General features: G+C 35.9%; 4 protein-coding genes and 3 long non-coding RNA genes across 15 annotated transcripts; 5 read left to right on the top strand and 2 right to left on the bottom strand.

Moving 5' to 3' along the window:
- The first annotated feature begins 20,209 nt into the window (after positions 1–20,209).
- Positions 20,210–74,559, top strand: LOC127838724 (nuclear receptor subfamily 5 group A member 2-like). 4 transcript variants are annotated; one of them, XM_052366699.1, is made up of 8 exons: positions 20,210–20,334; positions 25,942–26,052; positions 49,173–49,298; positions 50,734–50,874; positions 52,804–53,579; positions 54,805–54,909; positions 62,132–62,285; positions 67,882–74,559. In XM_052366699.1, the coding sequence occupies exons 2-8, from the start codon at positions 25,950–25,952 to the stop codon at positions 68,127–68,129; spliced, it is 1,653 nt and encodes a 550-aa protein (XP_052222659.1). In that variant the 5' UTR covers positions 20,210–20,334; positions 25,942–25,949; the 3' UTR covers positions 68,130–74,559. The 4 variants fall into 4 exon arrangements, 2 of the variants coding, with proteins under 2 accessions (XP_052222659.1, XP_052222658.1); XR_008029924.1 differs by lacking the exons at positions 20,210–20,334; positions 25,942–26,052 and adding an exon at positions 33,608–33,851 and having other exon boundaries at positions 67,882–72,841; positions 73,421–74,559; XR_008029923.1 differs by lacking the exons at positions 20,210–20,334; positions 25,942–26,052 and adding an exon at positions 33,608–33,851 and having other exon boundaries at positions 67,882–72,986; positions 73,132–74,559.
- Positions 23,102–32,772, bottom strand: LOC127838734 (uncharacterized). Of its 2 annotated transcripts, none has more exons than XR_008029929.1 (4): positions 32,672–32,772; positions 30,346–30,439; positions 29,474–29,592; positions 23,102–23,506 (listed from the first exon to the last, which is right to left on the bottom strand). It is a non-coding gene; the product is annotated as an uncharacterized LOC127838734 (long non-coding RNA). The 2 variants fall into 2 exon arrangements; XR_008029928.1 differs by having other exon boundaries at positions 30,383–30,439.
- Positions 74,560–74,562: 3 nt separating the features above from the next.
- LOC127838735 (uncharacterized) lies at positions 74,563–77,434 on the top strand. The gene is made up of 2 exons (XR_008029930.1): positions 74,563–74,713; positions 74,883–77,434. It is a non-coding gene; the product is annotated as an uncharacterized LOC127838735 (long non-coding RNA).
- Positions 77,435–83,746: 6,312 nt separating this feature from the next.
- Positions 83,747–88,229, top strand: LOC127838730 (serine protease inhibitor Cvsi-2-like). Its single transcript, XM_052366708.1, has 3 exons — positions 83,747–83,906; positions 85,648–85,758; positions 88,027–88,229. Exons 1-3 carry the CDS (start codon positions 83,870–83,872, stop codon positions 88,119–88,121), a joined length of 243 nt encoding a protein of 80 aa, XP_052222668.1. The 5' UTR covers positions 83,747–83,869; the 3' UTR covers positions 88,122–88,229.
- Positions 88,230–99,963: 11,734 nt separating this feature from the next.
- Positions 99,964–103,263, top strand: LOC127838725 (zinc finger protein 862-like). Of its 4 annotated transcripts, none has more exons than XR_008029925.1 (4): positions 99,965–100,907; positions 101,169–101,573; positions 101,916–102,034; positions 103,157–103,263. XR_008029925.1 is itself a non-coding variant. In XM_052366701.1 (4 exons), exons 1-4 carry the CDS (start codon positions 100,103–100,105, stop codon positions 103,164–103,166), a joined length of 1,395 nt encoding a protein of 464 aa, XP_052222661.1. In that variant the 5' UTR covers positions 99,968–100,102; the 3' UTR covers positions 103,167–103,263. The 4 variants fall into 4 exon arrangements, 3 of the variants coding, with proteins under 3 accessions (XP_052222662.1, XP_052222660.1, XP_052222661.1); XM_052366701.1 differs by having other exon boundaries at positions 99,968–100,907; positions 101,169–101,629; XM_052366702.1 differs by lacking the exon at positions 103,157–103,263 and having other exon boundaries at positions 99,964–100,907; positions 101,916–102,108.
- A 131-nt stretch (positions 103,264–103,394) lies between these two features.
- On the top strand, positions 103,395–104,294 carry LOC127838729 (uncharacterized). Its single transcript, XM_052366707.1, has 2 exons — positions 103,395–103,695; positions 103,842–104,294. The coding sequence occupies exons 1-2, from the start codon at positions 103,600–103,602 to the stop codon at positions 104,148–104,150; spliced, it is 405 nt and encodes a 134-aa protein (XP_052222667.1). The 5' UTR covers positions 103,395–103,599; the 3' UTR covers positions 104,151–104,294.
- A 4,707-nt stretch (positions 104,295–109,001) lies between these two features.
- On the bottom strand, positions 109,002–115,933 carry LOC127838733 (uncharacterized). Of its 2 annotated transcripts, none has more exons than XR_008029927.1 (3): positions 115,829–115,933; positions 113,986–114,103; positions 109,002–113,564 (listed from the first exon to the last, which is right to left on the bottom strand). It is a non-coding gene; the product is annotated as an uncharacterized LOC127838733 (long non-coding RNA). The 2 variants fall into 2 exon arrangements; XR_008029926.1 differs by lacking the exon at positions 115,829–115,933 and adding an exon at positions 115,602–115,782.
- Positions 115,934–131,977: the final 16,044 nt, after the last annotated feature.

Below are 131,977 nucleotides of genomic sequence, written 5' to 3'. Positions count from 1 at the left end.
CATTCTGATAGTATACATATTAAATTTTGTTTCGGAATAAATTACTGAAGTAATTGTCAAACGAGCTATGAATTTTAACGCATGCATAAAATTAAAAACTGTTTTTATCCGGACTGAGCGTTTGTTTGTAATGTTTTTTTTTTAATTCCACGTATTCCATAATGAACTAAAAGCGATTGAGGATATCAGTAAATGGAATATAATTTTCGAGTACTAAAATCAAGATCCATGAAAAAACGGTAGAGTGCTCAAAGCAAAACATAACACGTAACACTTACACATAAGACCATATTTTTCTGCTGTTTAGCTAATGGTCAGTTGTTTATTTTTTTATAATTTCTAACATATCATTTATAATGTCACTGTTTTGCAACTTCACTAAACAGGGACCTATACTTTGTTTGTATAGGTCCCTGACTGAAATTAAAAAAGTGTTGTCATTTGACTGTTCTGTTCTGCTCAGTAATACAAAATTAATCAATGCTTGATGCTCGCAATGCACGTATGGATAACTTTGAATGACGCATTTTTAAGTAGAAGTACATTTTGATGCATTATTTTCAGCGGATTATATATATTCTTACATTTATCCATACGAACCTTTACTATTTCGATTAATGTGTTATAAGAAAAAGGCCAGATTGTATTGCACAAAATATGTTACAAAACTAGCTAGTTGCATTTGTTTCGTGTCAATCAGAACATCGTCTATAATATTTACTCTTCAAAAATGCCGCGTTACGAAGATCTCAGCTTATTCAATTATAAATCGCCGTACAGGGATTTAAAATCAGTCGTAGTGTGCGAAATTGCGAAAATGCTCGGAAAATTTTGAAAGCGCTAGGAAGTGTATATCCATGTATTAAAAAACAACAACTGTCTCGCAGTATGACTTTATGATGTTTACAATGGCGGATATGTTCGAGCGATCCGATTTTATCCGAACAATACAAATGAAATGGTCGAACGCCGGCTAGTGATAAACAAAAAGTGTACACTATAATATCCGATATAAATGATTTTTTTTTTGTTAATTGGTGGTCAAATAATCTCTTGCTTGGCGACTGAATATCGTTTTGTCGAAATTGAACACACTTAACTTGTTCAACGTATCAGTTTTCCGCTTCAATGGGTCGAAAGCCATGAACATAAAATGCAAGAGCTGTTTTTGGTTTACTTAAAGCACCTATAGATACGGCAAGCTCTATCAGTAAAATGAAACTGGAAATATAATATTGGCGAATCTGTAGATTATCATACAGATATTAAAACACACGATGGAAATAATTTATATCATGTTGACTCTTTGTTTGTTTTACGTCTGTAACATCCGTGAACTTCGGAAACGGTCGGGGACTTTTGTTGTTCTCTTTGTGAAGATAACGATGTAAACGCAGACGCGAAACATTTTGCCATTAATGTACAAAATACTTCTGTGACAGCCGCATCGTACTAAACAAGGCTTTTAAAACGGCGTCACTTACCATGGCCCATATTCACCAACAAATTCTTCGACTTAACCCATTTATGCATAGCGTCTAGAAAAAAGGCCGTGGCAAACAGCGTGGACCCAGATGAGACGCCACTCGATGCGGCGTCTCATCAGGGTCTTCGCTGTTTGCGTAAAGGAATTTCTGTAAGAAATATTATAAATATAGAAATAAGTATACTAGACATCCATAATTTTGGAAATAAATTGATCCAATTTAGAAGGATGGGAGAGTCCACTAGGCATAAATGGGTTAAGTCTTAGAATAAAGAATATTCTTTAAAGTGGCATTTCAAGAACTTCTTCAATTTCGAGTCATACTTGTCATTAACCACTTCTATCTTCATCATTCTGTATGTAGAACATCTTCATCATTCTGTATGTAGAACATCTTCATCATTCTGTATGTAGAAAATCTTCATCATTCTGTATGTAGAACATCTTCATCATTCTGTATGTAGAACATCTTCATCATTCTGTATGTAGAACATCTTCAGCATTCTGTATGCAGAACATCTTCATCATTCTGTATGTAGAACATCTTTATCATTCTGTTTGTAGAACATTTTGTTCATGACATAATCTTCAGTGGCAACATGTATTTATTAACCCATTTATGCCTAGCATCTAGAAAAAAAAGGCCTTTGCAAACAGCGTAGACCCAGATGAGACGCCGCGTCTCATCAGGGTCTGCGCTGTTTGCTGAAAGGAATTTCTGTGAGAAATATTCTAAAAATAGAAATAAATGTACCAGACATCCCTAATTTTTAAAATAAATTCATCCAATTTAGAAGGATGGGAGAGTCTACTAGGCATAAATGGGTTGAAACGCTGAACATATTTGTCTTGGTACTAAGTCTGTTCTTTATTCTTAGTCTAAAAATGGTTTGATGAATAGGGACCAAGGATGATAAATCGCAATGGCTTAACGACAAAGCAATACAGGAAACACATATTGATAATATTGGATTTCGCGATGATCATCCGATGTAATTTTCTTTCATTTCACGCTAGTGTGTTATTTTCCACAAAGAGAACACAAAATGTTCGGCTGAACATAATTTAAGTTTCATGTTTTACGTTTATGAGACGATACGCTTGCAAAATTTAAATGTAATACACTCTATTCTTTATAATTACATGTATACATAACTAGCAAAGAATCGTTTTCCTCTAATAATCTGTGATTTTAAGCAGGTTACCAATTATTTATGCCATACATGGATACAAGCTGAATAAAACTGAGTTCACCGCATTGAAACGGTAAATGCAGAGAAATAAAGGGTTCACACCAATTAAAAGTAATACTGATCTTCACACTTAGCCTGAAACGTACCACATCTAAATGACAATCGGCATACGACAACCTAGAATCCCACAAAAGACCAAAATACTCGGCATGCTTATGAACTCTGGAACTGTTCAAGCAAAAGGCATGTGTATAAACCTCACGCTCGTCACAGAATTAATCACAGTACACGGTACGTTGAATTTGATAAGTAGAAAATTGTAATGTCACTGAACAACATGCATTTAAACTTTAAAGTGACATAAATACTCAAAATCAACGAATATTTCGCAAATATTTCGTTACATAAAGTTAATCATAAAAATTCAGTGCTCCATAAAGCAATAGCCAAAATTTCAACGCTAGATGTGTTATGGTAACATAGATTAAACGAAATACAAAATGATCGTTTGTATTTTTTTTTGTGGCACAGTATATTCCATTTTGATTTCCTGCAACGATATCTTATCATACGACAGACGAACACTGACATGGTACATGAACAGTGAACGCGTGTTGAATATATTTTCCCACAAAAAAGTAAAAAGATCATGTATCTTTTTAAATCTTTGTTACCATACCACATCTAGCGTTGAAATTTTGGCTATCGCTTTAAGGAACACTGATTTTTATGAGTTAAATTTATATACGATTTTTTTCGAAATATTTGTTGATTTTTAGTATCTATGCACTTTTAAATTTGAGTCGCAATCTTACTGTGTCCGTAACTCTTACCACAGCGTAAAACTGTAACAGTACGTAACGTCGTCGATGTGCTTCAAGAGACTCTAATTCCATGAACCAAGTCTACAGCGCTTTCGACAAACATTTAACCCATTTATGCCTAGCGTCTAGAAAAAAGGCATTGGGAAACAGCGAAGACCCAGATGAGACGCTGCATGATGCGGCGTCTCATCAGGGTCTGCGCTTTATGCTGAAAGGAATTTCTGTAAGAAATATTCTAAATACAGAAATAAATATGCTAGACATCCCTAATTTTGGAAATAAATTGATCCAATTTAGAAGGATGGGAGAGTCCACTAGGCATGATTATTTGTTAAACAATCGCTTGAATCCTAGGGCTAGGACTAAATAAACTCTTATGAAAAAATAATGTCGTAGACATGATTTGGTTGCTTACTAAACAAATGCAAAATTTGCGCTTCCTGTAATATTTATTGTATAATATGCATATATTTTATATTTGTATTATATTTCCTTGCATTCGTGACTATCATATAAGATTTAAAAAAGCCCAAATATAATATATATTTATCGCAGATTCAAAGCTTAACAAAATATTAATTACCAAAAGAATCATATATCAATCCGACTACATTCGTTTCGGAATGTGAAAGATTTAGGAAAACAAACACAGCTGACACATTTAAAATCCTTTTAGAAACACATACCAGTTTCAGGTTCAGTTTCTTATTGTCGACTTATGTAATAAATACAATCTAAAGCAATATCAAGATCATCGACATATTTTTCATACAAAATTAACATATCACAAAAAACAGTTCAGGGGAAACAACTGTACACCCATTAAAATTTCCGAATTTTCCGATTAACTCGCCTATCAATTGCTAGTGTTATAATTATTATTTAACACTAAACCGCGCGATTCTATTTCTAAACGTCCATTCACAATATTCACCGATCTGTTATTATCCCACGCCATATTGTTTTGGCGTTGTTCGTCCGTCCGTCCGTCTTTCCGTCCGTCCGGAGCCATATCTCGGAAGTGCTTTGACGGATTTCATTGAAACTTGGTATGAGTATATATATTGATACTAGGATGATGCACGCCAAATGGCATTGTACACCATCTATTATAAACGGATTTATTGCCCTTTGTATCTTGAAAAAAATGCTGTTTTGAGTGTCAAATATAACACGTTTGTGTCCAGAAGCATGGCGGGGGATATCAATTCAACGAATTTGCTTGTTAACACTGTGTTTGCTTTGACTTTGGCAATAATATAAAACTTTACAGATCCTTATTTCCTTACAAAAAAGATGTTTGCACTGCAGCACGGCGCATGCACAAGACGACATTGTCCAAAACACTGTTTCCAGTGTGAATAGCATTTTTGTTCTCAGTTTTTGTGACGGCATTTGAAGGCGAAATTTCAATGGAAGGATTTCAGAGCTTTGTTGGTTTTTACGTTTTACGAGTCATATAAGCACCCAGTTTTCGCCATTACGAATCAAGGGGACACCGTTTTCACAATTGTAAATGCTTGTTGTTTTTCTCGACACAGGATAGATAGATAGATAGATTTATTTCGGCATAGGAAGCATATACACAGTTCACAACATAACATAGAATAAAATAATAAGCAATTATTAAAAACTATATCATGTACAATAAACTATGACATGCTCACCAAACCAAGGATAACACAAAAAAGAGCAAGCCCTTATTTCCATTGTGGTCCTTATTATTGGTGGCATGACAAAAAGAGGCAGACCTTAAACATAACTATGTTGACCTTAAACATAACTATGTTCATAGTAAAATAATTATTTAATGAAATAAAAAAAATATATCACCGTTCAAAAGAGATCAAACTAATTATCACAGTAGTGCTCAGAAAATATGACAGGAGCTGGAAACTAAGATCAATTGATAATGTTATCAATTACTGCAACACATAGATATTTTGACAGTTGTAATTTGATGATATGAGGTATCATGAATTATCTAAATTAAATATATTGCTAAAATGTATGTAATCAAGTATGAACTAATAATTATTAAAAATAAAAACCTAAGATGAAGCAAAGACCTATTATATCTATAGGTCTTTGGATGAAGTTAATATCTGCTTATTAAAAGTGAAAAGATACACATATATAAAAAATTAAATATTATTCATTAAATGACTTTTAATGGCAACCTTAAAGCCTTCTAACCTGTTGACCACTGTGAGTGACTCAGGTAAAGAGTTCCAGGTATAGCAGATAGCAGGTCATGCAACATCAGTTTTGTAATTAATGAGAGTGGCCTGTTTTGTTGTTTTACTTGTGCAGACCACTCCAAAAGTCTTATGAGGATGAATAGTGTCTCATCGGAGTTAGCACGTGTCTCATCGGAGTAAGCACGTGTCTCATCGGAGTAAGCACGTGTCTCATCGGAGTAAGCACGTGTCTCATCGGAGTAAGCACGTGTCTCATCGGAGTAAGCAAGTGTCTCATCGGAGTAAGCAAGTGTCTCATCGGAGTAAGCACGTGTCTCATCGGAGTAAGCAAATGTCTCATCGGAGTAAGCAAGTGTCTCATTGGAGTAACCAAGTGTCTCATCGGAGTAAGCAAGTGTCTCATCGGAGTAAGCAAGTGTCTCATCGAAGTAAGCACGTGTCTCATCGGAGTAAGCAAGTGTCTCATCGGAGTAAGCACGTGTCTCATCGGAGTAAGCACGTGTCTCATCGGAGTAAGCAAGTGTCTCATCGGAGTAAGCACGTGTCTCATCGGAGTAAGCAAATGTCTCATCGGAGTAAGCAAGTGTCTCATTGGAGTAAGCAAGTGTCTCATCGGAGTAAGCAAGTGTCTCATCGGAGTAAGCAAGTGTCTCATCGAAGTAAGCACGTGTCTCATCGGAGTAAGCAAGTGTCTCATCGGAGTAAGCAAGTGTCTCATCGAAGTAAGCACGTGTCTCATCGGAGTAAGCAAGTGTCTCATCGGAGTAAGCACGTGTCTCATCGGATTAAGCAAGTGTCTCATCGGAGTAAGCAAGTGTCTCATCGGAGTAAGCAGATGTCTCATCGGATTAAGCAAGTGTCTCATTGGAGTAAGCAAGTGTCTCATCGGAGTAAGCACGTGTCTCATCGGAGTAAGCACGTGTCTCATCGGAGTAAGCAAGTGTCTCATCGGAGTAAGCACGTGTCTCATCGGATTAAGCACGTGTCTCATCGGAGTAAGCACGTGTCTCATCGGAGTAAGTACGTGTCTCATCGGAGTAAGCAAGTGTCTCATCGGAGTAAGCAAGTGTCTCATCGGAGTAAGCACGTGTCTCATCGGAGTAAGCAAATGTCTCATCGGAGTAAGCAAGTGTCTCATTGGAGTAAGCAAGTGTCTCATCGGAGTAAGCACGTGTCTCATCGGAGTAAGCAAGTGTCTCATCGGAGTAAGCAAGTGTCTCATCGAAGTAAGCACGTGTCTCATCGGAGTAAGCAAGTGTCTCATCGGAGTAAGCAAGTGTTTCATCGGATTAAGCAAGTGTCTCATCGGAGTAAGCAAGTGTCTCATCGGAGTAAGCAAGTGTCTCATCGGAGTAAGCAAGTGTCTCATCGGAGTAAGCACGTGTCTCATCGGATTAAGCAAGTGTCTCATCGGAGTAAGCAAGTGTCTCATCGGAGTAAGCACGTGTCTCATTGGAGTAAGCAAGTGTCTCATCGGAGTAAGCAAGTGTCTCATCGGAGTAAGCAAGTGTCTCATCGAAGTAAGCAAGTGTTTTATCGGATTAAGCAAGTGTCTCATCGGATTAAGCAAGTGTCTCATCGGAGTAAGCAGATGTCTCATCGGAGTAAGCACGTGTCTCATCGGAGTAAGCAAGTGTCTCATCGGAGTAAGCAAGTGTCTCATCGGAGTAAGCAAATGTCTCATCGGAGTAAGCAATTGTCTCATCGGAGTAAGCAAGTGTCTCATCGGAGTAAGCAAGTGTCTCATCGGAGTAAGCAAGTGTCTCATCGGAGTAAGCAAGTGTCTCATCGGAGTAAGCACGTGTCTCATCGGAGTAAGCAGATGTCTCATCGGATTAAGCAAGTGTCTCATCGGAGTAAGCAAGTGTCTCATCGGAGTAAGCAGATGTCTCATCGGATTAAGCAAGTGTCTCATCGGAGTAAGCAAGTGTCCCATCGGAGTAAGCACGTGTCTCATCGGAGTAAGCAAGTGTCTCATGGGAGTGAGCAATTGTCTCATCGGAGTAAGCAAGGGTCTCATGGGAGTGTGTATTTGTCTCATGTAAGTTGGCAAGTGTCTAATTGCAGTAAGCTAGTGTCTCATGGCAGTGAGCAAATGTCTCATGTAAGTAAGCAAGTGTCACATGGCAGTAAGCAAGTGTCTCATGGGAGTGAGCACGCGTCTCATGAAAGTTAGCAAGTGTCTCTTGGGAGTTAGCAAGTCTCATGGAAGTAAGCAAGTGTCTCATGGCAGTTAGCAAGGGTCTCGTGGAAGTAAGCAAGTATTTCATGGCAGTAAGCGATTGTCATATGGCAGTAGGCAAGTGTCTCATGGAAGTAAGCGAGTACTTCTCGGAAGTAAGCAAGTGTCTCATAGAAGTAATCAATGGTATCATGTGGATATGCAAGTGCCTCATGGGAGTGGGCAAGTATTTCATGGCAGCAAGCAAGGGTCTCATGGCAGTAACCAAGTGTATCACGGCAGTAAGCACTTTCCACCTAAACTTGATTTTTGCTAAAACAGACTTTCTTTAAACGAAAAATATTAAAGAAGCGAGAAGTGTCGTCCCTGAATAGCCTGTGCGGGCTGCATAGACTAATATGGGACGACACTTTACGCACATGCATTAAACCCCTTTTTCACAATGCACCTCCAATACGTATTATTCACGATGGGTCCAATTTCGGGGATTCCTTTTTATAAGCATATAAGATAGATAGCTCAATCAAGCTGTTAATTTTATAATTTCAAGCCATTATCCTATTTTACCAGTGTGTTTCGTTCCGTTTCGCACAAAACCATTGTGTCGAATAATAGACACGCACTATAATGATCGTTAAGTATATTAATGACATTATTTTTGCAATTTTAAACATGATTAAACGCGTAGAAATGGACAATAGTACAATCCCACTCAATTATTGTTGACATAATTACGAAATTACCTTCCTAAATCTGATTGTCAAATAAACACAAAGGGATATCGTATTGTTATTTCCGTTAGTTACGTATACAAGAACTTTCGTATCAATTCCACGGGAACAACTCACCCAATTACAAAATTACCAATTGTGCGAATCTTCTGATGAACGTTGTGTTTGCAAAGAAAGGTGTAAAAATATTTCAGATATGTCTATAGCAAATCACATAAATTACCGATAGATATCTCTTAGCATTAAATATATATAATCTTAGGCTGACATGTGACCCTTTCACCGTTGAAGTCATTATCTGCAGTGTATTCACTCGTAGTAATGATTGTCAATATGGTAAATTATTGCTTTTGAAAAAGATTATATTAAAATCGGTACCACTTCTACTGGACCGAGCGAATATCGATATGAAACGGTACCTATATATTTGTCTTATTATTGACGCACGCAACCTAGAATCAGCTCATACAGTCACAATGCATCACTGAAGTTTCTCATGTTCTCGTATCTAACGCATCATTTTATGGGGCCTATATATGTGTTTCAACGCTTTGCACAAATGTACATGCTACCGATGACAATAAGAATACAGACATTTACATCGGCAATTTAACCACATATATATTACTTTTATCGCTACAACATGATTTTTGCATATAAGGAATATCTGGTGAAGTCCACATACTTCACATAAATATAATTGAATTTATTTCTTAAAATTCTTTTCTTTGAAACACCAATTTAAATTGACATGCATGTATGCCAGTCAAAAATACACAACAAGCGAACGGTATTAAAATATTTGTACTGCCATAGTAATAGTGTACTACTTAAATAGCCATGCATCGGTTCACGCCTGTGCGTTGGTCATATTTGGCGGCACATGGGTGGCGCTGAAGGCCCCACAGATGACACCATCTTGAAATATCGGTATGATCGCTATTTTATACTTCAGACGTACCCTGAAAATTTAAGCATCATATCTAAATTGGGTTTGGGTTTGAACTGGTTTAGTTTCTGTCAAGGCCTACGTACAAACGAACGAACCCATAAGGGATAGGGGAACAGTGTAATACAAATCACAAACCATTTAGACTGATTGACGGGCGGATGGACTTACAGACGGAAACAGAGACAAACAGAGGCCAAAAAAAGACAGATTATACAGGGCAAGAGTAATAGTATACATATTTAATCATAATATTATTTTTAATGAACGTGAACCTATTTTCCATCAAACTGACCAACAACATGACTTGATTTAAACACTCGATGCTTTGCATTGCCCGTACCAAGGCGTTTATCCCAGTTTTAATTATTGTATGTTTATATGAGTCATGATCTGAGAAAACTGGGCATAATGCATGTGCGTAAAGTGTCGTCCCAGATCAGCCTGTGCAGTCCGCACAGGCTAATTAGGGATGACACTTTCCGCTTTTATGAAATTTTTCGTTAAAATGAAGTCTTATCTTACCAAAAATCCAATTAAGGCGGAAAGTGTTGTCCCTGATTAACCTGTGCGGACTGCACAGGCTAATCTGGGACGACACTTTACGCACATGCATTATGCCCAGTTTTCTCAGAACGCGACTGATATTATTTTGGTGTTTGCTACAAAAGTGATGGATAGAAGCAATACTTGCTCTCCTGATAGAGTTTCGGGGGTTTTCATCGTGTGTTATACTAAACGATAAAGTACATAAAATAAGAATTATATTTTCCTACAACAAAAACAACATCTGACTTTTTCATTTCCGAATAAGGTATGTAAAATAACTTTTCAAACGATTTCGACCACCTCTTAGTCGCTGATGGCAATCTAATAACTGGCACAAATTATCAACGCGTTTCACAAATGACACGCCATTAGTGGTATGGTCGGGAGCATAAGTCACCCAATTATAGGCATGCAAGATCTACGAGCCATATTAGCTCCAACAAAGTGCGCTTATCTAATTAAGTTCAATCAGAATTATCTCTCGATCAATGAAACTGTTTCAAAATTTAATTGCGGTGATTATGTTTAATTCCGTTGCGCGCGAGTCTCGACATAGGTAGTGTATATGCGTGTTGAACACCGGGATATTGACGGTCGAGAAAGGCACGGCAGTAGATATACATGTATAATTATGTGCATTATAAAGTCCTTAGCATTCATGCAACTATTTTGGACAACTACGATTTTATGGGCGAAGTTTTAGATCCCCTACTTTCCACACCACAGTCATCGATTGCGATGTTTTGGGGTTAATTTGTATTTGTCGGTACGCTTGAATGTATTGTGGATAACCCTAGGCCAACAGTGCGTGCTGTAACTCTTTAAATCGGTTCAAACAACCGATGCTTCTGATTGACTAATCTCCGCGCAGAGTTGTCGTTCCTTGCTCTCGCATTTAATCTCTGCAATCACAAGAAAATCCTACCAGATTTGGTAGGATTTATTTTTTTGTTTATTTATTATTTAACGAATTAGTATAATTTTCTTTTATATTTTGAAAATATTGTACCAATTAATATTCATAATAAACAATAAATTACCTTAATTAAAAAAGTAAATATAACAACGGTACAATCATTCTTCCGCATGGCTAGGCTATCATCACGTGGTTTGCAATGAAGGCAGGGATTTGATCCAGCTATGCTGGTTCCAGTCAAATTTCTGCGCGGATCTCCCAAGCATTTATTAGACAGATTATGATTTATTGAAGTACTTTTTTAAGGGGTTGGATATATTAATATATTTTTATCCAAAGCTAAACAAAAACGAACAGCTGATATGTTTGTGCAAACCTGGTCAAGTGAAATGCAAAACACGACCAGAGGTAGAAGTTATAGCCTTTACAGTCGCTTTAGGTTCCAACCGTAATTAAACGAAGTAAATGTATCAAAATTTGAAATTCCGTTAACTCGTTGCCCACAGACCTAAAATGGAATCAGGGAGATGTCACAAGCCTGAAAGAAACCGTTTCAAAACAGAAAATGCAAATATTGTAACGTTGAGGACGAATTTCATTCTTTTTTACTTGAATGCTCTATGTTTAATTATTTACGTAAGCAGTATATAAATAATTATTGGGAGAACACAAACAGGATCAGGTTTATTGCCTTTTCACAGATTGACATTGGCAAAAAGTGTTCGAAATCTTTCATTTTTTGTTTTTAAAGCTTTTCAATTGACAGCCAACTTATATAATCAATAGTTTCTCTCCATGTTCTTTCATTTAGTTCTTGATATTAAAATACAAAATATCCAGTAGGATAATAAACGGGGTCGACAATTTAAACAGACTATTGCGCTAGTATATAAGGCATCAACACAGTTAAATAGCATTATGGCCATTAAACAAATGCAAGTGATTTACGATTTGACAAAAATGTAACGAAAAGAACAAACATACAAAAAGGTAAAACAATGCAGCTGTAAAGCTATTTGTAGACATACGGTACAATGAAGACGCACACATTCAAGTTACAGACATTTAAAAATGATCGCTCAAACAGTAAAAACGACGTCTCTTTAGGTTTAACGCCCATGAGATCGAATTATTGAAGTTAACGTTCTCCACATAGTCACCGCCTAGCGCGTCGCACTTCTGATATCGTAATACCCACTTAAGAGTACGTTCTCCTGAACCTTGTTTGTCCATTTGCGGCAGATTCGTCTAGTTTCCCATGGTCGATCGTCGACCGTCTCCAAATTAGAAACGTTTGCTACGAAGAAAACTCTTGATTTTATTCGGAAATCCATCGCCAAATTATTTTGTTACAGGATCGAACGTATGAAGCAAGATCTCTGTAGCAGTCACTTTTCTGTCCAGAAACGAGAACATTTCTTCCGCAGTTTGACGCACAAATGACGACTAGAGTTCAATAGTACGTTGAAGTGTAATAAATGTCCGTACACATAACGTTGGAACGGAAACATGTACGAAACAAGCATTCCGTGAAATACGGCATCATATGAAGACGTTCCGTTAGATTGGATTTGCAGTGAGTGTTGCGTTGTCCCTAAAATGCAGGCGAATGGCGTGCGACAGTCTAATACACAGCTTGTGATTGCGATTTGTGACCATGAAATTAATGTTGACCTCGGTGAGCAACTAACACATAAAAACTGACCTCCGTTGTGAACCATTCATACACTTTGTGATAAACGTACTCATTAATGGTGCGAAAAGCGCCGTTTAATGAGGTTATTTTGCCTTGAAAAAGAGTGAAAGGCCTAGATTGAATGCTCAATACCCTTTCAGCATAAAAACAACAATTCATGTTGACTTAAACAAGCTACCAAAACTACTGCAATAAGACAATCGACATCGGAAACGACAATGTTTATTTCACAGGTTCGACATTATTGAATAAGAAAGTTTTTTTAGTTCTATTTGTTTCTATTTACAACTTCTCGTGCTACCATGTTATTGTCAGCTTTTATGACAATTTTCGTTTAAATGAAGTCTCTTCTTAGCAAAAATCCAATTTAGGCGGAAAGTTTCGTCCCTGATTAGTCAGCACAGGCTAATCTGGGACGACACTTTACGCACATGCATTATGCCCAGTTTTCTCAGAACACGACTCATATATTCAACAAATCTAATCGTAAATATTGCATGAATACATTTATATTGGTGTTCCAGCTAAACTGATAATGCTTACAGAGACACTGTCGTGTTCAGGACAGGTACACGCACACTATTTCATACATTCAAATTTCGCAATCGTCTTTTAATTTGATTACGCTTAAACCTCAAAGCCAAAGTATTGGTACAAAAGCACTTTGTAAAGCAATACAAGCTTGTTTGATCTATCTCGAGTTTGGTGTGCGTGTGGACTCACTTTATATAATATTACCTTTGAACTGTTTGATCGCTTAAAAAATGTTACTTAGGGTCCCCGCCAATTAATGATGGTGCCATACTCCGCTTATGGTTGTGGCGTGTTAAAGAAGACGTTAAAGCTTTATTATTCCACAATTAGCGGCACGAAACACTTGATACTGTGGATAAAACTACCCTATCGTCTGGTGTCATAAATCAACAATGAAATAATGGACTAACAATTTTGTACCAAGCTGATCAAACACGATAACTGCGCATTGTAGAATTGTGAAATGATTAATGAAACAAATCAATTAGAGGAAAATAGCTTTCCTCAGTTCTTTATGTTCGTTTTAAGTCCAAAAGTGTACGTTGCGCTATTCTTCTATTAAACGTTGTTTAACCTGATCGTTATCATGGTTTGAAATTAAGTTAATACAAACGAGCAGCAATTAAAATTCAATAATGTCAAACGGAATTTGGTACATTTTTATTGAAATTTAAGAAATCTGGATATGTCTGTCATCACCAGAATGTCGATGACACGGGTATCTATAAAAGTTGCGGGAGGTGTGGGCCATAGTTTCGGCAGTCCGAAAAAGGCCAAATTAGTGTCGTAAAAGTGTGGCGGAAGTGTGTTAGCAGAACGATCGACGACGCCTATCAGAATTTTAACGCCACATGCCAACCAGAAGTTAATGCAATTATGATGCAATTATAACGAGTAATTATTCGGAGGAAATTGATGGCAGTTTACGCGATTACCGAGCACAGATATTATTAATGAACGATAATGAGTGTTTGTTTTGGGAACTTGTCGGTGGGTGGCGCAAAAACGGTTAGTTAGCGACACTGTATGTGCAACATGCATGGACAGCATTATGAATACTAAATAATTTCAATCGAAACCGGATTTTTGCGGCCGTATGTCGACGATCTCTCGCGGTACGCTCTACAAATATCCACCTGTAAACGTTGAATGGTCGACTCTCGAATTCTATCGTTTAAGCACGACAAACTACCCGGTACATACACGACAATGACTTCAGACGGCACGACACGTTACAACAACAATGAACATCAAATATGTCGGAAATATTGTGAACGATCGACACATAGAGCGTATAAGCACAACATGTGATATTCGCCGCGACACTATACAATGACGACTCGCAGTCTATCATGATATTCGCCGCGACACTATACACTGACGACTCGCAGTCTATCATGATATTCGCCGCGACACTATACACTGACGACTCGCAGTCTATCATGATATTCGCCGCGACACTATACACTGACGACTCGCAGTCTATCATGATATTCGCCGCGACACTATACACTGACGACTCGCAGTCTATCATGATATTCGCCGCGACACTATACACTGACGACTCGCAGTCTATCATGATATTCGCCGCGACACTATACAATGACGACTCGCAGTCTATCATGATATTCGCCGCGACACTATACACTGACGACTCGCAGTCTATCATGATATTCGCCGCGACACTATACACTGACGACTCGCAGTCTATCATGATATTCGCCGCGACACTATACAATGACGACTCGCAGTCTATCATGATATTCGCCGCGACACTATACACTGACGACTCGCAGTCTATCATGATATTCGCCGCGACACTATACAATGACGTCTCGCAGTCTATCATGATATTCGCCGCGACACTATACACTGACGACTCGCAGTCTATCATGATATTCGCCGCGACACTATACAATGACGTCTCGCAGTCTATCATGATATTCGCCGCGACACTATACAATGACGACTCGCAGTCTATCATGATATTCGCCGCGACACTATACAATGACGACTCGCTGTCTATCGAACATATATTTCGTGTCGCTGGACAGTGTCGTTTGTCGAGTTGCAATGTTGTGTCTCACTTACGCTATATAAGTTGACAGTCGACAATTCCACGTTATATTGTCAATTTACTGCATGCAAGATAATTATAATGTCGAGCAGCGTTGTAGATAAACGTTCTTCGTTGGTGTTGGTAGTGCGTCTTGTTTAAGCGCTTTTGCTTGACAAAGTCACGATTTTTGTTTGATGATTTGTTTGTTCGTGCGTCTTTCGTGTTCTTGTCTCAAGTTTAATATCGCCTTTCGCGTTCTGAAGTAGATAAACGATATTTACGCACTTAAATAATGATCAACGACTTTCGATGACCAACAACACTACATTTTGGTGCGACGTTATTGTAAAACGCTAACGCGACGATGCGAAAATCAAATGCTCAAATATCGTTGTTCATTGGCGCATGTCGCGGCGCAATGTCTTTTCTCGTATAGATTATTGCGCCGAGTGTAGTGTCTATTCCACAAAGCAATAACCGGTTCCGTAAATGGGTCCCTTTAAAACATTTTCAAAGTAAAGTTTTACATTTTAATTGCAGATAAAATGATTTAGGCAATGTTAAGGCATATTCTATTAAAATGACTGATATTTTTGGCAAACAAATAATCACACTACTGCATTGATAAGCAGAATACGCTGAGTTCACCATACTCATTAAATGATTTGAAGCTATAATACTTTCCAAACAGAACTTCGGTGTTCCGTTACGTGATAATGTGCCAACGTACGATCAGAATCTATGGATATGCCTTCTACACGACAATTCATTCATCACGTATTATTATTTACGTTTCATTAAATAAACGCGTTTCAACAATAACAGACAGCACGGGTTAACTCGGATATCGGGTATCGAAACACGCAGTGCAAATCGCTGAAGAGGAGTATAAGAAATATGAAAGGTTCTAGAGGTTATCTCATCGTTTTCTTGAGTCTTTCATGTTTTCGCTTCTAACGGGCGACCGTCCGACATCGAGCCGACTTTGAGACAGGGTGAAATCGGACTAACGTTTAATTAATAGCCATCGCGTGGTAATTAAGCTGTCTTTTAATTAGCCCAATCGGAAAGCTTATCTTGTTTGTTTGATGTCGAGCAGTACACGATGCAATCGTACCCATATCGCCATACGTTTCGTTCATTTTTTACCTTATGATAGCTGACGACGCTTTTTATAATTCAAAAAAGAATAAGAGCACATTTTGTTTGTATCACAAAAATTTACTTTAAGCACATCATGCATTTCTTTAATCTCGAGCATTTTCCGATCAGGCTGCATCGTGAACGTTTTTACGAACTTTCGCCACTACATATTAACATATCATTTCTTAGACTTAATTATGAAAATAAAGAGACCGTTTTGTGATTAACCCTTTCCAATTTAGAAGCAATGTGAACATGGCTATGTGCCAAACGCATAAAACCAGAACAGCCTGCGAGTAAATCGCAGTCTGTTCGGGTTTAATGCTGTTTGCTGCTCATCAGTATCTTATGAATGGAAATGAAGCCTTTAAAACATGAATCTAGTAAGAAAGGTCTTTAAATTTAACTTTCTACGGAACTACAAATCCGTAAAATACGTTGCTTAGTGGTAAAAGGGAAAGCTAATTCAAATTCTTACTACTTCATACTACGTATTGCTTTATTGCTATTTGACGATGAACTGTATATGCTTAAGTCGTAAAAATATGTCTGTTCTGTTCTGTTCAAAGTTATGTCTACCATGGCCATAAACACCTAAAATTACATTATTCTTCATTAAGAACATTGTTTTAAAGTCTGAGTCACCATTTTAGCCCTTGTATATTCAAGCTGTAATGTATTTTCTTTCTTCTAAGTATATTCTTTATTCTAAGGTCTTTAAATGTGTTGGTGAATGAAGGCCCATGATTTGCTGAGTTACATTTAAAGCGGCTTTTAATTTTGTTCGTTAATCTTACCTGATCACGTGTATATGAAAAAGATCTTGGTTGTTTTTCAAGATCTTCACCTGAAAGAACATGCTGCTGATGTTTTTGTTGTTTTTGTTTGGGGCGGTGTTCTTTTCAGGTGTATAGTCCGCAGCGATTTCTTTGTGCCATATTGGGAAAGGTACCAGTACCAGCCCATTGGGAAAAAAATGCGCGAAAACCCAAGAAATTGGGAAAATTCGGGTCGTGAAGTCTTCACGTTTGGGATTTTGTGCATGTGATATTTTGCTCACAAATACTTAAAATTGATAACTAAGTGTTGGCAAGTTATCAATATTATATTTACTTAGGTTCAAGCCATAGAGCTGCATAGGGAAACTAACTAAACGTTGCATTTTATTTTCTTGTTTATTCTTTTTTTTTCAATTGATACTTTTTAACAGAAATGGGAAATTTGTAGGTTCTTTTCAAATTGGAAAAGTACCGTTTTCCGGTACTTTATAAAGAAGATAAAAATCGCCGAGTCCTTCCTGTCCATCGGCTACATTGTGTGAGGACTTGCACCTGAGACTCAGCACAATGTTTGATGTATACACTGAAATATAAAGAGACCATGAGCGATGGGTAACTTATTAATGGCCAAGCTGGTATATATCATTATTTTGAATTCCCAATTAGACGTGTGTATGAGAGTGATATGGCTGTGTTTGAAGTATGTGCATAATGTTGTTTGTGTCCCTTTCGGCCAAAATGCGAGAGCTTCACGGGTCTTGGGTTTTGTGCGTTTGATGTTTGTGAATGTTGTTGTACGCGTCCCTTTCGGCTTAAACGTGGGAGCAGCTTCACGGACCATCAATCAGGATCGGCGGACGATTTATTGCAGACATGTATTTTATGAAGGATTAAGCACGTAATTCAAGAGAAGTCTTTAACCGGGTATGAGTCCCATTATATAACATCGGTTAATATACAGTTCACAATACATGAATGAAGGAACAATCACAACTGATAAATGTTTTAAAATATGTGTTAATGTGAGGAAGATTTTAGAGATGCGTGCATGCCAAATGTCCCGCTACCCTGCTCCTGACCAGATTGCGCGAATGCAAGGAAAAAGAAGACCATGGCGTCCGCTTAAAGGCAAAAAAATCGCGTTTCTTCGATGGATCTATGCAGAATTTTACGATAAGGATAGTTTGCAAGTTTTGTTTTGTTTTTAACAAACGACTAACCCTATAGGTAGCTAAATTATCGTAACATAATAAAATGTTGAAGCCCGGAAATAAAACAAACGCGGCGGTTTTAGAGATACAATTGGATCCGTGCAAAAGATCCTTTAAACCAACGTGGGTTAACGAGCCCTAACATGTAGACGCCGGAACAAGTGTCAACTGGAACCATTTAAACTTCTTAAGGTAGTCAGTTTAGTTTACAAATCGCAAATTGCCGCAATTAACATGGTGTCGGATGCCGCTATTGTATTTTTGAGAATATGAAAGAGGCGTCCAAAAACTAATAACCGTATTGTATTTTCGTTCATTCACTTCCTATGGATGGTAAACAATGGTTTAAAAAGTTAAAATGTCCCGTTTAATGCATGTGCAGGACAAAAATGCAGTTTGGATCGAATAAAATGATCGTCTTCAGTCATCGATTGGCAGATTTCGTATTTAAAGTTTTTAGAACATGTCTTTTCTAGACCTGTATCGTGTACTGACTTCGTACTCAGAGAAAAGGGGGTTTAATGCATATACAAAGTGTCGTCCCTGATTAGCCTATACAGTCCGCAAAGGCTAATCAGGGACGACATTTTCCGCTTGTATTATATTTGTCGTACAAAGAAAGTCTCTTCTTAGCAAAAATCCAATTTACGTGGAAAGTGTCGTACCTGATTAGCCTATGCGGACTGCACAGGCTGATCTGGGACGACACTTTACGCACATGCATTAACCCCTATTTTCACAGAGCACGGATCCAATGGATACATGCGAGACCCAATGCCGTCTTATTATGTTGGACGTGCACTGTGTTAACATAGCCAACGCGAAACAGAACGCTAAGCCAGATACCTCAGCACCGCACTTTTGTTTTTAATTAATCGATTGTGAGTTATGTATCAAAATATGCGGCGCACGCAGAAATGCCATTACGCACTATAAAACTACGCATGTTTTAAAATCATATACAAACACGTGTAAACCCCATTTATACCGAGCGTCTAGAAAAAAGGCCTTTGCAAACAGCGTAGACCTAGATGAAACGCCGCATCATGCGGCGTCTCATCAGAATCTGCGCTATTTGCTTAAAGGAATTTCTGTAAGAAATATTCTAAATATAGAAATAAATATCCTAGACATCCCTAATTTTGGAAATAATTGATCCAATTTAGAAGGGTATGAGAGTCCACAAGGCATAAATGGGTTAAATCCGTATTACATGTTCTAGTATTGTCTGGTCGAGAAATTTTGAACGACGATATTTCGAGTAATTTTACCTAAACACATTCGACAATTGCCTTTTGAACGCAACGATATTCGGGTCCAAGTTATGTACACGGATGTATATTTCCAAAATCATTCAATAGTTATTATTTCGCTCAGATGGAGGGCGTCCCATGCTTTTTGTGACAGCTATAATTATACACTACCTACCACTATACAAATTGAGTCCGCACGACGATTGGTCGGCACTATGACTCTACCAAATTACATGAACACATCATCAAACATGATCCATTATGATCGTAACACCGCCCATTTTTCGAGTTGATTGATTTATTTTTTTGTAAGCTACTTCACACTACGGCGATATGTACATAACAAGGTGTTCGCTTTACACCAGAGAATGGTAAAAAATGACAAATAGCTTTTATCTATACATCAAAGGGACGCTTCAATTTCGCGTGTTATTTCAAAAGTGTTTTTTCTTTATCTGAGTTACATACTTTTTAGTGACCATTTTCGTAGTTAGACTGTAGACAGAAAATAGAAGTAAAAACGTAAAAGTTAATGTGAATGTTAAAATCACATCAATATAAATCTTTCTGAAAGATTCTCGGTGCCATGGATTAAAGTCCTGTCTTCAACCATCAGGTCAATATTAAGGTAAGCGTTGTTGCTTAACTCGTTGAAAATGTCATTTTTCTTTTAAATTGCAACAAGCGAACTCTCGTAAAAAATTGGGATGACCTTTCTGAAAAATTCGGATAGACACGAGTTTTAAGGTCACATTTCATTGGAACCTCGCGGTGCGCTATAACCTCTATTATAAATCGTAGGCATAAGTGCTAAGTACAGCTTGTACAGTTTTCCTTTATAACATTTAAAACGTTGACAATGTTGTTGTAGGTTTCATGTATGTCTAAGTGGGGTACATGATTTGATGGTTTTCGCCTTGCTACCGAAAGGTTCCTTGTTCGATCCCCAATTCAAAGGATCTTTCGGAATACACCAAGTACTGGTTCTACCAAGGGAGCGGACTTGTGTCTATTAGTCAATTGCTTTCCATCTCGAAAACAATCTCTTAAATAAATCGGTTTGTTATAAATAAAACTATAAGCTATGTGTGTGGTGTGTGTGTTTGCGTGCGTACGTGCGTGTGTATGTGTATTTCAAAGACTAAGGTCTCTCTGTGCACCTTGCGGCATTACGTGTGGACCTGGATTGCGTTCTAGCACTGCTACCTAATTAACCATTTGCATGCTGGGAAATTTGTCGTCTGCTAAAATGTTGTCTGCTGAATTTCTAAAATTAGCATTTTCTTAGATTTCGTTCTGTGGCGTCTCATCTGAATCCAAACTGTTTGCAAATGCCTTCAAAATTCGGTTCCAGCACTGAAAGAGTAAACTTACTAGACTCGCGAAAGTTAGAACGAGTTGTGAATGACAGCTGCAATTTCGCAATGTCCATCTATTTAGTAATAACTGAAAGGTTTTTAATTTGACTTGGTCTTCTGCTTTCGGGGTGGGGGGCGATAAACATGTGCGTACTTTACAAGGCTTTATATACTTAAGTGATTCAACATGATCGCAATCATTGACTTCATCCTAAAAGAACGAAACAAAAACTAAGTGGTACAACATAATATGATTGACACATTTTCTTAAACCACCACATGCAACTTGTTTCAACATTGGAATCATAATAATAATTAATTCTTTCAATCACGCCACATAACATCCATGTGATGCCAGGTTACAAGGACTCCAAATTCACAAGTTTTTCTCTTTTTAAATAGATTCAAAGAGGTAAATAATACAGGATACTGAAACTAGCCAACAAAAGACACAACACATTTGAACTCAAGAGTAACACAAATTTGCTTTCATTCGAAATGTATTGTCGTTTAAAAAAAAAATACATTAATACAAACATGAAGAAAACTAAATGCGTATGTAATTATGTTATATATTGGTACATATCCATTGGAAAGTTTGTATAATCACCAGCTTAGCATAGATGTACTACTGTTCTAACATTATGATGGCCGAGTCGGTCGAATTTCGTTATAAAACTTTTTTTTAAAATGCATTGCCTTATCTTTAGCAGAAGAGTCCCTTTAAAGGTTCAATATGTAAGTTTGGCAATGGTAAGTTATCATGTGTGCAGTTCGTTATGTTAAATAGGGCAGCATGATTAACTCATATATGCTCTACGGGAAAATACATATTTGCTAACGAATTTCAGTATTGTTCTCGGCAACCTCCAAAACGTATCAACGCGTGATTTGGACAGTCGCATACTAGTTAATAAATATCATTTGTATCGGTTTTGAATGTGTTATGTGTACCAATATGAAATAAAAAGTAAAAGTAAAACACGTTACGTTTGATGCGGTATATAAGGTTATTTATTTATACGTAAAGTTGAATTACTCAGCACTCATAAATAATTGTATGACAACCCTGGTATTTATGAACAACACTGTTAACCGTAAATGAATTATCATAAATGAAAACGAGTGTGTTTATCACTTGAAATAAAAGCTATTGCTAAATGTCAAGTTTTTTTGTCTCTTATACAACTGTCACTCTGCTATTGACTGTAATAAAACACACCTTGACATCCGAAGAAGTGCACCACATAGTTTTTATGTCAGCATTGTTCATGTACCGTGTTCATGTAATTTGGTAGAGTCATAGTGGCACATAGTTTTTATGTCAGCATTGTTGCATGCACGCTTCACGCATAAATGGATAGTGTGTGATATTGTGGGATTTTATGTGTTACTTTTTACAAGTTCCAATTGCACGAAAAAAGAAATGTTCTCGTAAATATTGTTCATCAAACTTATGCACTAGGGACATGGTCGGATTACACTAAAGTCATGGCATTCCCGGCCCGGGAAATGTTGGTTGCGTTGAGATGTTCATCGCCTTTAACCCATGTATGCCTAGCGTCTAGAAAAATGACCCTTGGCAAGAGCGTAGACCCAGATGAGACGCCGCATAATGCGGCGTCTCATCAGGGTCTGCGTCGTTTGCTTAAAGGAATTTGTGTAAGAAATATTCTAAATATAGAAATAAATATACTAGGCATCCCTATTTTTGGAAATAAATTGATCCAATTTAGAAGGATGGGAGAGTCCACAAGGCATAAATGGGTTAATGAAACATACATCTACATACGAGTGAGTGGACATCAAGTGTTTTCTCTGTGCCTAACCAACACATTTTGCTTATTATGTTGGTGCACCGATTGTCCCATGTATTACTAACCTACGACCTTGATCCAATGTTCATGACCGGCTTAGATGAGTTTGGTTCTTAGTCAGCATACCATGCAGACAAGTGGGTTTCCACCGGATACTTCTGTTCGTCAAACAGAAAAAGCCCTAACCAAAATAAACTGCGTGTATGCACAACATAAGTACTTTAACATTTATCATGATTTTAATTTCGTCAAAACATACATGAGTCTCTTGCAAGTTGTTAAAGGAGTAGTGCTTGAACAGACTCCGAGTCCTCACATATTGTAGCCTCAAGCTAATATCCTCATACATCTTTTAAAGATTTCAAAATGTCCGTATTCTTTTAAAATTATATTTTATATATAATAACAGCATATATATACAATGCATGATGCAATTCTAACAGAAGAAAAACATGCTCACATTAAAGTCATAAAAGTGTGTATCTGGTTATGGGTCCGCCTTGCAAAACAGAGGACAGAGGTTCAATCTTGGCATTCTTTAGATCCTCTCCAAAGAACTGGTTTTCCCCGTGAAATATGGACTCGAAACTTCACTTTAAGCCTGAAGACTTTTGGTGCAACGATGCTGAAACAAAAACTACGTATACGACTGATGATGGTTATCTACGTATATATCATTAATTTATTATCAAATAAATTCCAATAATCTGACATTTTAAAACCATTAACGGCTTCTTTCTGATACGCGTTACGATGAGCTGCATTGTTCTTCGTGTATATTATGATTTATTCTTTAATTAACAAGTATGTACTTTTCTTATTTAATCGTGCTTAACAAAGTTGAAATTCTGTTGTTCCGTTGAGCAATCAATTTGTTTTTGTATTGCAATTCTCGTTCACGCTTTTTAAGTTGATTTGCTAAGTTATAGTTTCATAATGACGTCTGATATGAAACGAAATGTGTTTTTTTCTTTGAATTGTTTATGACAAATTAGCCCGCGATTGATCATTTTCTCATTAGCATCGTTCTTAGGCAAAGATTTATCACGTCTGTTAATTGCAAAAATAAAATCTTTCCGACGTACCTCTTTTCTTGCAAAACATTGAATTGTACTTTTATTCATTTTCGCGCTGTGCTCATTTTTCATGAAAAATGTTGGTGAATAATAACGATATCAATACAATTAAAATAGATAAAAACATCATTGTGAACACCTCGGCTATTCACATTCTTCAAAAGTATTGAAGGTACAGTTGCACTGTGTATTTGTGATCAGACAATTATAATGTGGCCACGCTCTGGGAAAACGGTGACACATGCATGTGTGTAAAGTGTCGTACCAGATTGCATGTGCGTAAAGTGTCGTCCCAGATTGCATGTGCGTAAATTGTCGTCCCAGATTACATGTGCGTAAATTGTCGTCCCAGATTACATGTCCGTAAATTGTCGTCCCAGATTACATGTGCGTAAAGTGTCGTCCCAGATTGCGTGTGCGTTAAGTGTCGTCTCAGATTGCATGTGCGTAAATTGTCGTCCCAGATTACATGTGCGTAAAGTGTAGTCCCAGATTGCATGTGCGTTAAGTGTCGTCCCAGATTGCAAGTGCGTAAATTGTCGTCCCAGATTACATGTGCGTAAAGTGTCGTCCCAGATGGCATGTGCGTGAAGTGTCGTCCCAGATTGCATGTGCGTAAATTGTCGTCCCAGATTACATGTGCGTGAAGTGTCGTCCCAGATTGCATGTGCGTTAAGTGTCGTCCCAGATTGCATTTGCGTAAAGTGTCGTCCCAGATTGCATGTGCGTAAATTGTCGTCCCAGATTACATGTGCGTAAAGTGTCGTCCCAGATTGCATGTGCGTTTAGTGTCGTCTCAGATTGCATGTGCGTAAATTGTCGTCCCACATTACATGTGCGTAAAGTGTCATCCCAGATTGCGTGTGCGTTAAGTGTCGTCCCAGATTGCAAGTGCGTAAATTGTCGTCCCAGATTACATGTGCGTGAAGTATCGTCCCAGATGGCATGTGCGTGAAGTGTCGTCCCAGATTGCATGTGCGTAAATTGTCGTCCCAGATTACATGTGCGTAAAGTGTCGTCCGCACAGGCTTATCCGGTAGGCTACTGTCCGCCGATAATGGCTTTTCGCTAATATTAGAGACTTCCTTTAAACAAAAAATACCACAAAGGCACATTAAGTCGCTTTCGCTAGCCTGTGTGGACTGCACAGGCTAATCTTGGACGACGCTTTACGCACATGCATTAAATCACGTTTTCCGGGAGCGCGGCTCATTTATAACATATGAATGCAAGTGTTTTTTAAATTAATATGTATGCATTGCGGAACAATTAGTTTGTGAAAACACTATGCTAATAAAAAGTTGAAAAGTCGAATTTATATTATCTTTCAGTCCTTCACAGCGAAATTGTCCCGTATTGGGTCGTCAAATCCCAGTAAAAAACGTTTAAGAAAACAAACGGTAATACAATATCGATGCAGAACAGATTTGAACACTTATATTTAATAAATAACAATCACATTGTTTAGTAAATGTTGATAGTCCAGCATATTAATTGTGATTTAACAAAATCTGGGCTAATCAGAGACCATTCACGGAAATTATCGAGAAGTGTTGATGAAATGGTGTGTGCGGGCAGAAGATCGCATTTAAGGTTCGAGTCGAGGTGCGTGTACTTGTTCTGAAACGGTCGCTATTAATACTAAAGGGCATCGATAGTCTTTGTGCGGAGCGTACGGCGTATAGAATAGAATATGGGGTAAAGATGTTGATCAGTAACGTTGTATCATATCTGAAAACAGACTTTCCATTACTTTCGAGCGGTAACTAACTTCACGTCACTGTAGTGTACTGTAGTGTACAGGGGCGTCGGAAGCAAGTTGACATTGGGGCGGCGGAGGGGGTAGGTATGGGAGGGGATATCCCCTCCCGTTGGTGGGGGTCCGGGCTTCCCCCGGATTTTTTTTTCAAATTTTAGCATCAAATGGTGCAGTATTGTAGTGTACTGTACTTAACTTTGTTTTACTTTACTTTACTCGTTGCAGACGATGAGATGCCCGAATGTTTCTCTGCCCTGTTTATGACGTCATCACTCACACTGGACGCGATCGCAGCACGTGAAGAAGACGCTGTAGTCGTTGACTACATTCTAAGAGGTAACTTTCGTTGATAGACATGTGAGAAAACTGGGCTTAATGCATGTGCGTAAAGTGTCGTCCCAGATTAGCCTGTGCAGTCCGCACAGGCTAATCAGGGACGACACTTTCCGCCTAAATTGGATTTTTGCTAAGAAGATACTTCATTAAAACTAAAAATGTCATTAAAGCGGACAGTGTCGTCCCTGATTAGCCTGTGCGGACTGCACAGGCTAATCTGGGACGACACTTTACGCACATGCATTAAGCCCAGTTTTATCAGAACGCGACTCTAATGCTTGCGCGTAAAGTGTCGGTCTCAGATCAGCCTGAGCTTTCCGCAGCCAAAATCCAGAGTGAAATCTGCAACTCTTAATTAAAAACGATTCAGTTAAATTTTTGGATATAAAGATATTAACATGAATCGTCTAAACTATTTTCTCATTAATGCCTAATGGTTTTTACGAGATTAAGACATTTGTCGTTAAAATAAATGTTCGATGAACCTATTTTCTAAATTTGATAGTATTTAAATTAAAAAATGTATTGAAGAAACCGGAAATTTCAATATGAGTAAGGTAGACCGGCCAGCGCTAGGACTGGTTTATAAACCGTCAGTTGCAGTATTTTTACATTCAATTTATTATTTCCTAATTAGCGTTACGGTAAGGAAATATGATAAGGCAACCTCGTTAACGCTTCGATAATTCAAGCCCTTCAATAACTCGATTCCTTCGATAACACCGTTGCTTCGATAATTCAAGCCCTTCAATAACTCGATTCCTTCGATAACACCGTTGCTTCGATAATTCAAGCCCTTCAATAACTCGATTCCTTCGATAACACCGTTGCTTCGATAATTCAAACCTTCAATAACTCGATTCCTTCGATAACACCGTTGCTTCGATAATTCAAGCCCTTCAATAACTCGATTTCTTCGATAACACCGTTGCTTCGATATTTCAAGCCCTTCAATAACTCGATTCCTTCGATAACACCGTTGCTTCGATAAGTCAAGCCCTTCAATAACTCGATTCCTTCGATAACACCGTTGCTTCGATAATTCAAGCCCTTCAATAACTCGATTCCTTCGATAACACCGTTGCTTCGATAATTCAAGCCCTTCAATAACTCGATTCCTTCGATAACACCGTTGCTTCGATAATTCAAACCTTCAATAACTCGATTCCTTCGATAACACCGTTGCTTCGATAATTCAAGCCCTTCAATAACTCGATTCCTTCGATAACACCGTTGCTTCGATAATTCAAGCCCTTCAATAACTCGATTCCTTCGATAACACCGTTGCTTCGATAATTCAAACCTTCAATAACTCGATTCCTTCGATAACACCGTTGCTTCGATAAGTCAAGCCCTCCAATAACTCGATTCCTTCGATAACACCGTTGCTTCGATAAGTCAAGCCCTTCAATAACTCGATTCCTTTGATAACACCGTTGCTTCGATAATTAAAGCCCTTCAATAACTCGATTTCTCGATAACACCGTTGCTTCGATAATTCAAGCCCTTCAATAACTCGATTCCTTTGATAACACCGTTGCTTCGATAAGTCAAGCCCTTCAATAACTCGATTCCTTTGATAACACCGTTGCTTCGATAAGTCAAGCCCTTCAATAACTCGATTCCTTTGATAACACCGTTGCTTCGATAAGTCAAGCCCTTCAATAACTCGATTTCTTCGATAACACCGTTGCTTCGATAATTCAAGCCCTTCAATAACTCGATTCCTTCGATAACACCGTTGCTTCGATATTTCAAGCCCTTCAATAACTCGATTCCTTCGATAACACCGTTGCTTCGATAATTCAAGCCCTTCAATAACTCGATTCCTTCGATAACACCGTTGCTTCGATAAGTCAAGCCCTTCAATAACTCGATTCCTTTGATAACACCGTTGCTTCGATAAGTCAAGCCCTTCAATAACTCGATTCCTTCGATAACACCGTTGCTTCGATATTTCAAGCCCTTCAATAACTCGATTCCTTCGATAACACCGTTGCTTCGATAATTCAAGCCCTTCAATTACTGGATTCATTCGATAACACCGTTGCTTCGCTAACTTGTTAACGTCGATAACTCGATTCCTTCGATTACGCGATTCATTCGATAAATCGAGTCAGTCGATACTTGAGCATTTTCGTCATCTCGTAATACCTGAATACAGTTTTACTTAACGTATTTCCGGGATATTTTTAGTAGGGGGTGTCCCCTCCCGTATCTGCTAATGGTTGTTATTCACCAACGAGTACCGGTAATAAGCACACCATGCCAATATGGGTAACATATACGTGTCATAGAAGTGAAAGTGGTACAGTCCGTTCATGTATTTTCACTCACTATTATTTCGAACAAAAAACGGTAATATGGTTTAACCAGGGACCTATACATGTGTTTGTATCGGTCCCTCTTTTAACAAGTAAAGAACAATTAGATAAACGTGAACATGAATTATGCGTTCAAATGTGGTACTGTGAGAAAATGTTTATATCAATGAATTACACTTAAAATGAGCTATGTGTACAATAGGACAAGTCGTCCAAGCATAATGAAAAGGCGCCAACATCAGACGCCGCGTATATATGGTCCGGTGTCGTCTCCCAACATCGCGTGTTCAAAGGCAGTTAGAAAAAAATCGTCACTTTCCCGCTTGTCAGATTTCATTGTCGTTTTCGAATATTTAAGTTCCCAAAAGAACTATGTGAGAATGGTTTAGCGGAAGATGTAAGCGAAAAGGGTCTGATAGGTCGTGATTTCTTTAACCAAAATATCTTAACTACACTACTGATAAAAAAATATCATCAATTGCATATTGTAACGGTCAAAATAAACTAAATAATATACGTGTGATGTTGGATACTGGGGTACAAGTTTTGGCATTTTATGTATCAACATTAGTTGTTGTTGTTATTATATATAATAGCAGAAGTGTTTGATATAAGGTAGTCTCAGCGAAGACGGAAACTTAGAGCGAAAGGGAACAGATAATCTTGATCTTGATTTTCAGTGCGAATGTTTCGTCCTTTTCATGCAGTGTTCACATCCGTTGTGCGGAAAATTTACTGAATAGAAAAAAAGGCCGTATGTAATAATTCAAATCATTAGTTCATATACAGAGTTTAGTTTTTGTTCGACCGAAATTCTTACAGATTTATATTCTAATGCCACCACAAATTGGTCAGTAGTTCTGTGGAATTTGTCCGCATAAAAATTGGAGCGAGCGGGCGAAATAAAAATATAACTTTTTTGGTTCCATTTTCTATATACAGTCCAACCTTACATAACGGTCACCTGATAACAATGACCACCTGTTCACAGTCTGTTTTGGATTCCCCCGACGAAAATCCCTCTATATTACACCTGAGAACCTGAAATTCTTAAGAACATATGTTTTAAAATGTTATTTAAAAAAAGGACCACTTACCGGTGTGTTTACATCCATTAAAATCCATTTGTGAACCCCATAAAGTCACGTGATCCTAGCCCTCATGGCGGTCACCAGTCAGTAGTTGAGAAGGGGGATACCTGCGCTGGTGACAAGCGCTGGAAACAATTTTCGCATAAAGGATAACGAGCTATTGACGAGTTAATTTCTGATAGCATGAAACACGTGCCAGTAACAAGAACAATTTTTATCGGTAGCAATTTAATTATAATAGCAGCCCAGGCATAATGCTATAGTAAGAGCGCGTGACAAAATCAATAGATCTTTTTCGCTGGTAAGGTGTCAACAACACACTACTCAGCTAGCAAGTGTTGTTATTAGAAGGCGATACAAGGATTGGTGGTCGTCTATTTAAGCAAAACAGACATTGAATTGCAACTTTTTTTGCAAACTTTCAGCATTTATGCAAGTGGATATTTTGTCACTCAAAACTTACGTTTTAAATTGTGATTTTAATTTCAAAGCTTTAAGTCTGGGTTTTTTATGTGAACGATACAGATATGCCGTGCATTCGGTTTATAACAGCGATGCGCTTTTGATAAGTTTTCGGACATGACGTCAATGACGTGTGACAACCGTTATTTAAAAATATCCTATAATGAACTTCATACGACTAAACTGTCGGATTTACAAAATGAACAAGATGCATAAGTTAACAAAAATATTATCGTTTATAAACTCATAAGTTTAATAATAAGTATGCATTTAAATCTATTTGTAAGAGATCGATTTGTAATATTCACGAGAACTAATAAATTTTATACAAATTTATCGTCAATAAGTCTTTGTCGACATTACACTGTTTGCAAACGACCGAGTGTTTATACGACCTAGCAGTACTACCAACTTACCTACCATCTAAAAATGGACATTGAGAACAACGGTCACCTGTATACAAAGGTCACTCTGCAATTTCTCTTGACTGACCGCTACTCTCAGGTTGGACTGTAATCAGAGGCGAATGCAAAGCATATAAAATAAACATAGTGTGTGTGTATGTACAGAACATTCTGTCAAACGCATTCAGACAAATTGCTTATAGTTTTCACACTTTACAATCTGGTCAAGTTTGTGTCCTGGTCTCTTGTTAGTGATGGTTAAAATACGAAAACTAAACAAGATTTGTTGTAAAATATAAACTCTTAACCAAAATAAAATTTAAAAAAATCTCTTCTTTTGAAAAAAAGTCGGATGCATTTTTTTTCGTTTTATGATTAATGTGCGACAAATCAGACGAAAAATTTATTGAAGCCTCAAATTTATTTCAAACTTGTTACAAGTGCACGCGGCATCATAATATCCCGCCTGACTGGTATAATGCTCGGTGTTTACTAATTTGACACAGGTTCTTCTGTCCAGTTCCACTTGTTTCAGTCACGGTGAGTGACCTTACTCAACAGACGGTCATTGCCTGTACAGTCATTTATTAATAACTGAAGTGTTTCGTCTCGCCTAAACGACTTAATGTATTATTCGAAATTCATGATGAAAGAGATCCCTCCGAACTTTTGGCTAAATTATGTCAGGACACGAAAGTTGGGGCGAATTTTTATTACAAGCTTCCATTTCCACCCCCGGAAACCCGACATGCTGTGAAAAGTTGGATGTGCTTTGAAAAGTTGCCCATAGATTTCGCTGAATTTTGGTAGGGTAAGTAAATCCAGATATTTAATTGTTTAAAGGCATTTTTGAATTAAAATATATTTTGGTATATGCAAAGGAGGTATTATCATGTATGTTAGAAAAAATCCTGGTTATTTTATTTAGGATTTATTGAAACATGGCTATTTAAAAACGACGATGCAGGGATTTGTCCCATATTTTCAACTTTTCACAGCATATCGGGTTTCCGGGGGTGATTTCTAGCTAACCTGTTTTTATCAACGGGTTTAAAGTCAATGTCACATCCGCTGTCGACATGAAATTCGTCCATACGTCGTATCGATAGAACGCTTTGACATACGTTCATGGTATTTGGTTGTGCAGATAAATGGGAGGGGGAAGTAAATGTCACAGCGGCTATCGACATGAAATTCGTTCACACGTCGTATCAATTGAACGCTTTGACGTACGGTCATATTAATTGGTTGTGCAGATAAATGGGACGGGAATGCGGATGCCTATTGATTTTAGGGCCACAATTCAAAGGTCAATTTCACTGGTTCATATAATATAGAATTTAGATTACTTTCTTTTCGCATGATATATATAGAGACATTTTACCTAAGAGCATGTAAATTGTTGTCATGGTCATTTTAGATAAAAGGACGACGCCGTCACCGATTGATTATTAGATACATTGAAAGACCCGCCGCACATAAAAGTATCAGGACTCATCATGTATACTACGTTACGTAACCAGATATGCAACAACAAAAACAACAAGAACACACAAAGAAATTAATAAAAAATACACGTATTTCAGGTAACTGACTAACTGTGGAAGACTGCGTTCACAACTTACCTGTATTATATTACCTATCAGTCCCAATAAATGTAACGTAAATCTATTGCTGCTAGTATTATGCCATTGGCAATTCATAACAGTTTCAATAAATATACGTCAGTGTTATATTCATAACAAGAAGTGAAATCTTGCTCGAACTTCACTTCTCAGAAGTTGGTTATCTTGCGGAATTCTTTACTTGCCACAAAACACTTGGCTTTAACAATATTTGATATTAAGATAGCTCCCTCCAAACCCGAACACCGTCCTCCCACAGGTGGAAGTAACGTACCCTGGATAGTATATGGGCCCAGGAGCCAAATATATTCAAATAAATATATAAAATCATGTTAAATGAGAGAAAAAATTGACAAAGAGCCATGGAAAAAATCCACACCCTCTGATATTGGAATCATAACAAGGTCATTAACTTGAATTTATCATACACCTGTCTTCGCGGGCCGCAAAAAACTCAAAAATAGCTTTAATCAAAAGCATCCCTTGGTCCTCTTATGGGATATTGGACAACCTTTCAACAAAAAGTTTACTTCAAAGAAATCCGTCCAGCCGTTTACTCACAGTCAGCCGATAACCAAGCAATATTTCGAGCCCGTTTGTCAACCCGAATAAATCTTCGACAGACTTTCAAGCAATATTTTTTAGTTTTTTTCCCCATTAATCGATAGCTCAACAAGGCATGTCACATAATGCATGCATATGCAACCACTTACCCCTAAAATCTAATTCCAATACAATAAGAATGATTAATATTTTTCATTTATTTACATTTGTCGAAGCGTCGTTGTTGTTGTTGATTGGATATTTTTGTGTCTGGTTCTGTCGATGTAATTCACTGCTAAGCCGGGTTCAAGAGCAATGGCTACTTCGTTTTCAAGTAAATCAAATTTAGAGTTAAAACAGTTGTTGCAAATAAAATATAAACTTTTGGAATTAATTTTTAGGGTTAAATGGTTGCATATGCATGCATTATGTGACATGCCTCGTTGTTTTAAAGGAATAGGACGCGAGCTATCGATTAATGGAAAAAAAAACTAAAAAATATTGTTTGAAAGTCTGTCGAAGATTTATTCGGGTTGACAAACGGGTTCGAAATATTGCTTGGTTATCAGCCGACTGTGAGTAAACGGCTGGACGGATTTCTTTGAAGTAAACTTTTTTTGAAAGGTTGCCCAAATGCCCATAAGAGGACCAGGGAATGCTTTTGATTAAAGCTATTTTTGACTTTTTTTGCGGCCCGCGAAGACAGGTCTATGATAAATTCAAGTTAATGACCTTGTTATGATTCAAATATCAGATGATGTGGATTTTTTTTCATGGCTCTTTGTCAATTTTTCTATCATGAAACATGATTTTATATATTTATTTGAATATATTGGGCTCCTGGGCCCATATACTATCCAGGGTACGTTACTTTCACCTGTGCTTCCTCTTGTCAATCTGAAATGCTGATTTTGACTTTGAATGGAACATAATCGGCAATTATGGTGGGAATATAAGATGATCCATGTTCAATGTAATATTGTACAATAGAAGAAGTATTTAGTATTTTGTAACCTACGAGGGATACACTGTCAGAGATGACGATCGTTCAGATTGTCGGAGATGACAAGCTGCTCCTTTCGATTGTGTGCGTGCTAATCTGATGCGCATGCGTGTTAATGAAATCGGAAATAAACATGGCGGCTGCCAGAAATTAATATTAAAAAACAAAGATCGAAAATGTGACTTTTGCATGACAGTCGTGTTAATTCATCAATATTTATTAGACGTTAACTATGATTCAAAATACAAATGAACGAGAACTCGTAAATTTATCTGTAATGAATGTGGAGGACCGCGTAAACGAGTCAAATTTGTCCCCCGGTGTTGACAAATCGGAAAACACTGAAGGTAAAAACAAATAAAAATAGTAGTTGTCAACAGTCTTAACTCAATAAATCTGTAACAAGAACATTATTATTGTATAGTGTAATGATTAGGCATTCCAATGAATTGTGTCTTGTGATCTTAGGATTTTTTAAACTAGGATTTTCAGAACTGGAAAATTAACCAGTGTCTCATTGTAATTTACTAGTTGCAATAATTCAACTCCCAGCTTTATAATCCAATTGGTTGCTGAGATTTGCAATTTGTCCTCTTTTGTCCAAAAAATTTGATCACCACTGAAAATGCTAACAAACACTGTCACTGATACTGCAGAAACTTTACCTGTTTAAAGCACAAACTCTTGCAAATTGTACCATTAAAACAAGAAATAATTGCTTTTTGTTCACTTTGTTATTCTTTCATACGCTCTATCAACCATATTGGGAAACTGTCATAATGTTGCCCACTTAAAGTGTCGCCATCTGTTGGGTCGCAGTACACCAATCTTATGCACATAGTTATATTTGATGTAACCTCAGGGTTTTTTTTAACCAAGAAAGTGACGCCGATAATCGGCGTCTTCCCCTACCAGAACTTTTCCCCTCAAAATACAATTTCCCCACCAAAAATATCATTTTTTACCAAAATATAATATTTCTCTCAAAGAAATGTTTATTTTTCCTTGGGGCATTCGACAATTATCCAATTTGCACCATGTACAACGATCTCGCTCTCTCTCTCCAGACGAACACACAAAATCTGGGAATCCCAGTTATTCTAAATATAGCTCTTAAATTAAGTCATGTAAACTGGGCAACTAATCGTAATAATCATGTGACTATTTAACTGGATTCCGGTCTTGCGCGAGAAGGGTGTTTCGTCAATTAATTACCGGAAACCAGTCGAATTTTCATCCGAGCTATGTGCTAGCCAAGATATAAACGTGAAAAAAAAATGTCTCACAATTGGCTTTCTTACACAAACAAAATAAAACATTCGGGTTCGGAAGATACTGAACGCATCGAGGCATTTTTTAAGAAAGAATCATCGAAAACTGTTATAACCCAGCAGGATTCTAAGGTAATCAACATCGAACATTGTGAAAGTGAAAGTAGACAATCAGCAGCTGCCGCTCCTTTCCCTTCCAATACTGTAGCAGATCAAGATCGTCAACCCATTCATCATGAAATTGAAATCACAAAATTGACATCGTCCCTCGGCCCCAGTACAGAAATATAGTTGAAAACATTTCCCATTATTAGATCTACACCTGCAACTTTATTAAGGACTTTGACTTTAATACGTGTTACATGTGTTTAAGAACAAAAAGGACAGAGACAAGCCTCTTTTGATGAGTTATAGACATTGAAATGAACAGTTTTTATTTTTTCCCCTAATATGTCTCTTTCGCACTCTTTTTTCCCCTTTCACCCAGCGTCCAGCGTCTTCCCCTTTCTTAAAAAAACCCCCCTGAACCTATGTTGATAACAATGTTGAACAGATGTCGAATCTTTACACAGTACCAAATTTCAAAATGTAATGTCAGCAAGAATAGTAGTGTTTTTCCAAGGCCATTTTAGCGTGGCGAAAAGCCACGCCGCCCTCCTGGATCGCCACTCTGCCCTTTTCAAAGACAAATTTCGCCACGCGCCCTTCTTTACAAAGGCAAATTTCGCCACGCGCCCTTATTGATAACATCTCTATTGCCTTATGACCTAACTTGGTCCGCAAAAATCAGCGTCCTTGATTGTCTGTGACGCTCCGACTGTGCTTGATTTACTCGAGAGACGTCAACGTCTAATCGACTATATTAATTGAGCAGATTTAATCTATTACAGTGCTCGATTTATATGTAGGTCTTACTGACTGCTCCAAAGCTGTGAATTAGTCATGCGTGAATAACCCCGTGTCAGTATCAATTGATAATGCCGGAGGCTATGTTATACCAAGCGCACTTTTCGGTCTGCAATGTGATGAACATTTGATGAAAAACTCAATGTTATTCTCATGGCAATTGTGCATTGCATGCATTATTCAGTTATATCAAAACATATATTTTTACGCATAATTACATTAAAAATCACAAACAAATGTATTCTTTATCGTTTTTGTCTTAAAGATAATAAGATCTAATTATTGAAATAATTACTGAGATGTATACTAATTTAACAAAATGCGAATCGCGTTTACGATTTAACGTTGCTATGCGCACCTGTCGCTTACATCATTTGACATTTTATCAACATGGCGGACTATACAGAGTTAAATTGTGACTCGGCAAAAATGGCAAATAACATCGTAAACGATCGAATTAACGACGGAGATTATACATTAAGATGGAATTAATGAAATGTCTGTGATAATCAACGATGCATAAAAATGTTTTAGATAGCAACAACATTATTTATTTATTTGTAATCTACCCGTTGGATGTATGTCACGGAAACGAGTGTTTGCATATTGTTAGCCATCAATTTACTCGCAATGTTATTTTAAACATCTGTCAAGATTATTGTTAGAAAATGGGATAAGGCGAACATGGGATCATTTATATGTAAGTGGATCTGTGTATACTCAGATTCATATGCGTATATTGCTTTATTATGTTTGTCGTGCTGAACAGTTTATTGAAACAGCATGGAACTTAAATGTACATAGCAAGGTAAATATATTAATATAAATCATAGTAAGTTAAATACATCTATTACCATTAAATGTGATTGTTTATATGTTATTTTTTCCACAACTGCTGCTGATGCGATTACATGTTTCCCCGTAATTCAGGTATTCAGGGAACGTTTGTTGCCCTTTTTTGCCTAAACTGCGCGCTAAAATGCCCTTTTGGAAAGTAATGCGCCATGCCCCTTTGCCCTCCTGGGAAAAACACTAAATAGTGTGTTGAAACATCGTTGTTATTTAGGTTGCATGCAAAGGATAACGTCCTTATTCTGCCATTCAAGTAAATGTAATGTGTTTCTGAAGGTTTAAGCTTTACTTAAATGGTAACATACAACGTCTGTTTAATGATGCGCACAAAAACTGTGCCCAGAGCTGCAATTGTGTTTATAAAGGGGTGCATATGTACCTTCAGAGCCACCATTGCAAAATTTATCAAAGGCCCTGGGAGTACGTTTATATGGACTATTTTATTTACTATTTTTTTCAGTTTATTGATGGCACTGTTGTGTTGTGTATCTTCCCCCATATTTTGTTTAAGATTATATTTTTTGTCTGACACATTGACAAACTCTAGAAACATGTCCATAAGAAATTTAATGAATCTTAAGGGGATGAAAATGCCCTTATAAAGATTTGAAAGATATGATAAACATGATAAGTAATTAACCTGTTCTTTGTTTAGATCTGCTTTCGCATCCATATTCACCTAAAAAAAAGATTTCGCTTTTGGACAGGACTTTTTTCCCATCTTTGAAACAGCCTTGGCCCTATAGTTAGGTGAAAAAACAATGTGTCACAAATTGTGAAAAATTAGTTGTAAACTCGCAAGGTTCTTTTAATTGTGCAAACTTTTTTCATGGACTTATCAAATTTGTGAACAACGGCCATTCTCTAAGAAGGTAAAAAAAGCCCTGTTTTGGAGGGAAATAAATTTAGAGGGGTTGACAGAGGGGTTGACAGAGCTGTTTACCCAACCTAGTTGCTGCTGTGCAATTTGTATAGCAGGTGACTAGCCAATACGGTTAATGTATTAAAACCAAGGGACAATGACTAAGATGAAAGACTAGCTTACTAGTCCTATTTCAAATTGAGAAAAATGACTGGTGAAAAAACAATAAAATAAATATTATGAGTGAATACATTTTTTCATATCTGTAGGTTAAGGGCAAACAAAGATTTTGATTGGAATTATCAGTTTTGTCAACTTTTCCTATTGTCTTTCAAGAATATCAGTGCCTGAGGTTTTTAGATTTAAAGAGTTTTTGTAGATAAGACAAGTTTTTGAAATGATAATGAATCATTCAAAGCTAGGAATGTACATTCAAAGCTAGGAATGTAGCCTAATTATCTGCAGTTCTAGAGCAATTAAAGAGTATTTGATCATTATCCTAAAAAAAAAACATTCTTGCCATTATGTCTCAGATTCAGAAGTGTTATTTGCTTCCATAAATACACTGTTTATGTAGTGTTATATTTTTCTTGGAACCTGAAGTAATTATTTACAAATCATGCAACCATTTACAATTGACTTCTGTACAAATTATTTTTAGAATAAGCAGATAACAGTGCCACTGAAAAATCTTACATGAAGTAAACATTAAGTCTTTTAAGTATGAAACAAAGTCTGTTGATCATGCTTTTTCTGTGCTGTAAATTAAAACAAACTTTAAAATGTAGGAAAAATAAAAAGTGCAGCAACATTATAGGAAGACACATTCCTGCTACTGTCTGAACTGTCAATATCATACAATGGGACAAAACATATTAACCCTTTGCATGCTGGGAAATTTGTCGTCTGCTAAAATGTCGTCTGCTGAATTCTTAAAATTAGCATTTTCTTCGATTTTTTTCAAAGAATACTATCAGAATAGCAAACAGTTTGGATCCAGATGAGACGCCACGTTCTGTGGCGTCTCATCTGGATCCAAACTGTTTGCAAAGGCCTTCACAACTCGGTTCCCGCACTGTAAGGGTTAAGAATGTGCATTAACACTTAACCACTTAGATACAGATATTTGAACGCATTTGTAGTCCCTCAGAAAGTTAAATTCAATGACAGACCTTTCTTACTATATTCAAATTTAACAAGATATGTGTTTGTCAGAAACACTATGTCCCCTTTTGCGCTGCTTTGAAGCTATATATTTGACCTTTGACCTTGAAGGATGACCTTGACCTTTCACCACTCAAAATGTGCAGCTCCATGAGATACACATGCATGCCAAATATCAAGTTGCTATCTTGAATATTGCAAAAGTTATTGCAAATGTTAAAGTTGGGGCAAACAAACAAACAAACACACAAACCAACAGACAGGGCAAAAACAATATGTCCCCCACTATAGTGGTGGGGGACACAAAAAGCTTCATTTCCAACCCTTAGATACATACTGATGAGCAGCAAACAGCATAAAACCTGAACAGACTTCAGTTACTTGCATGCTGTTCTTGTTTTATGCTGTTTGCACATAGCCATGGTCACTTTGCTTCTGAGAGGGAAAGGGTTAAATGTTTGCTAATTAGCTTATATAGCTTAGTGTGAGTAAAAATGCATGGTTTGTTGGTAAATGCTACCATTGATAAGTGCTTTTTTTCTTTCTTTAGCAAGGGCCTTTTAAGGGCCCCTTCCCCAAAAAAGTCAAATTCCTTTAAAATGATGCAATTTTCCCCAAATGTCATGCTTACTTTGGAAAATGTGTTGCCCTTTTACAGTTTTGTCCATATGTTTTTCCCAAAAATGGAAGTCCAGGCCCTTTCCCCGAATCGAGAAAAAAGCCTTGTTGATGTTTTGACCGTTCGTATTAAGTACATGTGTTTCATGAAATGAAGCATTGTTTCTTATCAAAAGCGTCTGTGTAGGCGCATAGTATTGAGATCTAAAAAATTGACGAAAAAGAAAAAGCATGGCAAAATTCATGTAAAAAAACTGCATTTCCTTTACTGTTGTTCTGGTACTAGTGTACTCTACTGCATAGAGTCGTATAGCATACAGGTAAACAGATACAAAAGTGAATAGAATCATGGTGAATCATAAAAGTCTGTACTGTTTTTATTTGGTTTACATACTAGGTGACAGTGTAAAGAAATTGTTAATGTAAATATGTATTAACGTCAACAGTAAGTTTTTATGTGTCTTGTTGTTAAAGGATTCATTGTTGTCCTATTTACAATTCTCAATAGGCTTGTAAAATGTAAGTTGCAAGTATGTTTTGCTGGTATACTTGTTGATTGAAAATCCACTCACAACTATTTGTGAGTACAAATTTCTGGTAATTTTGACCCAGTTTAACCCTTTTCCCACTCAGAAGCAAAGTGAAAATGACTATGTGCAAACAGCATAAAACCAGAACAGCCTGCAAGTAATGCTCAGTCTGTTCAGGTTTTATGCTGTTTGCTGCTCATCAGTATCTAAGGGTTGGAAATTAAGCCTTTAAAACTTGATTTAAATTTAACTTTCTAAAGGACTACAAATGCGTCGAAATACGTATCTATAAAGTGGTAACACGGCTTTTTTTTCCTTCTTTGAGACTGGCCGTGGACAACATTTTGACACGGACAATTCACAAATCTAACACAGCCGGGATTTTTTTACAGTTTGAAACGCTAAAAACTGACATTTTGTGCTCTAAATTGTCAAAAACGGCCATTTCACAATTTATAAATACGTTTCGTTTCACTGTTTTTCATTCCGAATTCGCATATTTTGTTTACTTATCGTTTAACTGGCGCCGCTTGTTTTTATCTATTACAAACGTGAATAGATAAAAATTATGAGTGAATAGATTACAATTTTGAAACCGGTGCAACTGATGTATTAGCAGCTGATCAACCATTAAACAAACAAAATGGCGTAGCAAACTCGCGCTGCTATGTTGAAAAGATTTAAAATACATCAAATAATCCCGATTTATTGCAATTCGGGATTACAATAAAGAAACATAAGATTTCTACAGATGGGTTAGTGTTTTTACAATGCACTTTTAAAACGGACATGGATTAAATGATAGGAAAGTCATTTGAAATTTTGATGAAAGTACATGACATGCAAGATTTATGTATTGTAGCTGAGAGCGAGACTTGTTATTCTATACCTTATCCATTTACAATTGTAAATATTGGTTAAACTAAAGTAAAAGTGTGATCCATTTATATGAAAATTGATTTTAATGATTTTCATGATGTGCAGTATAAATGTTCAAAAAGTGTATATATTTATGCTTTGTAAAATCCGAAAAAATAAAATAAATGGTTAACATTTCTTACATAAGTTTATTAAGCGAGACAAGATATTGACAGGGTTAGTCTTTTCTATGGTTTTAGATAGAGTTCACCAGTCAAAATATTGTTGATCTAACTGCAAGTGGTTATTTGTTGAAATAAAGTGTAAAGACAATGAAAATATGATTTTAATTATTATTTAAAGACATTTCAATATGATGCAAGTATTAAACATGCCTTTACTATACTATTTCTTAACCAACTAAATTTCACAATTTGTATAAGTTTGCGACTCGTTTTTCAAAATTTTCAGAAGTTCGCTACTAATTTGTTCACAACTTTTAAAAGTTCGCTACTCATTTTTCACAAAGTGAGTGGGCCAGGGCCGATTCACAAAATCAAGAAAAAAAGCCCTGGGTAAAGGGTTAAATACATGTAAAAAAATGAGTAAGAACAAGACAGTGCATTACTTTATTAATGGGTAGCCACTAGCTGTAAACAGTCTAGGTAGCCACCTACAAACAAGACTTGTACTTCAATGTTATTATATTATTCATTATACTTCCTGTTCATATTTCATTTACTTAGTTTGCACAGATATGTCACATTCCAAAGCTTCTGTTTTCAACTCCTTTACAACTGCAACGCGCATCTCACTCAAACTTTCACAGTTGAATGACCTTACGTGTAGATTATGATAGTCTTAAAGAAAGGGAATTTGGCTGGCAAGAGTTTAAGCAGTATTATGGCCCTTGCCTACATGTATATGTTTGTATATTTGTGCTTAAAGATAATATAGTCCCAAATGGTAGTGTTTGCAACTCTCTAAACTTCTTGATACATCTTGTTCAGACATTTATAATTGAATAGCCTTAATGTGTTCATTAATAATTAATAAAATAATTGGGCGTGCAACCAGTTTTGGAGTAATTGTGGCCCAGTGTCTTTTTGTCCACTGTAGACTATAGTGGATATATGTGTGTGTCCAAAAATGGGTTTCTCATGTGCCTTTTGCATTGGTGAATTATTATCATAGCTATGATTATAAAACTTATAAAATTATTATCAATATTAATGATGCTGTTAATATTTTGCCTTGCAGATCATTTCAAAATATTGCCCTCTACTTCAGGAAAAAAAATGTTCCCAAATGAAATGTCAATGAAATATCTGTATACTGTTGTGTCAAGCCTTGTTGCAGAAAATAATATTTCATGCATTTCTCACATGTGCTCACAACTTTGATAATGTATGAAGTGTTGTAGATAATGGCTGAAACATCTGTACTGAAAAAGTTAGAATCATTATTTTACCTGCGGTTTATGTTTTATACCAGTTTTCTTGCAGGTATGATGCCACTGTCAATTGCAATGTAATCACTTTTCCTTGCAATAAGTTAGGGGTTTATAGCCACACTTAAACAAAGCCTGGGTGACCTTTGATGGGGCAGGATGACCTCTTTGGAAATTAGATGATGAAAATTGTTCAGATTGTAAATTGTGTACATTGTGCTGTTTACACTTAAGTTAACAATTGTAAACAAATCTATGTGCCACCTTAGTTTGCTTTTGAACCCTTTAAATACTGATAAGTTTTTTGGTGTTTACATTTAATATGGTAGCAGTGAAAGAAATTATGCTCATGTGACAGTTTTATTATCATGTTTTCAATAGTTTTTCAAAAAATAAGCACTAAAATATATTTGAAACAAGAAACATGGCAAGACCATATTCTGCTGATGTTCAGTTTTAGAACTGTATGACTAATTAACTTTGCATGTTGAGCTTGAAAGCAATGAGTCAGAGCAATACTAAATGGATGATTTTGTCACCCTAACATGGCAGCCAGATAGTATATATTTACAGGTATACATCTGCGCGTTTATCAAATAGGTATTGAAGATTAAACATAACTGGAATAAACACAAAAGCATGTGTGATTAAAGGACTTGGCATTCTTCTAGTCATAGGAAACCCTATACTACCTGATGTGCCAGTTCACAAAAATGGCATTTTTCTTCTGAATTAAAAGTTGTTACACAACTTGATAATGATATATGTGACTGGCATAAAGGACATTCGCCTCACCGGGACACCGTTTGCAATTTGTTAGCATGCATGCAGTCAAAGGTGAAACATGACAGACATTGAAGCGAAGTCAAACACTAAGTCCAAAAGTGGCATTCATGGCTAGATCATACGTTATTTTTAATATTAAACTTGCTAGATGACTGGCACAACGAACATTCAACTTAGTGGGACCCTGTTTGCAACAAGCTCATTTTTAACCAGGTTTTCCGAAGGAAAAAACTGGTTATTAGATTGGCGAATGCGGGCGGGCTGGCTGGCGGGCTGGCGGAATAAGCTTGTCCGGGCCATAACTATGTCGTTCATTGTCAGATTTTAAAATCATTTGGCACATTTGTTCACCATCATTGGACGGTGTGTCGCGCGAAATAATTACGTCGATATCTCCAAGGTCAACGTCACACTATGAGTTCAAAGGTCAAAAATGGCCATAAATGAGCTTGTCCGAGCCATAACTATGTCGTTCATCGTCAGATTTTAAAATCATTTGGCACATTTGTTCACCATCATTGGACGGTGTGTCGCGCGAAATAATTACGTCGATATCTCCAAGGTCAAGGTCACACTTTGAGTTCAAAGGTCAAAAATGGCCATAAATGAGCTTGTCCTGGCCATAACTATGTCATTCATTGTGAGATTTTAAAATCATTTGGCACATTTGTTCACCATCATGGGACGGTGTGTCCCACGAAAGAATCACGTCAATATCTCCAATGTCAAGGTCGCCACGACTAAAAATAGATTTAAAAAAAAAAAAAAATTACAAAGGGGGTTAATTTTTTTTGTCATTTCAAAAGTTCAGTTTGAGTTTTCTCCCTTTATCAGATTTTTTTTTCACAATGAAAACCTGGTTTTGTGACAATTTTGTCCCTTGTTATTTATGATCGATTGAAGGCCTATATGGCTTTATTGTGCTGAATTAAACATTCAAGGGGCCTTTTCACGTTTTGGTAAATTGACAACATTAAAAAAAATTGTTTCAGATTCGCAGATTTTCATTGTAGTTATGATATTTATGTGGAAACAGTAATACTGAACATTTACCTCGCTCTAAAATATCCATTATAGGCATCTTTTGACAATTTAAAAACCTCAACATTATAAAGCTTTGCAACGTGAAACGATTGTCGTTATATTTTGTGACACTGCAAGGATTGCTTATATAACGTATAAAATACACCGCTCATTGTATGAGCACGGATGGCCCAGTGGTCTAAGCGTTAGACTTATACTCCAAGGGTCAGTGGTTCGAGCCCAGTTGAGAGTTATTTTTATGCCCCCGGTAGGGTGGCATATAGCAGTTGAACTGTCAGTCCGTTTGTCTGTCTGTCTGTCTGTCTGTGTGAAAACTTTAACATTGGCCACAACTTTTGCAATATTGAAGATAGCAACTTGATACTTGGCATGCATGTGTATCTCATGAAGCTGCACATTTTGATAGGTGGAAGGTCAAGGTCATCCTTCAAAAAAATACAATCCAAGGGAAGTTATAAGCTTTTAAAGGGAGATAATTTCTAAACCTGCCAAAGGATATATTTAAATTTTATTTCAAAGCGGCGCAATAGGAGGCATTGTGTTTCTGACAAACACATCTCTTGTTTCTGCTTTTTTAACTGGGCTGTTTTCGGAGAAAACCCGAGGTATTGTCATAGCCAGCTCGTCGTGTCCATCCCTGTGTCGTCGGCCGGCCGCATCGTGCTAAAACCTTGACATTTTTTCAAGGTTTTGAACATTGGCTCTAAAATCAAAGTGCTTCAACCTACAACTTTGAAACTTCATATGTAGCTGCATCTTGATGAGTTCTACATTCCACACCCATTTTTGGGTCACTAGGTCAATGTCACTTTGACCTCTAAAAAAATAAAAAAAAAAAAAAAAAAATCTGACAAGCTTTCATTTATTCAAAACTGCACCCGCAGCCATGCATGGCACCCGTTATGCGGTGTTCTTGTTTAATTTTATTCTTGTTTTTTTAGCGCGGCTGTTTTCGGAGAAAACCCGAGCTATTGTCACAGCCAGCTTGACTGCCGTCCGCCGTAGGCGTCGTGCTAAAACCTTAACATTGGCGCTAAAATCAAATTGCTTCCACCTTCAACTTTGAAACTTCATATGTAGATGCACCTTGATGAGTTCTACACGCCACACCCATTTTTGGGTCACTAGGTCAAAGGTCAAGGTCACTGTGACCTCTAATATCAAACTTTAACATAGGCTCTAAAATCAAAGTGCTTCCACCTACAACTTTAAAACTTCATATGTAGTTGCACCTTGATGAGTTCTACATGCCACACCCATTTTTGGGTCACTAGGTCAAAGGTCAAGGTCACTGTGACCTCTATTATAAAACTTTAACAAAAACCTTAACATTGCCTCTAAAATCAAAGTGCTTCCACCTACAACTTTGAAACTTCATATGTAGATGCACATTTATGAGTTCGACACGCCACACCCATTTTGGGTCACTAGGTCAAAGGTCAAGGTCACTGTGACCTCTAAAAAAAATAAAAATAAAAAATTCTGACAAGCTTTCGCAGCCGAGCGTGGCACCCGTTATGCGGTGCTCTTGTTTTACTTGAGCTTTTTTTGATCCAATATTTACATTTATCAATATAAAGCATTTAATGACAAACTTCAATACCTGCCAAAATCTGTGAAACGGTCTCTTTAATATTCAACCTGGCAGTTATAGGTGACGAACATACATGACATTCATGTTAGTGAGACAACATTTGCAATAAGTTAGCATGCAGTCAAAGATGAAACCTATCAGAATTGTAGCTGATGATAATGGAAAAGTCATGGTATTTATTTATAGTGCATACTGGTAATTATATAAATTACATCCATTTTACAAACACATATTAGATAATACTTGTTAATAACCTTTTTGCACCATTAGGCATTTATGTTTTAAAGTATTAAACAGCAAATATAGCAGCCGCTGCAGTTTTGTCATCAACATAAACAATGTTTTATTAGATCCATTTAGTAATTAATTTAACTTGACAGAATATATTTATCATTCTGTTGTGCCATTTGTAAGAGAATAGTTAAACTTTAGGAAAATGTAGTTGCCCATTTCTGTGAGGACTGTGACTGTGTTACATAAAATTGCATGTAGCTAAATAAGTACATTCAAAGTAATAAATAGAATTCATTATTTATTAAATATTATGTTAAATAGTATATATAATAGCATACCCGGGTACTATAATTATGTTATATTATTTATAATATGAAATTTATCAAATATGAAATAAATCATTTTCAGCTGGACAGTTAAATGCATGAAAATAAAATTAAAGTTATCTTGCAAAATATGGATTTGTTTAACCTGAAATGTGGATCTTAAAAATAAATGCCTATGTTCAAATCGGTATAAAATTGTTTAAATACAGTTCTGTGGATACAGTGTCAATACCTTTTACTCATACCTTGTTTGAAATGTGCGTATAGATTAAGAATCTGATTAAACTGGTTAGTGGATGGAAGACCTCAAACACTATCTTGATAGTGAAAATGGTCAATGGATGCACATAGATCAGTTTGAACATGCCTGTAAGCATAGTGAGATAGAAAGCGTTTGTACCTTTTTATGCTCCCCCCAAATTTATTTTGGGGGGAGCATAAAGTCGCCACTTCGTCTGTCTGTCTGTCCGTCCGTGTGTCCGTCCGTGCACAGTTTTTGTCCGGGCTATTTCTCAGCAACTTATGACCAGAATTCAATGAAACTTTATGGGAAGCTTCACTACCAAGAGGAGATGTGCATATTATCAGCGGGTTCTGGTCGGATGATTTTTCACAGAGTTATGGCCCTTTCAAATTTTCCATTTTTTAACTGTACATATAGTGCAATTCTTGTGCGGGCTATTTCTCAGCAACTAATGACCGGAATTCAATTAAACTTTATGGGAAGCTTCACTACCAAGAGGAGATGTGCAGGTTTTGGTCGGATGATTTTTAGCTCATCTATTTTTTGAAAAAAAATTATGAGCTATTGTCATCACCTTGGCGTCGGCGTCGGCGTTGGCGTTGGCGTTGGCGTTGGCGTCGGCGTCCGGTTAAGTTTTGCGTTTAGGTCCACTTTTCTCAGAAAGTATCAATGCTATTGCATTCAAACTTGGTACACTTACTTACTATCATGAGGGGACTGGACAGGCAAAGTTAGATAACTCTGGCGTGCATTTTGACAGAATTATGTGCCCTTTTTATACTTAAAAAATTGAAAATTTTGGTTAAGTTTTGCGTTTAGTTCCACTTTTCTCAGTAAGTATCAATGCTATTGCATTCAAACTTGGTACACTTACTTACTATCATGAGGGGACTGGGCAGGCAAAGTTAGATAACTCTGGCATGCATTTTGACAGAATTATGTGCCCTTTTTATACTTGGAAAATTGACAATTTTGGTTAAGTTTTGTGTTTAGGTCCATTTTATTCCTTAAGCATCAAAGCTATTGCTTTCATACTTGCAACACTTACTAACTATCATAAGGGGACTGTGCAGGCAAAGTAATGTAACTCTGACTGGCATTTTGACAGAATTATGTGCCCTTTTTATACTTAGAAAATTGAAAATTTGATTAAGTTTTGTGTTTAGGTCCACTTTATTCATACAGTATCAAAGCTATTGCTTTCATACTTGCAAGATTTATGAACTATCATAAGGGGACGGTGCAGGCAAAGTTATGTAACTCTGACTGGCATTTGGACGGAATTATGGGCCATTTATACTTAGAAAATTGAAAATTTGGTTAAGATTTATGTTTTGGTCCACTTTACCCCTAAAGTATCATAGATATTGCTTTCATACTTGGAACACTCACAAACTATCATAAGGGTACAGTAAAAGGACAAGTTGCATAACTCTGGTTGTCATTGTTACGGAATTATGGCCCTTTTTTGACTTAGTAACTTTTAATATATGGTTAAATTTTGTGTTTCGATCCACTCGAAGTATCAAGGCTATTGCTTTCAAACTTCAAATACTTACATGCTATCATGAGGTTGTTGTACCTGGCAACTTGAATTTTACTTTGACCTTTGAATGACCTTGACTCTCAAGGTCAAATTATTAAATTTTGCTAAAATTGCCATAACTTCTTTATTTATGATTAGATTTGATTGATACTTTGATGAAACTACTCTTACCTGACATACCACAATAGACTTCACCCAAACCATCCCCCGTGCCCTCCCCCCCTCCCCCGTGCCCTCCCCCCTCCCCCCCCCCCCCCTAATTTTTTTTTTTTTTTTTTTTAAGATCATCTCACAAATGACCACCACACCCTCACACTATACCCCCACCCCACCCCACCCCCCCCCCCCAATTTTTTTTTTGATTTTTTTTTTTTTTTTTTTTTTTTAAGATCATCTCACAAATTATCACCACACCCTCACACTATACACCCCCCCCCATTTTTTTTTAAAACGGTTATGTTTGAAATACCGTCCAACCATCGCACCCAAACCCCCCCCCCCCCCCCCCCCCCCCCCCCCCCGATTTTTTTTTTTTTTTTTTTCGCTTTTTTGGAAGATAATGTAATAAATATCCACAACCCCACACTATACACCCCTCTTCACTCCACTCCTCCCTCCTTTGTGATTGAAAATGAGAGTCCCTTCACATTTAAAAAGAAAATAGATGAGCGGTCTGCACCCGCAAGGCGGTGCTCTTGTTTACAGAGTTATGGCCCTTTGAAATTTTCTATAAAAAAATTCTTGTTCCCCCAACTACTGTGCCCTCAAGACGTTTCCTTTTATCTGAATATATAGTGCAATATTGTTACAAAAAAACCTTTTGGGAGCATCACCTGTCTCCGACGGTTTCTTGTTTATTTTAGCTGACATGTAGCAAATAAGCAGGAATGTTAGTTGGGGCTTCATGAGTCCCCCCCCCCCCCCCGCTTCCTTTTTGCCCCTCCCACCCGGACACATTGTTTGCGAGGCTATGCATTGAAAACCTCTGGTCCAGCAGCACTACTGTTGCAAGCAATTTATTGGCTCCTGTTAATCAAAGTTTTATCAAATAATAATGAATCAATTAAAAATAAATAGATCCTTTGTATTGCAAGAAAGGAGCTTAGACTTTCGCAGACGGTGATGCATTCTTTTACTTGTGTGTATATTATTATTTATATAAATGTAGTGCACCTTAATTGCACAAGCTAATTAGGGACGACACTTTCCACTTTAATGGTATTTTTCTTTAAAAAGAAGTCTCTTAGTAAAATTCCAGTGACAAGTCTAGGCGGAAAGTGTCCTCCCTGATTAGCCAGTGCAGACTGCACCGGCTAATCTGGGTTGACACTTTACCCACATGCATTAACCTTTTTTCACTGTAAATGCTGCATTTGTTTTCAGCCTCAACCGGGGGAGGGGATGGCCAGTCTCCCGACCTCAAGTACGGCTTCGAGGACCTGTGTCCGGTGTGTGGGGACAAGGTCTCCGGCTACCACTATGGGCTTCTTACATGTGAGAGCTGTAAAGGTATGTGGGTTGAGGCTTTTTATAAAACGCTATAAGTTGTTGACAAGTGTATACTGGAAACACCATGGACATCTGTTCAGACGTCTGTTCATAGACTCATAGTTCAACATTCAAACTTACATGCATTGTTTCTTATGATGTGCAAATTTGCAAGAATTTTTTTGTTTTCCTTTTCTCGACTCAAATATCTCTGACAGGATAATAAACTTGCTCTGAAAATGTTCCCTCTAAAGTCCTGTTTTTTTCCCCCGAAAACAGGTCAAAAGTGCTTTATTAAGGTAAAAATAAGAGTTGCAATAATCCTGCCTTATGGTATATACTACCATTGCTCCGTCGATGCCAGGCCTGAACAGAAGGGCACAGCACAGGTCTGTTGCAAGGCCCTACCCTCAGACCCATGGCTCTTTTCTGTGATCACAGAATTGTACGTTAAATTTTATTTGAAGTTTCAATAAATTAAATACATTTATACTTGGAAACTAGTTTTATTTGCAAGGCTGTTTTCGGAGAAAACCCGTTCCATTGTCATAGCCAGCTCGTCATGTAGTGTCGTGTTGTCGGCATCGCGCTAACACCTTTACATTTTGTCAAAGTTTTGAACATTGGCTCTAAAATCAAAGTGCTTCAACCTACAACTTTGAAATTTCATATGTAGATGCACCTTGATGAGTTCTACAAGGTCAAGGTCACTGTGACCTTTAAAAAAAGAATAAAATCTGTCAAGCTTTCGCAGCCGATTTTAAAGTTTTGATATTAAATATAATATACAGTGTTTTGTCACCACTTTGGGAATGGGGCCTGGTCCCTTTGGATTGGGAAAATTGGCGGCATTTTGACTAAAATAAGAAAATTAGTGTTGTTGTTGTTTTGCTAAGAAATGCTTCAAAATTGAAAGTACAAATGGGGCCGATTACTGAACCCGATTTTGAATGAAAAAAAAAAGCACTGATATATCACGCCATTGGTGCAAAAAGGTACCATGTGACATTGAAATAAATAGGCACAATGGTATTGGTACCTTTTTGCACTAATGGGGCAAATTATATACATTATTATATAAAACATGCTATGTTTAGAATATGCCAAACGGATAATATGACTGTGAGTGCATAAGTATATTTCAAATCCCAGTGGGAGCACTGTTCTGGGTAGTGTTCTGAGAAAACTAGGCATAATGCATGCGCGTAAAGTGTCGTCCCAGATTAGCCTGTGCAGTCCGCATAGGCTAATCAGGGATGACACTTTCTGCTTCTATGTTATTTTTTGTTTCAAGGAAGTCCCTCCTTACTGAAAATCAAGTTTAGGCGGAAAGTGTCGTCCCTGATTAGCCTGTGCGGACTGCACACACTAATCTGGGACGACACTTTGCGCACATGCATTAAGCCCAGTTTTCTCAGAACACGTCTCTGTACTTGTCTACCGTGTATGTTTGCAGGTTTCTTCAAAAGGACTGTACAGAACAAAAAGCAGTACTCTTGCGTGGACAACCGAGAATGCCAAATTGACAAAAGTCAACGCAAGAGATGTCCATTCTGCAGATTTCAGAAATGCCTCAATGTTGGCATGAAGCTTGAAGGTATGTCAGCGCTACTTTTTAGCTCACCTATGCACAACCACCTGAGCACAAGGTGCTCATGGTGAGCTTTTGGGATCACCTTCTGTCCCTCGTCCGTCGTCTGTCATCAACATTTTGCCTTGTTAACACTCTAGAGGCTAATTTATTGTCTGATCTTCATGAACATTGGTCAGAAGATTTGTCCCAATGATATCTTGGTTGAGTTCAAAAATGGGTCACTTGAGGTCAGAAACTAGGTTACTAGGTCAAATTTAAGAGGCTTGTTAACACTCTAGTAGTTTTATTGTAAGAAGCAGATGTGGCAACTCATGCCTGTAAGTATCTACAAATCAAAAGTTCGAGTTGTTTGTGGATTTTGAGTTGTTTGTTGACAGAATAGAGGACATTTACATTTGATGCTGAAAGTGACTGTTTAGTGTCTGAAAATAAACGTTTTAAAATTATTTATCTTGTACCAATATATAGATGTTACACTACATTGCATATTTTTTCGCCATAACTATCATATATGAAGTTGAGAAAAATTGTAGGTGTTTTATTTGGCAGTTTTCTTCATATTCACCCATGAATGCAATCTCCAAAATATTAAGAATTAAAACATCATAAGGTAAATTTGGCTACTGAAAGTGTGGAGCCAGTTTTGACTTCAGATCTGAACAGACTAATAAATGCTCATAAATATGTGCAAATCAATAAAGATAATATTAGTCTAATGGATTCATGAACATTGGTCCATTCACATATTTTATTTTCCATTTATACTAACAAACCTGCATCAGTGATTTTTTTTGCCTGAAATTGGGTTCCATTCCGCTGCATGAAAGGTTTATTTTTTCCCTTTTCGATGTTAGCTTTACCAGTATTTTGTTTACCATTTTGGGAATGGGGCCGGGTCCCTTTATTGGAACAAATTGCGTTGTTTTGACTAAAATTGGAAAATCAGTGATGTTGTTTTTTGCTAATAAATACTTTAAACTTGAGAATTATAAGTTTTATGCTTCCAAAGGGTGGCATATAGCATTTGAACTGTCTGTCAGTCCTTCCGTCCGTCCGAAAACTTTAACATTGGCCATAACTTTTGCAATATTGAAGATAACAACTTGATATTTGGCATGCATGTGTATCTCATGGAGCAGCACATTTTGAGTGGTGAAAGGTCAAGGTCATCCTTCAAGGTCAAAGGTCAAATATATGGCTTCAAAGCGTCGCAATAGGGGGCATTGTGTTTCTGACAAACACATCTCTTGTTTCGTTTGGGAATATATAACAGCTCAACATTTGAAGAGGAAAAAAAACACTGCTTACTTTTGAAAATTATGTCTTAATTTTGAAAACAATTACTATGTTAGAGAACTTTTTGTATAAACAAATCCTAGCAATTAATCAAACCAAGGTTTATCATAATCGCAATTAAGCATTTGTAGTAAAGCAATTGAAACATGTTTTGTAACAAAGTAGAACATAAACATGAAATCATGTTTAAAAAAAAGTGAATCATCTTTTTTCAAACCCCATCTGAAGGGCTTGCCATATTTCCCCAAAGGTGAAAATCACAGTACATGTTTAAGGGTAAGGCATGGATCATTCCTTTATACATGCTGTTGTCTTACTGGGTACAAACTAATTTGATTTACAGTGTTGAAAAAAGTAATAATATTCTCTTGCTGTTCATGATCTTAATTGAAAATTGCATTCTGGTCTTTCAAGGAGTGTGCTGAAACAGGTTGTGTCTGATGTACAAGCATAATATAGATATAGAATTACAATATGAAAGTAATACGAACATTTCAAAAGTAAACAGTAGAGACTCACCATTTCTATGTATAGCCCATGCTGAAGTATCATAGTGAATAGTGCGTTAAAAGTTACACATAATACATAATAAATGAATGTACAGGAAATTAAATCTTTTTTTATTTTGTTCCACAGCTGTACGACAGGACCGTATGCGCGGTGGCAGGAACAAATTCGGCCCCATGTACAAGCGTGATCGGGCCATGAAGCAGCAGGCCATTCGGCAACAACAGCAGCTTATGACCAGCTGTCAGATGCGTATGCCAAACGGCATGGACCTGTACTCCTCGAGTAGCCAGGAACTGCCCGACATCAAACCAGACCCTGCCTTTCTCATGTCTGTTGCTAGTAACCTTGGTTACGGGATGAACCCTGCTAGTCACAGCATGCCTCAGACACCGTCCGGAACCCCTCCTGGGTCTGGGATTCCGTCCCCGGTAACGTCGGAAAACTCGCCCCGCGATTTGAGGTTACCTGTGACGCATGGTTCTGGTTCGCAGTTGCATAATAGTAGTCACGCACATTATCAGAATTCTGTAAATATAAACTCTCATAGTAGTATGTATTCGACAAATGGGACTTCTTTCTTCCCGGCGGGCAATGCGGGTCAGTCGGGGGGACCAAGTAGCGGTAATAGTGTGTTTCATTCTTACTATACTGCAATGTCGCATGTGGCAGCGAACTCAGCTGTTCTCCCGCAGTTGATCGTGGACTTGAAGGCAAGTGCTGTGGACGAACGCGACTTGAAGCATAGGCTCTTGGTTTTTGTGGAGTCAGAATTCGGGCACGAAGATATCACAGTGTCCAATTATCCAGAAAAGATGTTACAGCTTCTGTGTCGTCTTACGGACCACCTCCTGTTTATTATGGTGGACTGGGCACGAACTTCAATATTCTTCAGAGATTTAAAGGTTAATAATGCTTTAATTATAAATTGTGTTACCTGTAGTTCATGTTTATTAAATTGAATAATTATCCTCTTTGAAATATAAATATCTATAATTATTTTATTGCATAAGTTTCTATAAATTTTCATATTATTTAACACATATTTTCCAAAAGTACAACTTACTTAGTAAATTATAATATTTACGCATTGATTTAGCTCAAGAAGATTACTGCCTTGTTTTTTTGCAGAAATTTTTCAAATAATGTTAGCATAAATTTTACCTACAGTGCTTTCCACAGGCCATTTTACCCCCTAGCCATATATTTCAAAAATCAGCGTCCAGGGCGCACTTAAAATAAATATATACTGATAAGTGTATTTCGTTCATTAACTGCAACTAGCCATTCTCAAGATCAAAGCGATATCAACTTTGGCGATTATTTTGAGAGCCAATTTACGATCTTCTGTAAATTACATTTATCCCTTTACACAACTAAAGCCCGCATGAAGGCAGAGCATCATTGTATTGGACCATTGATTTTTGCCAATGAGAGGGAATGCTTTGCTTTAGCAACAGCAATTGTAGGCCTTCAATAAATGAAATATAATTAGCAGATGACAAGTGACATAATTGCCATAAGTGTGTGGCTTTGTGACAGTTTGTTGGCTTCGTGACCTATGGTGTACACCTCAGCAATGAAATCTCTGCAAGTTACAAAGAAAACTAATAATGGCAAACTGGCATAACAGATGGGGTAATGGGCGACGTCCATGCCGAGACAGTTATTTTTCGCTGTTATACATGTATACCCTTTATTACTTTTGTTTAATTTTTAAGTGACGCTCACTTTCCAGCCATATCAGTCGAGATAAAGAGCGAATATCAACACAAAATAAACGCGGGAAAGTTCTTGCTGATATGGCTGGAAATTTAGCGGCATTTAAAGAATGATTTCAAGTAATAAAGGGTATAAAAATGTCGAAAAACACCTGCCTTGGCATGAACGTCGCCATCTTGACTATCACGTGATTACCCACTCTGTGTAATCATTGTGGAAATTGTGCATTTCAGGCATAATATGGTCAAAACATTTATTCAATTCCTAAAGCGTTTTAACAAATTATTGTTGAATTGATTACACACAACTTACAAATCTATTATGGTGGTCTGCATAACAAATATTCATGGTCTGTTGTAAACCTTTGCTTTGCAGAATGCTAGAAGATAATGTGATGAATGCTTTTAGGTGGAAGACCAGATGAAGCTGCTCAACAGTAGCTGGAGTGAAATATTGATACTTGACCTGGCCCATCGACTATTGAGACACACCTGGGGTGGTGAGCTTGTACTGGTAGGTATCTTAGCTGGAGTGAAATATTGATACTTGACCTGGCCCATCGACTATTGAGACACACCTGGGGTGGTGAGCTTGTACTGGTAGGTATCTTAGCTGGAGTGAAATATTGATACTTGACCTGGCCCATCGACTATTGAGACACACCTGGGGTGGTGAGCTTGTACTGGTAGGTATCTTAGCTGGAGTGAAATATTGATACTTGACCTGGCCCATCGACTATTGAGACACACCTGGGGTGGTGAGCTTGTACTGGTAGGTATCTTAGCTGGAGTGAAATATTGATACTTGACCTGGCCCATCGACTATTGAGACACACCTGGGGTGGTGAGCTTGTACTGGTAGGTATCTTAGCTGGAGTGAAATATTGATACTCGACCTGGCCCATCTACTATTGAGACACACCTGGGGTGGTGAGCTTGTACTGGTAGGTATCTTAGCTGGAGTGAAATATTGATACTTGACCTGGCCCATCGACTATTGAGACACACCTGGGGTGGTGAGCTTGTACTGGTAGGTATCTTAGCTGGAGTGAAATATTGATACTTGACCTGGCCCATCGCCTATTGAGACACACCTGGGGTGGTGAGCTTGTACTGGTAGGTATCTTAGCTGGTGTGAAATATTGATACTTGACCTGGCCCATCGCCTATTGAGACACACCTGGGGTGGGGAGCTTGTACTGGTAGGTATCTTAGCTGGAGTGAAATATTGATACTTGACCTGGCCCATCGTCTATTGAGACACACCTGGGGTGGTGAGCTTGTACTGGTAGGTATCTTAGCTGGAGTGAAATATTGATACTCGACCTGGCCTATCGACTATTGAGACACACCTGGGGTGGTGAGCTTGTACTGGTAGGTATCTAAGCTGGTGTGAAATATTGATACTTGACCTGGCCCATCGTCTATTGAGACACACCTGGGGTGGTGAGCTTGTACTGGTAGGTATCTTAGCTGGAGTGAAATATTGATACTTGACCTGACCCATCGACTATTGAGACACACCTGGGGTGGTGAGCTTGTACTGGTAGGTATCTTAGCTGGAGTGAAATATTGATACTTGACCTGGCCCATCGCCTATTGAGACACACCTGGGGTGGTGAGCTTGTACTGGTAGGTATCTTAGCTGGAGTGAAATATTGATACTTGACCTGGCCCATCGTCTATTGAGACACACCTGGGGTGGTGAGCTTGTACTGGTAGGTATCTTAGCTGGAGTGAAATATTGATACTTGACCTGGCCCATCGTCTATTGAGACACACCTGGGGTGGTGAGCTTGTACTGGTAGGTATCTTAGCTGGAGTGAAATATTGATACTTGACCTGGCCCATCGACTATTGAGACACACCTGGGGTGGTGAGCTTGTACTGGTAGGTATCTTAGCTGGAGTGAAATATTGATACTTGACCTGGCCCATCGACTATTGAGACACACATGGGGTGGAGAGCTTGTACTGGAAGGTATCTTAGCTGGTGTGAAATATTGATACTTGACCTGGCCCATCGCCTATTGAGACACACCTGGGGTGGTGAGCTTGTACTGGTAGGTATCTTAGCTGGTGTGAAATATTGATACTTGACCTGGCCCATCGACTATTGAGACACACCTGGGGTGGTGAGCTTGTACTGGTAGGTATCTTAGCTGGTGTGAAATATTGATACTTGACCTGGCCCATCGACTATTGAGACACACCTGGGGTGGTTAGCTTGTACTGGTAGGTATCTTAGCTGGAGTGAAATATTGATACTCGACCTGGCCCATCGACTATTGAGACACACGTGGGGTGGTGAGCTTGTGCTGGTAGGTATCTTAGCTGGAGTGAAATATTGATACTTGACCTGGCCCATCGACTATTGAGACACACCTGGGGTGGTGAGCTTGTACTGGTAGGTATCTTAGCTGGAGTGAAATATTGATACTTGACCTGGCCCATCGACTATTGAGACACACCTGGGGTGGTGAGCTTGTGCTGGTAGGTATCTTAGCTGGAGTGAAATATTGATACTTGACCTGGCCCATCGACTATTGAGACACACCTGGGGTGGTGAGCATGTACTGGTAGGTATCTTAGCTGGAGTGAAATATTGATACTTGACCTGGCCCATGGACTATTGAGACACACCTGGGGTGGGGAGCTTGTACTGGTAGGTATCTTAGCTGGAGTGAAATATTGATACTTGACCTGGCCCATCAACTATTGAGACACACCTGGGGTGGTGAGCTTGTACTGGTAGGTATCTTAGCTGGAGTGAAATATTGATACTCGACCTGGCCCATCGACTATTGAGACACACCTGAGGTGGTGAGCTTGTACTGGTAGGTATCTTAGCTGGAGTGAAATATTGATACTCGACCTGGCCCATCGACTATTGAGACACACCTGAGGTGGTGAGCTTGTACTGGTAGGTATCTTAGCTGGAGTGAAATATTGATACTTGACCTGGCCCATCGACTATTGAGACACACCTGGGGTGGTGAGCTTGTACTGGTAGGTATCTAGGAAGTTGGGGATATATCTCTTAAGACTGAGGGCCTATAACTTGAAACTTCAGAGGTAGATCGATCTTATTTAGGCTCAATTGGTCATTGTCAGCTTTGGTTCTACTTAAATGTACCCCGGGTATTCTTAAGTATACTTAAATGTACCTTGGGTACGGAAAATATACTAAAACGCACCTGGCCAATTTAGACTGTACCCGAGTTTTATTTCGCACCCAAAATCTGATGACAAAAAAACACTACAGAATACAAAACAAAATTCTCTTTGAACAAAACCTGTCTCTTTATGCTTTTTATGCTCCCCCCAAATTTTTTGGGGGGAGCATATAGTCGTCGCTTCGTCTGTCCGTCCGTGTGTCTGTCCGTCCGTTCGTGCTCAATTTCTCAGCAATTAAGGACCGGAATTCAATCAAACTTTATGGGAAGCTTCACTACCAAGAGGAGATGTGCATATTATCTGCGGGTTCTGGTCGGATGATTTTTCACAGAGTTATGGCCCTTTGAAATTTTCCATTAACTGAACATATAGTGCAATTCTTGTCCGGGCTATTTCTCAGCAACTAATGACCGGATTTCAATGAAACTTTATGGAAAGCTTCACTACCAAGAGGAGATGTGCATATTATCAGCGTGTTCTGGTTGGATGATTTTTCACAGAGTTATGGCCCTTTGAAATTTTCTATAAAAAAATTCTTGTCCCCCCAACTACTGTGCGCTCAAGACGTTTCCTTTTATCTGAATATATAGTGCAATATTGTGACAAAAAACACCTTTGGGGAGCATCACCCTTCTCTGACGGTTTTTGTTTGAGTATTAGTTTCGATAATATAGAGGCAGTGAAAACTTTAAAATGTATCCTATGGGGTGTTATTTCTTAATTCAATAATGCTTGTATCACAATGGGATAAAAATAGAATATTACATCATTAAGGAAAAAAATAGCCAGATGAGTCTGGCCTTGGCTTGATACATGTATTTATGGTGTGATGAAATATTTTTTGAGGAGAAAGTTTTTGTTTGAAATCAGGTAATTTATGTGTCTGGTGATTTGTTGTTTTGTCTATTCGGTACAAAAAAATTCTTCTAGCCTTATATAAATGTTGATACTTTCTTGAATTGTTGTCCTGGGACAAAACATTAATAACTAATGATGGTGTAATTAGACAAATTGCATTATTAGCCAATGTGTTTATTTTGTTGTTATTGTTGGTTAATCTTGTGCTTACAAAAAAGGGTTAATTATTGTTTTTCATTTTAAAAAAGTGTTCTTGTGCAAATTGTTGTTAAATGATAATGTCCAGTAAATGACAGCTTAAGAGCTTGCAAGAGTTAACCATTAATTCACAGCTGTCAGAAAGGACCAGCCTCAGCATAGAGCCTTGGTCTTACGATTGTTATGTATACTTGGAAGTAGCTGTTTTTTCACAATGGAAAAAAAGATAGTCATGCAAAGGTTTTTTGAAAAGGGGCCTAGTCTCCAAATATGGAAAATAAGTAGCGTGTGAAAACTAAGTAGGGAAATAATTTAACAAGGTTTTTGGGAAAGGGACCTTGTCTCAAAGTATGGGGTAAAAAAGCGTGTGAAAACTAAATAGGAAAATTATTTTAATGTCATTAAAGGCAATCAGATTGGTATGTGTACGTTTCTTTGTGGGGGAAATGCCATATACCTTAGAAAATTTCTGAGGCGATGTAGAAGAGTTCCAGCTAGGATTTGAATAGGGCATGGTGCTCCTTTTCATAAAGGCTCTTTAGAGTGCATGGTTATTCTATCACTGTGACATATTTTTAGCTCACCTGAGCACAACGTGCTCATGGTGAGCTTTTGTGATCGCCTTTTGTCCGTCATGCGTTGTCTGTCGTGCGACGTCAACATTTGCCTTTTTTACTCTCTAGAGGCCACATTTATTGTCCAATCTTCATGAAATTTGGTCAGAAGATTGGTTTCAATGATATCTTGGATGAGTTCGAAAATAGTTACGTTTGCTTGAAAAACATGGCTGCCAAGGGGCGGGGCATTTTTTCTTATATGGCTATATATGGCTATAGTAAAATCTTGTTAACACTCTAGAGGCCACATTTATTTCTGATCGTCATGAAACTTAGTCAAAAGATACATCCAAATAATATCTTGGACGAGTTCGAAAATGATGCCAGTTGGTTGAAAAACATGGACGCCAGGGGGCGGGGCGTTTTTCCTTATATGGCTATAGTAAAACCTTGTTAACACTCTAGAGGCCACATTTATTTTCCGATCTTCATGAAACTTGCTCAGAAGATTTGTCCCACTGATATCTTTGATGAGTTAAAAAATGGTAACCTTTGCTTGAAAAACATGACTGCCAAGGGGCAGGGCAATTTTCCTTATATGGCTATAGTAAAATCTTGTTAACACTCTAGAGGCCACATTTATTGTCCAATCGTAATGAAACTTGCTCAGAAGATTCATCCCAATAAAATCTTGGATGAGTTCGTAAAATGATGCCGGTTGGTTGAAAAACATGGCCGCCAGGGGGCGGGGCATTTTTCCTTATTTGGCTATAGTAAAACCTTGTTAACACTCTATAGGCCACATTTATTGTCCAATCTTGATGAAATTTTGTCAGAAGATTTGTCTTAATGATATCTTGGAGGAGTTCGAAAATGGTTACGTTTGCTTGAATAATGTGGCCGCCAAGGGGCGGGGCATTTTTCCTAATATGGCTATATAAGGCTTTAGTAAAATCTTGTTAACACTCTAGAGGCCACATTTATAGTCCGATCTTCATGAAACTCGGTCAGAAGATACATCCAAATAATATCTTGGACGAGTTCAAAAATGATGCCGGTTGGTTGAAAAACATGGCCACTACAGGGGCGGGGCTATTTTCCTTATATGGCTATAGTAAAACCTTGTTAACACTCTAGAGGTCACATTTATTTTCCGATCATCATGAAACTTGGTCAGAAGATTTGTCCCAATGATATCTTGGATGAGATTGAAAATGGTTTTGGTTGCTTTTAAAACATGGCCACCAGGGGCGGGGCATTTTTCCTTATAAGGCTATATATGGCTATAGTAAAACCTTGTTAACACTCTAGAGGCCACATTTATTGTCCAATCTTCATGAAATTTGGTCAGAAGATTGGTCTCAATGATATCTTGGATGAGTTCGAAAATAATCATGTTTGCTTGAAAAAAAATGGCTTCCAAGGGGCGGGGCATTTTTCCTTATATGGCTATAGTAAAATCTTGTTAACACTCTAGAGGCCACATTTACTGTCCGATCTTCATGAAACTTAGTCAGAAGATTCATCCCGATAATATCTTGGATGAGTTAAAAAATGATGCGGGTTGGTTGAAAAACATGGCTGCCAGGGGGCGGGGCATTTTTCCTTATATGGCTATAGTAAAACCTTGTTAACACTCTAGAGGCCACATTTACATGTATTTTCCGATCTTCGTGAAACTTGGTCAGAAGATTTGTCCCAATAATATCTTGTTATCTCAGGTGAGCAACTTTGGGCCTTTCAGGCCCTCTTGTTTAATAAAGCTTGTGTTATAAACGGCTACTTTGAACACTGTTAATTCTTAATAATTTCTATAAAAAAGCCTTTCTGGACTTTTATGCCCCAGCATCTACTGTGGGGAATAAAGCAATGTGCCTGTTTCATCTCCCATCTGTCCATTCACAAGGGCGACATTAACCATGACTGATATGTTACGTATGTCATCCAGTGTTTTTTTCTCAGCATTTTGGGAAGATAGCCCATGGCTTTGAAATTGGGAATTTTATCGGCATTTTCAAGAAATTGGGATAATAAATTGGGATTTAAACTACATGAAAGAGTTCAACATCTTTAATCACAAACTCCACAAACACCATCATGATCCACAGTTTTCCACATAATAAACTCACACAGTCTTCAGTCACAAACTTATTTCCCTAAGTTTCAACATGTTGAATATCAGTCAGCATTTTGCTTTCGGAAATCAACGATGAGCGGATGACGATGCAAAGAGTCACTTGTTATTCAATTACTATCATTGATAATTGATGGAGTTTCAATGGGAGGACTTGTACTTGTTGACGATGTTTGTTTATTTAATGATGCTTGCTAAAAAAAAACAGTTTTTGTTTGGCCACATTTTTGCTAAGGAATCTTTTTCAAGTAATATTTCAAATTGTGTGACATATTTGTTTTCCATTCAGCCGAATCACAAAACACTTAAATTTCATCACAAATATAATAAGCGCCTGAACAACACAGAGAATATCGGGCACACGAATAATGCCGACGTTATCCCAATCGCGGTATAGTCTAAAAACTGTACGAGACTGGATCGGACTACGCTTTGTTAAAAATCGAAACAGCCGATGTCATTAGCTTTTTTTCCCAATTGGGAATTTTTAAGCAAATTTTAAGAAAAAAATATACTTTTTGCGATTGGGAATATAGCCAAATTTCGGCTATAAAATCTGGCCAAAAAAAACCCTGTCATCAGTAATACTTCCTAGAAAGCATTGAAACTTGCATGGATGTTATGGGCCGGCACTTTCCCCTTTAATGGAATTTGTATTTAAAGGAAATCTACGAAAATCAAGTCAATGCAAATAGTGTTCTCCCTGGTTAGCCTAAGCGTACTGTACAGGCTAATCTGGGACTAAACTTTACCCACATGCATTAAGCCCCATTTTCCCAGAGCAAGGCTTCTTGATATTCCCTTACCTTCCAGTCTAACGGTTTCAAGCTCAGCCTGGCTTGCCTGGACACCCTGGGGCTGGGCGAGATGAAGGACCGCATACTAGACATCGTGCACAAGATGCGCGACCTCAAGATTGACGAGAATGAGTACACATGTCTGAAGTTCCTTATACTTCTTAACCCAGGTGAGCTTTATCTTTTAACCCTTTACCACTTAGATATGATTTTTAGCGAGGCTGTTTTCGGAGAAAACCCGAGCTATTATCATAGCCAGCTCGTCGTCCGACGTCCGCCATCCACTGTAGGCGTTGTGCTAAAACCTTAACATTGGCCATAACTTTTTAAATATTGAAGATAGCACCTTGATATTTGGCATGCATGTGTATCTCATGGAGCTGCACATTTTGAGTGGTAAAATTTCAATGTGAACATCATCCTTCAAGGTCTAGGGTCGAAAAAACAAAGTCAATGGAAGTAATAAGCTTTAAATGGACATAGTTATCTGACCTGCCCACATATATTTTTGTTAAATAAATCAAAGCGGCGCATTAGGCGGCATTGTGTTTCTGACAAACACATTGTGGTAAAAGGTCAAGGTCAAGGTCATCCTTTACGTTACGGTAAAAAATACAAATTTACAGGGTTCGCCAAAACTTGAAAAATCTGTCAGTCATTTTGTCAGTCCGAATCAGTTTCTGTCAGTCCCACTGTCCGACTAAACTATAACAGCAAAACACAACAAAAGAGAGTACTTTTTTGATGTTTATTGGTTTTGATCACATTAAAATACAATAAAAACATGTCCAAAGTCGAAATAATTAAACAATTATTATATTAATAATAAGCCACATATAAACCAAAGGTATTCTTTTTAGACTTCTTTTTGTCAAACTGTTTTTTAGCCTGCACAGCTCTACAAATCCGTGTTCTTGAAAAGTTGGGGTGACATCCAATCAAGTTTGACTTAATTGCACACACCCATTCACACTACTTTGGATGACTTCAATTTCTGTTTATTAGCCGATTTCACAAGTTCTAAAACAACACCTACTGGTCATGTACGTAATTTCGGCCTGTACGTAAAAAATCGGCCACCTGTGTAAAATCATTTTCATGATCGTAACGCACATATTTTGTTTTTATTTAGAAAAATCAACATGAAAATCATACCTACTCTCAATATTTTGCAATTGTAAGAACCATATCACTGTAAACTTTTGTGTTAAAATGTCACAAATATAGCAGGAAATATTTGGCTCGTGGGGAAAGTGATGTCATCATTAGTTTCAACAATTATATTCATATAAGAAACAAATATATTTGATAAAATTATTTTTATTTTATCTAATAAACTTTAATTAAAGTTTTACCAATTAATTGTACAAAAAATTATATTCAAAACATAAAAATCAGAACCTAAATATAAATTTTTAATATATGAATTACCTCCCTTGATAAGAATATTACTAGGTTACATGTTTTAATATTATATATTAGCGTTTACTAATAATCAACACTGAAGTAAACTTTTTAAACAAAATGTTTTTACTTTTTTAGCTATGTTTGAAAAAATTGATTAAACCCATTAAGAAACAAATATTTTTTTATGAATTAGCAGTTTCCCATTGTTTATATTTATTAAAATAGGTAGGGGGAGTAACTGGTATAATAATTTTGCATTTATTTTAAATTTCAAGTCAAAAATTTTAATATTATGAACATTGATTAATACTCTGAAATTGAGGACATTTGTCTAAAGATATTGCTTTGTAATTTTATCTGCAGATCAAACTGAAAAGTGGCCGATTTTTTAGGTACATTTAACCTACGAAAATGGATAGTTTACATGTCATCATTTTCTGTTCATTAAGTAACATTCACCGATCTAATTCTATTTAAATTTTCATGCTAGGTGAGTTTTGAACCCAGGATTGTATATGTGAAGTTTAGTTTTAACCAGTTGCCTAACACTAAAGATTTTTCTTAAATAGTCCCAAAAGTGGCCGGAATTACGTACATGACCAGTATTGTTAAAATATTTTCTCTTAGCTGAGGTGGTTGATTTCCAGGTTCAATTAAAAGAATGTCTTTCACACCTATTTCTTGATGGAAAGGCCATGAAAATTACCACCATCCATTCTTGTTGTCTGAAATAACAGTACACAAAACATATTGCTACAAACTATCAACAACAAATCAAAACATTAATATCCCTATGTCCGAATTTTAAAATATCCGAAATATAGTACATCGGGTGAAAAATCTAATTTTGATTTCAGAAATTGTTGGTGTGTAAATTAAAATATATCCTTCCCAGAACAATATAATAATGAAACTATTTAACAGAAATGCTCACAAATGCCTGTTGAAACAAGTTTTCATGCGGTTTTTGTTTTGGAGAAATTAAATGGAACAAATAAAATGGCGGACGCACTCGGTTGCTTTTTTTAACAAAGACCGTTGATTTTGAACTCGCATGTGATAGTCAATTCTAATCCAACTTTAAACATCAAAACATCAAAATGAAGGTAAGAAAAAAAGGATTTTGACAGAAGTTGAACAAAAAGCATTTACCTTCTATTAATCCAATAGCATATTATACACTTTGAGTGATCTTTTTGAAACCATTTTTCATCCGATTGTGTCGATCAGTCGGACCGATTATCTTATAGACGAGTTAACGCGTGACGTCACACGCACCTGCAAAGTTTAGACTCCGCCCACTGGTTGGCAAAAAGAGGTGGAATTCTTATAAGCGCATATAGAGAAGGTTGACATTATCATCGTTTTTATTGATACTCATGAACTGTATCAAATATAATTTTACTATATATGTCTGAATAAAACATAAGCATGCGTGGAAATTCATTTTTGGAACGATTATATTGTTGTTATTATTTGTGTTTACTAAAAACGAGCTATGGAGTGGAACGTACACTATCTACGAGCTCGTTATGTGGTTACCACAAAAATCTCTACTAAACGCATCTTCACGTCCATTTTAGATACAAAATTTCAAAAATGGAAATTCTTTTAGAATAAATTAAATTTAATGACAAAACACAAATAAGGATGAAAACAAACATCAAATAAATCGCTTTTTTGTGCGCAACATATAGTAACTGATTTTAATCTTAATATATATGTACAGACTTACCTTGTTACACAACAAATAAATTAATAAATCTCATTGTTTTATTTAATTGTGCACACCAATTTTGACACTATTATCTCGTTATGATCGGAGACTGCCCAGACAATTACACAGAAAACATGCCGGTGTCATAAACATAGTGACCAATACTTTAATTGGGTCCCTGCATAGACCACATGTGGCAGACTTTATGATACCTCCATGCCATCTCTTGGCATATTGAGCAGTCATATTGAGCAAGCCAAATATTAAAGCCAAAATACGTAACATTTGCTTTAATAAATAATTTAACATATTAAAAAAAGATGATATTTGTCTGAAACGGATTAACAAGAACATGCGTATTTATATGTAAGCCAGTTTAATTATAATAATACAGTGCTTTATAACTTTAAATTTAAAATATTGTTCAATATTACTGCTACACAATTGATGTATTTACCGCGGGTACCGGCAAATGTAAACTCGTCAATTTAGTGTAAAGATTGTACGTTCTTGCATTGCACGTAACACCATCATGAAACCAAGCAATCACAATGGATAAACAATATTTGTGTAAAATAAATTAAATTAATATATATATTTATCATAAAATGCTAGATTGTTAAATGTATCACTCCTTATTACTTGTTAAGAGATTTCAATATACATGCAAAGACAGTTCAATTTGCACAAGATGCAGGTTTTATTTTCATTTGTATATTAAAATTTATTAATATTGTAATTCAATGGAAACGAAACGAAAATTCATTCTATGGAAAAGAAAATTACCACAACATTTAACGATTGTAATGTATTCCGTTTTTAATGGCTTTGTTTTATAATTGATCAAATGTGCCTCTTATAATACACTTTCGATCGCTGATGAGCAATAACAATATCCACACCGTTTATAGTTATAATCAAATTAATATATGTTTTATAAGTTCTTAAATATCATTTTTTAAAGTCTTACTATAAAAAAGAATACGGCTAATTTATTGTTTTGTTGTGTGGTATTGTCAGTATTTAGTCTTCCGACCACGTTTACTCTGATGCTAATAACTAATTTGTATTTTTATAAAGAGGAAATTATACATATGATGATACATTTATTTATTGGAACTAAATATGATATATTTGCACTATTGTATAAGAGTTGTAATGTTTATTTCGGATTTTTTATCGTTTAATTGACTAAACAAAAGCCCTTTATACATGTTTTACGTTACTGTAACCAGTGTTTTTGCCAACCAGTCAGTGCGCATGCGCGAAAAATCCCGAATGTAAACAATAACAATTAACTCGTCTATATCACTTGTCGGTCCTTAGAAAAATTTGCCGGTCAGGACCGGCGGACCGACGGTTTTGGCGAACCCTGAATTTAAGGGAATTAATAAGCTTTAAAAAGGGAGAAAATTATTCAATATTGAACGTAGCCACTTTATATATTTGGCATACATGTGTATCTCATGGAGCTATACCTGCCAAATGATTAATAGCAAGTTTATTTCAAAGCGGCGCAATAGGGGGCATTGTGTTTCTGAGGAACACATCTCTTGATATAATTATTATTTCTTACCTGTTCTAATTTGTGAATGCTAGTTTTCATTAAATACCAGTGGACGTATGTCCATACATACATGATGAACTCTGGCTATGATCTCTTTGAGAAACCACAGGCCTTGGTTGTCAGTGATGTCTGACTTGGTCATTTTTGACTGTCTACAGACCCCCCCCCCCCCCCCACAGTTGGATTGGACAAAATCCAAGGGAAGTAATAAAGCTTTAAGAGAGATGATGTCTATACATGCCAAATGATAAATAGAAATTATTTCAAAGTGGCGCAGTAGGGGGCATTGTGTTTCTGACAGACACATCTCTTGATGGGTCACTAGGTCAAAGGTGAAGGTCAATGTGACCTCTAAAAAATAAAATAATTCTGACAAGCTTTTGCAGCCGAGCGTGGCACCTGTGATGCGTTGCTCTTGTTGACAAAGTTGTTGTCCCTAAGAAAGTTTAATTTAAATAAAGACCTTTCTTTTATAGATTCAAATTTTAAAGGCTTCATTTCCATCCCTTAGATACTGATGATCAGCAAACAGCATAAAACCTGCACAGACTGAGAGTTACTCGCAGGCTATTGTGGTTTTATCCTGTTTGCACATAGCTGTTATCACTTTTCTTCTGAGGGGGAAAGGGTTAAACTCTGAGCAATAACGCGGAGCATACTTGGGTAAATTGTCCAAAGAAATAACAAGATTAAAATACAAGTTAGGCTGAATGTCTCCTTACCAAGATATATTAAGCTGTCACATTTTCACTGATGTTGATTTAACCCAGAACAAATGCTGTCAATCAATGTCAAATAAGTAAAGGCTTGCAATTGTTTATTCACACCTTTTCAGTTATTGGTTGCAGAATAGAGCTGGTCGTTAATGGCAGATGTATTAAATAGAAATTGCGCTGAGGGGGGGGGGGGGGGGCATTAGTCATGCTTGTGTAATGGATGTAGTAGCTTAATGGAGGTGATCTCGCTACAACAGGTCAAACTGTTTATTAAGAAGAAGTTAGACTTAAGATTTAGATGTATGTATGTTTAAAATGTGTAGCGACTTTTTCCATTGCAAGGTACTTGTCTATTACAGATGTGCCCAACATGGACTGTCAAGAGTTTGTGGAAAGATGCCAGGAAAAAGTGCAGGCAGTGCTCATGGAGTACTGCATAACGTTTTACCCTAATGTCAAGGACAAATTCAGTCAAGTGTTGCTACGGTTACCAGACATTAAGCTTGCGAGTATTTGCGGGGAAGAGTATCTGTACACGAAACATTTGGCGGGCGCACTGCAGGAAAACACGCTACTTATTGAAATGTTGCACTCGAAGAAGAAATAGTGTTGTTTTTTAAACCCTTTGTTAGTGGATACCGTTTTGACTGTAAGACTCATCATGATTCTGCAGCCATATAATTGTTAATGATGTTAATGACTACTGTTGCCATGGTAGCTGTTGTTGTTAGCCTCTAGAAATAATACTATTGTTGTTGGTTTATGACTGTTAATAATATGTCAAGTGTTATTTTAATGATATTGTGTCCATTTTTGACAAATCAGTTCATCATCTATTATCAGGTAAATGGAATTATTATTTATAGTTTCAACATGGATTTAATCAGTCCAAAAATGTTATTTAATTTTAGACATCATACTGTGAATCATGATTTCCCTCATTTCATCTTTACCATTAAGTTAAGTGTTTTAGCAAAGTTGATACTACTCATCTTTGATAAATTCCATATTTAGACATTTTAAGAAATTATGTTTTTATATGTTACAAAATTATCTTAATTGGTGGTAATTTCACTATATTAGTGAATATTCCATGAGCTCTTAAACTGTATTTTTTTAACCTGGTTTTCCGAAGGAAAAAACTGATCATTAGATTGGCGAAAGTCGGCGGGCGGGCTGGTCTTGGAACAAGCTTGTCCGGGCCATAACTTTGTTGTTCATTGTAAGATTTTAAAATCATTCGGCACAATTTGTTCACCATCATTGGACAATGTGTGGCGCGAAAGAATTACATCGATATCTCAAAGTTCAAGGTCACACTTTGAGTTCAAAGTTAAAAAATGGCCATTAATGATCTTGTCCGGGCCATAACTATGTCACTAATTGTGAGATTTTAAAATTACTCGGTACATTTGTTCACAATCTTTGGACGGTGTGTCATGCCAAAGAATTATTATGATATCTCTAAGGTCAAGGTAGCCACAACTAAAAATACATTGAATTTGACACAAGGGGGTAACTAGGAGCAATCAGTAACAATGCACATTTTGAATTGTCTCCCTTTATCAGACTTTTTTTTTTTGCCAATTTGAAATAAAGGTCGCCACGACTAAAAAGAGATTGAATTTGACACAAGGGGGATAACTAGGAACAATCATTAACAATGCACATTTTGATTTGTCTCCCTTTATCAGACTTTTTTTTTCCCAAATTTAAAACCTGGTTTTGTGTCATTTTTGTCCCTTGTTGTTGTTTATTCAGTGTTTTTTTATTATTCAAAATCAGGCTGGTAATTGGCCCCATTCCCAATGGAAAAAAGTATATATTTTTCCCAAATGGGAGCTAAAAATTCCTAATGAAAGGTTTCCAATTTTTTTTTCTTTTTTAGATCTCAATATTTTGTTCAACTCCCATCCATATAAGTTCAACCTTAGTGAATATAAATACTGAAAACACTTGTATTCTTAATTTTGAAGCATTTTTTTAGCACAACAACAACAACAATTTTAGTCCAAACGCCGCAAATGTTCCCAATTCAAAGGGACCCGGCCCCATTCTAAAAATGGTGAAAAAAAACACTGGATCCTGTTTGCAAGATATGAATTTAAACCGTTCTGAATTAAAATGCCAATTAATTTTACATGAGTTAATTTCACAGTATTTTATGTATTTTTTTCTTTCTGTGTACAAAAACTAAACAAATGGACTGATGAACTTATAAAAAAAGGAAAATGGTAATGTTCAATATATTTTTATATAAGTGTACATATATATTAAGATAATGCAACATTAAGTGCTATAGTATTTTTAGATCATTTATATTTTGTCTGTGGTTTAGAAGAAGTGTGTTGTAATTTTTACAAAAGCTGTCAGTTGACTGTGTTTGGTTTTGATAATGTGCCATAAAAATATATAGGATGAATGAATGGTATAGACATTGGCTTTTCATGAACTAATTTGTTAATTTTTTTGTATATAACAACTTTCATGAATGGTTTACACATAGATTTTTAATTCAAAAATCATAGTTTATGTTTTTAAATTTCAGATCTATTAACAAAGATTTTGAATTCTGTTACATCTTAATTTGAAATGGATTGCTTTTATAAATGCTCATCGGTATGAATTTTCTATATATGGGCTGTGCTCTGTGAAAAGTGGGTTTAGTGTTTTTTTCGTAAGGTGTACATCCCAGATTAGACTATGCAGTCTGTCCAACTAATCAGGGACAACACTTTCTCGCTTTTATGATATTTTTCTTTTAAATAAAGTCTCTTCTTTGCAAAATTCCAGTTTAAGTAGAAAGTTTTGTCCCTAATTGGCCTGTCCAGACTGCACTAATGCATTAAACCCCCTTTTCACAGAGCGGGGTTTATATATATTTACTATTAACAAAACAGTAATTGGAACATAAATAAGTTTTAAAATGACATGACTAAATATTCTTCTAATACAGTGTTAATTGTATTTTTAAGTTTCAGAACATTATAATGCATAAATTAATATTTTTAACCAGGTTTTTTGAAGGAAAAAACTGGTTATTAGATTGGCAAATGGGGGCGGGCGGAACAAGCTTGTCCGCTCTCTAAGTCAAATAGTTTTCATCTGATCTTTACGAAACTTGGTCAGAAGTTGTATCTAGACAATATCTTGTTCGAATATGGGTTATGCCGGGTCAAAAACTAGGTCACGGGTAAAAAAACAAATTGTTTTTGAAACAAGGGGGGTAATTGTGATGAGTATCAGTAGCAATGCACATTTTGAGTTGCAGTTGTCTCCCTTTATCAGACTTTTTTTTGTGGAAAACCTGGTTTTGTGACAATTTTGTCCCTTGTTCTAAAGATACTATGAGTATGCCATTCTGGGATGGATTAATTAATTGTTAGATTGTGAGTACTCAATGTGCTACTGAATGTGCTACTGAGGTAAGGTCTTGACAATGTACATTAATGCTCAACATGTAATGTTATATTTTCTGTACATAGACTTTTTTATGTCATCGTTTGTTAACAGATTCATCTTGACTGTGATTTAGCTTTTGATAGTTTCTTGTTTTGTATGTCACGGGTCTTAAGCCATATATGGCCAGCGTACGTTTACGCCAAAATGCAGCCACCCTGTCGGCTTTATAGTTGCGCAAATGTCACGGTCTAAAAGCTGACAGGGTAGCTCAAGACCAGAATGTGCTGATGCCCAGGCTTGTCTGGAGCTACACTGTCCGAATATGGCTTTAGAACCATTTTCATATGACATGGTTCATACACCATCCTTTAGCATAGAGGAAACTATGTTCTTGTAGATTTTGTAGAGTATGGTATTGTTTTCCAGTATAAAATCATGTCTCATCATTAATTAAGGTATTATGTTAAATGTTAAAGCAATTGCTGCATGTGTTTTGTTTAGCAGTTATATATCCCAAACCTCCTCTCCCCCTAACTCCACATTGAAATTTGCAGAGTGATATTGGAGTACTAGTGTCTGTCAGTCTATTGGTTGACCACTTGTTGCTGTTCCTTAATTCTTTCTCACTTGTGAAAGTGAATATTGCTATGTGCAAACAGCATAAAACCAGAACAGCCTGCGAGTAACTCGCAGGTTGTTCAGGTTTTATGCTGTTTGCTGCTCATCAGTATCTAAGGTTTGGAGATGAAGTTTAAAAAACTTGAATCTAGTAAGAAAGGTCTTATATTAAATATAACTTACGAAGGGACTACAAATGCGTAAAAATACGTATCTAAGTAAAGTGGTAACGGGTTAAGTCAAACAATTGTCTTCCAATATTCAGAAAACTACATGAAACATATAACTCTTCCAATTTTAGTGTAAGCAAGATTGCCCAATGTGATGGATGAGTTATGGCCCTTGAATTATCACACATTTAGTTGTGATTGGTGGTCACTAATTTTCATCAAAATGCTCCTACTGTGTTGCTTTCTATTATAATATTTCAGTCAAGTTTATTTACCAATCACTTAGTGCTTGAATAATCTGGAATTGGGCTGTAAAGCTTAAAGTTCAACAGTTTATTGTCCAAACTTGATGAAAATGTTTGAAACTGCATATTGTACCATTGTTTCATTGTGACACACATTTCCTCAGGAGAAACATATTTGTGGACCTTAATAGATATATAATTAATTTTCCTTTGTAGCAGTTCTCTTTCTTTTTGAAAGCAGTGCAAATAAATTATTGAACAAATTTTATAATTATTGAAGATTGTTTGCCAAAGGAGCAAGGATTATGGTTTTACAAACAGTTCTTGTTATAATTTAGATATAATTTAGATATGTTGGTCATTCACTTGTTTGGAGTCATTTCTTTTAAGCATCTGAATTTATAACATTTGTTGTTGAAAATTCTTGAAATCAGTATAAAAAAACTTGTGATCTAGTAAAATGATATTATGTTTATAAGAATAAATAGGGCCAAATTTCAATATGGAGGATGGGGAGGCACAGTGGTTTCTTTAATTATAATTACTAAAATGAAATACAATTTAAAAAAATTCCTTTTGATATGAACATCTGTTTTTCAATTTATGTTTATGTGCTTTCTTTCATACAAACAATAGATAAGCTATTTACTAGAAAACACAAAATGAAAAAATATAGATGCATATTTTTATGCCCCCCTTCAAAGGAGTGGGGGTATATTGTTTTGCACATGTCGTTCAGTCCGTCTGTCAGTCCGTCCACCTGATGGTTTCCGGATGATAACTCAAGAACGCTTAGGCCTAGGATCATGAAACTTCATAGGTATATTGATCATGACTGGCAGATGACCCCTATAGATTTTCAGGTCACTAGGTCAAAGGTCAAGGTCACAGTGACACAAAACAGTAAAATGGCTTCCGGATGATAACTCAAGAATGCTTACGTCTAGGATCATGAAACTTCATAGGTACATTCATCATGACTGGCAGATGACTTGTATTGATTTTCAGGTCACTAGGTCAAAGGTCAAGGTCACAGTGACTCGAAATAGTTAAATGGTTTCCGGATGATAACTCATGAATGCTTACGTCTAGGATCATGAAACTTCATAGGTACATTGATAATTACTGGCAGATGACTCGTATTGATTTTCAGGTCACTAGGTCAAAGGTCAAGGTCACAGTGACTCAAAATAGTAAAATGGTTTCCGGATGATAACTGAAGAATGCTTACGCCTAGGAGCATGAAATTTCATAGGTACATTTATCATGACTGGCAGATGACCCCTAATAATTTTCAGGTCACTATGTCAAAGGTCAAGGTCACAGTGACACGAAACAATAAAATAGTTTCCTGATGATAAATCAAGAATAATTAGGCCTAGGATCATGAAATTTATAGGTACATTGATCATGACTGAAGGATGACCCCTATTGATTTTCAGGTCACTAGGTCAAAGGTCAAGATCACTGTGACACAGAACGTATTCACACAATGGCTGCCACTACAACTGACAGCCCATATGGGGGGGGGGCATGCATGTTTTGCAAACAGCCCTTGTTTAATATTTAATTAAGTGCTTGAAAATGTGCTATTTACATATTATTACGTTTTAGTATATATATGAAGAAAAAGTATGACTGCTTTAAGCCCAGCTAATTTTCATTAGATCTTTACCAAACTTAATAGATATATTTCAGGTGATATTTTGTGTTGCCCAAGCATGCAACCTTCGGACTGCTGACTAAATAATAACAACTTATGAATGATATCTGATCCTTTTAAGTAGCAGTTTGGCCTCACTCAAATCAATAATTTGTCTTGAACTTATTTGGGCAGAACTGTTGTATATAAAATGTAGCTTTTTTCTCCTTCTGCTTTGCAAGAGAATCTATCTTGCTTGCTTTCTAAGAGTACATATCTTCAATTATAGGCGTTTTGTTGATAGGGGAAAGTGTCATTACGCATAAAATAGTCTTATTTCGCCCCGTTGGTGCTAACAAGTACCATGTGACTTCTAATGTCAATGTAACATGGTACCCTTTTGCACCCAAGGGGTGATTATATATTTTGTAATTGACTTATTTGTATAAATTTGCATGTAATAATGGAATCAAATGTTAAGAATTCATATCTATCACATGTTCATACCATTATGGTGTATACTGAATCCATGCATGGAAACCTTTTTACTTTTTGGGGAGGGGGCGGGGTGTCAAATTGTATGTCTTAATGTGACAATAATTCTAACCACTTAACACAAAAAATGCACTATTAATTTATATAAAATGTCATTTTTGTGCAGGTAGTTTGGCTTGTAAATCAGTGGACTTTTGTAAATATGTCTGTACATGTAAATTTATTTAAAAGTTCTATTTTTATCATGGGAACTCATTTGAACGTTTGTTTGTGTATACTTTGAATGTTTCTTTGATTTTGATCTCTTGTCATATTTTGTGTAGGTAATATTTTACTGACACATGATGATGTTTCTACCAATTATTGATGGAAATCTGGCATGAAAATGGTTTCAGCGACCATTTTAAAACAGCTAAAAAGTTAAATCTTAAGATTGTTTTTTTACCCAGTACAAAAACCTGCAATTTATTTTGAAGGGAGCATATAGTCGCTGCTTCATCTGTCCGTCAGTCCGTGCACAATTTTTGTCCAGGCTATTTCTCATCAACTAATGACCGGAATTCAATGAAACTTTATGGGAAGCTTCACTACCAAGAGGAGATGTGCATATTATCAGCGGGTTCTGGTCGGATAATTTTTCACAGAGTTATGGCCCTTTGAAATTTTCCATTAACTGTACATATAGTGCAATTCTTGTCCGGGCTATTTCTCAGCAACTTATGACTGGAATTCAATGAAACTTTATGGGAAGCTTCACTACCAAGAGGAGATGTGCATATTATCAGCAGGTTCTGGTTGGATGATTTTTCACAGAGTTATGGCCCTTTGAAATTTTCCATTAACTGTACATTTAGTGCAATTCTTGTCCGGGCTATTTCTCAGCAACTAATGACCGGAATTCAATGAAACTTTATGGGAAGCTTAACTACCAAGAGGAGATATGCATATTATCACCGGGTTCTGGTCGTATAATTTTTCACAGAGTTATGGCCCTTTGAAATGTTCTATAAAAAATGATTGTCCCCCCAACTACTGTGCCCTCAAGACGTTTTCTTTTATCTGAATATATAGTGCAATATTGTGACAAAAAAAACTTTGGGGAGCATCACCCGTCTCCGATGTTTTCTTGTTTAAATAGCAACAATTTTGTAATTATAATTATATTGTATACACGCAAAAGGTATTTATGCCAAGAGATAAACTCAGTAAGCAGAATACGGTTTTACTTCAAGTGTAGTTACAAAAATATTTCATTCATACCAAGCGCATTTAGAGCCTAAATGTATTTTAATACATTTCCTAGAAACAACAACCTCCTTATTGAAATGAGTATCTATCACTTAATTTTGATGCATGTTTATGTCCCCCACCACTATAGTGGGGGACATATTGTTTTTGCCCTGTCTGTTGGTTTGTTTGTTTGTGTGTTTGTTTGTTTTCCCCAACTTAAACATTTGCAATAACTTGCAATATTGAAGATAGCAACTTGATATTTGGCATGCATGTGTATCTCGTGGAGCTGCACATTTTGAGTGGTGAAAGTTCAAGGTCATCCTTAAAGGTCAAAGGTCAAATATATAGCTTCAAAGCGGCGCAAAAGGGGACATAGTGTTTCTGACAAACACATATCTTGTTCAATTGTTTGAATCCTGAGTAATGTTAGTGTTTAACTCCACTTTCCATGATTACAAATTTATACGAGTATAAGTAAAAGTACAGTTACAGCTAAAAGTAAGAACTGACAGTGTTTTTCACTAAGCTTATTGAGTGCATTATTTGAATGAACCAGCAAATTATAGTTATATACACATGTAGATAGATTTTCTTCAGGTTCTAAATGACTTTAATACATTTGGAAGTATACACACATAAAATGATGTATGAACATGTGTGTACTGTTAAGTTTCTGACAATATGTTAGTTGTTATCACCACCATTACTGAAAGAGCATGGCTTTCAATTTTGAACTGTGTTGATATTTTTAATATACATTGTTAATATTGCCTTCTTATAATTGAAATGCCTGCAGTATTATATATGCAGTAGAAGTTGAAATGTCTTTAACACGATGCTCTAGTTGCAGTACCAGAAATAGAGCAACTCCATGTATTTATCATGAATTGATACTAACATGTTTTACCTAAAGAGTTGGTTGTCTGGGAAACTTGTCCACGTATTGTGATTAAATGTCATAAATTGGTGGATTTAATTATCTGGGGGCCATTTCATAAACGATCGTTCGACAATGTTAACTTACAAGAGAATTTTGTAATCTTAATAAGTAGATGAACTAGCTCGCTATGCTTGTCAAATATAAACGGCGCTTGAGATGCCAATGTAAGTAATTAAGTACTGAAAATTTATATACATATGATATGGACTTTAGCAACTATGCATCTTCGAAAAATGTATCGTATCGTAAATGTGTATTAGGATATTTATTGAAACGGTCCCCAGACCTGTAAAGTTGCATTATAATAAGAATGGAATTCAAAGAGAGAAATTTAAAGACAAAAGTTTGTCTGTATCAGGGCTCAAACCAGTGTCATATGGATTAAAAAGCAATTGTTATAACAACACTGCCTGGACTGTTATAAAATCTGTGCGTTTGAATCTTTATATAAGTAATCCATTGGGTGTTAAACGATTCAACAGACGCACTTTAAACATTCCAAATTATTCAATGCTGTTGGGTTTGTAATGCTTTATAATTTTATCAGTTACAATTGATTATTATTTGTAGAAAATAGTATTTCCTTAAAAGTCTACTATATTAGTGTTATTTCACTTCCTGATGAATATGTCCCGTGAAGGTATAATAATTATATGCAGTTTCATGCCCCCACTGTGTTTGTTTTAAAGGTACGTTATCTTGTTCAGATGAGCGCTAATTTTACTGATAATCATAAAGCTTCAGTGTTTTACTTAAGCTATTAGTATTAAGTAATTTCAGTTGCCAATAGTGGCCATTGCTTTAGACTTTGAATTCATTGTTTGCATTTATATATTATACGAACTAAGAAAGATAACTCTTGAATCCTGTGTAGATCATTGAACAGTTGAATCCTTTTGTCAGGTTTCTGTGGTCATCACTTACCACATACGCTGTGTTTGTGTTCTGCTTATCTCATATCACATGACTAAAAGTTTGTTGTTAAGGTGATTGCCTGAATCATGTTGTGATTTATGTGTGTGACAATATACTTGGTAAATTGTCCAATACATGTTAATGTTTATGTTGAAATATTTTGTACATATTCTTCCATGAACTTTCATTTAAGACAATGGGTTACGAAGATGTCAAGTATTCGTACCATACTTATAAAACTACCAAGCAATATGTTGTTGTTATGTTTTATTTTCCCATGGGGTCGTATCCACAGATATCCGTATTAAAAATTATATTAGAATCATATAAATAACAAAAATGGTCGTGATTCAATCTAAAGATGCCTCAAATTTTATCAAATCTCGAATAATGTTTGTTTTTAAAATGGGATTATTATCATACCGGTAATTGTTTCACTCAAATAAGATATGAACCGAACTTGATCTTCATTTTCTGCCAACTGACACTTCCGTTAAGAATTACGACCAAAAGCAACTCACGTTTTTGTTTTCACATATTTGTGTATTTCGAAGTTTATGGAGTACTTCAGAGCCTAAGGATAATGTTAATGAGGATTCTAACTGCTTCAACAATTTTCTACACTAACGACAGATGGGACCCATTTGGAATTACACCTGCAGTTTTAAGCTGTCAAGTATTTATTATGCCCCTCTTCGAAGAAGAAGGGGTATATTGTTTTGCTGGATGTCGGTCGGTCTGTCGGTAGACCCGTTTGTCTCTGATCAATAACTCGTCAACAAATTGACCGATTGGCTTGAAACTTCACATGTGCATAAGCCTTGGACAGTAGATGACCCCTATTGAAATTGATGTCACTAGGTCTAAGGTCAAGGTCACTATCAAACTAAATGTTAAAATCGTTTCCGATCCATAACTCTTCAACGGATTTACTGATTGGCTTGAAACTTAACATGTGCATTGGCCTTGGACAGTAGATGACCCCTATTGAAAATGATGTCACTAGGTTAAAGGTCAAGGTCACTATCACCTAAGTGTGAAAAACGTTTCTGATCAATAACTCTTCAACGGATTGACCGATTGGTTCGAAACTTCACGTGTGCATTGGCCTTGTACAGTAGATGACCCCTATTGAAATTGGGGACTCTAGGTCAAAGGTCAAGGTCACTATCACACTAAGTGTGAACAAAGTTTTCGATCAATAACTCAACAAATTGACCGATTGGCTTGATACTTCGCATGTGCATTGCCTTAGACAGTAGATGACCCCTAATGAAATTGAGTTCACTAGGTCAAAGGTCAAGGTCACTATCACACTAAGTGTGAAAATTGTTTCTGATCAGTAACTCGTCAATGAATTGACCAATTAGCGCATCGGCCTTAGACAGTAGATGACCCCTATTGAAATTCGTGTCAATAGGTCAAAGGTCCAAGTCACTATCACACTAAGTGTGAAAATAGTTTCCAATCAATAACTTATCAACCAATTGCCCAATTGGCTTGATACTTCACATGTGTATTGGCATTGGACAGTAGATTACCCCTATTGACATTGGGGTCACTAGGTCAAATGTCAAGGTCACTGATACACATTAAGAGTACAACTTATACAACGATTGGCTTCCCATGTGCATTGGTCTTGGACAGTAAATGACTCGTATTGAAATGTTGGTCACTAGGTCAAAGGTCCAGGTCACTGTTGCACACTATGTGTGAAATTGTTTCCCATCAATAACTTGTCAATTGATTCACCGATTGGCTTGATACTAAACATTTTCGTTTGCCTTGGACAGTGGATGACTCCTTTTAAAATTGGGTCACTAGGTCAAAGGTCAAGGTCACTGTTTCACACAGTTTCATACTTCTCACGTGCAGTGGCATTGGACAGTAAATGACCCTTATCAAAATTGGGGTCATTAGGTCAAAGGTCAAGGTCACTGTCACAATAAGTGTGAAAATTGTTTCCGATCAATAACTCATCAATGAAATGACCGATTGGCTTGATAATTTACATGCGCATAAGCCTTGGACCCCTATTGAAATTGGGGTCAGTAGTTCAAGGCCCTGTTTGGAGGGGCATATGTCTCCGACCGCGGAACACTTGATGAAACACATTCGATTTAAGTGTCATCGTGTGTTGTGCGGGCCGGGGGGCGGGGAGGGGGGTACCGGGAGAATACCACACCAGTCCGGTATATGACCATATACAAGCGCACATGTACCGGGAGCCAAGATTGAATCCGCCTTGGTGAAAAGTGCTTGTTTTGTGTGTCACTTTCGACTAATTAAACGAAAGATCTAAGTGGCCCTGGTCGCTTACCGTAAGTAACTATTATTTAATGATGTCTTTAAAATGAAATAATATTTTGAAAATTTAATCAATTCGTATTTTCTACTGCACTTTATTATGCACCGACATGCGACACACGATACTCTAACTTACTTTTGCTAGTCTAGTTTTTCGTTCGATTCTTAAATAATGCTTGTGCTGGTTCGAATGCGCCTTCGCGAACTGCAAGCTTACAAAAACCACTTGAAAAATAAAGAGCACTCGCGGTCAACACGTGTTCATCATACACTTGTCGAGATATTTCGCGTATACAGCCCGGACGAACAAAAACAACAGGAAATTTCAACATAACCATCGGATCAAAGGCAAGCAATACATTTGAACATAATCTCCTGTCAAAATAAGCTTTTAATTTAAAAACAACACGCTGATGATAGGTGTTTTGTATGCAATAATAATTTTAGATTGAGCGAACGGAGTTGCATTACTAAGGATAGTAAATCTAAACAAATGTCTTAAGAAGTTCCTGGAAAGTCGTGACCTCTCTCGGGGCGAGCACATGCGTTATTGGTTTGCTAGGGAGTCTACCAAACTTCACCTTTATGGGTACTTGCATCAATATAAACGTGTCATTATAATTACACCGAATTAAGTCAAATCGTGTCATTATTAATTTCTCTTCGCATCTGTATAGACATCTGGCAATTAATTCACGCCATTTGTTGATTGGAATAAATTCAACAAAACAGGCGAAGATAAGCGCCGCACTCCGATCGATCCACAATGCTCCATCGTTAAAGGATGGACATAAACGTACATGTAGTTACATAGCAAATAGTCCATAAGTAAAACAATATATGAAAAGCTTAAGCATCATGTTTCAGTAAAGGCTGCATAAGCGATATAGGAACATATTCTTGAAATTTAAAATTAAAAAAAACGCATATCAGATACTCCGGATAAATATTTTAAAGCATCTACGAGCTTTTCAAACGGTCTCCTTGATATTAACTGATGTTAAAGGCAGTCAAACACAGCGATAGAAACAAAAACTTTGCGCACAAACGCACGTTTCATGTCAGTGGAGGTTTAACCCATTTATGCCTAGTGGATTCTCCCATCCTTAATTGGATCAATTTATTTCCAAAATTAAAGGGGCCTTTTCACAGATTTTGGCATATTTTGAATTTTGTCATTAAATGCTTTATATTGATAAATGTAAACATTGGATCTTAAAAGCTCCAATAAAAAATCAAGAATAAAATTTTAAAAAAGTAAAAAAAGTAGCCGGAACCAGAGCTCTAACCAGTGACCCCCGGAGTCCTGGAGTTAGTCTGAAGTAAAAACGCACAAGCCCTCTCGGCTATTCCGCCGAGTATACACAATTTAAGTATTTTATACCTTATACATGTATAAACAATCTTCGTAGTTTTGTAAATTTAAACGACAACAACAGGACTCTCCAAATGATTCAATCGTTTAGCGCTGCAACGCTTTATAATTTTTAGGTTTTCAAATCGTCAAAAGATACATATAATGGCTATATTGGACTACGGTAAATGTTCAGTAATACTGTTTCCTCACAAATATCATAACTAAAACAAAAATTTGCGAATCTGAAACAACTTTTTTCAATTTTGTCAATTTACCAAACCGTGAAAAGATCCCTTTAAGGATGTCTAGTATATTTTTTTCTATACATGTACATGTATTAAGAATATTTCTTACATCATCTGGGTCTACGCTGTTTGCCAAGGCCTTTTTTTTAGACGCTAGGCATAAATGGTTTAAGCAATACGGTTAGCTGTGTACGTACAGACGATCTACCTTAGTCACATTTGACAAACATAATAAGAAAGGGTAAGGTGTTGGTTATACAGGACCAAGCTTTTACCCATCTATGGATCATTTGTAAAAATATATGAAATCTGAGTTACAAAAAGCGTAATTCCTGAATGGAGCCGTTTTCATTTTTTTTCGAAAAAAAAAGATAAGTAAAACACACAAATGCACAAATTTAATCTTATGTAAAGTACAAACACATAATTTAACAGAAACACTATTCATTTTAATAGGTCGGTGTCATTTAAAATACATGTAACAAAGACTACCGTCACAGTCGGCACAAACGCATTATTGTTGTACAATAAAAAAGAAAAACATTTATGACTTTGGCAATTACTTTTGCATTCCGTTCCCATATCCAACTTCTTGAGACCGGCGACAGATAAGGCATATCATACATGAACAAACATATAATTGTTAATGCTGCACAAACATGAGAAAAGTATAAGTAAATAAATGCCGCATACACTAGTAAGGAACTTGCGCTGTGTTGTATATTTCGATATTGTCGAAAACTAAGGGGCGTTTTCAAAATTAAGGGAACGTTCCTATTTTCTAAAACAGGTCAAGTGAAATATAAGGCAAATCATTTATATGTATCAATGCGGTAGTATAATGTAAATGAAATGAGCCACGCTCTGGATGTGTGCGTGATGTATCGTCCAATAATAATATACAGGTTAATCGGGGATGACACTTGCTGCACAGAGTGTTTTTTTTACACGAGTCTTCCTTTAAACGAAACATTCCACCAAAGCACATTAACAGTGTTATCTCTGATTTCCCTGTGCGCACATGCATTAAGCCCGGTTTTCCCATAACGTCGCTTGATTATAAAATTACATTGATACAGTATAGAAAATTAGGACCTGCGTCTGCGCCTTTATCGAAGGATTTTGCGGCTGAAACACGCAATTCAATTTAAGCTTGATTATGTATAAAGATATTCATTAACAAAACAGGAAGATTGCAGACTGGGTCGGAATATTATGTACTATTTATTTTTTCACGGCATAAGGCAAAAACATAAGTTTTTTGTTTTCACTCATATCGCCGAAAATAGGGAACGAAGGGCTGCTCAACTTTTTTATTTTTAACTTTGTGTTTTACCATACACAGATTATTAACTTTCAAACAGGATATTCACTGACCAGAAAGCTTCCGAAAATCTACATTTAACATTATTTTTTATTTGCCAAAGTAATAACAATTCGAATTTCATCGAATGATCGATTACTCGACCCGAACACCAATAAACGCTTCGGGTCGGTAAAAACATAAATGTCTGTCCGGCAAGTGGCTGCACACGTTTTTTACGCCGAACAAAGACTTACAATTCAAAGACCGCCATTGATTGATATGTACAGACGTGGGTGCGAGTTCGATTCACAGCCCGATCCAAATAACATGCGTGCAGATTGGTCATTACATTATTTCTACGACCGTTCTCCCCGTACCTCTGATTCTGGAAAGTAGAATAGCTGAAGTCTATTAAGCATTACCTATGTTTACACGATGTCTTACTAAACCGCGTAAATCATAGAAAGGCTTCCAGATGATCGAACGTTTATTATGGAATAACGTTAAGGCCATCGTGTTTACACATTAAAATCCAAAGGGTGAGAATGCGAGAACGCGAGAGTACGATGACGAGAATGCGACAATACGATGACGACTGTGCGACAATGCGATGGCGAGAATGGGAGAACGCGAAAGTACGATGACGACAATGCGACAGTGCGATGACGACAGTGCGACAATACGATAGCGACAGTGCGATAGTACGATGGCGACAATGCGAGAATGCGAGAACGCGAGAGTACGATGACGAGAATGCGACAATACGATGACGACAGTGCCACAATACTATGGCGAGAAAGCGAGAACGCGATGGCGATAATGCGATGATACGATGGCGACAGTACGATATGACTATCGCATTGTCGCCATCGTACTACCGCACAGTCGCCATCGCATTGTCGCATTGTCGCACTGTCGCATTGTCGTCGTCGTAGTATCGCGTTCTCGCATTCTCGCCATCGCGTTCTCGCATTCTCGCCATCGTATTGTCTCTCTCTCGTCATCGTATTGTCGCATTCTCGCCATCGTACTCTCGCGTTCTCGCATTCTCGTCCTCTGAATCTTAATGTGTAACCACGATGGCACAAACAGTTCCGTAGTTTATTGACCGCCGTGATATGAAGGAAATTTGAATTATCACTCTACTTTACGTCATCGCCGCTTTCGTATCAGGACACGATCATGTAAAGGAAAATGACACGGCAATGGCCTCTATCTGTAAATCAGGCTTTCACAATCAGATCTACGTCGAGATTCGTGAATTTTAAACGTGCCGATATAAAAAACAGATCCAAAAGCACTTTTCACACGTGACGCTTTCAAATGGGTTATCCTAATAAGGGACCTCTTATCACGGAACCGTGCAAACGCTAGACCAATGTTGGCGATATATAAATAGAGTGATAAGAAGCGAAATCACCGAAGTTTGTTGCAGTATTAGTTCATCGTCTGCCAACTCAACTCAACTCAAAATGAAGGTTGCCATAGTTTTGCTCGCCGTCTGTATTGGTAAGTAAAAACTATTCGTTTGTTCATTGGTTCGACCATGCGTTCGTCCGCTCGTCCGTCCGTCGCTCTATGGACTCTACCAACAAATCCAAGATTTTGACGATTAACAGATTTTTAGACGGAATGATCCGTTTCGTTTCTGTCAAGTACATGTATACACTTTTTTTATTATATTGTTATGCTTTTATTTGTAATTGTATCACGCGCTTGAAAGTTTTGATCATGAACATGAACAGTACCAGTATTTGCTAAGAGGAAAGAAGAAAAAAAGGATTCCTCAAGTTTCATATTTCAAACACAGCTCGCATCATGGGCTTTAATGAGTCTTTGCTACATTTTTGCAGCTCTTTTATTTAGAAGGTTATTTTTGTTAGTCCTTTTTAGCTCCTCTCAACCATTGTGTACACACCGGTCTTACTGATTTTAACGATTTTTCTTGTATTATTAACATTTTCATTCCTACGCAGAACTACTTTGGCGGAATCATTATTCCCCAAACCAGGAACTGTGATGCGTCTTAGTATAGAGGTGACAATAACGTAGTGACGTCACCATCTATGTATAGAATGCCTCTCAACGCGACATTTTCACTTAATGACTTTAAAGGGATCTTTTCACGCTTTGGTAAATTGACAAAATTGAAAAAAGTTGTTTCAGATTCGTAAGTTTTCGTTTTAGTTATGATATTTGTGAGGAAACAGTAATACTGAACATTAACCATGCTCTAATATAGCCATTATATGCATCTTCTGACGATTTTAAAACCTAAAAATTATAAAGCGTTGCAACGCGAAACGATTGAATAATTTGGAGAGTTCTGTGTTTGTCGTTAAATTTTGTAAAACTACGAAGATTGCTTATATAAGGTATAAAATACGTCAAGAATGTGTACTCGGCTGAATAGCTCAGTAGGCCAAAGCGTTTTTACTTCAGGACTCTGGCAGGACTCCAGGGGTCACTGGTTCGAAACCTGCTCCGGGCAATGTTCTTTTCCTTTTTTTAAATTTTTTCTTGATTTTTTACTGGAGCTTTTACGATCCAATGTTTACATTTATCAATATAAAGCATTTAATGAATAAGTTAAAAAAATGCCAAAATCTGTGAAAAGGCCCCTTTAATGGAGTTGTTTACAGATTTTCGCATCTTTTGAAATGTGTCATCGGTTGCTTTACATTTATAAATGTAAAAATTGGAACTAAAAAGCTCCAGTATAAAATAAGAATAAAACTTAACCAAAAATTATCCACATGGGCTTGAACCGCTGACCCTGGGAGTAAAAGTCAATTGCTTTAACCTTTCGACCATACGTGCTGTTATAGTACTCGTGTATTTATACGTTTTATTAGCAATCCAGGTAGTTTCACAAAATGTAACGATAACAACAGAACTCTCAAAATTATTGAATCGTGTTGCGTTTGTAACGCTTTATAATTTCAGGTTTTCAAATCGTTTAAAGATGCATATAATGAATATCTTTTAGCATGACAATTTTTCAGTGTTATTGTTTTTTTCTTGCGAAGACTATTGTCAACACGGACATATGCATCAGGACTACACACTCGTTATTGTTCGATTATAAACAACAGCTCATGGAAAATAATTTCTCCATTGTCCTACATCTTAAAATATAAAAATGGCCTCCCGCACAATTGTCTTTATTTTATTTATGTTATGTATACAGAAATAATATCGTTATCATAGCAGAACACAACATGCTTGTTTCATCAAAATCTCGTTTCAGCTGTCGCATATGCCGAGGAATGCCATGACATCGGGGACTGCGGTCACGTGACTTGTCCAGAGTCAGGCTACGCCCTGGTCTGTGAGCACAGGCAGTGCACGTGCGCGCGCAGTGAGTAGTCGCTTCTGTATGTGCCGGTGTAATCACGTGCTTGATGATGGTGATGGTGATCATAATGTCAGTGATTATGATGATGTTGAAGATGATGAAGAAGAAGAAGATGATAATGATGATGATGGTGGTGGTGATGATGATGGTGATGTCAGATTGTCAATAGTATTTTGACCCAAACTTATCTACTGTATTTGCTCACACATTTCAACGCGCAACATTTAAACGTGCATAAACTCATAAACATAGGTAAATGCAATGGCGAGAGAAGCCTTTTATAGAAAATAATGATATGCACTACCACTTTACTTAGGGTTGATACGTTCTCGCTTGTTAGATAGCCTGTAATCATCCTTACGTGGCGATATGTAAACATCATTGTTAGTTAGAAGGATGCGAATGATTGTGGTGATGGTATTGCCGATATTTGCGATTTGTGGAGTGGTTTTGACCTCAATGATGACGAAGACGATGATGATGAAGACTGACATTGATGATGACGATAATGATGATAAAATGATAATTATGGAACGCCTTCACTGTCTTATAATACTAAAACTTGTGATATTACGTCAATCTGACTGTGTATGAATGCCTGTAACCATTATATATTTGCATAATCACAATATATAAATACATAATTTGAATATGTACAGATAAAGCATTAATGTATAAAGACATAATTTCTTATATATAGATAAAATGTAAAAATATACAGATACGAATGTATTATACACAGATAATCTTCCATTGTATAAAGGCATTACTGCTTTATATGAAGGCAAAATATCTTTATATGAACATAAATCGTTATGTAATAATGATAACGAATATTTTCTCATTATATATAGGCATAACTTGTTTATATAAAGGCAAAATACCTTTATATAAACATAAATCGTAATTATATAAACCCATATCGTCTTTATATGCAGATAAAATTTGAAAAATACGTTAAAAATCTTAAATTAATTTATGTAAATATGTTATTTCAACACGTAAAGATAAATTTATAGTACAGAAAGATTTTAATGTTTTGTATGATCATAAATAGTTGTTTTATTAAGATAATTACGTTATTACATAAATCCATACAAAGTTAAGATGCTTATGAACATCGAAATAAATTAGATTAATACCTAATTTCGTAAGCAATATATATAATCTAAATGATTTAAAGATAACATTAAAAATATACGAAGCTTTTATTACACACGGGAGAATTTTTTATGGGCATTATTTCACAACAATGGATATGGATTTGATACTTGAGCGAATTGGAGTGGAAGAAGGAGTGATACGGCGCTTCAGACAAGAGAAGATAACACCGGACATCATATCACTTATGTCACTGTACGACTTTAATTGCTTGGGTGTAAATGACAAAACAACTATCATGAAATTTCGTGTTGAATGTGTTTGTTAACGGAGTAATCCGTGGTAGCATAATACTAACTTATGTTCATATAAAGATCTTTTGCCTTCATATAAAGAAGTAATGCCTTTATATAATGGAAGATAATATATCTATATATAAGAGAATTATATCTTTATATATTAATGCTTTACCTGTATATATTGAAATTATGTATTTATATATTGTAATTATGAATATATATAATGGTTACAGGCATTCATATAAAGATCTTTTGCCTTCATATAAAGAAGTAATGCCTTTACATGTATATAATGGAAGATTATATATCTATATATAAGAAAATTATATCTTTATATATTAATGCTTTATAAGTATATATTCAAAATATGTATTTACATATTGTTATTATGCATATACATAATGGTTTCAGGCATTCATATAAAGATCTTTTGCCTTCATATAAAGAAGTAATGCCTTTATATAATGGAATATTATCTGTATATAATACATTCGTATCTGTATATGTTTACATTTTATCTATATATAAGAAAATTATATCTTTATATATTTATGCTTTATAAGTATATATTTGAATAATATATTTATATATTGTGATTATGCATATGTATAATGGTTACAGGCATTCATGCACAGTCAGATTGACGTAATATCACAAGTATTAGTATAATAAGACAGTCAAGGCGTTCCATAGATAATGAATATGATTGATTTATGATTATGATTGTAATGATGTTGATGATGATGACAATAACGACGAGGATGCTGATGATTATGGTGATGATGTTGACACCACTAGTCCTACCAAGCAAAATCATTTCGTGAACAACAAAGCAATAACAATAGTACATACTTTTTTAATGTCATTGTAGCCGGGGACCACACCTGTGCTACTGTTGCCGACTGCTCCGGCCGCTGTGAGCGCGACTGGCATTGCGTTGACGGCAAGTGTAAATGCGGACTTTGAAACTGAGGTAGGCCTTGCTCCGACGTCATCAGGGCATTTAGCGTGTATATCGTTATGACATATATTTGACATTATTATAGTAATTTGAATAAATTGTTTTGAAGTTTATATTTCGTTTCTAGTTTTGAAAAGTGTATTTAATATAAATGTGTATATACGTTTAACAGATAAACGACTGTTGGTTAAGCGGACATGATAAATCTAGCTCGAAATATTGTCATGTTTGGAAAAAGTTCATTTAAAAAACTATTTGATGGCACTTATTGATTAGTCTATACATTTCAATAATTCAATATTAATATTATTAATGCCTTAACTGAAATTACTTGTATCGTATGATTCAAATCAGAACCGTTAAAGCAGTTGTGTTAGCCGAAATAAAATTTACGTCGCGCAAATCCCAGCATGAGACGCATCTTAATTTACACGTCAAACAAAGTAACACACATTCAAACTCACTTATAACAAGCACATTATAGGTATAGAATACGAATAAACCTCAAGGCGCTTATAAAACGTTGATTGAACAAGTTAAATGTTTGTTCACATATGTTGAAATCTCGTGTTCACATATGCTGAAATCATTCATTTAACAGCAAGCATGTTCTGTATGAAAATAAGAATGTCGTTGAACAGCATGCATGTACTGGCAGAAATCCCCTTTCATGCACCAGGAAGGTTGATGGTTGGGTAACGGGGCATTGTGGAAGATCGAGGAGACATTTCTTTGGTCTTTTTAGTGCCTCTGTATTTTGTGCACGTCGGTTTTACGTCTTGACTCGTGGACCCTCGTTCTGGGAAAACCGGGCGTCATGCATTAATCGTGATAAATCGGTTACACTCGGACTCCTCCGCAAGATATGCCTCGTGTATAATGGTCGCCATCTTGGCTTGTATTATCTCTTTACTACCCAAAAGGCAATCTCCACGCAGAGTTGTCGTTCCTTGCTCTCACATACAACTCTGCGAAAGGCCCAGCCCTCCATTTTGTCTATAAAATAGATAAAACCGAACAAACGCATTCAACGTATATTTGATTGGATATTTAAGATCGCATGCATTAAATTAAGAAATATGACTTTTAAATGTACGATAAATCGTGCAAAAACTTGCGAGTTTTAATGCAACTCTTTGGAACTATTTTATTGCCCATTTACGCAGATGGAATCATTTCACGCACTTTACAAATGTCAACAATTGAACATACTGTTTATTGAGTGACGTTAGGAATTGCTTCGACGTGTGTATGTATGTTGGTTTCTTAACATCAAGAAACCATATCAATTTTATAATAATGAATTAAGACCGATATAAGATATCATGGTATGAGATGGTTTTCTTTAATGCAGTGAATGCGATGTAACCGTCGTGCAAGAGATTGTTTAGTATACTGTAACCTCAATGATGAATGCTTGGTATGATCATGACATGAATGAGACGCTTTCATAACAATAGTCCGTTCTGAGCCCAACACAGAGGTGAATGTAATGTAACCGTCGTGCAAGAGATTGCCCAAAAGGTCATTGGCGTCGCACTGAAGTGCGGCGACTCGTATGTAATACGTTTTTTTTCGCTTATGGGAGGAGAAGTAATTTTACGGATCAATGTGTATGTTTTTGTTGTCAGAATATCTTGCATTGTGGTGATTGTTTTGTGTAAATAAGTGAAAATAAGTACTGCATTTGTGCCTATTACATTTACTTCAACATTTATAGCCATTAATGCAAAACTAATTCTTTTAATTAATAACTGATCACAGGGACTGGGCAATAATAAAAAAAAGCACAGGGACTGGGAAAATACGCGAACCGGTGAAACTTTCTGGCTTTGTATAAAAACAAAACATAATTAAAATATATTTATTTTGTGGTTTTTCTAACAATAGCGCAGACTTTTGCTGTTCGAGTTTTTGTTAACGCGTATTTTCTTCAATTTTACAAGACGACAGCGATAACACGGTTTATTGCTTTATTGATAACTGTTACACTACAGTCACTTATAAATATCTTAGTTAGAAGGTGATTTTTCAAGCGGTTCCGTAGTGTAGTGGTTACACGCTCGCTTCACATGGAAGAGGCCCAAGGTTCGAGCCCTAGTGGATTCAAATTATTTTATTTGTGTTCTATGTTAACTTTTTGTTTTGATGTAGACATTTTAAAATCCATTTCATTACAATTGGACATTTTTATTAAAATTAAACGATGCCGCGTGGTGACAACGTTAATTAAAATTTCTTACATCACTTAAATATCTTATAAAATACACGTGTTTTTATATTAACAAATAAATGCAAACAACACATCTATTATCCATGTATTTTTATGGTTGTTTATCGTAGGCCCTAAGTACTATCCCTACCACATATAGAGCGCGAAGCGCGACACGTATTATTGATTGTGACAATAAGTTGCGATAAAATAAGCAGCCGCTTATCAAGGAGGAGCTGTGTCACAGCAACCCGTTTCCCTAGAGTCAAGCACACCTCGGATTTTTTTTAAGAACCACATATAGAGCGCGAAGCGCGACACGTATTACTATCTAGGTGGTATTGACCCTTTAGAATTATCCGCCATTACTTCCATAGTTATCTTCCTTAGAATTTAAGAAATTTTGAAATTCTTGTTCAAAGTCCAAAATTTCATCCGATTCTTCCCTAACTTGCACAGGTTTTTTTTATCAATGAGGACCCAACCCAAACCCTATATGAGCAATATCGGACCATAAGTCCAGAATTATGTCTCTTTGAATTTAAAAACAAAAGTGAAAAACTGCTTGGTTAGGTGATTATGTCAACATTTTTCATCAGATTCTTTCCAAACTTACAGTGTCTTCATATCAATGAGCATTTTTACCTCATTTAAAATGAGAAACATCGGGACAATAAGTCCAGAATTGTGTTCTATTAAATTTGAGAAAACAAAGAATTTCCACTTGTTTAAAAGATTTCACAACTTTCGTCTGAATCTTCCAAACTTGTTAAGTGTTTTTATATCAGTATTGCTCGAACCCTATTGAAAATGATGAATATCGGAGCAATAAATATAGTATGGTCTTTTACTGAATTTGAAAGTATTGTGAAATGCAGCTTCTTTATGCAATTTAAAGTTTTCATTAATTTTTTTCAAACTTTTACAGTGTTTTCATATCAATGAGTACTCAACCCCTATCGTAGATGAGCAACGTAAGAATAAGTTCAGAATCATCTCCCCTTGAAGTTGAGAAAAATATGAAATTACGCTTACAAGATGAAGCAGATTTTTTAAAACCTACACAGTTCTGTTCCATTAATGAAAACTGCACACGGATGCCAGTGAAAAAAGGAAACCAATGCAAATAAAATGAACTATGAAATATTTGGGGGTAACAACACAAAATCATAGATAATGGTTATTTTGGGTTATAACACAACATCATAGATAATGTTTATTTTGGTGTTATGACACAAAATCACAGATAATGGTTATACCAGTATCTTTTTCTATTTTGTTTAAAATAATCGGCCAATATATTAATATTTACCGTAGAAAAAAAATCGTTCCATGTAACTTCATTGAGTGCCTTTTACACTGAAATTCCCGACGCGCTTTGATGCTTTGCATCAATACTTATATTGTCAGTTTATTGTTATAAAGCTGAATGCAAAGTATTGATTTATAGAATAAATCGTATGCTGATCCAGAGTGGAATGCATGTGCGTAAAGATTGTCCAAGATAAGCCTGTCCAGTCCGAAGACGCGCATGCATAAAGCCTAGTTGTCACACGAACGGCCCACTTGAGCTTCTAGATCCAATGTTTACATTTATCAATATAAAGCATTGCATGACAAACTTAAATACATTGTACATGCCAAAATCTGTTTAACGGCTCCTTTAAGAGTGATAATTGTTATACTTTTTTCACTTGTAATGATAATTTATGTATCTTAACATGCATTGCTGTTCCAGTATTTTATGTTCAGATCTTTTTGATATTAGATGTTATAACATAGGCATTTTTGTTCGGCTCCCTCATTCCATTCTGCTTTTGCTAGTATACGAATGCCAATGATTTTCGTCTCATTATAATATACAAGCTATCCATTTATGTTTTATATATTTGTAGCAATTTTGCGCTATAAGGATCATTTTACAATTGTTCTTAACTATTATGCAGCATTGCTTTTATTTATGTTTTCTTTTTTATTGTTTATACCTATGTGTTTGTGTCCAAAACCCTTATCCTTTCCCTTAACCCGCTAAATATCAACCTTATCGTGTAATTACGCGACCTCATTAATTTTAAAAGAATTCTGTTGATTTGAATCGGTTTTAAATCTTCCAAGGCTTAAAAGTCAACACCAACTATCAGCGAAGATTCACCGTTGATAAGTATTTTCAAATGTATTTAACAAGATGATGACGTCATTTTTGGTGCCTACATTTTTATAACAGCTATGTTGTTATTTGGGAAAAATAATTTTAAAACCTTGTTTCTTCCCACTACAATATAAATATGTTTCTATAATATCTATTTCTCCTTAAATCAACGTTAAAACTACTTTGTTGGTACTTCGGCCACTGTGTGTAGGAAAAAGGTAGATTCATCATCATCATCATCATCATCATCATCATCATCATCATCATCATCATCATCATCATCATCATCATCATCATCATCATCATCATCATCATCATCACCATCCTTCTCCTCCTCCTCCTCCTCATCATCATCACCACCACCACCACCACCACCACCACCATCATCATCATCATCATTCCATTGACCGGTCTGGCCGTTTGGGTAGGTGGAATGAGGGACGATGACGAAGAGATCCTCCGCCAATCAGGTTTGTTGAAGGCTGCTGAGAGCAAATTATCCACGGGAAACGACGTCCACTCTTTCAATTTCTCTAGGCAGCTTTTCTTTTGACGGCCTCGACGGCGCCCTCCCTCTGGCGTTATCTGGAGCACAGTCTTGTAAAGAAAATTTAACCTGGTTACGTTTTCGAACCAAGCCAGCTTTCGTCGTTTGACGGTCGCTAGTCAGGGCTATTGAGAGCCAACACGTGTTGCAGTCATGTTTCGGACGTACTCGCTGATCTGGTGCTCCATGTAGGAGATGCGGACGAGTCCTCGGAGACACTTGTTTTCAAAGGGCTCTATCCTGCGTTCTATGTCCGCATAACGTGTCCAGGTCTAGCAGTCGTACAGTAGAATGGAGACTACACGTGACTTTGCTACACGTGACTTATAGAGCCTGTGCTTGGTCTGGAAGCTGATGGAAATGCTTGTCTTGGAACTAAGCGGTAATATTACTATCCTTGTACAGGCCTCTCTTTTTCCAGCTTCTCGCCGTTGATTGTTATTACTTTAAAGATGGTGTTCGTGATGTTCACCATGATCTTCGACCTCCCCTTGCTTACCTCCATCCCGAATGCCCCTACTCTTTCATAAAGGCTATTGGTGATTTCTTGGATGTCACTTTTGATACCACCCATGAGGTCAATGTCTACAGCGAATCGCAAATTTGAGATTGGTCTGCCATCACTTTAGAAAGAGGTGTGGTGGTCTCTGATGGAATTCCTGCATTATCCTGAAGAAGTCACCCTTCTGTATATTGAGAAGTACTCCGCTGCTGACGTTTCCGTAGTGTTTTTAGATGACTTGCACCAGGTGTTGGTGTCGATGACATTGTGTAGGATGTTCCGGGCTGAAAACTTGCCACGTATCTGTGCTTTAAATACCTCTGCTTTCTCTGGATCGTTGAGTTTCTCTAAGTCAGATCTGATAAGAAATCTGAGAAGATAATTTAGAATCTTAATTAAACCTTTATAACAAATATATCAACAAACCATAATTCGTGTTATCGTGAGTTGTTATCGATTCTCGCGGCTCTCGAAATTTCAGCCACACGATAAACCAGGTCGTCGGCTCATAATTAATGAATATCAATTAAGGCATTTTTTATGAGCCATCATTGGATGACTTGTAATTTTTTTTTTTTTAAATAACATGTTATTACATGTATCTTTACATCGTTTGATAACAGTTCATGTTTGTTTCAATGTATTTCTATTAGTTATTTTGCGAAAAAACAAAAACAAGTTTCACATGCATCTTTTTTGCATGAATTATGTTTTATTTTCATTTTATATGTTATAAGTAGGTGTCATTTAATCTTGATAATCTTATCTGAACATGTTCATGCATATGTTGTTGGCATACATATTAATGCTTTATTTCCTCACTGGGGACAACGTCTCCTACGAAGAGAATTCGTTCGTGCCTCTATCAATGGTGTTTATGCAAGACGATTGTCTTGCTTACATTGATTATACTCAATTTGTTAAGGTAAAATCAATTTGTTAGTTGAATATTGTATATTTTATCTAACACTTTAGACTTAATTTTGAAAATGTAATTACTAAAGAAATAGGTTTCTCTTACAGATACACTAACAAGAAATAATGATTTTTTTTAGGAAAAGGCAGATATGTGTTTTGTAATAATAACAAGAGCTGTCAGAAGACAGCGCGCTCGTCTTTTCGAGTACTTGACAATATAACGTAAGCTATCATGGGGAAATTGTTCATATTCGATAAGGTCAAGGTAATATAGTCATATTCTAACTGGAATAGGACCTTAATTAAAACATTATGATCGCTTAAGTTTTAAAGAAGTGGGACATTATAGACGATTCTGAGTTCAGGTATATTTTCCACAATGTATTGAACATTTGTAAAGACATTAAATAAACTAATAAGATTATATTTCAAGTTTGATAGAAATAGCTTGGGTGGGATGGCTGGACGTCTTTCAAAAATAAAAAAATAAAAAAATGTTTGTTTTTTCTTTCCATGTTTAAAAACAATTCTGTGTGTGTGTGTGCGGGGGGTGGAGAGGGGAAATTATGTGGGGGTGGTCATTTATAAGATGATATTTCAAAAATAAGAAAACACAATCTGTTCGTGAAACACAACGCCCCCTACTGCGCCGCTTTGAAGCCATATATTTGACCTTTGACCTTGGAGGATGACCTTGACTTTTCACAAATCAAAATGTGCAGCTCCATGAGATACGCATGCATGCCAAAGTTGCTATCTTCAATATTTTAAAAATTGACCTTGACCTTTGACCTAGAAGGATGGCCTTGACCTTTCACCTCTCAAAATGTGCTGCTCCATGAGATACGCAAGCATGCCAAATATCAAGTTGCTATCTTCAATATTGCAAAATTTGACCCTTGACCTTGACCTTGAACAATGACGTTTACTTTCACCTTTCACCACTCAAAATGTGCAGCTCCACGAGATGCGCATGCATGCCATATATCGAGTTGATATCTTCAATATTGCAAAATTTGACCTTTGACCTTGATCTTGAAGGATGACCTTGACCTTTTACCACTAAAATGTGCAGCTCCATGATATACGCATGCATGCCAAATATCGAGTTTATATCTTCAATATTGCAAAATTTGACATTTGATCTTTGACCTTGAAGGATGACCTTGACCTTTCACCACTCGAAATGTGCAGCTCCATGAGATATGTATGAATGCCAAATATCGAGTTGCTATCTTCAATATTGAACAATTGACCTTTGACCTTGAACCTTAAATGATGACCTTGACCTTGACCTTTCACCACTCAAATGTTAAAGTTATAGGACGGACGGACAGACGCCATATATTTGACCTTTGACTTTGAAGGACGAACTTGACCTTGACCTTTCACCACTAAAAATGTGCAGCTCCGTGAGATTTTCATGCATGCCAAATATCAAGTTGCTTTCTTCAATATTGCAAAAGTTATGACCAAATTTTAAAGGTTTCGGACGGACGCACAGACTGACGGACAGTTCAACTGCTATATGCCACCCTATCGGGGGCATAAAAAGGCAAAAAATATTTTTAATGAAAGCAATAGCTATAATACTTTAGGAGTAAAATGGACAAAAACACACAACTTAACCAAATATTCAATTTTCTAAGTATAAAAATTGCTATAATCTTTCGTAATGCTAGTCAGAGTTACATTACTTTTCCTGCACAGTCCTCTTATGATGGTTAGTAAGTGTTTCGAGCATGAAAGCAATAGCTTTGATACTTCAGGAATATAGTGGACCTAAAAAAATTCGGATTTCTTAGTTTAAAAAGGAGCATAACTCGAAAAATAATGCTGACAGAGTTATGCACCTTGACCTCTTGTTTCCATAAAGAAGCATTCCAAGTTTGAGTTAATTATCTTTGATAGTTTTAAAGTTATTTGACTTAATAAAAACTTTCACCAACAGCGACGGCGACGCCAACGCCGGGATGAGTAGTCTAGATCTCGTTTTTCTTCGAAAAGTCGAGCTAAAAGTATGCTTTACCCTGAAATGTCGCACAGATTCGATTATGAATATTTCCGTTATTGTTTTAGTTTAAATACAAAATCATTTCTCGCTATATACTTTTATATAACCTTTTAAAAGATACTTACATCAGAAGTATTTTTGAGAAAATAAGGTTTAAGGCAGGGGCAGATATGTAATATTTGATATTTCGCTTATTTATATATCTGTTACTATTTATCTATGTTAAATTAACAACATTTACTTCATACGATATGATTTTAAATCACCTTTATTACTTTATAGGAAGGACTATTTAAGTAATAGGAAAAGGCAGTACTAAAATAAACGCTTTTACCTTAAACATTACTCATTGTCAATATGTACTACTGCATATACTGCAAAGAGCTGTTACATTAATACGCATTGTTCCTATATCATTGTTTTTCTTTTAAGCTATAATAAATAACGAAACTTTATGACATGTTTTACTTGTCTTTAATTCTATTATTCGAAGTCACACAATTATGTTGATTTGATTTAAGCGGGCGTCACGCGATAACGCCAAATAATAGAGGACCACGATATTATACGATATCTCCCACAGTCTTACATTTATGACTTCAATCTTGGTTTATTGATTCCTATTGATAGTTATTTAAATCTATTCAATGTCAATTGGGTAAGGGCCGTCACTAAAACGCTTACGGATTATGCATACAATATAGATAACGTTGAAAACTGCATACGATATGAACAAAGAAGGAAATTGCATACGATATGGACAAAGAAGGAAAATGCAGACGGGCTTTAATAAAATGGATTTAAATCATTATTTACACGTCACTAAGATGCGCAACACTTGTAAATGTGATATTTTATTAAAAATAGTAGCATTATTATCCATTATTATCCATAGTACCGATAGTTTAATCAAAAAGAAAATATTTAAAACCGGTTGAAGTCCGTGGGTAATATGTTACGGGTGAAATTTTTCGGTGTTTTTTTTCTTTGCAATTTCATATACAATTAAAAAAGACAGGAAATGTATAGGTATTTCTGCGTTTTTATATAAATGACACGCAGACGATATAGAGTACGCTGAAAACTAATATATATTTCCACTTTTTTTAAAGAATTAACGCACACAATCCATGTTCTAAGAAAAACAACACAAAACATCTAACTTAATGATTAATATCCGGTCACACGTGTCATATGGCTCCAACAGGTGCTAACATTTTCTATACTGGTCTCGAAAAATATCCACAATCCCCCTGCGCGACACCATAGCAGAAGTGTAGAATATACTTACTCTGCAGTACTTGTGTTTTTATAGCAAAATTTTTTTTTCCACTTTTTGCCCTTTATACACAAGTTAAGTGTCAGCAGAGCTGGCAGGTGGACTCCATAGTATTCGAGTTAAGACACCCCATGCTAATTAATATCCATCAATTTCCGCAACAATTATCAGTTTGATGTGACGATAATCTAGAATGTGTTACAAATGCTGTCGTTTTTTAACAACTCGATTTGTATCTAAGAACAGAGTTTAAATGTATAAATAACTGTAGATCATTGTATTTATTATTTAAATAAGAACATAAATTAATTTTGTATATTACTCGCCGACGGGAATAAGTTAGATGTACATTGCTTATACATCTTCTCATTATGTATACACACACAATAACATTTATCTGTCAACAAAATAATTGGTTAGATTTACAGCCACTAAAAATAAAATTTTAACACAAAAAGAGAAGTGCCGTCTGTTCGGAAGTGTGTAATGACCGTACAATATGATTTATGTGTTTAATAAAAAAAATATGTGGTAAGAATCCGAGCACCTAGGACTATAAAACAACAGAACAGCTACGAGAATTTAAATTCCAGTTAGAGCATAATGTGCTATATGTTATAAGATATATGTATAATATAATATAACATTTTTAGCAGTATAGTTCTTACCCCGCACATTTAAAACGACAGTCAATATATATTTATTTAATGAAACAATATTAGAACGTTGGAATAAAATACTAGAGACTCGATCTGTGAAAAGGGGTTTAATGTACATGTGCGTAAAGTGTCGTCCTGGAATAGATTGTGCTGTCCGCACAGGCTAATTAGGGACGACACTTTCCACATAAACTCGACTTTTGCTTAGAAGAGACTTTCGTTAAACGAAAAATGTCATAAAAGCGGAAAGTGTCGTCCCTGATTAGACTGTGCGGACTCCACAGACTAATCTGGGACGAATCTGTACGCACATGCATTTAAACTCATTTTCACAGAGCAGGGCTCATTATGTATTTGCTAATATTTATTTCAAATGTTTCGAATGTGCATTTTCCTGTTGCTCATATGGAATAATAAATATAATTCAAAGTTTTCAAAGTAGATCGGCAAGCTGTTAGTTAACATGGTAACTAATTGAATAAGGGCATACTCGAAATGGTAATTTTTTTTCTTCATGTATCTACTTTAAAACGTTAAGCATTTGGTGTAAACTTTTATGTAAAAATGAGATAATTAAATAATAACTTGATAGAACAGTATCTTATTAGTGTTCACAGTTTACAAAACAATAACAATTTGTAATAACTTGTGAGCTTACTTATAAGAGAATGTCACAAATATCAAACAAACAGTAGTCTATACGATAAATCATCGTATATTGTGAAAAAGAGTTGTTACATGAAAAATCTCCAGTATAGGGTAGGTAACATAAAGGTGGGATTATGATAGTGATAATGATAATACTAATAATGATGATTATATCAATCACGGTGATAATGATAGTGATGATTATATAGCTAGGAAGGGCAAATAGTACGATAACACTGAACATTAGGGGTGGTACCTAAGTAATAAGTCTACAAATTCAGTTTATTTTACACGCTATGGCATTTTCTATGTACAATACATACATGCACATGCACTTGTGTAGTGATTAAAAACTATTGCAATATCCGTTTCAAAATTGTAGTATGATTGAACGTACGTAGGTCCCCATACTATCAGGCTTCGCGAAATTGCCGGTCCGTCGGTCCTGACCGGCAATTTTTCATTTGGTCCGGCAGGTTTAACCAGAATGTCGGTCCTTGTGACCGGCAAAATAAATGTGAAATGAATGCAAACATATCATATTTTTTCAAAGTTGAAAATTCGAAGGGCAAACCTTTTACTACAGTCTACATCATGAAAATGAAATCGCTCATTGTTTTGATGTTTGCAATAAGTTTGTTACGTACAATTAGCAAATCCAACTGGTTACACAACACCTACTTCAAACTAAGTCGCAAAATCGGCAACTGCGTTCTAACAAAAAATCTTGATAGCTTTGATATATTTTTCGAGTAGATAAGGACATTGAAGTATGAATTTCTGTATGAAGCATTTCTTTAAAAAGGTTGTTTATTAAATATAAACAATGTTCTAGTATTATCTTTATAACATGCACTCGTCATAGGTCTCCAAAAATGTTATCATTTTACATTGTACAAGTTAGTGTCAGTAAACCGCAATTTTATTTTCGATACTTCTACAATCTTTAGTCTACGTTGTTAAAATGCGTAAATGGATATCATTGGTCAGTTAAATATAGTTTGACCAATTAGATGCCCTGTAACTGTTACATATTTCGCTGGATGTAAACATCCAAAATGTCGTTTTTACGCTTTTATGATGGCGCAAAGCCAGGTAAGAAAGGTAAGCTAACCGACGATAAGAAAAAAGAAAAAGCGAAAGAGTACGAGTCTCGAAGGGTGGAAAGATCTTTCCAATCAAAATGGAAAAATGAAAGAGACTGGCTTGAATACGACGAAGAAACGAAAACAATGTTTTGCACTTGCTGTAGGGCAAATTCACAATTCAGGTCAGTGTCTGTGAAAGGGAATACTTTCGTAGAAGGCAGCTGTAATTTTCGGCATTCGGCAATCGTTGATCATGAAAAGTCAACACCCCATGAGAAAGCTCTACGCATGTCAAAAACAACGCCATTGACGCCTTCAGAATTGAAAACTACCGAAGCTGGAAATGCCTTGAAAATGTTGCAGGCGGCAGAGCGTAACAAACTGTGTTACCTGTTTAGAAACGTTCATGCCATAGCAAAGAACAACAGACCAATTTCCGATTATAAGTGGTTATGTGAATTAGATATTGCTAAACAAATTGAAATTGGATCAACATATATAAACGATCATGCAGCAGTGAATTTTATCCATCACATTGCTAAGGTTGAACTCTCTCACACAGAAAAACAATGTAAAGCTGTTCCTTTTCTGTCTTTTCTGATGGACGGAACTACAGACATCTCGGGATCTGAGCAAGAAACATTGTATTTACGGTATTCCAAAACTGGCAATGTAACCGAGAGGTTTCTGAATACAAGTTCCCCGAAATCAACAACATCTGCAGACCTGTATGACCACGTAATTGATGTGCTCAAACAAACAAATATTGACAAAGGTAATTTAAAATTAACACCAGCACTAAAAGATAAAACTAAATTTGTGTTTCTTTTAATATTTATTTAAAAATAAATTTGTGAATAATTAAAACCATCAGCATCTGAACAAATAAATAATTGAAAGAAACTGTAAATATAAGCTTTGAATCACTGAATCAATGTTTGCTTAAGTAAATGTCATGATTTCTGCTCCTGCCATGGCAATGGTTTTATCAGAAAGAAACTAATATTCAATAATCAACCAACTGTATACATTTCAGACAAACTTGTGGGCATGGGTACTGATGGTGCTTCCAACATGACGGGTTCTCGTACAGGATTATCAACTTTGATGAAACAAAGAATAAATTCTGAACTAGTCAATGTTCATTGCTTATCGCATAGACTGGAATTAGCCTTCAGAGATGCCATTAAGAAAAACAAGCAGTATGAAAAGCTTATGACATTTCTCATTGGCGTACATTATTTCTACAAGAAAAGTCACAAACAAAAAACTGGCCTTCTCACAGCTATCTCCACTATCGGCAAGGGAGTGCTTCCACCTAAAGTTACAGGAACCAGGTGGCTACCTCACCTCTTCAGATCAGTTACAGCGCTTCTCAAGACTTTTCAGGCATTAGAAATCCACCTTGCGACTGCCAGTCATGGAAATCCTAAAGCAGAAGGTCTATACAAGCTGATGACAGATATAAATCTGTTAGCGTTCTGTATCTTTCTACTGGTATGAAATTCAATGTGATCATATTTCATTTTTGTAATTTTAAAGATTCAATAACATGATTAAAGAATCATGAATGTAATACATATTTCATCATTATTTTATACCTGCAAGGTTGTTCATCACCAATAAATTGTTTATTTAACATACAAACACTCATGTTGTAACAAACCTATTTAAATTAATATACTAGTATGGTATAAAGATTAACATATAACATGAAAGCAAAAAGAATTTAAGTGCATACATTCATTTCAAATGTGTATAATTATGTATATATAATCTTCAGGATGCACTGGACCCAGCGATGAGGCTTTCCCTCAAGCTCCAAAGATCTGATGTGACGCTCTGTGATAGCCTGTGCTGGATTGAAAGCACAATGGAAATTCTACAAGAAAAGAAAGGAAGGTACTGTAGTCACCGTTCAATATTAAAATTTGCCATGAAATAAAAAGAAACATAAACTTATCAATAATATTAACCAATCGCAGTGTTAGTAATAGTATGATCTGTATCATTATGACTACTAGAAGTAGGTTGCATATTAAAATAATAAATTGACTGCTGGCTTGAAAGGCTACCTGAAGCTGCCATCGAGCTTCTACAAAAACGAACACATGAAGGGATAGCGCTTAGAGGTAATGCGTCAAGCATGAGCTATGCAGATGGCATCATTGATAGTCTGGTCGAGGCCATAAAGACAAGATTCGCAACAGAGTCGAAAAACATTCAGAATGCTACTAAGATTCTGCACTTGAGAAGTTGGCCATTAGGCAAATTGACAGGTTTAATATTCAGTTGATCCCCAGTTATTGCCCAAGTTCAATTGATATAGAAGTTTAGTTTCTTCAGTTGATGTTTTCAATGCAATGTTTGCATGCTAGCATAGTCTTTACAGGGTTTCATTGTTTGTTTTATTTTGGTTTGTTTGTTGTTGTTACAGCTAGTATAATTATAAGCCAACGTTTCAGCCTGTGTGAAAGCAGTTACAGTTAAGAGTTAAGTGCAAAACTCTTGTCTGGCTATAGTATAAAGCTTTCTGTTAAAAATCAGTTCTCAAACGTGCTGTATTTCTAGTGATCGAACTCTGATAAATATTTGTTGTTCATTAATATAACAGGAGATTTCATTAACCTATCTGCAACAAGTAAAGTTGTTTGCTAAGTAAATTTAGAATGTAAACATTCATACTTGGCCAATATATTAATAATTTATATAAAACTTAATATTATATACTAAAACGTATGGTGTTGCATTTTGCCTCACTTGACTTGACTTCACTCATAATAATGGAACATTGAATGATGTATAAAAATTTAAGAGTACATAATTTTTTTCATAAATCACCAAAGAGCAAGCTGCAATGGTTGTGTTGCTTATTTCAATAAACAGAAACAACATATAATAATTATAATACTAATAATTACATCATTAGTTACAATTTGTCTCTTATAGATAAAAAGTTTATGGTTGCGTATATTTCATCACATAAAATGGTTAAAGTTTTAGCATGTGTTACCTTTATTTCAGAATATGGTGATGAGGACGTTCAACTGGTGTGTTCCCATTTTGAGAAAACGCTGAAGCGTGCGGTGGCAGAGTTCACACCAGTGGCAGCAATAAACGAGTGGAAACTTGAAGAAACTGGTGCCAAAAAAGTAAGTTTTGTGTTGTTTGTTTTAGTTAGGAAACCGTTTCAATTGAACTCTTTAAATTATTTGAAGAAAAACAACACAGAAATAATATACTTCCGGGTACATTCGGTTGAATACCTATGTAATGATAATGTTTTCAGGCATGGCAACGACTTATCAGACCTGGGATGGGACCAGGTACTGACAGGAGCAGTGGCAGATGATCTGCCAAATATCACCCTAGTGATTGACCTGCTGTTGACGCTCCCATCCACTAGTGTGCGTTGCGAGACCGCATTCTCACAGCTGAAACTCCTCAAAACTTGCAGGAGGCAAAAGATGGGGGAAACTGTTCTACTGGACCTGATGACCGTCAAGCTGTTGTCACCCAGCATAGATGCCTTCAATCCAGAATCTGCTATAGATTCATGGCTGGTAAGCTTAACTTGAAGTCAAGCTCATTTAAAATATTAAAACATGCAACCAGCCACTATGTGCAGTACCTCCACCATGTTTTGGCAAAGTATTGTTTATACTATTTGTTATAATATTGATTGGGCATTGGAAATTTAACTTTTCAGGCTGAGCCTTCTGGTGGAAGACGGACATCTTACACACGCAGTCGCAAGCGTAAGCATGACCCAGAAACCACAGACATTTCTGCCCCATCAACTTCTTCAAGTGCAGTGATATGCCTGGAATCAGACTCCACTCACTCCGACTCAGAGGAAGATGCTGAAGTGCCTGTGCCCAGTGTGGTACAAATCACTAACTTCGAAAAGGAGATTGACAAACTGTGTGACAATGATGAAGAAGATATGGAAATCGAAGAAGATTGCGAAGACTTTCAAGACGAGATGACAAACACTGAAAAACTGCTGTCTTATTAGAATAAAGGCTTGTTGAGCTAAAATAAAGGGTTTTTCTTAATGTACATAGTTGTGTTGTTGTTTTTTTTCGGTCCGGCTAAATTTTCTCCGGACCGGCACATTTTCTGAAATGCCTGTCCGGATGACCGGCAGTTTTTTTCCGATTTCGCGAAGCCTGCCATACTATAAATAGGGTACTCGCCCATCGAAAGTTTGGGAAGGTAACCGTAGAGAAACTTTTAAGCGATTAAATAGTACGATTATACGTTTTATCGAATTCAGTTCATAAAATTGCTAAACGCTAATGTGTACAACTCTTTATGATAGAAAAAGTTTTATAAAATTAAACAAACATCTATATTATAGAACTATTCCGACAATTCGTAGAAATTCTGATGGGTATTTAGGCCAAACAATGTTATTAATTTCCACTTACATAGACAAAAAGTAGGAGAGATAGGTCGTTAGCTTGTTTTACTATTCAATTGAATAAGAATTATTTATTAATATACAAATGACATGAATTCAACTTTCAAATCTCTGTATAATCTCTTTCGTCACTTGTTGGCAAATTACAATTATTAAATTTAGATAATACGATCGCAAAATATACAGCTGGTTAATTAAGTGTAATAAGCAAAAATGATGAAAACTTAACATGGAATACCAAAATAAACTTTGGGGTTCGTTGGGGAACCAGTAACTTGTTAACCTCTTATACTCCTCGTAAAATTAGTGATAATTGATGTTTTTTAGGGTTCACTAGAAATAATGTTTTATCTGTCTAATTTGCAAATGTAATACTTTATGTGTATTAAACTTATTATAAACGTAAATGTTACCATTTGATATATGCATATAAAGTTTTAGTGTGTAATAGTAAAAGTAATTACCAATAATTGTGGCAAAAGTAATTTTCATGTACCTTATTTTGATACAACCTTAAACGATATGTATCTAGTGTCTTGTATTATTTTAATACTATTTTAATACCCGATATGTATCAAAAATAGACACAGCGTTTTTAAAGAAGACAGATAAATAAGCAGGAGATCTATCAAATTCAACAACAACATTTATTTCAGCAATGAAGCTTACAATAAAGCTTCTAGCATATAATAGTAAATGTCTGTTTTTAGATATATTCCGTAATGGAAAAAAATACTGATTGATAATGCTACAAAAATCAAAAAGTAAACTCACTGATTGCCTTCCCTAAATAATTCTGTAATTGTTGTTTTGAGAAATAAAATTTTGTGAGCTAAATGCTGTTACAACGTATGTACTGTTTTATGTGGCCTGTGAAACAAATTAAAATATATTCTGTTCTGTTATATAAATATACCTCTGGTTCAGTTGATTGTATTTATTATTTGATAAAGGAGTCAGCAAACTATTAAAATAAAATTGGTAGATTTTTGTATAAGCGTTTACACGCCAAATTCGATTTTTTAAATACACGGAATAAAATTCTCATTATATTATTCATTTGAAAATGAGCAAATAAAGAAATATAGAAATGTAATTATAATTGTATATTTGGTTAAGATATTTCATTCTCCATTTATGTAATACCACTTATGATGTTGTGGCTGTTGTTGTTATAAAACCACTTGTTTACAATGTATTTAATATAAGAGAGACGGACATACTTTATTAACTTATCGTGTTAATCAGTTATCAAAAATACAATTTGAAGATCAGACGCAATGGTAATATCGATTCTTTAAGCATTCTTACGTGATTTACATATCATCAAATATTTTATGAAAATATTAAAGTAATGTAAAGCTGTGTGATTTAAATCAGAATGAAGATGTATAACATATTCCTGTCCGTTGATATACTTTACAAATGCTTTTATTTGCCTTTATATATATATATCAGCAAAAAGAGTTAATTAATAAAGTATCAATCCTGTGTATTATCTCCGTTCATTGAAAAATACAGCGTCAATAAATGACAGACCCCAGCATATCCACATTATGCGTATAATCCTCATAAGCTCTCAACGGACCTACCACTGGGTTAATGCATTTTTTTCCTGTGCACCTGTTAGTTTTGATCACCGATAATGATCGCTGCTCTGTGACCACAGCAGGATATCAATGAACGGGGATAATACACAGGATTGGGGCCAATAGTGAACCAAATAAAGTACATTATTGTTGTAACTATGTACTGCATAGCTATTGAAGATTGCAAAATGGGTCTTTCGAACTGGGATTCATGTGTATTTTACTGTAAGGTAACTTCTAAATGATTTTGGGGTTTCAGATATAGTTTTATATTATAACAAAATAAGTAGTTCTTTGTCGTTTAAGAACATGTATACTACATATACAATATTATCACATTCTATATACACTTATACAATTACTATTGCCAATTCATGATTTTGCGATATATTGTCTGAGGAAGGACATTTGTTGCACGCTTTAGGATTTTTGCATCCTCTTTAAGTATGAATATTTTGATTTTTGCATCCTCTTTGAGTTTCACAGTGAGTGATTGACTAACTATGCGATTTACTTTTCGACGGTGTGATCGACTGACTGCGCGACTGTTTATGTAAGCGAGTGACTGACTGTAAGAATGTTTGAGGGACGGACTCACTCCGCGAATGAACATGCGATTTACTGACAGTGCGAGTTTACAAGTGCGCGATTGAAATACAGTTACACTGATTGAATAATTTGGCTATAACTTTTTTTCATCAAACGCCATAAAACTGATAGAATGTAAAGAATGTATGTGATCTACCGTAAATTCGGCTAATGAAAATATTGAGCCGGAGGAAACTCACTAATTGACTTACTGTAAGAATGGGATTGATGGACTGAATATGCGAAAGAAGCTGTGAGCGAGTGACAAGTGGGGTTACTAGATTAACCGAAAGCGCGCGCTTTCGGTATCGGTACCGAAAGCGCAAAAGAATTACCGAAAGCGCATTGAATACATGCGTCCGTCCGTCCCTTCTTCGTTAAGGCCGGGTTTCCATGTCTCCGCGTCCGCGTTCCGTGTCCGTGTGTCCGTGTCCGCGAAAAAAACGAACTGGTTGAAATCTGTTGGAGCGATTCCATGTATCCGCGTTCTGCGTCCTCATTTTTCGTCCGCGAATTGCGTCCGTGAAAAATCGCTCGGTGAGCGATTTTTCACGGACGCGGACTCAGTACACGGACGGAAGTGAACATGAATGGTCGACTTTCAAGCATAAATATTAGTGAAAAAATAATATATTTAGTAAGGGATCACTCTGAAATATACAACCAACGTAAGAAAGAATACAAAGACATTGCATCAAACAATTCGAATATATACCGTCTACACTCTATAATCGCTTTTCAAAAGACACAGTATATATTTCAAACAAGATACAACGCTGTAAGAAGTCGCTATTTATGTTCTTTTTTGTCTATGCGGGTTCACATTCAAGTTTTAAAGTCTGTAATACGAATAATCAGTAATGTTTATCAATCTAACTATGCTAATTGTCATTAATTCAGCCTGTCCAGAGTGGCTTATCAGCTAGTTTCGGCTTTCTGTACTGTGGTGTTGGAGAAATTAGCTGATAGCGGTATGAAACATTGAGATATTTAGGATTTTTGTATACCTTGGGTTATAACAGTATTTAAATATTTTGTTAATAATTATTAATAACTTACCAAGGTCCTAAACTCTTCATCGTTTAGCTCTAATTCTCTAATAAGATGGTAGTATGTACCGTAATTTTGACGGTTTCTTATGATGGCACGTGACAAGTACCTATGTCTGCGTTTCCGTCTACTAACTTGCAGTGCTGCCGCAGCATAAAAAATGTGTGCTCTTCTAATAACGACATCCTAATCCAAGTACCACCACGTTTGGAATGAGCTTTTTACACGGAAAGGCTTAAATAATAAGCAGATGCATGGAAACGATACTCCGTGTACGTATACGGAACGCGGACACGGAACGCGGACCCGGAGCGCGGACACGGATGCATGGAAACCCGGCCTAATCCGTCCGTCTGTTCATTCGTCAATTCTCTAATCCGTTCGTTCGTTCGTTCCTTCGTACATCCGTCCCTTCGTTCATTCGTCCGTCGGTCCGTACGTTCGTGCGGCCTTTCGTTCGTACATAACATAACATGAACTTTGTTCAGTCTGTGCGTCTATGTCACCTATCAGCCTTATCGTTACTGTCTCTCATAACGCCCCACTGTGGTGTGGTCTTATGTCAAATATATCTATCTTGGTCTGATGTGCGGATGTAGTATCTTTAAATGCGGCACATGTAATACAATAATTAATTCAAGCAATTACACTTAACAAAAAAACACGATATTTCTTTATTTCCGTTATCAGTTTAAAAATGATGGTATTACTAAACAGTAAAACAGATTAATGCACTTGGCCGCTAGATGAATAATGTTATACAATCATTCTGGGCAAATTTATTATTTCAAAACATTTTTAGTTGGCAATGTTATTCACGTCCAATAAATATATCAGTTCTTCTTATCAACCAGATGCCTGTTGTCTGCTACTGTTTCTTATCATAATTGTATATATTACAATACACCATCAGCGGCCGAGCGCAGAATACTGCACTTGGCCGCTAATTTTTGTTGTGTGGATTGCATCAAATTAAAGGTCAAATTCCGATTAAGTGCGCGTGCCATTGAACGTTAAGTTAAGCGAGAGATGGGAATTAAATTACCGTACACATAATTAAGAACTGAAACTATTCTGTCAGCTTGATTTATAAATCATGTTTCATCGCGCCAATATATTCATTATTTCAAAAATTGTGTATAAAAGCAAAACGATTGAAATTATGTCCGAAACCCAGCTTTTCACATAAAATGACCTTGAACATAACGCCAGCAGACCCGATTGAATACACCTCATTTATTCCAATCAGGTAAATAACAAATACAATAATAAAACAGGGGAAGTCTACACTGTGTATTAGCAACCTGCTGTGATGATCCCTATCTTGTCAGCTCAATACACAGGCACCTGGCTACCGTACTGGAAAAAAAGGATGAACTGCCAAAATAACTGATTTCATTTATTGCTAAACTGTTGTGTACATTTTAAATTAACAACGAGAATGGATCAATATCACCGTTGCACATTTTAATTAATTTCACAGTAATCTGTTCTTTAAATAGTGATAGCCTAATGAAAGACGGCGCTAATAAAGAATAAAGTGTGAAGGTGGATATTAAGAAATAAGATCCATTTTCGCATGACACTGGCAGTATAGAATGTAGTCTTATATAAATAAAACACATTTAAGACATGGATAAAAGATAAATAAGACACATTTGAATCTCTCATTTCTTAAAAAAATAAGCACGTAGTCACAAATAAATAAGATACGTTTAAGAAACAGAAAAAAAATATATATAACATACATTTGCATATTTCATTTCTTAAAAAAAAGCTCGTGAATCTGAAGCAATACATTTATTTCTTACACATTATTCTAAAAGTCGACAGACAACATAAGTTCAATGAGGGAACCACAATTAAATAAGATCCATTTTCGCATGATACTGGTCTAACGAATTTTTCAAACATTCAATTAATAGAGAGCAATATCTGGCTGTCATCATCGAACCTAAATTTGGTTGCAATGGAAGTCAAAATTGATGTGTAATGTTTTGTTTTTCAACTTCTTGCTCCAGAAAATGTTTTTTATTTACTTTCTCCATGTACATTAGTTAGTCCGTTTTAGCGTTATGATTAACTCAACAATAATGGTGAATTGAGTGTTTTTATCAAAGTTGTAACATTATGCAGTTCATAAGGAAGACGTTATACGAAATCTAGCAAAATAACGGCGCACAGACATTTCACTTAACAAACGTAGTAGGTGTACGTTTCGGCGGCTACTGCGTCTGACTGCACTAAAATAATTACGCTTTAATATCAAATGATCAATTATATTCAAGTCACATAGAAGCCGCTCATATCTTATTGAGACGCAAGGCAAAGGGTGTTATAAATGGGCTTCAGTTATCTGAATCCGTACCTATGTTGTCCGAAGATAAGAGTCATTGGCATGTGGAAAAATTAATGGAACCAGTAACACAGCCTGCTTGCCAAATTCACTACACCCATAATTACCATTGGGTCGTGTCGATTTTGCATGATAATCAAATATTTCTATTGGACAGCTTAGGTAACGATCGTTCTAGAGATAGATTAATACCACATGGCCTTCAAATACAACTTTCAGTATTATATGGTAAAGACAAAGAATACATTGATATCACAATTCCGACCGTGATGAAACAAAACAATAATGTTGATTGTGGAGTTAATGCCATTGCCTTTGCTACCCAGTATTGCCTCAATAAGCAATTGGAATTCGAAATAATTTTTGATTCTTCTCAAATGAGATCGCACTTGATGCACTGCTTCGAGCAAGAAGAGATATCTCTTTTTCCGGTCACCCAAAAAACGTTAAGTAAACGTAGTATGCTTCATGTGAAACGCGAACGGATAAATAACTACTGTTTGTGTAATCTTCCCGAATGCGTTGACAATATGATTCAATGCGACCGATGTCCTTCTTGGTATCATAGATCGTGTATAAAAATACCATTGGATGTGTCAATTAATGATAAAGTTTTTGTTTGCATTAAGTGCAATGTAACTGACTGCTCAACTGACATACCGACCGCCTCCAATTAATCTAATACCGACTAAATAATTGTCACCGTAAACATAAAAACATCATTTTAAAACGACCACATCAGTCTAGCGCCAGCAAATAAAAATACCAAAAAATCGCGCGATCTATATACTTATACAAAATATAAGTACAATCCTATCACATAGCAGGATTTTGGTGACCGGTTGCCTTCGGTATTATGCCGTACGCCGACTCGCCAACGTCCTGCACTATCTCTACAGGCTAGTGTACATAACATGTGACTTATAATTTAATAGTTGTGCAAAATAACTGTTAATGCATTTCATTACTAACCTCTGTGCATCTATATCTATCCAGTAGTCGAACTCAAAATATCTAGAGAAGGGCGTACCAGTATGCATTTGTACATAATAAGGATGTTTCAAGTTATGTCAATATTGTTTCAGTATATTTTTATACTTAATTGTATCATGACATCAAGTTATACTGAAGTCGTAATTCTGCGTAAATTTCTTGTTCTGTACAGTTTTTGAAAATTGTTTTTTTTCCATAGTAACGAAGTAATGGTTAGGAGAAATACAAACTTGTTAAAACACTGTCATTTGTTAGACTTGTACTCGCGCGTTTCTGTTATGTTTTGCAGTCAAACCCATGTGTTACTGTCGTGCCATTCCAGTGGTGTCACGAGATTGCGTCAAACTACAAGAATGCTACAGCACGAAAAAAATACCAGAACATTGTGCTCATAATTTTCATAAGACAATTAAATGATTTTCACTTTTTCCATTCACCTATATTTATACTCGAACTGTTATTGTTATTGTTGATGTTTGCTTACAGTTTATACTTAACGATTGTTAGTAGCATATATTACAATATATGTTTGTACTGACCGTATATTTTAATATGACTAATACTTAAATCCCATAAACTGTTGCTTGTTGTTTTTACAGCTTATTATTAAGTTATCTTTGTTGTCGATAATGAGCCTTTGCACACACTTTTTCGAGCAAATGTTTGAAACTTAAACGGAAAAAAACGATCGCTTACATCTAATTTTACTTTGATTGTTCGTGAGTTCATACTGTTAAATGACAAATGGTCGATAAAGTGAAGTAAGATCAACAAATAATACCCACTGTAAGAACGCGACCGTCGCGTTTAAACGTGAACTCAACGAACGTTTCTATTGTGGTTCGCGAACGTTATCTACATCGTATGCGTTAAAACAATTTCTATCAATAACTGCATTAACCAAAATTAAAGTAATATTTTCATAAAATTATAATAGTTGATGACTTATTATGCATTTTTCAAAGAACAGAATTTAAAACAAAGTACATGCATTTTTCAAAGAACAGAATTTAAAACAAAGTACATTAAACAAATCTTCGTTTATATGTTGCTTTGAACCAAAACAAGAATCATTTGTGGCTCGGCACGAGATAAGGACACCACCATCTTGTCAAGAGATGACTTCTTCATTATAAAAGTGCAAAATCTGACAAATTAAAATCAGAAATTTTAGCTCTGACTTCTCAAAAGGGACGAATTTGTGACACTTTTTATGTTTACTATTTAACACCGATTTTGATTAAAAGCAAAACAAGTATCATGTGTGGCTTGGAACGAGATCAGGACATCACCATCTTGTCAAGAGATGACTTCTTCATTATACAAGTGTAAAATCTGACACATTATAATCTGAAATTTGCGCTCTGAATTCCCAGGTGGGGACGAAGTTGCGACACTTGTGATGTTTAGTCTTAAACACCGTTTTCGCAAATTTTGTCAATAAAAGCCAAACGATTTTATGATATGCAGTGCATGTAATGACCAACCTTATGACTGTTAGCCTCGCCACAAATGCCGTTGTAAATGGTTAAACTGCTTAACACCTACATTGGGCCGCAAAATGTAACAGGCAAAAAAACATAATGATATCATGGATGAAATGAAAAGACAAATCCAGCGTATTTCATAAAAAAAATAAGATGATTGAAAGGCCATTACATAACATAACAAGGTATGTGTTTGTAAAACACAATACACAATGTCCCTTTTTGAGCGATTTTGACCCATATATTTGACCTTTGACCTTGAAGGATGACCTTGACCTTTCACCACTCAAAATGTGCAGCTCCATGAGGTACACATGCATGCCAAATATCAAGTTGCTATCTTCAATATTGCAAAAGTTATGATTTTGACCCATATATTTTACCTTTGACCTTGATGTTTTTGTAAAAAAAGTGTGACATGTGCATAATACACCCCATTTAAAATCAATGGATGCAATGTAAAAAAGTACATTATTCACAGGGAGCTAGAGACAGACAGATTTGGAAACTAAAACAAGCAAATTCATTGACAATGTGTAAACAGTGCTGAGTGAACATAGAATTTCTTGTATTCAAAAGCTTGTGCAGAAACAACATAACATTTCTACATTATATTCCCTTAAAATACTTTATCATGCTTAATATTCATAATTATGGATGAAAGGCTGATTAAAAAACAGACACAAGATATACATCAATGCCATTATAATAACATATTCACCCTTACAAAAAAAACTGTATTTTTAAATTCTTTGATGAAAACTGACCTCTTAAGTCTTCAATTAAATACTTGATATGTTTAAAAGGTCCATCACAAGACAATTACTGGGCAATACATGTATATAGTCCGTGTTACCACCCACACACAGCTCAAACTGACGGTTAGATGTAAACATGGTAAGGTAAGGTTGCACCAGGATCTGCCAGGTTCATTTGTGAAGATCTGCAATGAAAATATATAACAATGACTGATAATTTATGACTGCAATGTTCCACAAACACATCAATAATACATCAATACAGTGGTAACCACATGTTATTTTTCCCTTCATTGTTGTTTTTCTTATTGAACTTAATATTTGTAAAAATAACACAACACATTATTAATCAAATGATACACTGTTATCAACATGAAAATAAGATTTTTGTTTTGTACATAATTTTATTTCTGTTCCCTCCAGATATGCATAGTGAAAAGAGCTAAGGCATTTTTGTTTAATAAATTCTGTAAGTTTTTATCTAAACATCCGCATACCATGGATAAGATAATCAATAAATCATATGTTGTTTTTCCTAATGGAAAAAATAGAATAAATAGTAAACACAAATGAGGTAAACAATACATGGTGTGAGTCATACCATACCTGCTAATTACAGTATAAGCACATCTTTTGGTACTATGTCATTATTCCCAATCAGTATGTTATGATGTGGATCAGCTTTGGACACATGCCCCTACATGTATATCATTGGAGTTCCTCACTGAAACAACAAGATACAGGCCTTAATAAAATTATTGCAAAATATATATGTGTGGTTTTAATTATATTTAAACATAATATATTACAAATAAAAAAAATGCCCGCACAAGTATTGAATCTGGTAACAATCTTACCAATATTCCAAAACATATGAGCAGACAACCTTTAAATTGTCTAAAACTGGAAACTATAGTCTCTAAAGTGACTTCCAAATTTGTGTTGTTCTACATTTTTTATTTCTTTTTTGTTTTAACGAATCATTATCTTTGCGCATCACTGCTTTAATGTCAACTTGATCATGAACACTTAATTGACATTGATAACGCATTCATTAATCCTTTCAGTGCGGGAACCAAATTTTGAAGGCCTTTGCAAACAGTTTGGATCCAGATGAGACGCCACAGAACGTGGCGTCTCATCTGGATCCAAACTGTTTGCTATTCTGATAGTATTTTTTGAAAAAAATCAAAGAAATGCTAATTGTAGAAATTCAGCAGACGACATTTTAGCAGACGACAAATTTCCCAGCATGTAAAGGGTTAATTCTGGTGTTACAAATAGAATTGCGATTGCTTACAGTCAATTACAGGATTGCACACAGATTTTTAACACAAATTTTATAATACATGTACAGTCAAGTTACCATTACCGGATCAGTAGCGTAATAAAGTTGTTCTGGTGAAAAGCAATAAATGTTTTGAGACTTCTTTTACATCAGTTTGATTAAATATTACCTTTTCTCGCTGATTCAGCATATAGTCTTATTTTTAAACGCAGGCAAAATGTATTTGTGATACCTTTTTTTCGCTGCAGAATTCATGCATTAACAGATCAGTTGTAGCCATAACGGATCACGTGATCGAAACCACTCAGGGGACTTCTACCACGCTATTTGAACTGTCGAAACATGAACTGTGTTGTTTACAATGCCCAAATTACATTGCCAGTTGTAAATTATATTCATTTGTTTTTGTTATAATTGTTTTCTATATGTGATTGAAAATGCTGTGTTCAAAATATCATCCAAAACTGACAACTATTTATCGGGAAGCGCATTCTTGAACATGAAAGTGATCCTCTATGGGTAATGATCCGGTAATGGTAACTTGACTGTATCTACTACAACCTAATTCCATATTCATTTGACAGTCTTTCAGCTATCAATTGATCAACAGTTATACAATCATCTTAAAAATAAATAAAGTGAAAGTAGAAAACTTTGAGAAGCATATAAGCACTAAAATGTATCAAAGATGTGTTACTACAGTTGATGTCATTTTAAAATCGTATAATAAGAAATGATTTGACAGATAAATTGTGAAGCGTTTTAGATTTTGACAACTGTGTAACAGACAGAAATATCCGCTAAAATCGTCATTATGAGAGCCAATACGTCTCATAAACACGTTATGATTGATGAAATATATTCTTTTACAGGAAATGTTTTTCCACATACTACTTCTTGAAGCAAACAAACTGAAAATCTATGAAAAATATACCTTGGCAAAATCCAGAAAGTTTATCCGAAAATTAACAATGTTGATCTGCCATTCCATGCCCTACTGTTTTGATTGTTATATTAACTTAGGTTAATCTACACCATAAAATATCAAAATAAAAAAGGTAAACATCAATATTTAAGTATCCATCATGTATTTTTAACATCAAAAAATAAAATTAAAATAACTAAACCATAATAAACACCACAATAACAGACAGCGATTACCGTCTGCAATTTCCTTCTTTGTTCATATCGTATGCAGTTTTCAACGTTATCTATATTGTATGCAAATTCCGTAAGCGTTTTAGTGAGACCCGTAAAGGGCCATGTCAATTTAATGAACGAGTAACCAGATCAATGTGTACCTTGCGGAATGCAAATCTGTCCAATCAGTAGTGAGCTTTCTGATCACGTGACATGGTCAAATTTTTGGGTTTAAATCGAAAATTGTGAGTGTAGATGCGACGCAAGCGACTTAAGTCATGCACAGAATGGCGAAATACATAAATGTTCCTATTCATCGAACTATATAAGTATATTTGTTGGGCGTTATAACTTGTATATATCTATTTTAAATATTATCGATTGAAACAGGACTTTTTCACTACCAATGTTTTTTTGTTAAGCTCGCACGGTTATCATTGTGATCACTGGATTATTGATCATTTTGTTTTGTCGACGAGAATATTTACATTTGTATATGTGTTGCTCGTTTCTGGTGAAAAAAAGACAAATGCGCACGGTTTATCATCTAGTGTGGAAAATGAAGCATTTTAGTTTAGTGTAGAAAATATCTTCCGGATGCATTGTTAACTGCACGAAAAACCAGTTCGCAAAGTTTAGTTAATTACCTTTGTAATACACTTTAAAAGATTTAAAGCTACTCTGAGTTCTTTGTTTGTATTGTCCTTCTTTGTTATGACTGCATTTTAATATACTAGTATATTGAATAGTTGGCTTTTGTACGATAGTTTGCCATGTGTAAGTATCTGAATATGTAATAACTAAGTGTGCGTCATAGTTTCATATTCAATATATAGTCTGTTTATATTCAGCTGGTTATTCTTCCCTGCATTGATATTCGCTTCAGTTTGATTAGCCTTGATCCAGCCGTGTGTTCTTGTACCTTAGTTTGGCAATTGCGTAATTTTCCCTCAATTTACACCTGGGTATTTGACCTTGGGTCGGTATCCAATGTCTCTATAAGTTTAATACCACACACCAAGCTGAGTAATTGTCATGTTATCGATATTCGTTGAGGTTCTAATACTGAGCTGGGTGTTCTTCCAATGCTGGATGTTAGCAAACGTTTGAATACCTTTAACCAAGCTATATACACTGGGATCGATATTCGTTGAAGTTTGAATAACTTAAACATGATCTTATGTAAACTAAGAGCAAATGTTTGAAAGAACTTGGCAGTGGGTAGATTTTATATGCGTTAAAACAGGAATACAAAGCCTATGACGATCCACGCTCAGCCGTGCATTCATAAGCAATGTAATTCAATCGTTTTTATTGATTAATAATAGTTTGGGTGAATTGAAAAATCAATATTCTTCCTATTGAACAAAGAACTGTCAGACCGAGGAAAATAGTATACCCTTAAGAAAGGATCAATTATCGTCTTGCGTTTAAATTTGACTTTAACAAAAGCCAACCTTGTTTTTTTTAAAGAATATTTGTGAATACGATTAAACCGCCCTTTAAACGCAACACACTAGAGGAGAAAGACCTGTCGTATGTCGTATGTGTTTTTTTAAACTATAGTCTTCTGTCTTCCAGATTATTTATTCGATGCTCATCAGCCGTGTATTTAGATTTGAAAATGGTTACAACTATTTTTTTTCGCGGGAATAAAAATGTCATGACTTCAAAATAATGACGAAAATTTACAGTAAAATATAGACTATTTCCAATGTTATTAACACAAATATATTACCACTACGAAATTTCTGGTATATCTTCGTTAACCACAGGAGATCATAAAAATATCCGTTAATAAGTTTTGTGAGCATAAATTACAACTACAATGAGACACCTATTCTTGTTTTTAACTGAACAGAACAGAACAGAACAACTCTTTATTTTCACCCAAGTATACAAGGTATACAATAAGGGCAACATGACAAAAACAGGTTTTAACAATATTATCCGGTTCAAGTTGATCAGCTATAGCATGCATAATGTAAACATATAATACAATACTATAATACACAATACAAAGGGAAACTATTAAGTGGAGTGTTCAAACACAATCAATTTTAACTAGTTTGTTGGGAGGGGGGGGAGTGGATATGTCTTTACATGTATATATACAATAGTTATATATCGAGATGACGAATCCGGCAGACAATGGTGAAAACAGAAAATGGGAAGTCTTTTTTAGGTATTGGGCTTTATAAGTAGATTTAATTCAATGTCAATCACTAGTAGTCGTAGTCAGGTGTAACCTGAGTTTATTTTTCGAGAGAGAGAGAGAAAAGTCCACAGTTGCGATATTTGACTAATATGTACACTATACATAATAAACAATTTACATACACAGAGCAATGCAATACAACACAGATTTTATACTGTATATTGTCGGGAGGCATATTAGCAAAATAACATTTGCTGTGAGTAGCAATTAACACCGACATTTATGGATAGCTTTCATTTTATTTACATTAGCTATTTTTATTATGTACATTTTTATCCGATGTTGGCAAACATACAGTTTGATTCTAAGAAAAAAAGGATAACTTAAATACAGCCGCAAAAACATAAACATAGAAAGGCAGTATAGTAGCGTGTAGCCCGTTCCGGGAATAATTGATTTGTTCGTTCGCGCTTTAGAGTAACGAGTGCAAAAAAAGAACACCTAAAGACGAACTCGTGACAGCAATTATCGGATAAAATTAAGCTAAAGGATGGAACGTACCGTTAAAGCGCCAGGTAAGCAGGTAATTTATTTATTAACTAAGCTTAGTAAGTAAATTGGTGTACGGTATCATTTAATAGTCTACTATTTAACTGTCTTTGTTAAGCAGAAAAAGAAATTATCTCCCTTGAAGTTGACAAAGATAAAACAATGAAATAAATAAACGATAAAGAATCCGTTACTGGAGAAGCAATACGGAACAACAATAAACATATAATACATTGTTAATGGTTGTCATTTGTCAACTTGGGAAGATCAGATTATTTCAGTATCGGGTGGCCATACGTGCGACAAATCTAACACAATTTGGTAAGATATAAATAGAACAACAATTGACATGACGCCTTATCAGTGATCGCTCCGCCCACTTAATCACGTGGCTCAGCGGGAAGAAAACCTAGACAAGCTAACACCAAAATGGTTTCTTTGCCTATAGACTGCATATAGATTTACGCGATATTCCGGATGATTTTATGGACTTGTTTAACACCATATTACACTTGTAAAGGGGTTGATGCCATTTAGTTATTCTGCAAATGCAAAAAATAAACGATTAAAGAGAACATCAGCTATTTATAACGGGTAAATCGGTACATTAAACACGCTCTCAAACGCTTGCGCGCTTACCAAAATCGAACCCGTTATTACGTGTAATGGTGGTATTTGCAATAAATTTACACTTCACCGGTATTTACCCGTGTTATTAACAAAATTATTACCGAAACATCCCCCTACCCGTGTATTTGATGACACGAAACAGCGCTTTATAACTGGGAATTCGGTGAAGTTTTACGCGCTTTCTGACGCCGTGTGGGTACCTCAATCCCACATGTTATTGCGTATAAAAGTGATATAAATTATATTAAACATTGCTTACGGGACATTTATCAATCACTTGAATTTAAAGCGCAAAAACAACACAGTAAGTTTGGACATTGTCTGATATAAAATTAGCGTTGTACGAAATGGAATGCGGTCACGCTATTATAAATAAATAAGGCTACCAATATCAGACGCTCGCGCAGGTACCCACTTCCCCGAAGTTACCGCATTTATTGGTTAACTAATATCAGTAATGATAACTCTTTTACAATAGCATTTATCAATACGTCTTTATTAAAATAATAACAAAATGGTTTTCACTTGTTTCTGACACACACAGAAACGCAATTTTTAACGGGGATTTCGTAAAGTTACACGAATTGGGTACCAAAATTCTCAGTTATTTTACATGCACACGTGACATAATACATACTTAATAAAGCTTAGTTATTGCTTATATGACATTTCAAGTTTGTGAAATAAATAAATGTTCTATAAAGGGGATCTCGGTAATTCTTGAAGCTTCCACTCGCTCTTGTCAAGATCTTTTTTCGGCTTTGGAAACGAAATAAATTGAATGTCACCAACTAATCTGTCAGGATATTGATTGTCCGAGTTACATAATCCGCATTGACACCGTTTAACCATTTTTAATCGTTTTTTTAAAGAGGAAAACAAAAGAAACTCGTTGGAATAAAAGTGAACCTAAACATGTAGCTTGTCTAGAAAATGGCGGACAGGTCGTTGCTAACGAGTGCGCCCGATTAATCGATTGCTGATTGGTGGATCAATTCTAGTGGGCGGAGCGATCATAGATAAGGCGTCATGTCAATATCTTTACCACGACTTACAACGAAATTCACACGAATTAGTTGTGTCCTAATCACACATACTAGGTCATTTTCATTATTTACTAAGTCTTTTAACCGATTAACTATATTGTTTCGCCAAGTACGATTTCTCGTTTAAATGAGCTTTTTAGTCATGGCAATGACCAACTAAGTCATGCAAACAAATAACTTATTTTCGTAGTAACGAAATAAAAACATATATGTCAATAACCCATCTGAGCCACCGTCGTAATTAATACTTCACGCCATTTTATTCATACTAAATCCTTATTTTTTTTAAACAATTTCTTATGCATTTAATGATCTGATTTTCGATTCTATGTTGTATTATCAAATGATGATCAAGTGATTGAAAGTATTTACATTCCTCATGCTATGATAACGGTAGATTAATGACAGATATCATCTATGCGCTCATGCTATTGGTACAATGTTGCATAATATATATAGAGGATATTTGTTGGATTTGGTGGATTATCGATTTTAATTCACGAGTGATCATAGAAAATATAATTTTTTTTCTATGATCACGATAGAATTAAAATCCATATTCCACCCAATCCAACAAATTGTCTTTTTATTTTATGCTCACAAATTAATATTTTATACGTTTGCCAATCCGTTCAAACCAATTTCCCATTGGGCGCCCCAAAATATTATTACCGCTTTTACAATAAGCGTTGCAAATAGTTGCACAAGAAAACAAACATTAAACAATAACTTTTTTGTATTTACACAGGGGTTTTTTTTAGAGAAAGGGGAAGACGCTGGACGCTGGGTGAAAGGGGAAAAAAGAGTGCGAAAGAGACATATTAGGGGAAAAAATAAAAACTGTTCATTTCAATGTCTATAACTCATCAAAAGAGGCTTGTCTCCGTCCTTTTTGTTCTAAAACACATTTAACACGTATTAAAGTCAAAGTCCTTAATTAAGTTGCAGGTGTAGATCTAATTATGGGAAATGTTTTCAACTATATTTCTGTACTGGGGCCGGGGGACGATGTCAATTTTGTGATTTCAATTTCATGATGAATGGGTTGACGATCTTGATCTGCTACAGTATTGGAAGGGAAAGGAGCAGCAGCTGCCGATTGTCTACTTTCACAATGTTCGATGTTGATTACCTCAGAATCCTGATGGGTTATAACGGTTTTCGATGATTCTTTCTTAAAAAATGCCTCGATGCGTTCAGTATCTTCCAATTCCGAATGTTTTATTTTGTTTGTGTAAGAACGCCAATTGTGAGACATTTTTTTCTGTTTTCACGTTTATATCTTGGCTTGCACATAGCCCGGATGAAAATTCGACTGGTTTCTGGTAATTTATTGACGAAACACCCTTCTCGCGCAAGACCGGTATCCAGTTAAATAGTCACATGATTATTACGATTAGTTGCCCAGTTTACATAACGTTATTTAAGAGCTATATTTAGAATAACTGGGATTCCCAGATTTTTTGTGTTCGTCTGGAGAGAGAGAGAAAGATCGTTGTACATGGTGCAAATTGGATAATTGTCGAATGCCCAAAGGAAAAATAAACATTTCTTTGAGAGAAAATATTATATTTTGGTGAAAAATGATATTTTTGGTGGGGAAATTGTATTTTGAGTAGGGCTGCAACAATATACCGGTATATCGGTATATATCGCAATACGCAATCCGCATATTGTATTGCGATATGATTTTCATCATACCGGTACGAAAATTTTACAAAAATTCATTCACATTTTGTCCAGAAAAGCCGTCCGAAATAATGATAAAAAGGTAAACAAAACAAAGCAGTGTAAATTATTTTTTACGTAAAAAAAGCATTCTAAAAAGTGTATTATACGGAGTAGCGTTGTTACATGGGAGCATTCATTCGATGCTTTTGAACAGATTATCGTTGAATTAATTGCGCACAGCTGTAAATGTTTCGTTCGATTCTGATTTGAGCATTATTTGTAATCCGAATTTCGGAAACACGCTTCCAAATTTGAATGCTAACGCGACAATAAAAAATTATAGCGTCAAATAAAAAGTGCTTTATCCTTTGTCTCAATAAAAAGCGCGCGAAAATTATACAGACATGTAGAACGTCGCATGGAAAGTATGGGTGTATTTTGTGTTGTATAAAAACGGGAACATCACGTCAGCTGAATTACGCGTGTTCAGTGGGAAAAACGCCCCGGTTGGACGTTATTTCATCACATCTTTAAATAGTAACAATTGCAAAAATGTATTTGATACTTAAGAAAATTTGCAAATGTTTGTGTTTCTTATTATTCTTGAGCACATTTATAGTAAATATTTACCAGAATTTGCTTTAAAATTGGAATTTATGGGATTATTGGGTAATTGGCAAGTTATAATTTTGGTACAAGTTAGCAATATATTGCGATATATTGCAATACGGGTTTTTGAACTGACAATATATTGCAATACGGTTTTTGGCGTATTGTTGCAGCACTAATTTTGAGGGGAAAAATTCTGGTAGGGGAAGACGCCGAATATCGGCGTCACTTTCTTAGTAAAAAAAAACCCTGATTTACAGTACACTCCACGCGTTTTCCCCAATTTCCCTCCATACTCCGCGGGTTTCGACCTGGAGGGAGATTAAGAAAATCCCGCTATACGCTGCGTTTGCATTATTTTGGACGCGGCGGTTAACGATCAGCAAAACTGATAAGCAGACGCGGCGGCCCTCGGCGTTGGCAACGCGGGGGAAACTCCGCGTTTTACGAGATAACGTTCAATTTAATTTTGTTTGACTTCCTGATTTTCAAATAAAATTACATTTATTACAAGTACATACATGTACATGTAGTATAATATTTACAATAATAAAAAAAAAACAACCAAGATAGATCGATCCCGACGTGGTTGTAGAAGTAGTTGTTGTTGTTGTATAGAAAACTCGTTGATTTACGACACACAAAACGTCGTCTTTTAACTAATACTTACCAATTAATATAAACACAGTTTGCAACATTGTTTTTATTTTGATAATTTAATCCAAAGTTTTCATGTTAGCATGTGATTTTCTATACTGAACATGTATACAAATGACCAAGGACCCTAAAAATCTCGCAAATCTGTGTGAATTGACAGTTTGACGTAATCAAAGAAAAGCCGCTTCCTGTCTACAGGCATAACTTACTCAAGTAAACACGTTCAATGAATGCATAAGGAATGGTTTTAATTGTCGGAACAAAGTCAATTCTCTGCTCGCTATTGCATTGATTTTCTCTTTGTTTGTAGGTTATTCCATTGATTGCTAAAAGGTGGTAACTATTGAGTTGATAATTGCATTTAATATTCACAGTTGTATTCTTGTTGCGTCGACATTCTAAACAATGTTTACCAGTAATTATGGACCAAATCGGCAAAGTGACATTCACACATGTTAATCCCTTTTGTCAAAACACCGCAGACAGCAGTCTACACACTAGGTCAGTAGACAAGCTTTGCGTGTTTTCATAACGTCAAACACTTAAAATCCAGTTCCGCCCAGATGTCTTCTTTAATCAGTTAACTATACAATTAGTGTTAAAATAATTACGCTACTAAAATACCGTAACGATAAAGATTCGGCGTGTTCAATTTGAAATTATTTTAGAGGAAATATCAACTTATTCGCGATATAATTTCGTTAATAAATACCAAAGAAACTTTTAACCGAAATCAACAAAATTCAATGTTCTCTGCGCTACAAAGTTTGTATACAAAAAATCAATACACGCACGCTTTGCAGGAGTATACATTGTACCTTGACCTTGTACAATGCAGCATAATTTTCGCGCGCTTTTGTCGGGAAATATACATGACTGTATATTGGAAGCATTTGTAAACGTCGTGTTAACAATTAAAAATCTTAGTGTGTTTCGGATTACGAATTATTATTCTCATTTGGAAATTTAACGGAACATTTATTCTTGTGTCATATGTGTTATGATTTAAATATTAATTAGTCAAATGTATTATATTAGACTAATTCATATTGTAGACGTACCTGTGAATTAAAAAAAATTTTTTTTATACGTATTAATTTTCTATACAATTATCTTTTTTATACATGTACTACAGTATTTAAACAATTTATTATAACAATGTTTTTATTTTTTGGCATGCCCAGTAGCACACTGCTAACGCGGCGTTGCGCGGCGATCGCTGATAAGAACGGAAAGTGTCTGCATTTACCGACTAGCCTAAAGTAATACACGCCGCGGGAATTAGCGAACGCGGCGTAACGCCGAGCGTTTTATCGAGTTCACCTCGCTCTTCCAATGCCGCGTGAACACTCGCTAGCAGAAAAAACCCGCGAAGGGAGCGCGTTTTTTGGGGAAAACGCGTGGAGTGTACTGTACAATGCAACACATATCAAGTGAAAAGACAAAAACACCGATAACATCATTTAAAAAATAAGTAATCATATAATGACACAATTTGTTTATGTCATGTTGGCGTATTAATATGCGGAGTCTTTTTATAGCGTAAATAACGCTAACAGTGTGTACACGTTTGTTCAAGGGAAGTTACTCCGTATGTTGATATAAATATTCATCGAAGAGTTCTCGCTCTTGGTGGAAGAATGCTTGGGGGTCACAATGGGGTAAAAAAATAGTGCCGGTAAAACAGTGAAAATTATCGATAATTTTCACTGATAATTTTCACTGTTTTAACTGTGAAATTATCAGTTTTAATTCACTGTTATTTCTCTATAAACCACCGGAAAGCATAAAATAAAATATGGTTTATGCATGTGTTGAATCATAATCTCAATAACTCCTGTCATTGGCATGAAAAGGGTAATCAATCAAAAATAAATTGAGATCAACAGGCGCATTGATGATTAGTTTTGTATAAGAGACTTTTTCAAGGGCGTGGCAATGTCTTACCCTTGACAGTATTGCCTCTTGGATCAAAGATCAAACGTTGTGTGGTGTACCAAAATGTGAAGTTACATACCAAATATTAAAACTCCATGCATAGTGTTTCAAAGGAAATAACAGTGGAATATATTTCAGAGGAAAATCCCCTTTTGAATATATTAACCGTTTGACCCAATCGCGTGGCCAGTGATTTAACAGAGGGGGATATTTTGAGGAAATTTTATGTTGCATAAAAATAAAACACCGTGGTACCATGTTTTTTTAAGAAATGATTTCAGATTACGTACAACGATGCTGAAGAATCCCGGCATTCAAATGGGGATATGTATTTATAAACGTAAGATTGTAAGTCACATATTCATTTAATATTGTAGTATTCCTTCTCATTTAATTATTGTACGTTGAAATCTGTGGAAAATCTACTTCAGAAAGAGAGAAAGAGAGAGTGGGTGGGAGGGATGGAGGGAGGGAAGAAGGGTGATAGGGCGATAGTGAGACAGACAGACAGACAGAAAGACGGGCGGGAGGACGGGCGGACGCACGGACAGATATACAGACGGACAGATATACAGACAGAAAGACACATAAGAAAAGACCAGAGTGACATGCTTTAGCGCTACACATATTACTATATATTACGGCGAATCGCATAATATCAATTTCAATACTTTTTCCCATGTACATGTGTATGCTTTAAAGCCTCGACTGCTCAAACAGATCAGTGTTCTGCCGTGGAGGCTCCATTGCGTCATTGGCGCAAACAAAAAATATTTGTTACCACCCGTTTTCCGTAGATGGGTCCGCGGGCGCACAGGAATTAGGAATACAAACTAATCGATTAAATTTGTAAGTCGGTAAAGTAATCGATTGAATGCGTAGCTAGAACAAATTATTTAATTGGACGTAACGTCATTTCGCAGCCAATGTTTAATTTACTTGAATAACACTTTATCTCATTGATAAGTTGAAATGCAAAGCGATGGTGACTGTGTAACAACTTTCCCACAACAAACTGCATAGTTTGCGAACGTTCTATCAAGGGATTTCACGTGATTGCTATACCCACGACTCTAAAAGACCCCACCGCTCAACAAGAATCAACCATATATATGCGTACAGCTCAAATACTTTGACAAAGTTGTTCCTGATAATAGTTGATATAATGTTACTTCCAGCTACTGACCACTGGCAGTTGCAACTGAAAACCCTTTTTTTCATGGCATGTTGCCACCTGGAATCCAGGCGACATTTAAATTGGTTATATTAGCAATATACACTATTTTCTGGCATAAATAAACACAATCAGATCATCGATGGGTCAATAATAACACGAATTCATGATTTTTTTCAACATAAATAATTGATGTAAAAAGCTTGCATGAATAATATTTAAGGTTTAAGAAGGCATTTTCTTTTTGTTTTAATGGATATCTTTGAAAATTAGGCCACGACTTTTTTTTTTATTGGTTTACAAAAATTATTTTGAAAATGGTCCATCGGGCGGTCGAAAAACCCCCAAAAAAAACATCATTGGAAAAATAAGTTAATACTAATAACATCAGAACAAAGACATCATATCTTTTATAACCTTAACACAGAGACGAAAAATCTAATTATGCAATGAAACACATCTATATTTTCAAATGAAATGAGTCACCTAAAAGCACCTTTTGTAACATCAGGCAATTTTAAACACTCCATTAAATGACATGCGTTCTTCTCCCATTAAAACGAAAAACTGCGCTTCATTTCCGTAATTCGATGCGCACCATTACGCAATGCGATGCCCGTTGCATAAATCTTATATAAGATAAACTACTCATACACAAAGTATGTGTTTGCTCTTATTGGACTTATGACATCGTCCATGAAAAAAAATCGAGGTAGATCGATCCCCGCGTCGTCGCGGTAATGTTTGTTAAAGTTGTTGTTGTCATGAAAACTCGTTGATTTACAACGCAACACGTCTTTTTTAAACTGACGCGAATTAATACAATCATATTTGTCAACTTGGCTTTTGCTTTATTTTGATAATTTAATCCAAAGTTTAATGTTAGCAAGTGTTTTTACTGGAATTGTAAACAAGGAGCCAGTTAAAGTCTTCCGAAAATGTGCAGTCTGTGTGAATTGACAGTTTGACGTCATCAAAGGAAAGCCGCTTGCTGTCTGAAGCAATAAAGCGACAAATTTCGCGCCGACAAAATTGGCTTCCTTTGTCTAGCAATCAACATGCCGAACCAATCGTGCGTTTGTTTCTCAATTGCAATCCTCCAATTTAATAATAGCACGTGCATAGCTCCGCCTTCGAATCTTTTGCAGAGAACGGAGGCGGAGTTTAACGGTTAATTGAGCTAGTATTTTTAATACGCAAGTTGAGTTCCGATTTGCCGAAATTACTCGGCCCTAGGCATTAAAACGACAAATACATTTATCAATGATTTTCCGAGATATACCGATTTGTTCCGATTTCCAAACTTTCTGTACAGTTCCTATAAACTATGGCGGACGTGTTTACAAAATTCCTAAACACATATATCGTAAATAATGGCAGTGTTTTATTGGATTATTTATACTAATTATCAAATTGCAAGGTAATACTTTTTTATCTACTATAATATCGGGTATGTTTAATATAATAAACATGTTAAACAATATAGTTGCGTCACAGACTCGGAAATAAATTTTGATGCGGTCGACATTTTACTGACGCTGATTTTCCTATTGTCTGTAATTAAATAAATTTTGAGAAGTGCCCATAAAAGGACTGGTACATACTGTGTCACATTGAAAAATATCCCGATCTCTGTAATATATAATATGTGAACCAATCGTTGATTGTACTTACTTGATTTTATTCGCAACCGTACTCAACCCGGATCGTTTTTTTTTCTCGTTTCGCTCGTTTTTCAGTGCGGTCGGGAATAAAATATATAAAAAAAAAGACGATTTGCAGATTTTATTTTTTTTCCCATTTTCCAAAAATTAGGGTCGGCGGTTTTGTAAACCAAGAAATATAAAAGTCGTGGCCTTATATTGTTTTATGATATTTTTGGCAACATGGGATAACGAACTTAACAATCTTGTTATTAATTTTCTAACCTAAAAATGGTACCATGAATAGCTTGAAAAAATGATTCTTTTTTACATAAGTAAATGATGGCAATTGAGTGCAGGGATAATATTTAGGGTAAAAACAAAGCGTTGTTATTTGTTTTAACAGAATACTTTGAAAATTCTGTGTTTCATGATTTTGTTTTGGCAACAAGGGAGTACGACCTTTATTTTTTTATATGTTTTTTAATCAAAAACTGGTTATATGACAATACTGGATGACATGCACAAATTCATTACAACTTTTATAATTATATTGTTTATTCTTGAAAATGTATCTCCTCTATTAACTAAAAATACCACTTTTTTCCAGAAAATTCATGCAAAATGATGGTTACATTGTTGTTTTCAACAAGTATAAAGCATCTTTTTCTTTTTATTCGACCACAAGTTCTCCTGAGCCACTTAATAGTTATGTTGATTTTTTTATGGCCCCGGATCGAATGATCGGTGGTTTATTGTTTTTGGCCTGTTTGTCTGTCATTCTATGTGTGTGTCTGTGTGTTGGTCACAAAACTTTAACCTTGGTTAAACTTCTGCAATAACTTTTGCAACATTGAACATAGCAACTTGATATTTGGCATGCATGTGTATCGCATAAAGCTGCACATTTTGAGTGGTGTAAGGTCAAGGTCAAAGTCATCCTTCAATGTCAAAGGTCAAATATATTGCTTGAAATCGGCGCAAAAGGGAGCTTTGTGTTTCTGAAAACCACATTTCTTGTTTACTAAATGAAAATATTTTCCGCGCTTTGACAAATTTCATTAATTATTTTATGTCTTAACAACACTTTAATGCTAATAAATTTAGATATCAAGTACTTCCATACTTACATAACCATGCAAGGCGGGTAACCTAGTAACTCTGATATGTTCATATCTTCCTATCAATCTGTTATATGTGTCATCATTTTATCGGAAAACATTTGTTTGTTTTTAAATAATTCAATGACGTGATATTGTTAATGACTGATAAAACCTACATACTGATTAAAAAAGAACATTTTCTTAATTATTAGCATTTTATATTACATGCGAAATATTTGCCTTAATGTTTTCAAACTATATATACAATTGCTTTTACACAAAAAACATTTATGTAATAGAAGTTTCAAAATAAAAATAAGTTAAACAAGTTATATCAGATATGGGTCATAATTTTCAAAATAATTGAGTTGCCGGGCTAGCATGGGAATTGATTAAACTTAATAAGCATTTATGGAAAGTGTTCTTTACCAAAATCAAACATTACTTGTTATTCCAGCGATTTTGTCCTTCCTTTATAAAGTACCCGTAAAAGGTGTTTTCCCAATTGAAAAAAAAATTGCAAAAATCCCAATTGCTGTCTGCAAAATTTCCAAAGGGAAGGAACATTTCGTCCATTAATTTCAATAAGTGCATCATCTGCAAGTTTACAAATAAACTGAGCACTTACACTGAACATTAATACCCAAATGAGTGTAAATCAATATTTCAGTTGATTTGTGCTTTTGATAACAAACAATTAAAAAAACACATAATTCCAAATTGGATGGTTTCACAACGCTAATTTTTCCCAATTTCAGGTTTTTTCGCGATAATTCTTCCCAATTGGTATGGTACATTTCATTTTTATCAATTTGGGAAGAAAAATCGCTGTTTTCATTTATGTATTGGAATACAAACTATACAACAATGTCGTGGTAGAGTATTTGAGGACAACATAAGAATATTAACGAAAACTTGTCTGCTGAAATCGTCCATGTGGTTACGGCAATTACAGATCGTCAGTTTCCGAAAAACAACATGTTCCGGTTTCCGCCAAACACGATGATTGCGCCAAAGAGTTTAGTGTTAATGACTATTACTCGTTGATACATTAATGAATTCGATTCTCATTTGTTACATTGTTTATTTAAAGGCTGATGAACATAAAATATAAACGCTATTCTGTCATTTTGTATATGTCGGTCGATAAATTTGAACAATCGGTAATTTCTGTAACCGCTCGTTACATTGTAGCTGATTTGTGTTTTCACGAGTTGCCTCACTTGTTGGTTCACGCTATCAATAGCTGGGAGTTGGATTATTGCAACTATGTACATATTATTCAATAGATAATTGTTGATGTCTTTTTGTAATAACTATTCAGGATGGTTATTCTAGTATCATACGAGGACCTGGTATCGATATGGACCTTATATCGACAATTGTGTTTACTTTAAGAACGAGATTCTTTTAACGACATCACACGCATGCGCTCCGAGTATTATAGCATTTCATAATCTTTCTTCAACTATCAACTGTGTTTTTTTCATTTAAAATCGGGTCCGGTAATCGGCCTTATTCCCAATGGAATAAAAGTATATACATTTTTCCCAAATGGTAGGTAAACATTCCAAATGGAAGGTTTCCATTTTTTAGATCTCAATATTTTTGTTTCATCTTCCATCCATATAAGTTTAACAACAACAACACTAATTTTCCAATTTTATTCAAACGCTACAAATTTTCCCAATCTAAAGGGACACGGCTTCATTACCATAATACTGAAAAAAAAAACACAGATTAAAAAAATCCAAATGTATCCATATTTCAAACATTTGATTTATTAAAAAAATACTTTCTCAACATTCAGAAAATGTTGCATGAAATCATCGTAGTTTCTTCCATAAGAACTGTGCTCTCAGATCGCTTCAGTTCATATACGCTTGTTCAATGGGAATACATCTGTCTTGATTGGACGTTTATTTTATAAAAAAAAATTAAAAGTAGCATATTTACCGAAATTTATTTGATACTTTAAACAAATTGTGTTGATGAAATTCTTTAGCACTTTTATGTGCCCATGTTGCTCAAAAGAAGAATGACCGAAAGCATAGGAACTTTTTGAAATGTAAATAGAAGTTATAAAAAAGTTTAATGACTGCAGCTTCATAATGGTCAGAAGTGGGTGGGATAATGTAAAATAATAATTCCTTATTTTAGCATTCTATATAACGTTTGGAACAATATACAAAACTATTATAACATATACTCCAGTGACAGTTATTTTCGCAATTCAGGAATTGTAATCACCAAATGCGATTTTGGCAATTCGTAACACTTACGTAGCTTCAGTAATACATGAACCAGTTCTAATGAAATCTTTCATAAAAAGTAAATACTCCTATTTTTACACCGTTTAAACAACGTTCTTCTTTGGAGTCATAAGTCCTTTTTTTTTCCTTATACATCCACTGAAACCATGTGGAACCACCTGTGACCACTGTAGAAGATAATGTTAAGAGTATTAATTAAATATTATACACGAAAAAATACTGAAAAATGGTCCTTTTTGTAATAACAAAATGTAAAACAACTTTAGTCTAAAAAGAAGTTCTGTTGAAAAATTATGGATGGCAAAAAATGAAATTTTTTTTTTAGCTCACCTGAGCACATCAAGCTCATGGTGAGCTTTTGTGATGGCATTTTGTCTGTTGTCCTTCGTCAACATTTACCTTGTAAATACTCTTTGGGGCCACATTTATTTATTGTCCAATCTATATGAAACTTGGTCAGAACACGTGATCCAATGATATCTTGGACGAGTCCAAAAATGGTTTTAGTTGGATAAAAAATATGGCTGCCAGGGGGGCGTGGCAGTTTGCCTTCTATGGCTATAGTAAAACCTTTTTAACAATCTAGAGGCCACTTTTGTTAGTCCAATTTAATGAAATTTGTTTAGAACGTGTGTCCCAATGACATTTTGGACGAGTTCGAAAATGGTTCTGCTTGAATGTTTGAAAAACATTGTCACCAAGAGGCGGGGTAGTTTCCT

This window comes from Dreissena polymorpha, chromosome 7 (assembly GCF_020536995.1).
Source record: "Dreissena polymorpha isolate Duluth1 chromosome 7, UMN_Dpol_1.0, whole genome shotgun sequence".
Lineage (NCBI taxonomy): Eukaryota > Metazoa > Mollusca > Bivalvia > Myida > Dreissenidae > Dreissena > Dreissena polymorpha.
This window is presented reverse-complemented; position numbering and strand designations above follow the sequence as displayed.

What these genes read in the sequence shown, in the direction of transcription:
- LOC127838724 (XM_052366698.1), top strand. Translation starts at nt 33,737, where the DNA reads ATGATTCAAAATACAAATGAACGAGAACTCGTAAATTTATCTGTAATG. An exon ending in TGTTGGCATGAAGCTTGAAG is followed by an intron (nt 50,875 to 52,803) that starts GTATGTCAGCGC and finishes TTTGTTCCACAG; the next exon opens with CTGTACGACAGGACCGTATG. An exon ending in TATTCTTCAGAGATTTAAAG is followed by an intron (nt 53,580 to 54,804) that starts GTTAATAATGCT and finishes GAATGCTTTTAG; the next exon opens with GTGGAAGACCAGATGAAGCT.
- LOC127838730 (XM_052366708.1), top strand. Translation starts at nt 83,870, where the DNA reads ATGAAGGTTGCCATAGTTTTGCTCGCCGTCTGTATTG. An exon ending in TTTGCTCGCCGTCTGTATTG is followed by an intron (nt 83,907 to 85,647) that starts GTAAGTAAAAAC and finishes ATCTCGTTTCAG; the next exon opens with CTGTCGCATATGCCGAGGAA. An exon ending in GCAGTGCACGTGCGCGCGCA is followed by an intron (nt 85,759 to 88,026) that starts GTGAGTAGTCGC and finishes ATGTCATTGTAG; the next exon opens with CCGGGGACCACACCTGTGCT.
- LOC127838725 (XM_052366700.1), top strand. Translation starts at nt 100,103, where the DNA reads ATGTCGTTTTTACGCTTTTATGATGGCGCAAAGCCAGGTAAGAAAGGT. An exon ending in ACAAACAAATATTGACAAAG is followed by an intron (nt 100,908 to 101,168) that starts GTAATTTAAAAT and finishes TATACATTTCAG; the next exon opens with ACAAACTTGTGGGCATGGGT. An exon ending in CGTTCTGTATCTTTCTACTG is followed by an intron (nt 101,630 to 101,915) that starts GTATGAAATTCA and finishes TATAATCTTCAG; the next exon opens with GATGCACTGGACCCAGCGAT.
- LOC127838729 (XM_052366707.1), top strand. Translation starts at nt 103,600, where the DNA reads ATGGGGGAAACTGTTCTACTGGACCTGATGACCGTCAAGCTGTTGTCA. An exon ending in CTGCTATAGATTCATGGCTG is followed by an intron (nt 103,696 to 103,841) that starts GTAAGCTTAACT and finishes TTAACTTTTCAG; the next exon opens with GCTGAGCCTTCTGGTGGAAG.